Source organism: Agelaius phoeniceus, chromosome Z (assembly GCF_051311805.1).
Source record: "Agelaius phoeniceus isolate bAgePho1 chromosome Z, bAgePho1.hap1, whole genome shotgun sequence".
Taxonomy (NCBI): Eukaryota; Metazoa; Chordata; class Aves; order Passeriformes; family Icteridae; genus Agelaius; species Agelaius phoeniceus.
The window spans coordinates 82,424,617-82,554,506 of NC_135303.1; the positions used below are offsets into that span (position 1 = coordinate 82,424,617).

The 129,890-nt window shown below is 39.6% G+C and overlaps 4 protein-coding genes and 1 long non-coding RNA gene across 16 annotated transcripts; 3 read left to right on the forward strand and 2 right to left on the reverse strand.

Annotated features, from left to right (window-relative positions):
• The first annotated feature begins 4,338 nt into the window (after positions 1-4,338).
• Positions 4,339-36,822, forward strand: RANBP3L (RAN binding protein 3 like). 2 transcript variants are annotated; one of them, XM_077171451.1, is made up of 15 exons: positions 4,339-4,757; positions 14,185-14,243; positions 14,506-14,542; positions 15,131-15,208; positions 16,237-16,311; positions 18,131-18,205; positions 18,854-18,978; positions 19,541-19,644; positions 23,807-23,927; positions 25,322-25,421; positions 26,537-26,667; positions 27,673-27,793; positions 28,359-28,501; positions 29,869-30,061; positions 34,327-36,822. In XM_077171451.1, exons 1-15 carry the CDS (start codon positions 4,514-4,516, stop codon positions 34,368-34,370), a joined length of 1,650 nt encoding a protein of 549 aa, XP_077027566.1. In that variant the 5' UTR covers positions 4,339-4,513; the 3' UTR covers positions 34,371-36,822. The 2 variants fall into 2 exon arrangements, with proteins under 2 accessions (XP_077027566.1, XP_077027565.1); XM_077171450.1 differs by lacking the exon at positions 34,327-36,822 and having other exon boundaries at positions 29,869-33,899.
• A 4,824-nt stretch (positions 36,823-41,646) lies between these two features.
• NADK2 (NAD kinase 2, mitochondrial) lies at positions 41,647-74,443 on the forward strand. 5 transcript variants are annotated; one of them, XM_054651729.2, is made up of 12 exons: positions 41,647-42,103; positions 57,179-57,267; positions 57,619-57,707; positions 59,235-59,316; positions 60,632-60,715; positions 63,820-63,956; positions 64,755-64,833; positions 66,982-67,077; positions 69,168-69,223; positions 69,306-69,359; positions 69,820-69,943; positions 71,683-74,443. In XM_054651729.2, exons 1-12 carry the CDS (start codon positions 41,756-41,758, stop codon positions 71,819-71,821), a joined length of 1,377 nt encoding a protein of 458 aa, XP_054507704.1. In that variant the 5' UTR covers positions 41,647-41,755; the 3' UTR covers positions 71,822-74,443. The 5 variants fall into 5 exon arrangements, with proteins under 5 accessions (XP_054507704.1, XP_054507706.1, XP_054507703.1 ...); XM_054651728.2 differs by having other exon boundaries at positions 41,687-42,103; positions 66,934-67,077; XM_077171328.1 differs by lacking the exon at positions 41,647-42,103 and adding an exon at positions 56,499-56,738 and having other exon boundaries at positions 66,934-67,077.
• LOC129132523 (uncharacterized) lies at positions 53,331-56,339 on the reverse strand. The gene is made up of 2 exons (XR_008535829.2): positions 55,575-56,339; positions 53,331-54,441 (listed from the first exon to the last, which is right to left on the reverse strand). It is a non-coding gene; the product is annotated as an uncharacterized LOC129132523 (long non-coding RNA).
• A 795-nt stretch (positions 74,444-75,238) lies between the features above and the next one.
• SKP2 (S-phase kinase associated protein 2) lies at positions 75,239-87,159 on the reverse strand. 3 transcript variants are annotated; one of them, XM_054651735.2, is made up of 10 exons: positions 87,045-87,159; positions 85,992-86,200; positions 84,392-84,503; positions 83,965-84,108; positions 83,351-83,485; positions 82,024-82,122; positions 80,424-80,551; positions 78,781-78,832; positions 78,025-78,132; positions 75,239-76,926 (listed from the first exon to the last, which is right to left on the reverse strand). In XM_054651735.2, the coding sequence occupies exons 1-10, from the start codon at positions 87,050-87,052 to the stop codon at positions 76,713-76,715; spliced, it is 1,209 nt and encodes a 402-aa protein (XP_054507710.1). In that variant the 5' UTR covers positions 87,053-87,159; the 3' UTR covers positions 75,239-76,712. The 3 variants fall into 3 exon arrangements, with proteins under 3 accessions (XP_054507710.1, XP_054507709.1, XP_054507708.1); XM_054651734.2 differs by having other exon boundaries at positions 85,992-86,248; positions 87,045-87,132; XM_054651733.2 differs by lacking the exon at positions 87,045-87,159 and having other exon boundaries at positions 85,992-86,527.
• Positions 87,160-87,224: 65 nt separating this feature from the next.
• On the forward strand, positions 87,225-120,682 carry LMBRD2 (LMBR1 domain containing 2). 5 transcript variants are annotated; one of them, XM_077171327.1, is made up of 19 exons: positions 87,225-87,365; positions 88,546-88,712; positions 93,682-93,908; positions 94,345-94,424; positions 96,546-96,641; positions 97,502-97,669; positions 98,526-98,736; positions 101,516-101,590; positions 101,926-102,039; positions 102,613-102,796; positions 103,124-103,305; positions 104,089-104,222; positions 104,431-104,536; positions 105,248-105,345; positions 107,168-107,271; positions 109,332-109,378; positions 111,093-111,195; positions 112,376-112,505; positions 114,980-120,682. In XM_077171327.1, exons 3-19 carry the CDS (start codon positions 93,735-93,737, stop codon positions 115,038-115,040), a joined length of 2,067 nt encoding a protein of 688 aa, XP_077027442.1. In that variant the 5' UTR covers positions 87,225-87,365; positions 88,546-88,712; positions 93,682-93,734; the 3' UTR covers positions 115,041-120,682. The 5 variants fall into 5 exon arrangements, 4 of the variants coding, with proteins under 4 accessions (XP_077027442.1, XP_054507552.1, XP_054507554.1 ...); XM_054651579.2 differs by lacking the exon at positions 88,546-88,712 and adding an exon at positions 92,986-93,109 and having other exon boundaries at positions 87,227-87,365; XM_054651577.2 differs by lacking the exon at positions 88,546-88,712 and having other exon boundaries at positions 87,226-87,365.
• The last annotated feature ends 9,208 nt before the right edge of the window (positions 120,683-129,890 follow it).

Genomic DNA, 129,890 nt, shown 5'->3' on the forward strand with positions numbered 1-129,890 from the left:
AGAAAACAGGGATTTGGATACAGAAAACAGGAATGTGTTTTCCTGGAGGCCTTAACATCTCTTACAGTATTTGTTGACAATTATTTTCTTGATTCCTGTCTGAAATCCAGAAATGTCAGAAGTATTTTGCTTAGTTTTTACAGTGTTGGATGACTTGTTGAATACTCACTCATGATGTACTCCAAAATGTTGGATCAAGTTAAGTACTATTGTCTTGCTAAATACCATGAGTGATTTAAAATAATGGTCCAAATATTTCAAATTGAATCATAAAATTAGGCTCTGGAGTAAAAGTTGCTCTGTACATGTGTGTTCGGATTAATGATACTGCCCTTACATATTTTCAGATAAAGTTTTTCTAGTCTTTTGCTTTAGTACTGCATCAAGTCCTGACGAAAGCTTTGTATACTCCACAATATAAAGCTCATGTAGAATGAGTCAAAAATTGGCTGGTGTTGCTCAAAAAGTAGCTGTCTTTGGGTAAATCACCAGTGAATATGCGTGGGTTTTCTAGACATTGGAAGCCTGCAGCTGTTCTACACTTACATCAACAGTCTACAGATGGCATAATGATTTAGGAGGTGGTTGTCTAGCTGGCTTTGTGACTCAGGCTTATTTAAAGAATAAATGCTTTAATAAGAAAAAATACAATGTTAAAAGTCTAGCAGTGGGAGTGTGTGGTTCTGCTGAGAGTGGAGAAATGCACTGGGAGCAGCCCTGACTCTGGGAGGACTGTGTGTGCACTCGTGTGTGGTGTTACAGCAGCCCTGCTCTCCTGCCTTGCACATTCAGAGGATGTGCTGGGGACAAATACAGCTTGTGTGGGCTTAGATGTTCGTACCATCAAAAAAAGAACCTATGGGGGGTAGAGAGTGTGAAGAAAGGCATTTAAAGAACAATAAAACCATCAGGCATAGGCAACATGAGTTCACAGACGGAAATTTATGTTCATCTCATCTGGTATCTTTCTACAAGAAGGTCAGCTGTGTAGTGGGTGAAGGGAAGGGAGTGGATGTTTTCCGGGTTTTAGTAAGGCTTTTGATACTTTTGTCCTTCATAGTATCCTCCTAGGAAAGTTGTCCAGCAGTGGGATGAGCAGACTCACGGTGTGCTGGGTAAAGAACAGGTTGGATGGCAGGGTTCAAAAGGGACTACACTGACTGGTGACCATTTCTCAGTGGTGTTCCTCAGAGATCAAGTGTAGGGTCAGGTCTGTTCCATGTAATCAGCAGTGCTCTGCATGCAGGAGGGGAATGCACTTGTGCTGGTTTCAGCTGGGGTACAGCTAATTTTCTTCACAGTGGCTAGTACAAGGCTATGTTTTGGATTTGCTCTGAACACAGGGCTGATACTACAGAGATGTTTTTGTTATTGCTGAGCAGAGCTTACACAGGGCCAAGGCCTTTTCTGCTTTTGAACGGCAAAGCTGGCAGTGAAGCTGGGGGTGCCTGGGAGGTTGGGAGGAGACAAAGCCAGAACAGGTGACCCAAACTGACCAAAGGGATATTCCAGACCATATGACATCATGCTCAGGATATAAACTGGGGGCAAGAAGAGGAGGGGAACATTTGGATTGATGGCATTTGTCTTCCCAAGTCACTCTACATTTGATGGTACTCCACTCTTCCAGAGATGGATGAACACCTGCCTGCTCATGGGAAGTGGTGACTTAATTCCTTGTTTTCCTTTGCTTTTGCTTTCCCTATTACACTCTCTTTATCTCAACCCATGAGTTTTCCACCTTTTACCCTTCCAATTCTCTCCCTGACACTGGAAAAGGAGGGACAGAGTGAGTGGCTGCTTGGGGCTCAGCTGCTGGCTGGGGTTAAACCTCAACAGCCCTGTTACCACATTTGATATTAATTATATTCCCTCCTAACATTTTAATAAGTGGAGAATAAGGGCTTGGTTGAGTGATTAATGTATCTATAAATTAAAATGAATGTATTTTGCTTACTTTATTAATGTTAAATAAGAAATTCTCAAATGTTATCTTTGGATAAGTAGGAGTAATGTGAGTGTATTGTGCTGACATTCCCAGAACCTGTGCTGTCCTTGGAGGTTCTGTTGATAGAAACAAGTTGGCAGAGAAGAGAGCCAGAGAAGTCAATACAGCAGGACATATGCAGGCATTTTCAGGAGTTTGTCTGAACACTAGTTGCAAACGCTTGGTTTTGTTTGTTATAACTGAGTGTTCAGAAAAGTGTTAGACTAATAATTTGATCTAGGATTCATAGTTACTTTGCCTAGCAAAGAACATTGTACCATTCAGAGCTTGAACTAATAGGAATTCATATTGTGACCTAGCTAAGAGTAGACCCAGATAACTACTCTGATTTTACTTTTCTCTCACTTAATACAAAAGTAATTTCATCTTGATGTGATGAAAAACTACTTATGGAGAAGCTAATTGTTGATTAACTTCCATATTCATAGTTGAAATGTCAAAAAATAGATATGTGTGCTTTATGATTTCCAAATTATTTCATCTTTCTTTTTACTTTTAGTTGCCAATTTCAGATGATGTTTTGTACCAGCTTGGCTGTCACAATGTATTAAAGATTTTATTATTTAATGGAGTTTGGCAAAGAAAATGAATATAGTATTAAGAAAGGATATAAGAATAGTGATGCTGAGTGGTACCACAGAATCTTTTCTTGAGCAGTGGTTAGCAATGGATGCTGAGGCTGAAAACAGGAGAGGATAATGTGATGTTTCCACAGAACTACTTTCTCCTTCTCCAGCAGTTATCCTTATGGATATCTATTAATCCCACACAACTCTACAAAGATTGTTATGGGAGTTAAAGTCATTACTTTCAAATATCTATATCTGTTGTCAGACAGTGCAGTTGGTTTCACTGAACAAATTAGACATAGCTCTGTGCCATTACCTTTTCTGCAACTGCCTAATGGCCACCTCCATCTGGAGCAGGGTGTTTGTGAATTCAAAAGAAATAATGACTGAAAATTTTTGAATAGTGTATCTCAGATAAGAAGATAACCAGAATATATGACAAAGTATAAAACAATGAAATGTTATTGAGAAGGTGGAATAGGAGTGTTGCACATAATAGTAACTAGGCAGTATTCAACTTAAACTGAAAACTTGCAAAACAAAAATTACAAACTTCATGCAATACTGTGACTGCTGTGGAATGTGACAATGAAGTGCACACCACAAGTCAAGGACTTATTGAGGTTTATATAGAGGTGGCACATACAATTCACATAAATACCAAGTTCTAACAGTTAAGGCTCAGGTTTCTGCACCCCAAGTGTTATGTTCAGTTTTGGGACTCTCACCACAGGACAGTGAGGTGCTGGAGCATGTCCAGAGAAGGAGGGTGCAGCCAGGTGGAGCTCGGCCTCTTCTTCCAGACAACAAGCAACAGGACAAGAGGAAATGGGCCTCAAGTTGCTCCAGGAGAGATTTAGATTGTGTATTAGGAAAATTTCCTTCACCAAAAGGGTTGTCAGGTACTGGAACAGGCTGCCAAAGTAAGTGGTAGAGTCATCATCCCTGAAGGTATTTAAAAAAGGTGTAGATGTGGTACTTGGAGACATGGTTTAATGAGGAACTTGGTGATGCTGGGTTAAGGTAGGACTTTGATCTTAAAGGTATTTTCCAGTCTAAAAGTTTCTCTGATTCTTCTGCAGAAGGGTTAAATGGCACACTTTAGAAGTTACGCCAACACACACTGAGTCTCTAATGACAGAAAACCACGGAGCATCTGTGTGCTCTTGGACTTCTTGTATCTTTTTTCTTTGTTTCTTTGGAACATCTGATATTGGCTGTGCAAAGACACCAGATTAGACAAGGCGTATGATTCTGTTTCTGCCTTTTTGTCTTGAACTGTTATGATTATAGGCAGTTTGACACCAGGCCTGCAGTACATTATGGCCTGAAATCGCTCCCACTTGAAGAATCTGGGGCTGTTGCCATTTAAGAGAGCATCAGGACGCACAGGCGAGGCTTTAGACCTCGCAGCACAGCGCGTCTGGAAGGAGGGACCGCAACACCTATTTGTGCTGACGCTGCACTTGGTTCACGTCAGCCTGCGAACAACAACGGTGTTCGCCTACCCTGCTTGATATTTCATCTTCTTTTTGAAAGCAAAAAAAAGCCAAACCCCCCCCAGCAGGCACAGTATTCACGGGAGCTCACCCGTGACCGAGCCCCCGCACCGCCCGAGCAGCGCAGCTCCCGCGCCCGCCCTCTCTCCCTCCCCGCGTTCGTTCCCGTGCCCGGCTTTCTTCCCGAGTCCCCTCCCATGGCCCGCCCCGCGGGCGAGGAGCCGGCCCCGGGCTCCAGCCCCGGGCTGTCCCCGCCGGCCGCCGGCGCCGCTCCATCCCCGTCTCGCTGCAGGAAGCGCCGCCCGCCCGCACCGGCGTCCCCAGGCCCCGAGCGGCTCGGGGGGCAGGTTTACAGAGCCGGCTCCGGCGTATATAACATGTCCGATTACCTACAGAGAGAGAGGTGTATGTAAAAGGGTACTCATGCTGGCCTCATAATGAGAAACGAGCCAATTCCTGCTCGCAAAGGGAATGTTTTATGTGCAGGCACGCGGTGCTCCTGCGCTGGCTGTGACAGAGCCCGGCGGGGTGCGAAGGTGCCCGACGTCCCCAAGAGAAGAGACTGGCCCGGTGGTCCCCGGGCTGTGCCCCGAGCTGCTCACCTGCAAGAACAGACCATGCCCAGGCCCTGCCGAGGCTCCCGCGGCAGCACGCTAGATCCCAAGGAGGAATGCTTAACAGGTAGATTTTCTTAGCTATTGTCTTTTGCATGTCTCTTGCGTTCCCCCGGGTTTTTTTTTTTTGGGGAATGGGATAAACACAAAGAATGTGCTGGTTGGTAACAGTGCAGTGTATAATGCGAAACAAGAGCTTGGCTGGCTGTGCTGTTTTATTACATTGTTTTTACTGGTAATCTGTCGGAAACCTCCAATTCATATTTTACTCGAGGAAAGGACACTACCAGATGTGTGTATGTGGACTCTCTATGTTTCTGATTCCCCCGCCATTCCAGCTTTCTGCAGTTTTCCTAGATGCTGGGCCTGACAATGGGTGGGAATAGCATTTGCATTCCTGGCCATACCTGGAAGCAACATTCGTTTTCCTGGACATTCATGCCCTGACGTGCCCTGCACCTTGGGAGCAAAACTGTCCTGCCCTAGCTCCTCAGACTGATGCCTGTCTGCAGAGGTGGACACCAAAATCCCTTATTTAGGTAGTGAGGAGAGCCATGAATTAAGAGTCATTTATCATTAAAAACTGATGAGGATGCATAACGAAAACAAGTGCTAATATTAAGGACTTTTTGCAGATAATGCCACCAGCCATTGTTTACTAGAGGGGTTGATGAATGAACCGAAATTACCAAGAGGACTTTCAAGGGCTAAGCCTGATGTTATGAATGATACATTTTAGAGAAGTTGGGCTAATTTGTCAGTTGACCAGCCTTTCAGTTTTTGCTTAATATTCAGCACACAGTCCAGCCTACTCACTGAAATTTATGGATGTGTGAGTGTTGGTGGGTCATGACCTTATTACCCATACAGTTAAATTTCTGCACAAACCCCCTGAGGATTTGTGTGTTATCTAACTTCTGTGTTATCTCGTAGGGATTTATGAAATTTAAATTTGGTACAATGCCCTGAAAAAGGTAACACTTTTTATGCTGACGAATTTTATTGCCCTTGCATTGGGTATTTTACTGTCTTTTAATCTATTTTACAATAGATTTACAATAGATTAAAAATTCTGAGCAGTGGGGCGTTTCAGTGTTTCTAAAATAATTTTTGGTTGCGCTTTTTGGCACAGCCCTGCTGGTCTACTGACACAGTTACTTCTGGGCTTGCAGCACTGCTAAAATTACACTCCAGTGATGAGACTCTCAAAAATACTTTCTTCACTCTAATGTTTGAAATAAAGCCAACTGGGTTACATTTCTCTCAGAAATTATGTTACAATGTTGCTGAGATAGGAGAGTTTTTATTGCTATTTTGATGCCTGTTTATGTTATACCCCGATGAAAGATGAGAAGTGTGCTCTACAGAGGTGAGTGGGTGTGACATATGCTGTATCTATAAACGCTTCCACAGACTGTCCCCTGAATTTCCATGGCTGAAGAGAAGTATTTTAAATTTTAAATCTCATCTCTCACATGGCATGCAATGAACCACAGTGGGAGCTAGGGGCATTAGATGGAATTTTTTTGATAGAAGAACCCTTTCCACCCTAATCCCTATCTGTGCTTAGAATCTCTAGTATTGAGAAGAGTGACTTAGGAGAGGATGAACATGTCTTAAAATATTAAGAGTCTGATTATGCAGGACTGTGCCCTCATGAAGAATCCTTGCTCTCATAACTGCTGCCACTGATGACAGGGAAATTATTTATGTGGGTTATGAACTATTTGTATAACAAAGAGTGTGCAATATTGGAGTCCCAAAAATGTAGTAAAGCTGTTCTAGGAAAAATTCCTTCAGAAGTTTTATTTCTCAAATTGTCAATTAGATGAACTGTATTCTTTCTGTGTGCAATGAAACAGAAACTCCCTTCTTTGATGATGTACTCTCTGCTGATTCAAACAGGGAGGTGTGAAGTTATTTATTGGTTTCCCCAAACTGTATTTACAGGATGCTGTGTGAACTCAAGCAATGTGCCCTTCATATTTACTACAGGGTGTTTGAACAGAGCCCAGTGCTGTGTCCAGCAGTCTCTTCATGGGCCACTGAAGTACAGTTGCTCCTGCAGCAAGGACAGCCAGTGGCCAAATATCAGTGATATATGCTTAAATTCTCTAAAAATAAAATTCACAGCAATGGGTGGTCCTTTTTTTTTCAAATAACAAAAAGCTGTGTCAAAGATTTCATCTCAAGAGTTTTGAAGTACCTTATTTTAACCATACTCAAAATATTTTTTTAACTATTTAGAATGATTTCTGTTGAACTTATTTGGAAAATCAGGATTCATGAGGAATTGTTGGAAATTTATTGGTTCACTGACACTCAGAAGAGTATTATAAAAGAAAAAATTCCATTAGCATACAGGTCTGGAACTATGACTAAGATACTGAAGCTGTATGTTGCTGTATAGCAACATACATCTCTGATACCATTGTGTATGGGAAACTCTCCTGATTAGAATTTAGTTTGATTTATAAGCTTATTTCCCTTTGTCTATGGGAAACTCTTCTGATTAGAATTTAATTTGATTTATTACCTTATTTTTATTTCTTATTTAATGTTTACAGATTAAATAAAACCCCTTATGTACATATAATAGATGTAGATGGAAATTGAAGCAATCAATCTTGTATTACAACGTCTCTAGCAAAAAAAAATTACGTAAGCTTGCTTGGAAAATCCCCAGTCATGGTATTAAAACTGATCTTATTTTTAAAGACAGTTGTCTTAGAAAGGATTAAATATGCTTCATAAGAAGAATCAAAAGTATAAAGACTAATAGATGAGAATCTGAAAGTAGGTTTCCAAGGTTTCCAGGTCCACATTTAGAGCTTTACTTAGTGACCTGTTTTTTCAAAGGTGCTGCCAGCTCTGTGTGTGAATTCCATAGGAATGCTCACCTGCCCACCACTTCTGGGAACAACCTGTAACTCGGGGTCAGCAATGGGAAATTTCATAAGCCCTTTCTCATAGTCCTTTTAAGCTGATCCATTTTATTAAGTTGGTTGCATGAAGTTCAAGGATGCCCCCATTTTGCCTCATGTCATCTGTTTTAAATATTTAAGTTTTGGCAGAGGGAAGCCTGGCTTACATAGTGGGGCCATGGAGGGACCTGAGATGCTGGCTGGCAGCATTGTGGCACTTTCTCTTGGCTGTGAATTGACTCTGCTTGATGTGGTGAACTTCCATGAGTATTTCAAAACCAGAAACTATGGTTCTGTTGTGGGTTTGGCAAATCCTGTTCTTGACTTCTCCTTGAGAGAAGACAAAAGTTTTCGTTAACTTCCATCTAATTTTAGATGAAAATGGTCCATCACTGGAAATATTGACAGATGTCTTTTCTATCAAAAGCCAGAAACGATATTTAGACATGAGCCCAAGCTTAGAGAGCATAATATTTTGTAAATTGAACTTGTTTCTTTTTTTCACTATATGAATTTTTCTTCTGCCTGTTGCAGTTTTGCTGTCTAAAGTATTGATAGTTTTCTATGTTTTTGCAGCATTTTGAATAAAAATTGGTCATATTATTACATAGTTTAACTCTGGTGCTCCTTGAAGTCACTAATGTACAGACCATCATCTAGCATAGTGAAAATAATTAATTTTATTAAATTATTTTATTACTTTTATTTATCAATGTAAATTTCTCAATCCATGTCTCCCACTTAAATGCTAGTCCACTGTTGCTTCTTTTCTTTCATGTACATTGCCACAAAATTTTGACTTAGTGTTTTTTCAAGTAATAGCTGTACATAGCCTATATTCATTAGTGACAGAGTCAAAGTTTTTCAATGTGGTTTTTTTCCCCTTATTACTTTAGTGACATAAGACTACTTCTGGGGATGTAGTAACTGAAGTGACATTAAATCTACTTTTCTTCTCAACATCTTCCCAAATTACATGTTCTCATTGAGATAGTTTAGATGTGAAACAATCAAAATGGCAGTCTTATGTGCAAGAATTTGTTATAATAATAATCAATAGATTCACTAATCAATAGATTAATCTCGTTTGGTTAGAGTTCTGTGGGAACCAGCAATCTAAGCTGTAGCATCAAAATACAGCAGGGTCTCTGCTTCTGTTTTTGCAAATTATAGCAATAACATGCAAAGATTCCAAAGTATGCTGTACCATATCAGAGCACAGCAACTTGATAATTCAATGTATTTGATAGGATAAAGTCATAAGCTAATTATAAATTGTCATGAAGCCTTTGTATGTTGTGCAGTGCTTACTAGGATGCTGTAAAGCAAAAGTTGGATGCAGTTAAAGATTTTTTTTAAGTCAGTGAAATTATTTGGACATCATGCAATTTTCAAGTATATTCTATTTGAGAAAGTTTTTTTCTGATTAAGAAGGGGACTTCTGTTTGGTTTTGGTTTGTGCCATTATTTTCCTTTTTGTTTGTTTTATTTATTTAATGTTATGGTATGTTGACCCTGGCTTAATGCTAGGTGTTACCAAAACCACTCTTTCACTCCCTCAGATGAACTGGGGAGAGAAAATTATGGAAGGCTCATGAGTTGAGATAAGGACAGGGAGAGAACACTCAGCAATTATCATCACAGGAAAAAGAGGGGAAGTCAATTTAGTTTAATACCAGTCAAATTAGAATTAGAATATGTTAGTGAGAACTAAACCCAATTATTTAAAAAAAAAAAAAAGTCTTCCCACCCTTTACAGCCTTAACTCACTCCCTCTTTTCTCTGCCTCCTCTCACTGGGCAGGTGCGTGGGCAATGGGGGTTATGGTCAGCTCTGTCACACGTTGTCTCTGCCACTTCTTCCTTGTCACAGGAGGGACTCCTCACACTCTTCCCCTGCTCCAGGATCATTCCCACAGGAGACAGTCCTCAATGAACTTCTATGACTTGAGTCCCTTCCACACGCTGTCATTTTCCATGAATTCATCCCGTGTGGGTCCACAGTGGGGTCACAGCTCCTGCCAGCAGTGAGGGCTGCTCTTTGCATGGGCCACAGCTCCTGCCAGGAGCCTGCTCCAGTGAGGGGCTCTCTGCACAGGCCACAGCCCCTGCCAGGAGCCTGCTCCAGTGAGGGCTCCTCTCCACAGCTCCTGCCAGGAGCCTGCTCCAGTGAGGGGCTGCTCTGCACAGGCCACAGCTCCTGCCAGGAGCCTGCTCCAGTGAGGGCTGCTCTGCACAGGCCACAGCTCCTGCCAGGAGCCTGCTCCAGCACGGGTTTCCCATGGGGTCACAGCCTCCTTCAGGCACACCCACCTGCTCTGCTGTGGCTCCTCCAGGGGCTGCAGGTGGATCTCTGCTCCCCCCTGGGCCTGCAGGGGCACAGCTGCCTCACTATCCACGTTCTCTCTCTCTCCTCCTTCACTGACCTTGGTGTGTGCAGAGCTGTTCCTCTCTCACATTCTCACTCCTCTCACAGCTGCAATTATCCTTGTGCAGTACTTTTTTGCCCTTCTTAAATTCATTATCCCAGAAATGCTGCCACTGCTGGGCTCAGCCTTTCCAAGCAACTGGTCAATCTTTACTTTAAAAAATGTGTAAGTTTTTGCTATGGATATGAATTAAAGAATTTTCAGTCTTCTGGCCAGTTTTTTAATGATGGAGATGCAACAGATTTAATTTTTAAAAATTGAAAACATAAAAATTAACTGTTTCAACATCAGAAATTAAAAACTTGTATTGAGATCACAAGTCCTATCTTACCTTCTGAAAGTTTTGAGGGAATTTTTTTGCATTTCTTTGAGAGAAACAGAGAAACAGTACTGTCACCACTTTTTGCATTATTTCAGGTGTAGTACTGCCTGAAAATTAGAAACAGATAGGTGCTTTTATTCTCTCCACTGTGTCCTTAGCCCTCAAAGGTTATGGATCAATTATCTGTGTTTAGGGTAGTATGGAACAATAGTAATAACAACTCTAAAATTTTCAAAATCATCAGTGTCCCACTTACTTTTTAATGTATATATTTTGTGAAGTCTCAATAACTTTAGAAAAGGCAATAGCAATGGAAGTGAAGAGTGGAATATCACAGCAAAGACAGAGAGACTCTTACATCTCATGGACACTGCTGGCTTTTAGGATACAAGCAAATCTGGTAAAAGCAATTTTACATTATTTCTTGTATGTTATTCTGGCTAGTGCTCCTATGGCATCAGCCAGCACTTACTTTTTCCCAAAATGCTCTTTCAAATGGAATGCAGTCTCCATCCTGTAACCTGGGCACCTTCCATGTCAGGTAGCTCAGGTGTGAGCATTTGATAGTGCTTCTGTGCAGGACAGGAGGCTGGAGCTGGGACACCATCCACGTGAGATCTCAGACCAAGAAATGTTTCTAATGCATCTTCCAGGCAAGGCCTGTTTTGGTCTTTGAATACAGCAAACATTTGGTTTCTGATTCAGCAGCTTCAGGGGAACTGTAGCGAGGGAGAGAGAGCTCAGTCTGTGGTGATTATTCATGTGCAGACAGACAGGTTCTGTGTCTGGCCTCTTGGCTGAGGCTGGTGGATTATTCCAGTCCTTGCAGCCAGAGGCAGCTCATTTGGCATTATTTTCTGGTAACTTTTCCAACAGCCTCTTTTATCCACAAGTGCCAAGCTACCGAGAACTGGAGTGGCCCGGTCTGAACCAGGCACTAGCCAGCCTATGTCTGTGTCCTGGTGGTGCTGATGAGGGAGAATGGCTCCAGCCCACCCATTCCTGTTCCTCTGTCTGCATTTGCCTGTGCCTGGCCTTGGCTGCTGCTGCCTGTTCCTGTGGCTGAGTCTGGCCCTGCGTGGCTGGGTTCACTTCTCCTGCAGCCAGCACAGCCACCCTGCCAGAGGCAGACTTAGAGCAGGGAATGAAGGGCAGAAATGCAGAGGGACTGATCAGTGTTAAAATTACCACATCAGCACAACTGTGGTAACTCCTTGATGGCCTTTTGTTACATACACAAGAAGTTCTGAGTGTCTTTTTCTGTGGAGATCAGCTGCAGATGTGTTGTGCCTGAATATCTGAGAAGCTGAAAATGTAAATGGAAATTTATGCTTAGGATACATATATGGTTAACACAAATATATTTTTAAAACCCTGTTATGAGCAGCCTGATTGAGGAGTGAAGATCTTACTGATGAGCTTTGTGGAATATGCTTCAGGAATTACGAAAAGGTTTTCTTGACTGGAGTAGAAGCATTATAGAACTGTACAAACTATAAATAACTGTGGCAGCCTCAGCAATCTCTGACTTAATCTACAGGCAGCTCTTTGGCTCAAGAGCAGTAGGTCGGATATATTATTTATATTTACTGCAATATTAAAATATGGATATTTATCTTTGAAGGGTATCATTATGCTGTAGCTTCATGTGTTTCTGTTGGTTATTAAGCAGTTATGTTTTTTTTTCTTCAGGAACTTTTGGGTTTTAAAATATTATTTTAAAATCATCTCACTGTTTCAAATGTAGTGGGCTTTCTTAATTCCTTCAAATCCCCTACAGCCTTTTAGGTCTAGGAAAAGTTAACTCTGTCAGAGAAAGTCTATTCTTTCTTCACAGCAGTTTACTCTTTGCTAATTCCATTCTTTGGAGAAAATGTACCTTTAAAAAAAGTGCAAGCTTCTGAGCTTGAGGACTACTGAGAAGAATATGAAGGTTTCTACAGTTACTCTTTGTATTACTTTTTGTATTTTTTCCTTCATTCAGTAAGAATGCCAGTTTTGGTTTTTTTGTTTGTTTTTAAGGGGACAGAAAAAAGCCTATTCTCTTCAAAAAAGTCATATTTAAGTGAAATACTATTGTTCATGTGTGCCACTCCCCTCTAGTGAATAGAAGTGGAATTGCTTCGTGTTGTGCCATGCCATTGACCCTCTAGCTGCAACCAGATTATGAAATTTTTCTTCAACTTTCAATGACAGAGAGTTATCTTTATTTCAGTGGAACAATGTGAACTTTTTTCTGCTTTTTCTATTAAGGAAGAAATAGGCTTTCATTTTTCATTTAATTTTTCATTTCATTTAGCAAAGCATGCTAAATTTGTTAAATCCTGTTCTTTGCACACACACAATGCCCAAGTAAAAATAAAATTAACAACAGCAAAACTGTAATACTTCTTCCTCTGTCTGTATATCCCTGGGTTTGAGTGAAAGTTTCATGCTCCTTGCCCCTGTTTGCATACATGAAGCATTTATTTTAACAATGTTTACTTTTTCCTTGATAGTTGAATACATTTTTGGTATAGTAATCTTAACTCTTCCATGATAGGTTGATGTTTACATTATTAAACCTTTGAGTAATTGATACTAAAGCTCGAGCTGTTTGGCCACAGATAGGTGTGTAGTTCTAGATAAAAATACCTATCCACATATTTTCACTTGGATGTTTTTGTTAAAGAGGTAACAGAGGAAAAGAGTTTTACAAAAATCTTGTGTATGTGATAAATATTCTGTCAAATGTCAGCTAACAAGGCACCAAGTGTGAGATTTCTCTGGCCAGAGGCCAGTCAAATAGCTCAGCAGTCACCCTAGTCTGAACTCTGTACTTATCAGCCATGGAGAGAAATACATGCATTGAGCTTTCCATTTGTCATCTAAAGTACACAGCTAAAATATGCTCATAGCCAGAAGCTGATTGTTTCTATTTACTGCACATGACAGATGTATCAAGCTAGAATAAGATGAATCCTGTATGGGGTGGTCTTTAAAAAAAGATCTGTTTGTGTCTGCTTTTTTGCCCCTTAACTGTGCCCTTAATTCATATAATAAATGTGTCATTAATCAGTGGTGCTGGTGAAAACAGCTTTTTCTTTTACACTGACAACCAAATTTAGTCCATTAGAGTTGCACTGGCTGTGAAGGTCGCAAGCCTAACAAAGTAAACAGCCTGAAGAAGTTGTATGAGATGTAGAAGTAGTGAACCCTAAATCAACATAAACTCTGATGTGAGGCAAATGTAAGCAGAAAAATATTTCATAGAAAAAAAGAGCATAGATCCAAGATATTTTTAGTTATGTCTAAGAGATGCAGAGGTATGTTGAGACTAAAATTTGCTCTATATATTCCATATGTTTATTTAGCATACACACACATTAAAACTGACCCTAGAGATCCACCTTCCTGAAGCTTAAAGAGCAAAATGTATGAATGTAGCTGAAAGTGTAACACATTCTCTTGTTTTCCTTCCTTTAGGATATTGTACATTTCACATCCTTGCTCTTTTCTGCTACGCAAAGATGCAGTTCACCCTTGTTCTTAAAGGATGGCAGATGTTTCTTTAAAGGTTAAAGCACTTTTTTAAAAAAAAAAAAAGATAAATATTAAAAATATGAGGCCAAATCCCATGACATCTAGTTAGGCAAAACTCATACTCAGATTTGGGGATTTTAGCTTTTCTTTTCCTAATGTACTGTACTGTACATCACTTTAGTTTCTTCCTTTGTAACAAAAGGATAAACTCCTGTTTGTTATTGCACTGCATTTTCAAAGCTCTAATTTATAAATACTGATGGAATTGTTATTGAAAACTATCTCTTCTCTTTTCCAGAGAAATCAGTGCTTGCCCAGCCAACATTTGTTTTTGAGAAGAAGGATCGTTCTTTGAAGGTAAAAAGCCTTTTTTTTCCCCTTTTTCATTATTGATAAAAATTGGTAAGAAATAGGGATTCTGTAGACAATTATCCTGGCAGCAGTATAAGATTTTAGCCCTGGTTAACACTTATAATAAATGGTCTGAAAATAGAACAAGGAAGAATAGAAAACAAAAACAAGACTTAATGCATATATGCTGGACTGTTATATTTCGTGTCTCTGTCTAGAAAATGATTGTTCTATTTCATTGACCTTTCCATGCTTATTTTTTTTCCAGCGGCCTGCAGAAGACCCAGTTTGCAAAGCTGAAAATGGTAATCACCACCTCACTGAAACAGCATAATATAACCAAGTTATTTATAGGTCTGCCTATTTTCTGTGAAAACAGAGTTTGGACTCTTTCTATGAGCAGGGGCAAATACCAGGTACCAGACTAAGATTTTGTGGGTTGTAGAGCCACCTACTCTGTCCTAATATACATGTGCCTGTCTTCCCTCAAGTTCTTCCATCTTACATCTCATATTTATCAGAAAGACAAGCTCCAGAAGCCCTGAAAATTGACCAAGTGTATTCATCAGCTGTATGAATTCCTAACTGTCTTTTTCTGTTTGCTTGGGTAACGTTATAATGTAGCTCCTCATTCTTAATGTTTTCTGAGCCCATGGACTAAGAACTGATTTGGAGTGCTTGCTTTGGGTTCCCTGAACTTAATAGAAATAAAGATTCCCCAGGGCTTTGTGACAGGTGTTGACTTAGATTCCAAAGCCCTCCTGCTCTTAGATACTGCCTTAAAGCTGTTCTCTAAGTCTCTCCTAGAATTTATTTTTGTTCAGGTTTTAATTCAGTATTATAACATGGTGCTGATGCCTCCTGCCAATTACATTATATTTTCTTTTCTCTAGATTTCATTAGTTGTTCCAGAAAACGTGCAAGATCATCATCTTTGACTTTCCAGAAGTCTGACACTCAGTCTAACACTGGTATGACATTAATCTCCAGTCATGTTTTGATTGGAGTTCTGTATTCTCATCTGGCAATGAAAAGAATGAATTCTCCCACCTAAGACATGTTTCTGCATTGTAAGCCTGCTGCAAGTAATGAAAACTTAAACATTGATACTTGCTGGTAGTTTCCAATGAACATGTTTTTAATTAAAAATACATTATTTTTTCCATACTTAGATAATATTACATAAAGTAGTGAAAAATCCATAAATTTCATATAATTTTTCTGAATTGCTCACACAATTAAGGGAGGATGAGGTCAGAAAAGGAATTATATCCCTGGCTTCTGAAGAGATCACTGTTCCCTGGGCAATCTTTAAGATGTAACAGTTTGCAGAAGGGCCCACCTGCCATCCAGCCATGAGCTGACTGGGAAGGCTCATTAAGGACTGTGCATTGTTTCCATGAAAATGAACACAAATCCCTGAGGCTACTGTGCAGAGGGACTCATCTGTTTTCCACAATCTTTATTTAACATATGGATGGTACCAAAAAGGTACTTCTGAATTCAGGCACTAGTATATGTACAGTGTATTTTTTTAAATCACATCTAAATGTAGCCAAGAGGACTTAAGCTAAGTTTGGTTTACTCTGAAAGTTAAACTGGGATAGATATGTGAGAAATTTTAGGGCATGCCTATACCAAAAAATAAAGCAGAGTGCAGGAGGAAGCTGGAGTGTTTTCTCTCTTGACTGCCCACACTGTTTAAGGGATAAGTCACTGTCTGTTTCTGTTTTGAACCTTTCCACGTGGCAGTCTCCAGGACAGAGCTGATACAGAGAGGGCTAGCTGTGTGCCTGAGCCAGGCTGTGCTCCTTGGCCTCAGAGACATCCTGGGATCAGCAGCATAGACATAACCTAAAAATCTGCTTCAGAAAGATGGTGGGTAGCAGACAGTAATTTATTCTGCTGTCAATGAAAGCATGACATCAGCCTGGCTAACCTTAAAACTTGTCTTTTTTATGCTCCAAACAAGTGATAATTTAATCTCTTATTCTTTTAGATACAGCTCTCACACAGCAAAGAGGGAGATCATCTTCATTTAACATCCTTCCTACTTTCCCTCCCTCCCAGACAGGTAAATAAAAATAATTATTTATGTAGAAAAGCAAGTATTAGGCAAAATAAAGATGTGTGCAGAAATGCTTTTCCTGCAAGAAAAGCTGAAGTGTGTTGGACTAATCTGGTATTTAGATGGGAGAAAGGATTGTTTGATAAGGAGGACTGGTATTTCAATAGAAGATAAGTTTCTTTTTCATAGTTGGGGAATCCTCTGGGGCAGAAATCTTTGAATAATTTAAAAGCATGCATTTACTGAGTGTGATACAAATTATACTTAAAAAACCGAAATGAAATTATGGTAATTGAATGAATAGTTTGCTTGCAATATAATGGTGATGGTTTCTACAGGAATGTAACTTTCTGTCCTAGGAGCCTGTCTTCCACCTAACCAGGGATCCAGAGAATATCCTCCCTCTCTTAGCACTAACAGGAAAGATGGAGTGGTCTCAAATCCTAGCCTATGTCTGTTACCAGAGACAAGTTCTTGACAGACACTGGCGTAGAGGATTTCTAAACAATGCTGAGAGTGCCCAGCAATTTAATAGCAGCAAAATACACTACTGCAATGAGAAAGTGGTGATTGTATGTATTGTATCAGTTGTGCCATTCTACAGGACATGGTGTATGTGTGGCATCACACCCTTAAGGGGAAGGCAGCACCCAAGATTTACAAATCTTGGGTGTTCACGGTGGAAAGGAATGACAGAAGTCAGAGGTTCTGCAAAAGCTTAAAAAGTTTTAGTGGTAAATTACACACTAAGCATGAAAACTGGTGTAAGTCCTCATCTCTTATTATAACCACATGGTGTGTTTTGGATGAAGGGTTAAGCTGAAGGGGAAGAGAGAGAATTAAAGAGGATTAAAGAAGAGAAGAGAGAAAGCAAGAAAGAGAGAAAGACAGATTACCAGTCCTGGTTCCAGCATCAGCACTGGTCTGGCTGAAGGCATGTCCAGGATCCTGGGGCACACACCTGGGCTTCACAGGGTACCTTTATATAGAAGGGTTTCCCCACCCTGGAGATGAGTTTCTCTTTTTAATGCAAACCAGTTCTCATGTGCAGTTCATTCTTTCTGGAAATGGGTCAGAGGCCTTGGGGTGGTCTTGATGGCCCTACAGCCCATGCCCACATCTTGGCCTCATTCCTGCTGTGCTGTGCTGTGTTGTGCTTACGGTTGTCCTGGAAAAGTGCTGCCCTACCTGTGTAGATACCCTCTGCAGCCACATCCTGCACTTTCTCACAGTGCGTTACTACCAGAAGTCCTTGGTTGGCTCCACAGTTATTTGGATATCAGTGACATACAAATTATCCCCCTTACCTCCTAGACTTTTACAGCATCGTTGCCATCACCTTCTCACTGGTGTTTGATATCTTTATTAAAACAGTGAAAGCATCAATAGTGCACTGCCATTGTTCTAACTCTTTTCACAGAGCAGGGCAGGGTACATTTATTTGCTATTTATTTATTTCTATGTGTTTGGGTCTCACTTAATCATCTTAAAAATGCCTAAAACTTGACCAGGTAGCATTCAATGTTTCTACAAAGCAGGAACACCTAGTTTTAAAAGATGAAAAAAGATTTTGCATTAAAAACATTCATTAACATCCAAAAGACTGTGACATAGCCAAGAAACCTCTGGTGCTTTCTTCTGCCAAAGTCTGTCCAAAGTCTATCCACCTGTAAAAACTGAGACAGTAACGCTTATTTTGGAGATCTTTTTCAGATGGATATGTTGGAATATTGCTCGGGTACTACCAAAAGAGGGTACAGAAATATTAATTAATGGCTAAAATTTGGATGTACTCATTATTTAATTTTAAATTCCTTTTCTGTAGTGAAGAAGAATAACATATTCATGACCTCAGCTCTTCTTCAAAGAAATTCTGACATCATCAAAAGTCCAAGAGAAGGTAACTGTCATTGTAATATTTTTTCACTGTAGCTCCACAAAAACATCCTTTAGTGATATGGAAGACAAAAAAAGAACAGCTCTTTTCCATACTGAATGATAGGCTAGGTATCTTTATGCAGTTCATAACGTATGTGTTTGACAGTGTAAATGTCCTATGAACTCTGGTCTGACCATCTGCTCTGAGTACTTATTTCCTGAGTGGACTGAATGTAACCTTCCATAGTGAAATTTCACATTTCTAACTGAATACCTCTGCTCCTGGAGAAGGCAATGAAGAAACCTCTTGGCATCTGAGGATGCAGAATTAAATCTGAAATGCCAGAAGACATATATAAAACAAAGCAATAAATATAAGTATAAAGACATACTTAAATATATAAATACAAATATATTTTGTAAGTACAAATAAAATGTTTATGTATATAACTCATTACTTTTTTATCCTGATAGGATAACACATTGCTTTCACTTCAGAGTTGTGTATTTTAGAAACCATTATAATTTTGCACAATATAAAGCAAATAAAAACAGTAAATATTATTTTTAAATGTTTTGAAAGTTTCAGTCAAGAGGCAAGACATATAGGTATGAATTAGATGTGAAGAAAAAGTATATGTTTAAATATTTTGTCTTTGTATTTTGCAAGGATCCTTGTCACCAAGTCAATTGTGGAATGTCATTAGACCTGCCACTTTACAGCCCCCACAAGCCCTGACCTGTCCTGAAATTCCTGTAGTATCTCTAATGACTAAGAAAGAAGCATGTGTTCAGGTAAAAAGAAAAATAATTTTACTGGAACTCAAATTAAGGAAAAAAACCAATCAAACATAAACACTCAAAACAATCAAAACCAAACACCAAACAAACCAGTGCTGCTTTAAAGCAATTAATTAATTAATTACTTAATTATGCAGTTAATTATTCATGCATTAAAAAATGCATTATTTTCAAGAAAGTTCCCATGTAAGTTTCAGTGGAATTACTGTATCACTAACATGATATGAAATGTTAAACTCATGCTGACTGTGTTTGAAAAATTATCTCTTCTCTGCAGGCTGTCTTACCTTTCTGATATCAGGGTTCTGTGGGACAATCAGCTTTGGGTGTTTTGGATTTTGTTTATTTAGAAAGTGAGATCTTTTAGTATTTTAATCTTTTAGTATTTTAATTGAGGGCACTGGTTTAGTACCCAGCTGGAGGACAACAACAACATCTTTTATCCATATCTGTATCTGTGTATCTTTATACCTTAGTGACTCTGGATTCTAGCACATCTGTTAATAGCAGAAAGTATACTAGCTCTAATTAATCCATTTGATTTTATTATTCCTAGCTATCTGAAGACAGCTCTTATTCATCCACTGAGAATTCAGTAAATTCCAAAACAGCAGTGGCATCATCTATTACAATGAGTCTTTCCAGCTCTCAAAAAACACAGTAAGATTTTGTTTATTATATTTCTACCTCATCTTGTCACTTGGCTGGTGGCATGCCCTTTCATCACCTATGTCTAACATGGTACTAAGCCCATGCTATCTGCACCCACACAGGCTCTCTGCTGTTTGTGTGCAGTGCCAGGATTTGTGTCTATTCACATGAGCTTCATATGCCATAAAAAATGGACTCCTAACTGCAGTTAATCTCTGTGGGACAGGTGGTTTCTCACTGGCAACCAAGCCAGAAACTATTCTGGTTTGCCATCTCTCTTCTGACTGCATGTCTGCTGCATCTCATAAAAAAGGTTCATAGAAACTCAGGAAATTTCATTCTTTTGAGGAATAACCAATATATTTCAGCATATTGGACACAAGAAGCATAAAGAAAAAAATACAGGATTGATTTGGAATACCAGGTGAATGCTGCAATTGATGCTCTACTTTCATTCACAAAGCAGAACTTCTGGCACAAGAAGCTATCTGTGCTGACTGTGATAGGCTGGCATTTTTGTGCAGCACAGACTTCAGAATTTCTGTGAGGAAGCTGATGTCCTTGGAGTAGGATGTTTCCCCATCCTCTTGACACTGTATGTGATGGAAAGAGCCCCTTCTTGGAGATAAATCGGATTCTAACTAAAAGCTTGGAAAACCTGTGTCATATGTGACAGAAATACAGTGCTGGGAAAACACTGGCTTCTGGTCATGTGTTCAACTTTGCACAAGGTTTTGCTTGGGAAACAGAAAGGGTTCAAGGCCAGCATTGAGAAGAAGTCATACTGGTGCAAAAGTGGGCTATTACCTCTCTCTGGGGACTGACTCATGAGAACTCTAGGTCTGTGGTTGTCCTGTGGTATTAATACTGCTTGCTGATGTTGATGAGGGTTTTTTACCTGGAAGTTGTGAGCATCAGGAATACACCTGGTATCACTTTTGATGAGAGAATGACTTTTCAAAATTGCTAGGTATCTACAGATAATAGATTTCTAATGTTGCCTAATTCCCTCTCCTACCCAAGGAGGGCATAGAATATGTAAATTGCAAAGGAGTCTGTGCCAGTCTTCTACAGGGCTAGATGGACCACAGATAAAGATTGTGAAGCAAAGTGCCAGGGTTCTGAGGAGGCAAGTGAGTTTAGATGCACAGACAACTTAGATTCTTAATTCCTATCAGCAGAAAGAACCATTAGAATCATTACAGGGCAGATGCTTGCTGTGATTTTGGAAGAACTAACCTTTTCTATTACATTTAATGCTGTTGTTATGCCCTCTGAGGACAACATGTAGCCACAGAGCACACTGGGTTTTTAGGAGAATCTGAATGATGATAATGCATGTAAGAAAAACTAAATCAGCTGCTGTTGGTACTTTAAATTTAAATTTATTTACCTTCTGTCAGCTGCATAATATCTAGGAAAAGATTGGTGAGTGACTTTCTCCTGTGAAGTAGAGAAATGCAACACAGTGATTCAGTGCCAACAAGTTAAAGGTACTTGTGGTATTTCTTTCCCTTTTCTTTTTTTTTTTTTCACAAACACCATGCTTGGGGTGTTTGGGCCTCATGAATTCTAGAATATCACAATACTAGTTCTATCACAATCATGGTAAATGTTGGTTCCTTTGACAGCTGAGAACTAATTTAAATACTACCAGGTGCCTACTGCTATTCTGAGATTGCAGAAGGATGTAAGTGCCATTCTTCTGATCCATATTAAGTGACTGATGCTGTAAAACACTTAGGTAAAATCTTTCTGGCATTGCTGTTTTCTCATCAATAAGAAACAAATTAGTTTATTAAACTCTGTATACATGCTGAACAGTAAGTGAACATTGCAGCCAGATCTCATTGCTAAGAAAACAACTTTTTAGGTTTGCATTTAATTTCCAATCAAGGCTTAACTGTTGACATTCATTTATAAAATAAAATGCAGAGATTGCTTTGCTCTCTCTCACTTTTGCTCCTCTTCCACATCTTCATCTATCCGTTATATGATTCTGTGGAGAGGTGAGTGAAAATACCTTGTTATCCCTCCACAGTTGCTGCAGCTGTCCATGTTCCATGAAACCACTAATTTTCATTTCCTGGGTTGACTATAATAATAAACTGTAAAGGAAAAAAATCCAGTTTGTTGATTCTGATGAAAAGCTTGGAAAGCTTGTGTCATAAGTGACAGAAATACAACAATGGGAAAACACAGGCTTGCAGTCACATCAACTCAACTTTGCACAAGGATTTGCTTACAAAACTGAAAGGGTTTGAGGCCAGCACTGGAACTGGTGTCTACTCAGACCTTTTTGGACACTCTGAGAAGGCCAGTACCTGAATCATTCCCCTCATAATCCCATTTGAGTACTTGATCCATATTTCTCCTCCCATTGTTCCTTCTTAGTGATCATTCCGTGATATCAGCAACTGTGTTTTGTATCTCCATGACAAATGTCATCCCTGGGGCAGGAACACTTTGCATCCCTGACAATGCATCCTTGGCAAGAACACTTTGTTCTTGCCATACAGCAACATAAGGCTATTGAGGTTTTAATAACATTTTAAGGCTGGCACTTCCAGTTAACTTTCTCTTAGAAGAGAACTGATTGCATTGATTAATTTTTCTTACATTTCTGAATATAATCAAAACAATTTCCCACATTTTTTCTTAGAAATAAGCCTCTCATTCTTGTTTTTTTAGCTCTTTTGGGGTGCTGTCCTTAAGCTGCTATTGGAACAGCCTAGAAGTAGCAGTTGAAATGTCAGTATGGAAATTGGTCACATTCCAGTGAATTTTAGTGAGGGATGTGTTTAAGAATAAAAGCTCATTAACATACTTCAGATTTCCTGTTCATGGCCCAGAACATGCATAGAAGCTTTAAAGGCTGAAAAGACAAGTATTTTCTGATTTCTCTGTTTTGCTCCTAGCAAATGTGTTGTCTTAGCAACACATCAAGCATGAGAATGCTAAGGAGTATTTTTCTCATTAAAAAAGATTGAGAGAGGTAGTACTCAGTAAGCCCTTCATCCTTGAAGAGGTTTTAAGCACACTGTAGTTGTGAACAGAGAAACTATTTTAGAGGAAATCATCAAAGTTCTGCCAACAAACCCAGCTAATTAACAGGAATATCCTGTACATGACATATGTTATGTTAAGCCCTCCCGAGAGTGATAAATACTGTGAAACAGAAGTAAGTGGTGCTGAAGAATGCACCACTTGTGACACAGTATCAGGCTGCCTTTCTGCCAAGTCATCCTTCTGGAACAGAAGTGAAAAGAACTTGCATGATTTTGCCTATGCCAGCAAGACGTGCAGGATTAAGCACTACAGAAAGCACAAACAATGTACAACCCCTTCATAAAAAGAACAAAACCAAACAAATCAAAACCAAAACCAAGCCAGCAGCAGGAACAACTTCCACATAAAGGAGTTTACAAGGACTTTTCTAGTGACTTCTACAAAAAATGAACCCTGTTAATTTAAATTGGCTATGTAATTAGCAGGTCCAATCAATTCTACTTGTATAGAGTATTCTTGAATGTAATCTCTAAAATATAGTTGGCCAGTACCAAAGGATTGCAAGTATTGAGTTCTCTTCTCATTTTATGTATATCTCTGGAACAGGTAATTGAAAAATGGAAACACTTTTCTCTCCTGTTTTACTCACACCTCATCTTAAGCCATCTGCTATCAAATCTATACATTTCTTCAGTATTTGTGTGTGTATGTGAATACATTGCCTTCCTGCACTTCCGAAACATGAGGAGGATGATGAAGGAATATATGTAAGGCACCAGGGTGTACATTATTCTGCACAGTAGTGGAGAAGTTGAAAGGATTGCTGTTAATTGTTGGTAGTCCTTTGAAGGAGCAAAAGGAAACTAAAGTAACTCATTAAAATTTCTGGAGTAAGACACTTCCCTGAGGAGAAGTGGCATGCTGTTTTGCTGCTTGTTCTTTGGTCTTAAGGAATGGCCTCAATAATCTTAATGAAAATCACTGTGATACTCTGTTCCTTTTGTGAAATTTTCCATAGAGAATATTCTTAAATTCTCTTAAAGAATTTATCTGATTACTTAGGTCATTACTCTTTTGTTTTTCTTTAATGCTAGGTGTGGTGAATCTTTAAAGTGCTTTACATAGTTCTAAATCACATTATTATGTTATTTTGTCCCCACAGAAGTCAGTTGCTCAAAGAAAGAAGTGTACAAAACAGCAGCAATTCAGATTTTGTGTTTGGGGAAAACATGGTTGAAAGAGTTTTGGTTGGATCTGCACATGCTGGCAGACTTTTTATCAAGGTCAGTGTACTTAAGAGTGCAATTACTTTTTCAGATATTGGTTCTTTTTAGGTTGTCCTTCTTTTAAAGATGTGAGTAAATATGGTTCCAATGTCTATTGAGGAGAAAATATCTAAGGATGTGCTGCTGGATGGGTAGGCATTCCTATATTCACCACCCTAGACAGGTTCTTTAATTACTAATGCTTAACAATATGCACTCCTGGATTTTTACTTGAAAAAGAGTTTTTTATCTCTTCCATGTAAAGTGGAACACCCACAACATAAGATAAAACAATGTAGTGGTTCCTACTGCTCTAATAACTTCCATAGTAACTGTAAAGAGGTTGGATACCTGAAGGGAAGCCTACAAGAAAGCTGAAGAGAGACTGTTTACAGGAGTGACAGGACAAGGGGAAATGGCTTCTAACTGAAGGACAGTAGGTTTGGGTTTGCTATTAGGAAGAAATTCTTCTCTTTGAGGGGGTAAGACCACTGTAAAACATTTGGCTAGAAAATGCTGTGGAGGCCCCATCCCTGGAGGTCATCCAGGATGACCATCCAAGGCCGAGCTGGATGGGGCTCTGAGCAACCTGTTCTAAGTAAAGGTGTTCCTTCCCATGGCAGAGAAGCTGGAACCAGATGATCTTTAAGGTCCCTTTCAACCCAAACCATCCTGTAATTCTGTGATAAATAAGTATGAGGGAAAAAGTGGACGCCTTAGAGAGTGTCCATGTTAAAGCATATTGTGCATGCTTGTGAGGCAGCTTATGCCCTGAAGGACTCTAGGACAAAAAAGTGGTTCCTAAGCTGAGGACTGCACCATTGAAAACAGATTTGAAATTCAGTTTTCAATTGAAGTAGGATGAAAACTGTATGCTTATCTGCCAGGTAAAAAGCTTGGCAACCATAGGTTTGGGGTATGTCTTCTGGCCAAGATTTTTTTATAAGGTATGAGTTGAGACACTGAGCATTGTCAGGAGCCACAAGCATTTATTTAGACATGACTAAGAAAATTTATCTGCAAAACTGAAGGTGATAGAAATTTTTAAGTCTTCTGAAGTTAAGTTTGTGGTGTCTGGGTGTTTTCTACTACTCTTCTGGGAACTTATGGGCTTGAACTGGAAATAAACCAGTACCTTAACACCTAAATTCTTCAGTGGATTTAAATACTAGTCCAGGATCCACACAAAGAGGTCATTCTTCTCGGAGGAAGACAGATGTACGGATTCTATGATAGTAATATTACTTCCTCTAGAGACTGAAATTGTATCATGTGGGCTACTTTTACTCTGAAGCTATTAAAATTGGTTATCTTCAGCCTAGCATGCTATCATTATTCAATGTTCTATTTGATATAAATTAACATAGCCATTTTTTAAAATAGGAATTCTTATTTCCCCTGTGTTTTTCTAGAGTCCTGAGAAGCATCCCAAGCTGTGCAATGAAGCTGATTTACACGAAGGAGAAATAATGTCCATGTCCACAGGATCTTCTAATGTCAGGCCACAAACAAGTAAGCATACTCAGCAAATAAGCACAGTTAGCTTTATTATTATATCTTACTGTATTTTAGAGGATGTCAAATGAGTGGTGGTCAATAATTTTCATCTATTCTCAAGATATTCAGTCATGAGTATGCTTAGAGTATGTGCCAAAATCTATTTTCAGAAAGCAGGCAGAGTTTGTTTTATGACATGTGAACTGGACTAACTTCAGAAAGCATAATCTGAATTACTCAAAAAAATACTACAAAATATTATTATTTAGTACAGATTATTATTTATTGTTTGAAGAAAAATGCAGTGACCTTTATGAATGCCTTGTGGACATTGTTGAATTAAAATTTTAGGCTGTCTGCTGTTTGCATTTTTCAAATTCTCATATCAATTACTTTGTTATTTTGGATCATAATTGTGGGACTGAAAGTTCTACACAGACAGATTTCAGGGTTTGTTTGTGACTCTGGTGTTAGATTTTCTGCTAAGCAAGCCATGTAAACCTAGGCTGTGAGAGAGTCCCCAACAGGCCCCGATTGTGAGCCTTCTTGATAAATTCTGCGCTCCTCTTTACTAACAGATGTATTAGATCCTGTGATTTGTGTAAGCATTCTTATAAGTAAAAAATTCTAAATATAAAGCCCTTAGAACTTGTGTATAGATTATGCAAGGATAGAGAGCTTTGTAACAATGTTGTTTCTTTCAAATATTGTCCCTCTCTGTTCCTGTTAAATATTCATTATATATGTATTATTATTCTGAATACTGGGATATGTATACTTGGCATAACAATATATCAGATGAGTTTAATTTGGAAAATCAGCTTCTAAATATTTAGGCCTTGTTTCTGATTGTTCCTGTTTGTCCCTTGGGACAAACTTCTGCAACTATAAACAGCCCTGTTCAATTCTGTATGAGCCTTTTTAGTGAGGTATTTTGTATTCCTGCCTTTTCCTCTAATGTTTGTTCCTTTGGCCAAAAACTTATTAATAACACAAAACAACGTCAGATACCACAGGTATTACTGAGGTCACATCCTGTATGACCTGTACTAGTTTTGTTATCCTAAAAATATTCCCAAAATATTCCCTGTACAGAAATAATTTCTTTTTTTTTTTTTTTTTCCCTACAGAAAGACCTTTGTTGAAGAATGCAACACTAATTGAATCAGCAGCTGCTTGTGTTTCCAAGCCAGTGGAGAAAATCCTGTTAGATAAAGTTGAAGTTATAACTGGAGAAGAAGCAGAACAAAATGTATTGCAGGTGTGTATAAAACCTTGATGGTGAGTACTTTAGTTGTTGAAAAGAATATCTAGATCAGTTGCAGATGCAGCAATCAATAACTTCAATTTATATTTTAAATTTTTGCCTTTTTTAAGCTATGCCTCAGCTAACCCATTTTTCTGTAAGTTGGTATGTTCTTTTTCATATTATATTTGTTCATTTTGTAGTCTCTTTTAGTAAGTGCCTATTTCAGTGGTATTTTATAAGCATCTACATAGTATACTAGCTGTAACCACAACCTTAGAACTGGAAGTGATTTGAGTAAAGATGGGGTTTATGAAAAAAATTTTTGTGGAAAAAAAGCAATGTGTTGTAAAAATAATTTGTTTTATAGTTGAGCTAAAATAGCAATTATCTTTCCAACCTGGCTGAGCGTATCTTGTTATTCTTTGTCTTCAAAATATTATTTTCTCAGAAAACAGCAATTATGATTTAAAAAATCTTAACATTATTTTATTTTTGATTAATTTTTCTGTCTTAGCAGAACACAAAAGTTTTACTATCTTTAGAGCAGTACTCTTCTAGCAGTACTGGTATCCTGTTGCATAACATTTGTGAAGAGTGAGGAAGTAAGGTTGTTCAACTTTTGCAACAAATTTAGCTGTGCTGGTGGATATCACAGACTGCTGCTACCCTTAAAAACACAGCAGCAGCAAAACTGAAGGGCCTCAGCAACTTTCTCAACAGACAAAGAGTTAATAAAGATGAAATAATTGAAAAAGTAAACTGGGACTCATGCTGAATGTTTTCTATGGTGAGAAAAGAGTTCACAGATCCTTTCATTTTAAGTAATAAAGGTATATATCTATATATCTATGTATAGATATATTTATGTACCTTTCTGCACATGCCGTGTAATACACGGATGTATTAAAAGCCATATCAAAAGTTTTACAACCATAAAGTTGTAAATGTAAAGTTGTTATTTTAGAGCCAATGAAACTAGCATTAGCTGGCAGTTTTCATTATGTATTTCTCTTTCAGATTAACTGCAAGCTTTTTGTATTTAATAAGCTTTCTTTAAGCTGGATTGAAAGAGGCAGAGGATCCCTGAGGCTTAATGACACTTCTAGCAATAAGCATGGAATGTTACAGTCAAGGCTAAGTACGAGTTAAATAAAGAAATATCCCATACAGAAAACAGAAAATAACTTGTATTATTGTTGGCCAGAGTTTATTTCAGAACATTTAAATCTGGGAACATTGTTGTATTTAAGTCAAGTTGTTAAGAATCTTTTTACCGATAAAGTTCTACAGACTGTGTGCTACAGACTGAGGAACTGGGCTCATGTATATTGTTAGGTTCTCTGATGTACTTCTCTGTGTACATCTCTGATGTACTGTGTCTTCAGCCCAGTCACCAGGCTAACAGTTTGCTCTTTGTTGGTTCTGCTTTTTCAGCAGCACTGTTTCAAGACTCTTCTGGAATTTTGTTTTTACTGTGCTGTCACTTTTTTGTACTGTATTGCACAGTTTCAGCAGATTACTTCCTTTGTGTGCCAGACGTATTGAAACAAACTAATATATTTGGATACTAAAAAAATAAAAATCTCACTATATCAGGATTTTATACCAAATTAAAAAGAATAATTTATGAAAATATTAGTTGTATACAAGTGCTGGAGAAAACAGCTGCAGCATATCTTATCATATTAACCTTCTTATTTTAGTTATGCGAAATCAAGGTAGCTTGAGACTGATTCTCAACACCCAACTGTGGGAACAAATGGTTATAAAAAGAGCAAACAGAAAGAGCCTGTGCTTCACTGCCACAGATCAAGAGGACCATTCTGTTCAAGTATTTTTAACTCAGGTGAGTAGGAGACAACAGCTGCACCCAAAACCCCACTTCATGTAGAATTCTGAAGGGTTGCTGAAGGTTGGTTTTAGCAAATGGCCTTCATGCTCTATCAAACTGTGCTCAGCTTAGATGTTACATGACTTTTATTATGGAATGCATTAGAATAAAAAAAACAGGTGTGATGATATGATCAGGCCTTAAGACAGACGTTTCCAGACTCTGGTTCACATACCACCAATGGAATGGATATCATTCCAATAATATGCAGAAATGGCTCTTTTTAAATGAAAGCAATACACTTACAATTTCTTCACAGGTAGTTAACATTTTGTAAATTACTCTGGTAAAAGGCAGCAGCTTTCTGCCATGGTTCTCAACACAGCACTTGCAATAAATCCAACCAGGGCAGGACCTCCATTTCTCAGTTGAGAAGAATACAGAGTTCCAATATCACCTTGTGTAAGACCCAAGGGTGTCCTGGGAACCCTGATTTTCTCCAGCAAGGGCTAAATTGGAGAAGAAAATGTGCTGGACTTATTTGCAAATAGATAGCACATATGTCCCAAGTTGGAAAGTGAGAACATCCACATGAGTCTAAGGATGTTTATGGTTTCCCCAGCAGATCTTCTAGGAAGGATTCAGCTTGCTGGGAAAGACAAATAAGTCATCATTTCTAGGAAGTGTCACATATCATACACAAGCAAAGTACCATGCAGTGTGTATGCAAGTACTGTAAATCTGTCACTTCTTAACAGGGATTGACTTAACTGTGGCTGTGCTGGACTGCTGGTCTGCATGTGAGAAATATTAATGTCCTGATTTCCAGGTGTACTGGACTGTTTTCATAAAGAGTGTAATTTACATTCCGTAAATTTGTCTTGGCACTACTGGGCAGTAAAAATAGACATGTATGAGGAAGTCACAATATATGAGAGCTGTATGGGTGTGGCAAGGGTTGCAGGAAGCTGCTTCTACAGACACTGAAGAGGCTTGTTATCCACCCCTAGAGTATCCACCTGGAGACTGTATATATTAACATGTCAGGGCTTTCCTACTTCTAGAATCAAGCTCAGGAATCTTCCAAATATCAAATACTCCATAAAAACTGATCTGTTCTTCAGAGAAAGTAATTTTTAAGCTTATGTTTATTGTAACTATAGAGAAAATAATCAACCGCTGCATGTAAAGCTCAGGCAACATAAAAGAACTTCACATTATTTGTATTTAATATTTGGATGTTAATTATTAAGTGAGGATCTTAAGCTGATTGTTTTGATTAGAAAGGACAAAATACAACTCTTTCAATATTTTTAAATGAATTTTTTAAAATAGATATTTTTCTCAGTTGTTTTGCACTGTATACATTTTATGTTCTGCAGGCAAGCTCAAAAGACACTGAACACCTTTATGCAGCAATACATCATCGCCTTGTGGCCTTGCGAAGCTTTGCTGAGCAAAAGCCAGATGCTCATCAGGGAGACACAGAGTCAGAAACAGCTTTTCAGCCATTAAACTGTGATAGTGATGATGAAGATGACGAAGAACTAAGTCAAGTGAGCAGCACTGGATCTGGTAAGTGGAGGTTTTGCTGGAAATGTGTAATCCTTTCAGGGTATTTGCTTAAAGTAATGAAAATTGGACCTTTTTTTTTTATGTTGACTATAACTTTTATCTGATACAGATATCCCTTTTTCAAGTACAAGTCAGGTAATTCCTTTTAGTATTTTGATTTATTACTGTTAAAATGTAAGATTTTGCCAGCTAAAGTAGCAACACATTTATAGCCCTGGAATACTCTTGACAAAAGCTTCAGGTTTAAGAAATTTTATATTATCAATCATTATCTAAACGCTTACCAGTATATTTCAGTAGAAATTACTAGGGATGTTGAGATACTGATTTTACCTTGAGTGAGTGAAGAATGAGTCCATTCACATCAGTGATTAGCTTGTTACTAAAAGCCTGAAGCACAGTGTCTTTATGAAGATATTTATTATGTCATGGTTAACTTTATTTAAAACATGTTCTTTGATTGTAACAACTAGCTCAACTAGGAAATCTGCAGGACAACATTTACACACCATTTCTGCCAGCTTTCTTCACCGTAACAAAAATCTAGGTTTCTCAGTGAGAAAAATGACACTAAAATAGGATATTAATGCCTTAACACTTCTTTTAATGCAACTCACAATAGGGATACAGTCACATTTGCAGACAGTAAGGCAGAAAGAGCTGTTAAACCTAAAAGCTCTTCTATCTCAGCAAAAGACAAGTCATATTTCTGGAGCAAATTCATTGCTTGTGTCAAACTGCCACAGGGGATACAGGAGCTTCTAATTAGGCGTGATTTTTCAACAGATGGACTACATCAGGCAACTTTGAGTTGTTGCTCATAGGATTTGTTTCCCTCTGCAGCTAGGTAACATACTGTCCTTATATTATAAACATTCCTTTCAACAACTATTCATCAAGAATCAAGAAATGAACAGTAACAGCTATAAGTACTGTTCCCCTAAGGAAAAAAAAAATCTCCTTTATCATAGAATCATAGAATATTCTGAATTGGAATGGACCCTTAAGGATCATTGAGTCCAACTCCTGGCCCTGCACAGCACACCCCAAGAGTCACACCATGTGTCTGAGAGCATTACCCAAATGCTTCTTGAGCTGGATAATGCTGTGACCACTGCCCTGGGGAGATGTTCCAGCACCCAACCACCCTCTGGGGAAGAACCTTTTCCTAATATCCAGCCTAAACCTCCCCTGACACAACTTCAGGCCATTCCCTTGGGTGCTGTCACTGGTCACCACAGAGAAAAGATCAGTTTCTGCTCCTCCTCTTGCCCTCATGAGGAAGTTGAAGACCCCTGTGAGGTGTCCCCTCAGTCTCTTCTTCTCCAGGGACAACAAGCCAAGTGACCTCAGCTGCACCTCATACAGCTTCCCTTAATGCCCTTCACCATCTTGTTATCCTCCTGATAGACTGCAATACCAAAGACATATACAAGTTAAATATTTATTTTGATTTGCAGAAACTTCTGATACAAATATTCAGATCGCAGCCAGCAAACAGATTCTGAAATGTGTGAGGTGTTGGTTTTTTTTTTTTGTCCTTTCAGTCTAAGCATCTGTGCCTCATTTATTCCAGTTTGTAACAACAGTTTTAACAATCCCTTTTCAAGCACTTTTTAAATGGCTTCTAGCTCTTCTGCTTATTTTAATCTCTTCTCAGAGCCACAAGGTTTTAATTTGCACAGATTTCAGTTACTGGTACCCAAGTCACTCTCCACCTTCAGACATTCAATCTCACTCATGACTGTCCCTGGAGCTCCCTTTTACAAAAACGGAAGAATAATAAGCCTTATGGGTTTTGAACAGGAAGAGGTCAGTTTTAAATATCAGCATACAAATGTCCATTTAGATACAAGAGAACAGATCCTGTTTTTTTAAGAGCGTTAGTTTTAACATTTTAATTTTCATTCTTTCATTTCCATTTAAGGGTGTATGTGAATAAGTAATCTTCTTTATATTGATATAACTCAGTTTCAGAGATTACTTCTCCTTAAGAAAATATAAATGTTAAGAAGCCTAAGTCCTCAGGGACTGTTTCTTTACAAGAGATATGAGAATTTACAAAATATGCCTGCATTTTATGTGATTCCATTCTATTTGTTTTTCTCAACCCCCCCCTCCCGCTGTGGTTTTCTTTTCTTAATATAGCAGTTTCTTTCTTGTTAAAATGAACTCATGCAGTTGCCTAGATGATGTATTTCATGACACTGTAAAAGACATCAAAAATTAGATCTTTATTATCTTTATAGTATCTTTATAACAATTGTCTTTAGTGCTTGAGACTGAAGAAGAAAGCAAATATTATATACTTAGTAAGTGAATTATGGATGTTTAAGTGATTCTGTATATTTCCAAGACTGTTGTAGGCATTCCTTACAGAAAATTCTTAATCTACAGTATGTTAATGCTATATACAGACAATGTATAAGGTAGTAGAGATTTTTGTATGATTTCATGAGTTCAGTATAGACATTTATTCCAATATTTTTTAAAATTCCTAGTTGATTTGCTTTACTTTTCATAAAGTCCATAAAGAGAAATTTGCTGTGCCTGATATTTTTATCAGATCATATTTTACCAGTTACAGCCTAAATATTTTTACCAACAAAATGCTCTGTAAATCTAAGTGGAGAGAAAAAGAACAATTAACCTTTAAATAGATTTTGAGAGTGGATGGGGCCAATAAGTCTTTGGAAAGTATTTATCTTTTCCCTCTGCCTGTAAAGTGAGCTGAGGAAGTGAATTTAGACTGAACAGTAAACTTCTTGGCTGAACAAAGTCAAACAAGTAAAGTACATGGGAGGTACAAGGACAGCACTGTCACTAGGCAAAGAAAAGTTTTATGCATTAGTTCTTATACTCCACCTCACTGATCTGAATTCTTCTCCTAACATCATCCTGATTGAGGAATCATCTCTTTTGACTGAGGTGTCCTCTCTGTAATTTTATCTTAGAAGCTATTAGAATGAATTCAAAGATTCTGGAATCTAGGACTGGGTAAGTCCCAAGAAGTCTCTCCATACCCAGCCACAGACCTTACAAGAAAAATCACAGCATGCAAAGATATAAGAGTGTATCCCATATGGATCCACAAAGAATTGCATGGGTTTTCGAGACTACTGGTATTGAGAGCCCGTAGTCTCCAAACACCAGTAGTGTGTTGGTCTGAGAGCCAGACAGTATCCTAATATACAAATGCAAAAAAGCACATTCATTTGCAGAACTGAAGAATGTTTTAGGGACCCTTTCTGGTCCACTCTACATATATTCCCATCTCAGTTTCATGAGGACTCTCTGTTATGCTGCAGTTTATCAAGATTTAAAATGTTACAAGAGCTTTCTTTCTATTTTGCAGTAAAGTACTTTAAAACTTCTTAAAGGAACTGGCTCTTCAGCAACACCGCAGTAACTCATGAAAAACTGCTTTGTTTGGCACTTCTTGTCAATTTACTTTAAATTCTTCTCAGTTGTTAAGGATTCCAAACTATAAAGCTAACACACACATACCTGATGGTGATTAAAACTGAAAAAGAAGGAAAAGTTAAGAATTAACTTCTTTGGAAGTTGGAGTTTCTCTATTCTTTTCAGCAGGCACCAGTAATATCTAAAGCAGAGAAAAAAGACACTGTATGATTGGTTTTAAATGCTCCCATATCAGGAAAGAGAAGGGGGAAGATCAGTTTTAATATTCTGACAAACACAAGCTTTCATTTCACTTGTAAAAGATTTTAAACTCTTGGTAAGTATTTAGGGGTAGCCAGATGGTAGTAGCAATTTCTAAGCAGATACTGTGGTAGTGGTATTATGTGTCTGACATTATTAGTCAGTTCTACCTACTTTCTGCAGATGAGTCAAAGTCACAGAGATTACGCACCAAAACCACTTTCTCATAACCAATGAGCTGTTTGAAGGTATGTTGGATTTCTCTCAGTTTTCTGAGCATCTGTAATGAAGTCTTAAAGCAGTGTACCTCCATAGAATGAGATAATTTGCATCCCGGGTACATTGCCCTACCTAGACATCAGATTCCTTACTGTTTTTTGTGCTTGTCTTTATTGACTTGGAGGGTCATAGGCTTCATTCATGATTCACATGCTCAAATATTTGTGAATAATCCTCTGTTATCTAGTTACCTATTTACCTAAACCAGGAACTGATCATATCCAAACTTTAACCTACTGCTTTGGTATTATGAAATGCTGGATTGTTTCAAAACATGAATATGCTCAAATAAGCAAGATTTTTTTCAATAAATTCTTTTCCAGATCATTCTAGATGGAACCGCAGGCAGTCTGTTGTCTGCTCATGATATCTGCCAGAAGTTACAACAGCTCAGCTGGGAACTCATCTTCCCAAAATGTCTAAGCTGACTCATCAGCCCCTGGAGGGAGGAAATGAGATGCATATTACTTTATTACTTTTAAGTAGAGATTAATTTTAGAGACAGCTTAAGTTTAATTCATTGAGAAAGAAGTTCAGATGCACTATTGAGGATTTCAGGCAGCCTGCTTTGCACCAAGCTGTGAATAACACCATGGATTCCAATAGTCAAGAACTGTTACAAAGTCTTTCAATTTTAGAATTAAATATATTTAGATACATTATTAGATTGAGGAATTTTATAGGGGATAAGTACTTGTTCATCATATTGATGGATAATACCACATAAGCATGAACTAATAATAAATGTGAACAGATATTTGTTACTTTTAATCTATTATTTAAAAGATACATTTGGAAAGCTTTAAATTTTGCTTCACTGAAAACATTTATTTAAAATTGTGTGGTAACATTCAGCATCCTGTTTGCAAGAACATGCAAGCAAATCCTGGGGTGGCAGTTAGAATGACCAATGCCTATAGAAACTAGCCCCTCTAGAAACACCCCCTGTACAAGGGGTTATATTTAATGTTTATTTTGAAAATATCTGGAGTAGAATACTTGCTGCAGAATTTTGTTTAAGGGAAAAGAACCATGATCTGCATCTTTCAACTGTACGCACCAAAACATTTCACCATGAAGAAGTAAAAGCCCATTCTAAGGGCTATATCAGCTTTAAAATTTAAAGTGTATCTGCTTGCTCATGAACACCTTTCTAGCTGAACAAAACAAGCACCTGCACTTGTGTATATTAATTGTTCCTTTGATATACACAAATAAATGCATGCACAGTACAACAGGATATATCTACATTAAATGTGTGAGATTATCTGAGATTATTTCTGCCTTAGCTGTTGCTATTCCTAACAGCATCATTCATAAGTATGTTACACATTCTCATGTGCACAATAATTCCAACAGTGGCCAAGACAGTTGCTCTGTAGAAGTCATTCCACAAATTAATGCCTTCTACCTAAACATTTTTGTGAGAAAAAAACTCCAATTCACCTGTGAATCAAGACTTGCAGGGTCATTCATAAGCCCATGCAAAGTAAGACACACTACTTATGTTCCATGTTTTCATTCTGTCAAAATTAGAATTTGTCTGTAATCTCTCCGCTGCCACTTCCCTGATGTCCTGCACAGTTTGTCATCCTCAGAGCTGAAACAATGTTCTGAAATATCTCCAGTCCTTTTAATTAAGGTAATTGTAATGATTTCTCAATCTAAAAAGCTGCAACACACCTGATCAGTCAAGTTACAATTTCGTTTTCCCATTTGAAAATGGTATGAAGTTGGAACAGTACTAGTTTCTTCGTGAATTCTCAGTGCACTGCGAAGATTAGTATGCAGATGAAGCTGAAATAGTTGTCTGGATTACACTGGATGCAATGGCCCACCAAAATTAGCACTTGTCTGACATTGATTTAGCATTTGGATGACAGTAAATTTAAGTGGAACTTGATTTCTGCCTTCAGGAAAAAGGAACTGCTTCCCAACAGAGTACCTGTGTCAAACAGTGAAGCATGGGGATTCTCTTTGATTCCAGTCTGCCAGTAACAAAAATATTGTTTCCATAATGAGCTGTACATTGTGTCCTTTGTTATCAGCCTCACTCCTGACCACCACAATATTTACATCACTGACCTTCATATTTCATTGCTGCAACTCATCCTCAGGGACAAAGCTCCATGTTATAAAAACTCAGGCAGCTGTAAAACACAGCAGCCCTATGTATTTAGCAACAGGTCACGGTGATATGTTTGCCCTGGAGTTCAGCTGGCTATGAGCTGAATGCAGAGTTTGATTTCAAAGTCTGTCCTGATAATCAAAGCTTTCTGTGAAACAGGATTTAAGCACCTTAGTGACACGATACCCCTCTAAATTCTACTACAGCTGTAAAATCCTTGGTAAATGAGGGAGGTTTCCAGGGCAGGGACAACAGAACTTTTTCAGACACAGGACTTAAACTTTGTAATGTGCTCCCACAGCATACAGAAAAAGGTTTATAAATAAAAGCTATTTTGATCTGCCTCTTCCCAAGATCCTTACATGTATACACAAATATACATATAAACACAGACACTCATGTGCACACACACTCAAACATGAAGCTTCATCTCCCAAAAGCTGAGGAGGAGAAGAGATGTTTCTTTTAAAAACATTGGATACTTTGATAATAGAGGAAAAAATTTTTGCTCTTAAAAACCTAATTATGTGTTCTCTTTAGTCTCACGGCACTAAGGTTGACTGTTCCTCAAACCTGAAGGTACACCATTATGTTATGTATTAAATTGGTTTTAAAATGTAGTTTGTCATTTTATGACACCTTGAGAGCAATTTCCGCACCTCAACAATAAACAATTTCCTTACCACTTAAATTTCTGTGTAACTAGGAGTCTTATTTTGCGTCCCAGTTAGAGCTTCCATTACTTAAGAGTTCCATGCTGCAGAATCTCAAGACTGCTTTCCTAAGGAAACAATATGTAAGTGGTTGTGCATGCCATCCACCTATCTGTCAGACCCGCACTGAGTCCACTGTTCAGTTTCAAAGAATTGCACAGGAGTTAGAACGCTCTAAGACAATTTAAATTCTTCATGAAAATTGGCAGTTGCTGAATGACAGAAATCAGAGAAAAGCATCCTTTGAGGAAAAATTTTCAGGGTAAAATTGGTATTTTCTGAGGTGCTGGTGGGCCTAAATTGGTGTTTTTCTGCTTCTACAGCACTTTCTGGGAGGGAGGAGAAGCAGAGCATGGAAGGATAGGTCCCTGTGGCCTGAAGAGAGGTGTAGAGACATGACTCAATATGAAACCCGTATGAGCCCATGTGAAACTAGACATGATTTTTTTTTCCAGATAAAAAATCTATTTATGAGAAACCCCAGTGACTAATTTATATACATAAGGGATGTAGAGGAGGAAGATCTTATATATTCATACAGTAGTAATTTTCCCAAGGAGGGAAAACTAACAGTTCTTCATAATAATAATATATTCTACTAAGATTAGGAACTTCTAGCAGAATCCACTTGGATGGGACAAACTGAATGTCCTACTCAACATTCTGGAGGCATTTGTATCTCTTCATAAAGCTTGTCCCTCAGGTTTTTATGTCATGCTTTTTAGTGACCTCTGAAATAGTTTTGGCAGACTGTATGAAGTTAAGAGTTAGGTAATATCTCTATTGAATATATAAATACAGGAAAAACTTCTAGCACATCTGCTTTCACTGCTAGTGACAGCCAGTATGACATGGACAGAGAGGGAAAGAGCATCTTCATTTCCCTTAGATGGGTTTTAGAGGCCTTACCACGGGGCCATGCTGACAGTAAAACTTAGAAAAAGCATGCACAGCCCATTCTACAGCAGTTCTCTGTCAAAAAAGTGGACTTCAAATCAGAACAGTTTGTGTTTCTCAAACACTAAAATTATTCATACAAAATAATGTGTCTGCAGCTGTTTGAGCATATTCAAATTGCTTCTGAAATGTTGAAGTCAATTGTATTAGATCACTTGAGGGATTGTATAGTTTGCTTTGCATAAGCAAAGAGTGGGAAGAAAAGTAGAAAAGTAAATCTCTGATAATTAAAATATGTTCTAATAGAAGCACAGACAAGAAAGCTTGCTCTTCTCATCGGTTTTTGTAAAAAAAACCCCAGTAATTTGCATTTATAAGAATAGCTATACTTACTATGCTTTTCCTTAAGCTTCTTCCTTGATTTTGTAATTTGGAATTTCTGAAACAAATTACACGACTAAATTACATGACTCAACTGTGCAATCAGTGATGAGGGTACACATGTTGCAAGCAAAGTGCAAGCACACGGAGAGGATCTGGGATCAGAAATTCTATCAGACTTCACTTGCTAATACATTCATCTACGTGCCTTGTAGGACTCTGATTTGTTGCATGAGTGATGCTCTCTAAATGTTAGTCTGGAGTTTTCCTCTGGATTACCAGAATTAACAGCTGCAGTCAGCTGGTCTCAAAATCCAAGGACTTGGATTTATGAAATGTTACTGTGATGGTGTGTTTACCTCGTCCCCTGTGCATGCACCTAACACTGACAGCATCACCATTTTAAACACAATTTAAACCATTTTAAACCACAATCATTTTCTGCTACCAGTAGCACTGAGGGTCACATAGAGTAAGTCTAGACAATGCAAATAATTGGGTAAGTTAATGATGTTATTAATTAAACTGTCACAAGAAGGCATTATTCAAACACTTCAAGAAAGAGTAGAAATGAATAGTTGTCCCAGATTGTAAATGCACTACAACCAACATATACATTCTTTTGGGTGGAAATAAACTACATATGGAGATTATCTTATATAAAACAGCTGGCACAGTTGTGCATTGCCAGTTTTACAGCTAGTGAAATAGTTTAGGGAATAATTTCTTGTTTATGTAGAAATTTTTCCAGTTACTTTGTTACACAGAATATTTTGTGTATTACATAGGTATTTTTTAAAGTTCACAATATAACTTGAAGCATATAGAGCTAAGGATGTCTGTTTTTTTATGGATTTGTGTCTTGAAATTTACATCATGTATTGTACTCCTTGGTGTCTAAAATGGGCATTTCTCTGAAGCATTTTTTAACTTCAGGCAGTATTGAGGCATCTGTTTCCATGAAGAATTTTTAAGTACTCTATGCCCAAACCAAACTTGGTTTTGGTCAGCAAGGGGTTCAAAAAGTTGTTACAGTAGAAATTCACTCCTAGTCCATATTTATGTCCTACAAGGATACCAGGTTTAAATTCCTATATTTATTTGTTTAACTTTGCATGAATTAATCCATCCCCTGATCTTCTGGGTATATTGTTTTAAAGTCATTGAAAATGGAGCATGAAGAGACATGTCATATGTCACAAACTGAATATATCTCAAAATAGGTAAAGGGTCATTTGACAGTATTGCGTGTCTTCTTGCTCTGTATCAGGTGTATGTTCAAATCAAGAATTGTAGTGAGGGAGGGGTTAGTGTCTAATGAACATTTTGTAAGTAGGTCCATTTATAAAGTAAGATGCAAACTGTATTTCATATGATATAGAAAGTTTAAATCCTTTTCCACAAAGACAATGGGATATCAGACAATCTGTGTACTCTGACAAAGAGCTAGCCTGTCAGAGGCTTCCCTCTGGGAACTATGGATTAATCACTTCATAGCCCATGCTTCAGCATTTTTTCCAGAAGTTTAATCATCTACTGATTTGAATTTACATTTTAAAATAAATATTTAATATTTTATTATTATAAGCTTGCTGTGGGAATTAATTGAAAAGACCATAACATGATAATTGCATGATTTTAGAATAAAATACTGTTTCATATTCAAACTTAATGGTTGAAGCTGATTTGATTTTCAAAAATCAAAACAATTCAATGTAAATAGACAATACACAAAGCACAAAAATCTTAGAGGAGCAGCTAAATGGTCAATTAAGTTATAAAATAGATACCATTCAAAACAGAGTCATAAATTTTCGAAACCTCTTATATCTCTTAGGTCTCAAGGATGTTGTATTACCTACTGCTTTGTACAACCTTAAAGTTAATGGTTATACAGAATGAGGCATTTTCTGGTCAGCAAGGGAATTAGTTATGTTTAATTGGTTTCCTGGTAATCTGTTTCGTGATATTTTCCTTCAAGGCTAAGCTAATCAGTAGACAAAAAAAATCCTCCTACCCACCAGCAAAGACTGGAGAGAACCTTTGTTTTGTGGGAAGAGCAGAATGGCCGCAGCTATGCTTATTTCCTAAGACTCCTGGCAAAGCACTGTAGAGGAGTGCTGTATTGACAGGCAGGAGTTGCTGCTTCGATCCCTTCCCCCAGGGAAGATGAGAAACAAGGTGAGTAATGAGAAATGCGTGTCTAAGTGAAGCCTTCAGTGCAGAAGGACCGTCTGTGGCAGTCGATGCCTGCACATGCAGGCACTGATAATCATGCAAACCGCCACAGAATTTCTGGACAGCTTGCTTACAATATTAAAAAGTAACTCAGGATCGATAATTTAATTTTTTTTTTTAACCTGGACTTGCCAGACGCTGTCTCGCAACGCTGCGGGCCAGGTCCTTTCTGCCCTTCCTGACACTGGTAAATGTCACGAAGACCAGAACAGGCACGGATAACAAAAAGAACTTTTAAGCTACATGTACCTCACCAGCTCTCCGCACCAGATGCAGTATTTACTCCTTCCAAAACACAGCACGTGCTGTGTTTTCCCACCTTTCTGAATTATTTTCCGAAAGTTTTTTCGCCTCCCTCCCCAGCTTCCCAGGGAAGCAGGCCGCCGCCCTTCCACCGCCTGCATGGTGCCGGCCCGCGCCCCCCTGCTCCGACGGGGTGGCGTGTCACCAGTAACGAGAGCACGGTCGCGGGCCCCCGGGTGTGGGGGACGCTGTTTAGGAACACTGCTTAGTCTCGGAACATTGCTTAGTCTCAGAATTCCTGTCTATTCCCTCAAGCTATCTGAAGCTTTGCTAATGCACTATTATCAGTTCGTATTTGCCTTTCTGCGGTGCTGTAAAGCTATCACAAAGGCCGAGGACAGGAGCAGCAACACGTGAGATTTCTACACGCGCAATCTAAGACCAAGTAATTTCTCCCTCTTTATCTCTTTAACACTATCGCTGCCTGCCGGGACACTAAGAGTACTAGCGGGGCACTGATGGCATTGTCGCTGTCCCCTGGGACAGAGGGGAGCACTAGACGGGCGGGTCCTGGGAACACTCTGGGGCACGGGAAGTACCGGGGGTGCTGCTGCTGAGCCCTGGGACACGGGGGAGCACTGGGGAGCAGCGCGAACCGCTGGGGACGCTGTCACTCTCCCCTCACGACGGGGGTCGGTCTCGCACCCCTCACAGCGCCCGGGGGGCCGGGCGCGGGGACATCCCCCGCGCGCCGCCTACGTGCCTCGCGCCCCGTCCCGCGCGCCTCCAGGAGCCGGGGCGGGGCCAAGCAGGGGCGGGCGGGGAGTGGGGGGGGAGGGGGAGAGAGAGGTCTCCTCTACGCTTGCGCAGGCGGCTCTCCCCGGGGCGCGGGGCGGGGCACGCGGGCACCGCGCGCTGTGCTCCAATTGGCCGGGGAGGGCGCACGCGCCGAGGATAGCGCCCAGGCCCCGCCTCCAGGAGGGGCGGGTACCCGGCGGCGCAGCTCACTATTGGTGGGGCGGGCGGCTGCGCGCGGGGAGGGCGGGGCGGCGGGCGCGGCCGGGCCATGTGTGCCGGGCGCCGCCGCAGAGCGGCCGTAGCCGCCGCCGGCAGCGCCGCGCCCGCCCCAGGGAGCGGCGCAGAGCCCGGGAGATGTTCTCCTCTTGGGGCTTACCCTGCGACCGCCTCCGCCTCGCTGGCCGGGCGGCAGCTCGCCGCTCCCCGCTGCTCTGCCAGCGGACGGCGGCTTCCTCCGCTCCGCCGTGGCTGCCGCTGCTCGGCGGCGCCCACCGGCGCCTACTCGCGCTTGGCGGGCTGAGCCCCTCCGTAGCGGCGGTGGCCGGGCGGGGGGCGGCGGGGGCCGCGCCGTGCGGATCCGGGGCGGCGGGGGGCGGGTTCCGACCGTCGCGAGTGGCGGTGGTGGTGAAGACGACGCGGTACGAGTTCGAGCAGCAGCGGTACCGCTACGCCGGGCTCTCTGAGGAGGACCTGAAGCAGCTGGTGAGCGGCGGGAGGGGCCGGCGGTCCCGGACAGCGAGGGCGTTGACGCGGGGCTGCAGCAGGGTCGGGGAGGTACCCAGGGTGATGCCCGGCTCCGGCGAGGGATGACTGGGGTGATGCCCGACTTCGGAGAGGTTCCCGGTGTGATACCCGGTTCCAGTGGCGCCGCCGGGCCGCTGTGTCCGAGAGTCCCTGGTGCTTCCCCGGGCCTTGGTGGGGCGGAGCCGGCGGCTGTGGAGGTGAGCGGGGTCGCGGCCGCTGTCCCCGGGCTCTGCCCCTGCTGCCGGCGGCTCTGCCCTCCCGCCGCTTCCTTCCCCGGCCCCCGATCCCGAGAGAGCCGCCGAGCGGCACGGCCTGGAGGGGGGCACGAGTGGCGGCGCTGAACGTTCATCGCTTGCAGGCTGCCCAGAGACTTGTGCAGTAAGCGTGTTTGGGTTTTACCCTCGGAGGGATTCCAGTGTCTATCAGCAAACTGCAGTCTTTTTCTTACTGTATGAAGTATAAAGATCAGAGAAGTGCATGCATGGAAAGCACAATGTTGCAAAAAATTCCCTCTATGTCTTAGCATGGACTGATTCGCATTTCCTCCGTTTTTTTGCCTCACATCCTCACTCCATCCTTAGATATTTTCCTCCATTCAGACAGCCACATCTCTCTCAGATCCACCCTTCTTGTCATAGTTTTTAGAAAAGCATTTTTCTTTAGTCTTTAAGAAACCTTTAATGTAAAGGTCCATTACTGAAAGAAAGCAAGTGTCTCTGAGAGTTGACATGTGCACCCAGTGTCTTGTTGTCTTCATCTCCATCATGCTCAGTGACCTCGCCCATTTCTCCCTTTAGCCGGTGGCTATCTTCCAGTGTTCACTTCCCACCGGTGGGCTGAAGGACGGTACCTGCAGGAGTTACTTTGGCTGCCAGCAGTCTGTGAAGTCCATGTCATGAGATCATATTTTTATGCCTTTATTTTGGATAAATCCATTACATTAATTTGTCCACAGATTCGTTTGTGTCTGTCAAGTCTTTGGTCTCTTACAACTGGAAATATTTTAAATCTCTGTTACTTTGCAATGTTTGGACTAAACTGGTACATGTGCTTAACTTATATGGCAAGGACAAATGGCTGCGTAGCCTTGCTTTGTAAAGAATCAGGGATAAAATGTACAGTATCTACAGCAATGTCTGTGTGCTTCGCTTGGTCTTCTACCTCCTATGGAATTCCTGTCCAGACATTTTTTACATGTTTTGTATAGCTGTGTAGTTATAGTTCAACAAATTGAATGTCATTCTGTGTTAATTCTTATGTAGCTTCCTGTTGCTGAGGTGTCCCAGTACTTTATTTTATACACTGGTTAGGGGGAAAAAAGGTGTCTTACAGCTCAGCTGTAAGACTTTTTCTTCTCATTTAGCTATTTGTGAGAAATTATTTCTTGTTGTTGAGTACAGAGGTTGTCCTCAGTGTGCAGTTAAGCCCAGGAGAAGCAGACTGGGTTTGTTTGGTCACTTTTCCCTAACTGCTTCTGTACAGGTAGGACTGGGACACTGAATCAGTGAGCAGCATTGCACGTCCCTTAAGGTGCTCATGACTGGATGGTGTGGTAGCTGCAGTTTCTTTTTTTGTGAGAATGCGTATTTTGCATGATTGGTAACCTGTATTGCCCTCAGTATGCATTTTTAAAGAAGTAACTGTGAACTCGGTGATTATAATGGTTGCAGAAACACCTTAAAGTTTGTCCTTTTGGAGAAACTTAGAGGTACACAATAATTCTTGGTATTTGTGACAGTTCTAGAATTTCTTTTCTAGGACTGGTGCTTTTTTAATATCTACCTTTCCCCTTAAAATACTGCCTTGTGAGGAATTGCAGCAATAAAAGTTGGTGTCGCCAGGTAGACAAAGCCCAACTTGCCTAACTATGTGTGTAGCAATATTGAGTTAAGCTCCTGCTGTATGGGCGGGAATACAAAGATTTGTGCAAGAGCACATTGAAAAGGTCTTGCAGAATTTTTTGAATCAGAAAAAAGAGAGCAAAGGAATTATCCTTGCTGCCCATCTCTTAAATTTTTTAGCTAACCTGTAAAAATTTCAGTATTTGTGTTTTGCTGTGACTCTGGTCTCAGATCTTTTTTCCTCAGAATGAGTTAATGGCAGCCTCACTGAATATGTTACTTGAAAGTTCAGAAGATTCTTATCCTCACCGTTGGAGAGATCACTTTGTAGCTGAGTGATTGCTGTGAAGTGTCTTTCCCCCACAGTGCCATTGTGGGCAGCTTGGGAACACGATGCATTTTGCTCCCTGGTGTTAGCTGCAATCCATGTTCCCTGTGTCTCTGTTTCTCCTGGGGGGACTTCGGAAGCTGCTCCAAGGCAGCTGATCTCAGAAATGAGCCCAGGCACACTGTCTTTGGGTTTGCAGCTCAGTTGAAGTGCCACACAGAAGGCAGGGTGAGAGTGCATATGAAAGCCTCAGGTTGGGGATACAGGCAAAGAGTGAAAGCAAAAGAGCACAGGAGAGGTTGGGCTCCTTTGACGCTCAGAGCTGCTGGCTGACCCAGACCTGTTGGTGGTGGGTTGCACTGTAGGGGCTCAGGCTTGGGTGATCCTGGAGGAGGATTGTAGTGTAAGGGAGAAGCACGAAAGGAAGAGCATGGTGCTGTCATCCTCTGTCATGGACCTTCAGATGTCCAGACACCAGCTATCTGAAATACAGAAATTCAGTTTCAAGGCAATGTTTGAGGTTTAGATTTGAGCAGCCATACCTGGGCTTGTTGCCTTGCCTGTTGTGAGCAAAAGAGATGTTTGCAAGTTTCTAGAAGATAGCTGATGTCTGTACTTGGAAACTTCAGATATCAGTATAGCACAATTAATGAAAACTGGGGGCTTATTCTGCCTGGTCACCAAGACAGACAAGCAGTCCTGAAAGTAGCTGTTTCAATCAGTGTGTTTATGTATTAAGGCTGAATATACAGGAAGTAACTTAATGCAGAAATGATGGTGCCTTTGGGTACTCATCCTAATGAAATGAGATTTGTTTCATGTTTAAGGAGGCTGAAGATGAATCATTGGCATACACCAATATGTGCTAAAATATTATAGAGGTCATGGTATATGTCTTTATCTATGATATGCACAGTATAAATCACAGTATCCTCCAAGAAGCAGAATACCAGTAATGGAGGTGACTGGCTGACATTTCTAATAAGCCATAAAGGCCCTGGGCACCTGTAGCTTAAACCCTTCTGTGGCTTTACTTTTGGATGCTATGTGAGTTGTATTATACAAACACTATGAAATGTTGCAAAGTCAAAGCTGCAGGGTCACAATTCCAGAACTCAAATATTCTCTCTCTGTGCAGACAGAGATAGGAGAGGTAAAGAAGCAGTCCAGATAGCAGAAGAGCAAAACTAATGGTTGAAAGACGGAGAGCAAGGGCTACTTTTACAGATCTACTAAATGCTGCCTTTGCTTTATGAAATTTAAGGGGCTGTTGGATTTCTAAAACTTGCAGTTACCAACTCTAAGTTATACTAATCTTTCTCCCAAGTCCCTACAAACAGTTTGCTTACCAGAAGTGACAGCAATTTGCATTTCTTGTGACCTAGCTTACTGGGATTGGCATCTAAATATGACTAGTTACAAAAATGAATGATCCAGTCAATTAGTACTGAAGGCTGTTTCATGTTCTGTTTATTTCACTCTCAGTAAATCCATGCAGAGGAACCGCTGCTGTTGTCCTTATGTAAACTAAGAGAATATAATGCCCCAGTAATAGGGCTTGTTTCCTGACTTCTGGGTTTTGTTTGGTTTGATAGTGCAGATGTGGTAAGTTGCTGACTTCTCACAGCTGTAAGGTATTTAGGGAAGGTGAAAAATTTACCTGTCCAAATACATTTCATACACAATTCTAATTATCTTTGAAAATGTCTTGTCATATGAAAAGTTATGTTTGTCTTGGACTTAGTTGGAAGGAGGTCATTCAGTGTGGACTAGAGTTGATATTCTGTTGTGGCTGGTTTATGAGTCTTTATTTGGAGCAGGAAGGGAGAGCAAGTTGGAGGTTTGGAACAAGTTTTGCCTCTTTTGGACCACTGCAACTAATTGCTGGGGGTGGTAATCTCAGTGATGTGAAGTTCATACAGCTTTATAGAAAACGAGTGTCTGGGTAGGGAAGAGGTAACCTGTTGTCAGGATATTGTCTCCCCTGAATGCGGTCAATATGAACTTGCACGTGTGATGCGTAGGGCAGCAGCAGCATCCTGAGCAGGGCTGGCCAGGAAGGAAGGAAGGAGTGTTGCCCAGCAGGTAGGGGAGCTTCAGCTGGATCTCCTATGTTGTGTGCCACAACAACCCCGCAGAGCTGTGGGTGGGGTCTGGGGGGTGTGTGCAGCAGGACACTATCCTCCCACCCTCCTGCTCCTAATTTAGATGTGTACAGCACCAGTTGTTGCTAGTCCATGCAGTAAAAGTTTTTATGCCTCGTAGAAAATTCCTTCTTGTGGGAAATGTACTGTTTTACCTCTACCTTGATAGGTGATGGATTTTTGGTTTTGATTACAGAAAAAATTATCTGCTATTTTTTATATTAAGTTGTGAAAGATACCCTTTCAGTATCACTTCTGAATTACTTTTCCTGAGCACTAGTGTTACAGGCTTGTAACTCTCATACCACCACCTGAAGATACGGTTTTGGAAAATATCCAGGTATTTTGTTCTTAGATTTCTGGTTTAGAAGACTGTGCTCCAATGCTGATGCCTGTGATCCTCTCAAACACTTATTTAGAAAGTAGTCAAATATTTTCAGAATACTGAGTTTTGCAAATGCAAAGAAGGCAGCAGAATGAAAAAGCAATATGCAAACTTCAAAGTTCAACTGAATTCTAATTTTAAAATAAAATCTGGTAATTTAGTAGACAACTAAAAAAAAAGTTGCTTTTCTGAAAATCAGTAAGTATGAGGGCAGTTAACCCTGTGTCCTCTTGTGGATCCATATGTACAGAGTATATTTGAAAGTAGTATTTTTAAGTAGAAACTTCCTTAATGAATGAGGTGATACTGTGAAGTTTTTCATTATTCTGTTGAACTCAGACTGCCCATCTCTTCTTACCTTGTAATGTGAATTTTTTCAGTGGATGTTCTTTTACAGAGCACATAAAGTGTTTTAAAACTGTTAGGACTCTACTATTCTCTTCCTTATCCTGAAAAGAGGAAGAAGTACTAACTCCCTTTAGTGAATTGAAGCATACAGAATTCAAGACACAGGTTATATTCCACTAGGATTACATAAAGCTAAAGACTTTTCTTATTCAGAAATAAAATTTTTTAACTAATCCACTGGAAACTGAGATGTATGCAAATGCTTTTCAGGTTACACAAACATGGTGTTCATTTGTTTACCTTTAAAATTTGATATATTTGCATCAGTGTTAAGTCACTGTACTGGCATCTGCTTTATTAAATTATTCCTCCTATGTTGTTATTCTAAGAGGGGTCTGGAAAATGATGGAAACAATTAAATTGATGGAGTAATTTTTTTTTTTGTCAGATTTGTTTTTCCAGTACACTATTCAAGTATATGGTCGCATATTCAGTCACATATAGCAAATAGATATAAAAGTAGGGGATTTCAGTGTAATTCACCTAAATTAAACTTCTGGGACTGTATCACCAATCATACTATGCTGTATACAGCTGAAGAAGGCTACTTCTTGGAAGTGACTTTAATGCTGGCTTTAAGTACTTCGTTAGTTGTGATGTACAGCATCGTGTTGGTGTTGTGCTGTATTAATGAGAATGATTGAATTGCCTGGAATACACAGGTTTTTTTAGAGATCTTTTAGTGAAGAAAGCAGTTACCACTGTTTATAGTTAAAAAAACAATTTGCTCTGCCTTAGCCTTTGAATTACAAACCACTATGTGTATTCCTCACATGTGGTTAAAATGACAATAATGCTTTAATGTGGTGGATGAACAATTAGAAAACAGTTCATGGCATTAAAACTTTTTTTCATGTATGCATCAAACTCTTGTCCTAAAGCAGCATTTCTGTAAAGCTTCAGGAACATAATGTTGCAGTTAAATCACATATTACAGAAGCAATGGTTTATAAAATGCTACAATATCTGTACTTCATAGTCATTATTCTACAGAAGATACATTAGCGTACAGCAGCATTTGAAGGCTTGCCGTGATGGTGTAATGGAAGTGAGGGGTCTAAATTACTGAAGAAGAAAGTGAGGAAAATATAAGGAAAAAATTTCCTAGCTAAAGTAGTCCTCTGGACTTCTGCAGTGTGGGGGGTGGTGCAGCAAACTGGTGGAAACATAGCAAATAGCCAGAAACAATATTGGGAAAAATACTGAGCAACTGACAGCAAGTTAGTAAATCAGTCCTAGTCAGGTAACTTCAGCCTTCTGGCCTTTCTTGTGGGGTAAGCACTGACTTACTGCATTGGTTAACTTAGCACACTTTTTTAAAAGCAAGTGGCTAGAGCCTGTATAATGTGTAATAATCCTGGGAAGGGGGGAAGAATTGGATTTAATGCTATGGCTTGCAGCTCAACAGCAGTTTGTATTGGAAAACTTGATTTGTGTTTTAAGGCCTTATGGGAGACGTAAACCTGAGCCTTGGTACTTCAGATCCACAGTAGGAGTTTGTTTCAGGAACCTGATTGGTTTCTCTGATGCTTACTCATTATTAAAGCCTTCCTGTAAACAATGTATTTATGGATTAGATTTTTTTAGCTAATAAATGACCAGAAGCCAGTGCATTTGAACTTCATTCAGAACCTGCAGCTGCTCACTGAGACTGGTTTTAAGGTTCACTTTAGAGAGGGTTTCAGAGCACTTGTGCAAGTCTGAATGAACTAGACTGCAGGGCCTTAAAGGAGCTGGGTATCCCAAAATGGGTTAATCCACTGTATTACTGTACACTGTAATTGCAAACTGTACTGCCAACATAATTCTACTGAAACTGGCCCTGTTGATAGCAAAAGGTTGAGTGTATTGGGTTTGTGTGGCCAGGTTTTGGTAGTGGGGAGGACTGCAGCTGTGGCTCCTGTAAGAAGCTGCCAGAAGCTTCCTCCATGTCTGACAGCTAATGCCAGATGGATCCAAGATGGACCCTCACCAGCACAGATCAAGCCATTTAGAGGTGGTACTGTCAACTCAGTTGGTAACATATTTAAGAGGGGAAAAAAATTACTGTGCAAATGTAATTGTTCTCAGAGAGGAGAGGATTGAGAGTGTGTGAGAGGCACAGCTCTGCAGACACAGGGTCAGTGAAGAAGGAGGGGCAGGAGCTGCTCCAGGAGCCAGAGCAGAGATTCCCCTGCAGCCCCTGGTGCAGCCCTTGGTGAGGCAGCTGTGCCCCTGCAGGCCCTGCAGGCCCAGGGGGGAGCAGAGATCCACCTGCAGCCCCTGGAGGAGCCACAGCAGAGCAGGTGGATGTGCCTGAAGGAGGCTGTGACCCCATGGGAAACCCGTGCTGGAGCAGGCTCCTGGCAGGAGCTGTGGCCTGTGCAGAGCAGCCCTCACTGGAGCAGGCTCCTGGCAGGAGCTGTGGAGACCAGCCCCTCACTGGAGCAGGCTCCTGGCAGGAGCTGTGGCCTGTGCAGAGCAGCCCTCACTGGAGCAGGCTCCTGGCAGGAGCTGTGGAGAGCAGCCCCTCACTGGAGCAGGCTCCTGGCAGGAGCTGTGGCCTGTGCAGAGCAGCCCCTCACTGGAGCAGGCTCCTGGCAGGAGCTGTGCAGAGCAGCCCCTCACTGGAGCAGGCTCCTGGCAGGAGCTGTGGCCTGTGCAGAGCAGCCCCTCACTGGAGCAGGCTCCTGGCAGGAGCTGTGGCCTGTGCAGAGCAGCCCTCACTGGAGCAGGCTCCTGGCAGGAGCTGTGGCCTGTGCAGAGCAGCCCTCACTGGAGCAGGCTCCTGGCAGGAGCTGTGGCCTGTGCAGAGCTCCCCTCACTGGAGCAGGCTCCTGGCAGGAGCTGTGGCCTGTGCAGAGCAGCCCCTCACTGGAGCAGGCTCCTGGCAGGAGCTGTGGCCTGTGCAGAGCAGCCCCTCACTGGAGCAGGCTCCTGGCAGGAGCTGTGGAGAGCAGCCCCTCACTGGAGCAGGCTCCTGGCAGGAGCTGTGACCCCAATGTGGGCCCACAGTGGAGCAGCCTGTTCCTGAGGGACTGCACCCTGTGGAGGACCCAGACTGGAGTAGTTTGTGGAGAACTGCAGCCCATGGAAAAGAATTATGCTGGAGAAGTGTTTGAAAAATCCCCTATGGATATCTCTAGCCCCCAGGCTGGAGCAGGGGAAAAGAGCTCCTCTAGTTGAGCAGAGACCAAAACGACTTAAGACAAACTGACTGTGTACCCTATGCTCATGTCCCTGTTCTGCTGAGGGGCAGAGGAGGGAGAGCTGGGACAATTGGAGGGATGGAGGGAAGGTGTTTTTAAGATTTGTTTTACTTCTCATTATCCTCTCCTGATTTTGATTCATAATAAATTCAGTTCATTTCCAAAAGCTGAGTGTGTTTAGTCTGTGATGGTAACTGGTGAGTATTCTCTTCCTGTCATTATCTCAACTTTGAGCCTTTCCTTACATTTTCTCTTTCCTATCTCATTGTGAAAGGGTGTGATAAGAGCAGCTTTGGTGAGCACCTGGCATGCAGCCAGTCAGGGTCAATATGCTACATTAAGTCAGTGACTTAGCAAATGTTGTTATTCAATAAGTCTGGAATTTTTCAGTAAATACTTAAATTAGACCTTTTTTTTTTCCTAAATATGGTTGCCTTACTGTCTTGAGTCTTTATCTATAGCCAAACTATATGAGATCTGATAATGCATTTACTATTTCTAGTGCAAGAACAATTAGACCACATTTCCCCTTTTAAGAAGTCAGGCAACTTCTGTGAAAGGAGTAATATTAAGGATCTCTCTCAGACTGTCTTCACAGAAGAGGTTCTCCAGTCCTCTGATCCTCTTTGTGTCTCTTCTCTATACTCACTCTGACAGGTCCATGCCCTTCCTCTGCTGGGAGCCCAGGGCTGGATGCAGTGCTCCAGGTGGGTCTCAGCAGAGCAGAGGGGCAGAATCCCCTCCCTGCCCTGCCTGCTTTGGATGCAGCCTGGGGTGTCTTTCTGGGAGGTGAGCTCACACTGCTGAGCCATGTCCAGCTGTCCGTTCACCAACACCTTCTAGTCCTTCTCCATGGCTGGTCTCAATCCCTTCATCCCACAGCCAGTATTGGTATTGCCCCAGCCCAAATGCAGCCCCTTGCATTTGGCCTTGTTGAATTTTATGAGGTTTATACAGACCCAGCCCTCAAGCCTGTCAGGGTCCCATGGATGACGCCTCCACCCTCCAGTGTATCAACTGCACCAAGCCTTGGTGTTGTCAGCAAATGTGCTGTCACTGGTGTGAATACAGCCAAGTACAAATGGTACTTACTTTCTGCTACAAATCAAGGGTAGGTGTGCTGTCCTGTGCTTACTGTGAGTGTCATGTCCAAGCCTGGATATCTGTTGTGTGCAACCACCAAATTCAGCTCCCCCATCAGTTCAGCTAATGGCTGGTACAAATGCTAACCATTCAGCATTGTGGTTCAAGCTTGCTCTGCCTGCCCTAGGAGACCCTTTTCTGTGAGACACTTGAAATATGTCTCCAAGGTACAGATTCCTGTTGGGCAAGTTCTGCTAAGGCTAGCTGCTCAGTTTGTGTATCTGTTTTGTTGTTGGCATTTTATTATCTAAGATTCAGAAGCTGCACCATGCTTTAATCCTATGTACTTGTATGTGGATTACTTTTACATTTTCAAATAGAGAAGCTTAATATTTCATTAGAGCTCCTAAGAAATCCAGAAGTTTAGTGTGTGCCTGACCTTTTAGGAAAATTGCATTTGTTTTTAGCATGACAGATCAAGCTTTGTCTTAAGTAATTAGCACTAGAACAGGATAATCACTTGCCTGTAGATTGACAGTCTGACTTTGATAATTAAGGAAGTTTTGATTGAAAGTCAAGTTTAGTCAGGAATGCTAAGGGAAGTGTATGGCTTGAAACATGTCCTATATTCAAAGCTGTTCTAGTTCTAACCTTAATGTATTGAGAAAAATATTTTTTCTATAAGTCTGTCAAAATCTTGTTTCTTTTAAGCAGAGCAAATACTGAACACTTAACTTTGTCTATACTTGGGACACATGGTTAAATCTCAAGGGACAGTTTCTGAAAATACAGGACTTAAGGTGCCATCCTTTGCTTAGAAACAGATTGTTATGTTAGTGCTCATTGTATTTTTGTCTTGAGGTTAAAATTCAAATTTTTGCTATTCAGCTGTTGATCTCTAAATCCGTTTGTATTATTTTGTGGTTCTTTCTGTAGAAATCAGGTAGATTGTAAAGCAGTGATCTGTTCTTGTTTTCCAGCTGGGGTGCATGTGTGGGCAAGTTCATTGTGGAAATTTGAGAGAGTAATTGTTTCTAGATCTATGCTTTTTGTTGTTAGGGTTTAGGGTTTTTTTTGGATTTTTTTTTTTTTTCTTCTTCTTTCTAGTCAGACATTTAGTTTAACTCCTCAATGACCAACAGTTGTAAAACAAGTGATTGGTATTAACTTCACCCTGGTGCAGTTTAAGACTGCATGAAGGTTAGTGCTGTAAATTAAGCTTAAGCCTAGTAATGAGAGTATATATGCATACGCATAAGGCCAAAGTACATTGGAAAAGTTCCATTTAACCTTACTGGATAAGTCCAGGGGAGGACCACAAAGATGGTCACGAGGCTGGAGCACCTCTCCTGTGAGGACAAGACAGTTTGAGCTGTTCAGCCTCAAGAAGAGAAGGCTCTGAGGAGAGCTTAGAGCACCTCCTAGTACCTGAAGGGACTCCACAGGAAAGCTGAAGAGGGACCTTTTGTCAGTGAGTGTATTGATAGGATGAAGGGAATGGCTTTAAGCTGAAAGAGGGAAGATTAGCAGCTTAGTTGTTAGGAAGAAGTTTTTTACTGTGAAGGTAGTGAGGCTCAGGCACAGGTTACCCAGAGAACTTGTGAATGCAGTGTCTGTCAAAGTGTCCAAGTTCAGATTGGATGGAGCTCTAAGGAACCTGGTCTAGTGAAAGGTTTCCTTCCCTAGAACAGGGTGGCTGGATCTAGATCATCTTTAAGGTCCCTTCCAAACCAAATCACTCTGTGATTCTGCTAGGATGAGATGCAGAAGGTGCTGAGTTGACAAATTCACTCCAGACAATATGCATGTTACTGTATGGAGAGAACATACTCTTTTATCCTAATGCTTAATAAGCAATGCCAGTAGGTCTCAGCTATGTCTTTTCCCATTTTCTAAATCAAGAGTCATAATCCACATATGTAGACAACAGTGGGTATTACTTGGCTTGTGTTGACTTCTGTATTTGTGTCTAGAAGCCTTGTCCTTGCTGTACAACATTGTTCCTGCAGGGCAAACATTACTAAAGGACAGCAGACCCACAGTTTAAACCAAATGAGTTGGGACTTGCCAGAGGTGCAGGCTTAGACTACAGAAGGAAGGCTTATTCTTGCATTTTATTTTGTGTAGTATTAAGGTCAGATTAACAGGCCTAATTCTAAATCAGAGGTTACTCCAAAGGAAGAAGAGCTTGAAAGTTGTCTTCATGCGGAATCTAATACCTCTGTGCCTTTTTGAGGTGTCAGTTGACAAAAGCCAAGCCTGGCATAGGTTTATGATTGTGCTTAAGAGCCAGGCTGTCCTTGTGCTGTCTGTACATCCCAAGTGTCTTCAAGGCTCTTTAAGGAGGTGGTCATGCACACAGCAACTGGACTGCCTGATCTTTGTCTTCAGCTTTTTTGAAATAAAAAGCAGATGCTGCTCTCAGTTTGGTCTTACACTTTGCCCTAAGTGCAAACCTCTTTCCAGCAGCAGCATTTGTCATAGTTTTAGAGTGGCACTCAGGTGCTGGATATGAGGCAGGAGCAGAGGCAGTGAAATACAGGTACATCTGTCTGAACATTGTCTGAACACCCTTTTCACTGCGAGGGTGACTGGACACTGACATAGTTTGCCCAGAGATGTGGTAGAGGCTCCATCTGTGAACATCTTCTAAAGCCATCCACATCTGGACAGATGGCCCTGCTTGAGCTTGGGGTTCGACCAGAGGTCTGTTCTAGCTCAGCCGCTCCGTGATTCTGTGCTTCTGACCACAAGGACTGTAGGCACTCCTCTGGTTGTTTGGAGCAGTCAAGTGAGAGCAGCTGCTGATTAGCATTCCTGTTGGATATACTTGACTGTGGTCAGGCTCAGTTGGGCTTCCCTTTTGTCAGTTCTTAGATGAATGAACTTGCAAGTTATCTTTGAACACGGAGAATGAAGCTGGAGATGAACAGACTGTTGTAATCTCCGGAGCCTTTTGCAAATCAGGACAATTTAGTAACTCCTTAAATGTAGCACAGCCATTTAAACTAAAGGCCCTAACTTCCATTTTTCTTGCTTAGTAATGTGTGCTTAGTTGTTCTAGAGGTAAATTCAAAGAGGAGATATACACATTCAATGCCTGTTCTACAGTGCTGCTGAAATGGTTCATCCAGTTGTCAGAATACTGATAGTTTATTTGCTGATCAGTCTCTTCTGTTTTCTGAAGCTGTTGCTGAAATAATTTAACTCAGCTATGGCAAATGTAAGTTACAGAGCAGACCCTGTTCCATAGCAGTGGTGCTACTCATACCTCTCCTTCTGGTGATGCCAGGGAAATGCTAGCTGTTGGCTTGCCACTGATATAACAATAACAATATTACATTGTTATTGTTCAGAGATAAAAGCTCTCTTCCATCAAGTTGCAAAATAGCATGCTGACATATGAGCCGAATAAATGAGGTACATAAAATTACAAGATGGAGTTTGTGGTTTCTATTTTGTGTGGAACTAACAGCAGCCTGAAAAAAGCCTGCTGTCACAGCAGTCTGCTTGTCAGGTGCTTGTTTCATTCACTGCAGATACTTCTAGAGGAACCTGATTTTAGTTTTTTGGAAATTGTTTGATTGTGGTTTTCTTGTTCTTGTGGTATGGCAAGATGAATTTGTGCTTTGAACATGCAATTGAAAATTCTTCTAGCAAATTACACCTATGCTGCTCAGCAGCAGGTGTCTATGGAAGGCAAATACCTCCTTTTTTCCTTTCTGCCTTTTCCTTTCCCCTCCAAGTGGATGATGGGAGGCTGTCAGCAGGCTGGCAATGGGCTGTGCTGTAACTAGCATAGCCCTGTGTAATCTTTCACTCCCCAGAGTCCACAGGGGCAATATTCAAGTTCCCAGTGCTACACCATGGACTCTGCAAGACTAAGAGGTGTCTGGGGTGCACAGGCATTGTAGCTCAGGAGAAGAAACAAAGGATTTAAGTGTGAGAGGCAATTAATGGGACATAACACCCTGTATCCCAATAAAGCAATGTGAACAAGCTTTGGAAAAACCTGCAATATTTATCTGTCTGTTTTCTGATCATCCACATACCTGTGTCTGTGTGTGATCATGCATAGCTGGCAGGCAGCTGCTCCCACTGTCTTCCTTTAGTGCTGTTGATACATCCAGGCAGCCTGTGAGTCTCTGTTGGAAGTGGTTTCCTGATCCCAGCTCTAAGACCACCTAAAGATTTTGTTCCTGCAAGTTAATTGCCAATTGTTAATACACAGCAGTGCAGTTCCAGAGCCGCCAGTTACATCCTTGTCTGTAACTACTTCGGTGCTGAGTCTATCTTATGTGCTTAGCTCATGCTTGGATTTCTTGACATGAATGGATGTCAGATGAATAAAGATTTCATTTCCTGGGTATTGGGTTGTGGTTGACTTCAACTGTCATATCCTGACAGTCCTCTCCCCTTCTCTATGGAGTTGAGAAGTCTATGAAAATGGGATTAGACAAGGCTGTCTGGCACCACTTTCTTTTGGAATGGTATAAAACTTTGAATAAAGGCACTTGAATAAATTGCTGGAAGTAGCTGCTTAGAGCTTCTGGCACAGATGAATTCCTCTGGCCAAACTCTAGGAGAAGTTCTGTTTCTCTGCTGATAAATTGGTTTTAACTGTTCAGGGAAAAGGAAGCAGTGACAGTGTAATTGTAGAATAATTCAGGCTAGACGGAGTATCAGGAGCCTGCTGTAAATATATTTCACTGTGAATGTATTTATAGACTCCTTTTGCTTAACATCCTTTGCACCCTCTTTCTTTCACTTTCTTTATCTCTATGCGCACACATGTTTGGCAGCATCAGCCCCAGATGAGGCCCCCCCTGCTAAATAAGATAAGGAACATATGGTGACTGAATTACTCGCACAAAAACTTGTTGCCAAACTAATCTGCAACAAGTCAGTAATCTCACATGCCTGCTTATGACTGTATCTATATAAACTGCAAAATGTTTCTGTGGTCTGAAGAGTGTGTTGAGATTAATTAAGTATTCAAATTCTCCATTTTCCAGAAAGGATGAGACTAGAATGCACCTACAGAGTTTGTCTTGTTGTTATTGTTATCAACTTGTTTAACAAATGTGGTATAAAATCCAGGGAACAGTATCAAATGTATTAGGTAGATTGTCCTTAAGCTTTTTTTGATCCAGAGAAAATGTCACCTTTGTCAGCACTTGGCAGTCTTCCATTTTAGCTCAAATACAATTTGAAGGGTAATGCTGGATGTGTTTCAGGCTCTGTTTCCTTAATTGTCATTCCTGTTGCTTTTTTTGTCTGTCTTTTCTAAAGCACAGCTCTGAGCTAACTGGGTGTTTCAGCACATGGCAGAAATATACTTAGTGTAACTATATGGAATCATGTAGTCTTTATATCAGTTGGCAGATTCAGGAGGAGCAAAGTGTCTGAAGTTGCATGGAAGTCAATGTAGTGTGCTTATTTGCGTATCTGTGATTCTTGACTGCTGTGGCCATTTGATTCACTTAATGAACTAGTCAATATAACCTGACTGCTGTGTATATAGAAATGTAATTAATGGAAGGCTTATAAGAATGTATCTCTGCTGAGAGAAAATAGCGTGCTTTTTTTATAGGTTCTATTTGCTTTGCTCAAGAGCACTTACTGTACTTCTATAAATACCATTTGTGTCTTACAGCTTGCCTTGAAGGGATCTAACTATGCTGGTCTGCTGGAACGGCATCGCATTCATACAAAAAACGTGGAGCATGTTGTGGACAGCTTACGGTAAGAGTGCATGGGTGTGAACATTTCAGACACAGTGCAAATATCCATGGATCGTGTGAAAACAAAAGGAAGCCTCCTGTTACGAATGCCAATAAAATAGGAAAAAAAAGAGAGAGGTGCAGATGAGCAGTCATTCCTGAAAGAGCCGTCATGTGAACTGACTCAGTTCAGTTGGCCAGCATGTTTGATTATTGTCTTAAAAGTAAGCAAGAAGGTGGTACAGGATTTGTGTGTCAAGTGTTTTTAAGCCAAATATGATTGCAATTACTCCTTAGCTGCATGACAACTTTCTGGAAGGCTGTGACAAGAAACATTATATATTGTAATTCAGACTTTCTCTGAACTTTACAGGAACGAAAGGATAGAAGTTCGTCTCGTTAAGCGTCGAGAGTATAATGAAGAGACAGTTCGGTGGGCAGATGCTGTTATATCAGCAGGAGGTATGACTTTATGGAAGGGAAGTATTTGTTTCAGTATGTTTTCATAGATATGTTTCTCAAAAATACTTGGCAGTGTTTGAAGGAACTGGAAATAATGCACATTCTGAAAACAAAGTACTAATCTGATTGTCAGAAAATTTTATAAAAAGCAGTGGTTATGACCATCTTGTCTACCTCTAGTACCTAAAATTGTAGCCCATGGAAGTGAACCCCAGTGCATGGCCGCTCAAAAAGTTTTTCATGTGTGAAACAATATAAACTGTGGAATTTACTATAGTTTTCAACTAAAGAGGATAAAATTCTTGATGTCATGTAATTTTATGTAGCCCTAAAATCTACTCATTGTTTTTTTGGGATGTGAGGTGTAGACTAACATACTACCTCATGGTCCCCTTGCTCAAACTGTCTTTCTTGCTTTCACACTTAATCCAGTGACTGGCGTATCAAGTTGGATGGTACAGGTAAAAAGTCTGCAGCTTCTGAGCATCTTGTGCCACTGATCAGTGTTTTCCAGATGAACCAACAGAGCAATTAACCTGATTGTTTATCTTTAATATTGGATTGCAGCAGTTCATTCAGTGTTATTTTTTGGGATATGCTGCAAATACAGCCTTGTGTTGCTGGGCTCTGACGTAGTGTTCACTCATCTGTGGAAAATAGGCTTGACCACAGCTTTCTCTTTCCCACTAGTCCAGTTTGCCCTTAGGTACTGAGCACCATGAAGAATGGGTAGAAATGTTTATTCCTGGAGCATCCTATCACACTCTTGTGAATTTCAAAGAACTTCCCCAAAGTGCCAGTTTGTCTTTGGCAAAATTTTTCATGGTTGAGGCAAGCAGCTGGGAAGTAATAGTACACCATCTGAGGTTTTCAGAGCTTTATGTCTTCGTGCTGTTCAGAGCTTATATCTTCTTGCAAAGACTGAATGAGGTTATAGTTTTCTTTCTGTTTAACAGACAGGAAAGAATACCAATATCTGCAGAAACCAGTACATTTAAAGATTTCTAATTCCGAGATTTCTACTTACCCAAGACCTCTTTTCCAAGTGTGCCTGTTTGGGGCCAAATAAGACCTTTAAATTGCCTTTTAGAAGGACAACTGCGGTGAAGCTAAAGTCATTGTTTTTATGTGACTCACAGTAACATTTGGTTTTGTTTCCTGTCTCCTGTGGCTTTGTTTAGCAATACTTTCTAAATTTACTTTTGCTAAAGAATTTCTCTTACCTGCTGATAAATGTACAGAAATTCCCATAAATCTCTTTTAAAGCTTGCTTCTGCCACGTTCAGTTGCCTGGGCATGTATAGCTGTCAGATAAATCGTACTTTTTCCAGTCATGTTTGCTATCTCAAATTCAATTGTCACTACTCTTATTTGATAAGATGTCAGTAGTTTTGTCCTATTGTATTTTTGTCCAGCTTGCCTGATTTGTTGTTGATATAAACGCACATAATGCTAATGCTGGAGGACATTCTGTTTGGGGTACTAGAATGTGAAGTGAAACTAACTTTTGATCTGTTTTCTTTGTAGGTGATGGTACAATGTTGTTGGCAGCCAGTAAGGTCTTTGATAAATTTAAACCAGTCATCGGAATAAATACTGATCCTGAAAGGTAAAAGCAAATTTGGGAAAACAATGCTTTATTTAATACTAGGCACACTGTGCATCTGTTTCTGTGGTACATGAGGCAAACCTGTAGCATTTGACAGCATAAATGTCTGTTTTAGTGGGTTGTAGATACCAAGGGAATCTTTTGGGTTTTTTAGAGAAGTTTGCACAGGGAGTTATCCTGTCTCATCTGAGAGGACATTAAGTAGTATTGGACAAGCATGCCTGTGTTACAGTGCCACAGATGTTCTCACACACCAATGTAACAGCACTTGCAGCTAGTTAACTTGTATTACTAACCAGAAGTTTGAGGCTAGAATGGCAGTACAGAACTTAGGAAGAAGGACTTGGTAAAAGCAGTTAAGTGTGGTGTCTGAACACACAAAACCTTAATTTTTTTGTGAAGAAGGTGGATTCAGTAGAGGCTCAGATGAAGAAGTTTGCTGTTGTTTCTTAATGTAAACCATAAGATACCTCAGAAAACTCCTGAACCAATTGTTGGCACTTAGCTGTCCTATTATAAACTCTGCACAAGCTGCACCCACCTGCCCACATCAATCTTACAGCTCAGTAGGTACAGTGTGTTAGTATTGCTTGGCTGCTATAACCTTCAAATGGATGGCAAGTGAAACTCAGAATTCACCAAAGCTCTGCCTGCTGAGAAGTCCAGATTTAGATTCTGCTTGTGATTTCTGCTTTTTTTGATATTGACAGTTAATTTATTCCTAGTACATGAGGTGGTGGTCAAAATGTTTAATTCCTTTAATACCTTCTCTTCCAAAACTTTTCAAATGCTCAGAGTAGCTATTCTGCATTTTCAAGCCTGACTAGTAGGGTTCAAATAACAAGTGCCTTCAAATTGTCACATATTACTTGTGGAAGGGAGCACTGTTTAGTCTTCTAGTTTTGACATGAGATTCTTTTGTTCTTAGGTATGTTGCTTAGCTGTTCATGTTGCTAACTTGGGTGTAAATGGAGAAAGATTTTTTTCCCTCACCTGCCAGGTTTATTAAGCCTAAATTGCTTAGAATGGTGACAGGAACTGCATTAATACTTATATACTCCTGCAGGATTATTAGCTGAACAGTTTTTAGGGGAAATGTTGGAGAAATAGCTTGTCTCAGACACACAGACTCCAGGAGCTGAGAGAAGTGTATTGTTGCTGATGTGGGACTGTGCAAGAACAGTAGAGATTCCTAAAGGTCCAAGAAGTGTAGCTTTGCTAGATGTAACACATAGGGAGATTTTTGTTTTGTTTTCCAAAGGTACCAAATCTGAACAGTAATACTATAATTTTCATTGTCATTTTTTGCTACCAGATCAGAAGGCCACCTGTGCTTGCCTGTGAGATACACATACTCATTTCCTGAAGCATTACAGAAGCTTTATCGTGGTGAGTTCAGGTAGGATTCACTGATCTTTGGTTTTCAAAAACATAGAGGGATTGGGAAACACCTAATCATGCAATTCCTAAGAAGCAGCTGAAGCTTAGTAAATTCTTAATGGCTCAAATTGTGAATTCTGTGTAGATGTTTATAATGTTGAAAAATGAGGTTTTTGGTCAAGAGTGAGACTAAAACTACCAGTTCCAGAAAAAAGTCTTCTGGGATGACCTGCAATAATAGATTTTCACTTCTGACTTAGCAAATTCATAAATGAGGAACTGCATTCTTGTAAGGGGTATATTGGTTTATGTATTTTAGGACTGTCCTGGTTTAGAGCAAATTTTAGAGGAAACTTTTGAAGTGAAAGTAGTCTAGAAAGCAAACTCAAACTGCCGCTCCCCCAGCTGGTTTGGAAATAAAATATCTTTCAAGAAAAATGGAAAAAACTATTTATTTAACAAGCAAAGTACTCACAAACATGAAAAAAATGAAGAGCATTAAACAATAGAACCTCTGCCTGTCTGAAGAGATGGCAAACTCAGAGAGAGTGCTTGTCATGGGCTGTAGCTGGGCTTGCTCAGTCTCTCATCCATCCCTGAGGTGCTGGAATGCAGCGTCCTGGCCCCGGTGTGAGCTCTGGTGCCATTCTGGGTATTCAGGCCTGAGCAGGGCTGATCAGTTCCAAAAAAAGGAAGAGTCATAGTCCAGGCAACTTCTCTGCCTAAGCCAGCAGAAAACTGACTAAGGGCAAAGGAGAGCTCTGTCCCCCTGTCTGTCCGTGCTGCAGACAGTGCAGTCCGTGAGCAGGAATGCAGGAGAGTGAGTGCAGTGTCTGATAACAGACTCTGTGCTTCCTCTCTTCCCTCTCGCTCTTGGAACCTGTTTTAGAGGTGCAGAACTTAATATCCAGCATAAACTGAACAGACAATTGGGGATTCAAGCATCATAAAGTCACTCTAGGACAAGGACTCAAAAACATATAGTACAGTGATGGCCATAAGAATAGAAGCTAGTGTGAAACACATAGAGTTAGGAAATGGTCAGTGTGTTGCATCTAGGGATTTGGTGATTGAGATAAAATGGCTTAAATTCTGCTGACAAGTAAGGCAAACATTTCTTCATGCTGAATATAGCTTGATGTTTCCAGTACTAGATATTCTTAAAACAGAATAATCTCAATTGATTTAAAAAGAAACAAGCTGAATTTTAAAGGACAGACTAGAGAAGAGTTTTTAATAACTACTTAAGAAGAGACACTGTTCTGTAGTATAAATACTTTACAGAATATTTTTGTGATGACAGACTATCAAACAGAAATCAATCACTCATGTGAAAGTATATAGCAATTCATTTTTGTTTATACTTCAAGCATATTAAATTTGTAACTTGAAGTGTAACCATATTTGTGCCATAGAATAGTTCTGAAATTAAATTAATAGAATTGCCAGGATAAATAAGTGAAGAATTTCAATGTGTGTTGCTAAAGGAACAGACACTTTCTACTCACATATTCTAAGGTTTAGAAAACAGAAGCTTTTTAGTCTCCATCATTCCAATTTGCTTAAGTAAAACTCATAGTGCTTATTCAGATAACCTCTCTTGACATTTTGTGATTTTGATGTTTTGTTGGAAACAAAGCTATATTTTTGTTGCTGACGTTCCTGTTACTGCTCATGATGGAGCTAAAACCTCACCAGAGCAAAACAGAGAGGATTTCTCAAATTATTTTTCTGAAATAATAGGAGATAATAAATAAATAAATAAATAATGAATAAAATAATAAGCAAACAAATTTATTTATTTATTTATTTATTTATTTATTTATTTATTTATTTATTCTTAAGCAAGGACATAAGCAGGTGTTTCATTTGAGAGTTCTTGTTTGGCCCTAAGCAAACTTTGGAATACGTGGGTAACTGAATCATTGTCCGGAAGGGCTTCTGGTATTTTGGAGTTTTCGTGGATGGTGAGTTGCCAGAAACTGGAAAAGGGCAATAGGCTTTTTACCCTTATCTATGATGTATCAGTCAGTGCAATAATCTGTGTGAACATGGACCTTGTAATCCATGAGAAAACCAACATTATTGATTTGTAAAGGACAAACTATATCAGACTACCCACGTTTTTTATCTTGGAGGTCAGTGCTGTAGCAGCTTCTCAGAATAGGGGTATTAATAGGGGTACAGTCCCATTTTCTAATTTTGTGGGGGATGTGATATGTTCTAGCCAGGACCATTGTAAGGAGGCTGGTATAGTGATACTCACTGCATGCTAAAATACTTGGTTTAAGGGCAGATAGGATGTGTAAATGTAAATCTATAAAGATGAATAGAGGAAAAACTAGCAATGTAGTCATATAAAGCATAAGTCTCTTGTAATTTTGGGAAAAACTGGTTAATGTCCTGGATATCGACAGTATGATCAGGGAAAAGATTTGCTCACAAACTCTCTTGTGATTTGCTTTCCTAGTCAAAGATATTGCTATTTTGTTTTATGAAATATCTTAGGCTGTAAGAGGAAAAGGAATTTATTTCTCTAGGGAAGAATAAAAAAATCAGAATGTTGTAACATGGCTTTTATATCCTTCTCTTGCTTCAAATGAATTCCTCTTAAGCACCCTAAATTCCTAGGCCAGGAGGAATTGTTAAAATGAGAGGATACCTGAGCCCTTGTATATAAAGGGATGCATAGGGCTGCTTTTCTGGAAATGTCAAATACAAACAAAAGATTTTAAAAATACAGCATGTATTTCTGTGTAAATTCTTGACAGCTCTTTATTCTTAAAAGCATTGTATCAGCATTCATTCACGTATTAGAATCATATGCCTCAAGAGGAGAGTTTGTTACGTACAATTTTTGTAGCTACTTTTGGCCAGTGGCCTCTTATTTTACACATGCAAAAAATATTAGGTAGCAAATTGGTAAATGTAAAGAATTTACAATTGCGTATTATTAACTTTTTTTAAATTTAGAAGTTATAGTAGAACCTATAAAACTTGAAATATGACTTCGAATATATTTAGCTCCTTTTCTTAAGATGTTCTGCTTTGAGAGTGGAGACTCTCAGATCCTATCTAATTTTGTAATGAATATTTCTTACTGACTTCTTTCTCCTCTCTTAGGTGGCAGTGGCGGCAAAGAATCCGACTGTATCTTGAAGGAACTGGGATTAATACAACTCCAGTGGATTTACATGAACAGCAGCTAAGCCAAGAGCAACACAGCAGGGCTCACATAAATGAAAGATTCCAGGATCAAAGTAGGTTAAAATCTGACAAGAATATAATCATTTTGCTATGATAACTTGGAATAGAAAATAAAGATTTGTAAAAGTTTTAGTATTTGAAATAACCTGCTGTCAAAATACCTGATCTTTTTTAAAATGCTGTCTCTTAGAGTTACTGTAACTATTTGAGCATGTGTGCGTGTGTTTGTGTACACATGCTAACTTTTAAGTTAGGTTAATTGAGAGTTGTAAAAGCTGGTCTTGGAGCAGCAAATAAAATATTAGATGTGAGAGTCTGTCTGTAGATAATTCTTAAACATCTTCAGCTCTTTTCTTTATGGTGGGTTGAAAGATGCATGGTTCTGTGCCTAACCTGTGTCCAGTACTGCATTTGCTCATGAAGAAGTCCTTGTCAACATGAACAACTTGTTAATCCCCTTTAATTACCTTGTGGTATGAAGTGTAATTCTCTGAACTTCATCAGAAATGTCTGTTAAGTCACTGCCAGTAATTTAACTTGGCTGGAAGTGTGACTCACAGAAGACTTCATTCTGCCTAGTTGACTGTGACTTTTCAAGGAAAAGTGTCTGAACTTAAGCGTCATTGCTGACCTTGGTTTAAATATTTATTGTCTCCAGTGAAGGACAGTGACTGGCCACAGAGCAAATCAGTGAAAAAATGAGTCCTTGAAAAGTCCTTGAAAAAAATGGAACATTAGGTCTGGAAAACAAACCCAGGCAGCAGAATCTGTCTTCCAGTGAATTGTGAATGGCTTTTGAAAACTTGTGTTTTAAATCCATGATTCAAAACTCTTATATTTGATATCTGCAGGATCTGATATTTCTGGCCCACATCTTTTACCAGTGAGAGCACTCAATGAAGTCTTCATTGGAGAATCTCTTTCCTCCAGGTATGTATAATTGTTTGTTGTTACAGAAAGGCACAATTGACTTAATTTCTTTTTATGACATTGCAATGGACAATCAGTGATGAGATTTTATTGTGAAATTTCACTTCTATTCTGTAAATATTTAACACTGATTGTATTATTGCTGATTACAGAGTGTATTTTCAAAGATGTAAGTGCAGTAATGTTGATTTCTGGTTTTCTGCCTCCTCTCTGGTTATTCTTTCATTTTTCCTGACTTTTTTCTTTCCCTTTCATTGATGACTTAAATATCAATCCTTGAACTGCCTCATCTGTTCCACATCTTCTTAAATATCTTTTCATAAGCTTTTAGCATGACCAAGCAGAAATAGCTTTTATCATGACTCCTTTTTCTGCCTTTCTGTCATTAGATGCAAAGATATCAGCCTGCTTTTGGCAGAAACTTTGTTATTGATGGAATATATTTCCTTTGTTTAAGAACTGTGTTTGTATCAAATCATGGTACTGCCTTGTCCAGGATACATTTGACTGTCCTTTCTGTCCTTAAGACCAATGCATTTTTGGCAGCCAGGCAGTAAGAAGGACACTGGGAATATGATTGGGGCTGCAGTAAAAGGAGATTTACTGTTTATCTTTAAAAAAAAACCCAAACAAAACAACAACAGGAAAGAGTTTAGAGACACTTTAGAGTTTAACAGCTTGTGTTTGTACAGTGCCTGGGACACTGATTGCAGCTGCAAACAGTATAAATGTTCTGCGAGCTTTATTTTTTTGTCTGGAGTTCAGCCTCAGACTGGCAGAAGGAATTAAGCTCAAAGAGACACAAATCCTGCTTTCTACTAAATCAAATCTAATTTTATCAAGATTCTAAGTTTCTTTAATGTGCAGGGATACAGGAACACAAAGCTGTTTTCCAGTGCTATAAGTGTCACAAGTACATTGTTCTCTTGGTATTTGAGAACCACTGAGGAAAACAATACCTCTAGAAACAAACCTCTAGAAATAAGTGTTTTACTGGGACCTTACACTTGAAGACCTAAATGTCATAAAGACGAATCTTCTATTAGTTTCAAATACACAGGTCTGCTATTTATTTAGAAAGAATAACTTTAGGAGCTTCTTGTCAGGTCTTATTTTGCATGTCAGTGATGAAAACAAGTAAATTGAAGAAAAAACCCCCCAGAAAATCTGTCATACCCAGCTTGTAAAAATTACATTTAACTGAATCAAGCAGTGCACCTGTGTTCTTAATTTACTTTCAGTTCTCTAATCTCCCCATCTTTTCAAGAGTGATTACAAAACATGCCCTTAGTTACTGAGAGTATAAACTGTTTGGCACCAAGCAGTCAAGAGCTGTGTTTCTAGACTGAAATAATAGCTCAGTAAGTTCTGTTTACTAAGAAAGGTGAAACTCAGTCATGCATGAAACAGCAAATGTGGTATTTCTGAGAGGATATCTATTAATCTGAACCCTGTATCACATTTTGAAGAGAGCTGTGAATATCAACAAGTTAAGTTCATAAATACGCTCTTGGATATTCTGAATCTTGTAGAGAGAAACTTTAGTCTCTAGGCCTAACACTAGGAATCCCCTGACAGCTGAGCCATAACATGCAGAAGATGATTGTACATCAAGACATAGTACTTTTGAGTTTTAGGAATTATTTGCCCTGGAGAGAAGTGTAAGCCTGTTTGTGTAAACCTATTAATGAAGAATCACTGGATTTTCAATTACTGAAGTGATCAAGAATTCAGGTTCAATCATGCTATTACTTACTGATGTTGAAATGTTTAGTGATAATTTAATGAGACCCAATCACAGCATAAACACAGGTTTTGTGCAACAGGTATGCAAGGAAGGTAATTATTTACAGTTTTATTTGTAAGTCCAGCAAGCCCTGCAGATGAACCACAGAGGTTGTTTTGTGCATAAATTAACAGAGAAGTGACTGCAGAAAAAGTGCCTAAAAGTTTATGCTAAGAAATCATTTTAGTCCATTATAAAAACTGCTGTAAAATGGGAAACACTGTACAAAGTCTGTGAAATTGTGATCCAGATTTGAAAGTAGCCCCTCTAAATTGTGATGTGCCTGATAAGGCTGTGTGTTCTGTCTTATTCAGGGAGAACTTTAAGTCCTGCAAACCCAGTTTTAAATTCTCGCTTCATAGGGCCTCCTATTATGAAATATCAGTTGATGATGGTCCTTGGGAGAAACAGAAGAGTTCAGGGCTTAATGTGTGTACTGGAACAGGATCAAAAGCATGGTGAGTACATGTTGCTGCTTTGACAGAAAATACCATTTCAGATAAGCAAAATAAACCTCTTTTGCCTATGCATTTTCTCCTTACTGAGACTCTGTTGGGCTGTGGGTAAGTCAGTCTAATATTGTCACTGTCAGTATGGCTCAGAGCTGTTCCAGATGTATGAGATGACCAGGGCACTCATTACTTGCGGGCACGGAGGGAAGCCTTGAAAGGGTGAGGAGCTGTGGCACTGAGACAGAAGTTTGCCTTAGGTGTAATTTCAGTGAAAAATGTGGCATGCCACATGTGAGGATGAGTGGTTGGGAGTGGTGAGGGAAAGAGATTCTGCTGTGACTTGCAGAGAGCATACTGAGGTAATCTATGAACTATTCTTGTTGTCTAAAATAAAAATGCTTAGATGATGTAGCCCAGTAAACTTCTAAAAATCTAAGCTCTAAGAAGAATGGGAAAACATGTATTAAATGCAGTGTTAAATGAGCTCTGGCTCATCTACTGTCCATTCTCCTTTGAAAGAGAAAGAAACAAGCCTCCTGTTTCTTTCATATTTAATTGACAGGGGACAATCTCTTTGCCAAAATACTCCCCTTAAAAAAAGATGGCCATATCTACACAGAACTGTGCTAGCTTAATCAGGGGGATAAAATATTTAAACTTCAGTTTAAACGTGCTGCAGTACTGCATGTAAGTCTAATCAGTTTAGTTTTGAGATGTGAGAGATGTGTTTGTGCTCATAATTTAGAGTTGTACAATAGTCACTGGATTTGTGGGGTAGGCTAAGATGAACTAAAACAGAAGCTTTTAATGAAATTCAAAAATAAGTATTCATGCTGTAACCATGGTTACTAGGTTTTACTCTTCATTGTAATTCAGAATTTTGTATTCAGGCAGCATAGCTTAGTTCTGGAGCCTGCCAAGGATGAAATTGGCAGACTGCTAGGGAAACTTTCCTAGTGTTCAGTACGTTGGGAAAGTACAGTCTTAATTCAATGCTGTTCTTACGCATTTCTTTTGCTTATACACTCTGTGCTGAGCAAACCCAGAACCAGGCACCAAGCTCCAGGATTGCTCCTCTCCATTGCTGTAATCTGTATGTGCTTCTGGACTTCTCTAAAGTGAGGCCAAGCCTCAGTGGAGTGACCCCCCTTAGCCTGTTGTCTAGGGGCTTTCCTGGAATTTCAGACTTCCTGGGACTGAGAGACATTTAAATGTCTAGGTGTTTTCTGTAGCTGCCAAAACTTGTGCAAAAGGAGGCCTTGATAGCATCTCCTCAGGCTTGCAGGTAGGCAGTAAGTGTAAGAGAGGGAGCCTTGGGCACACCCTCAGCGGCTCTGGGGTCAGATAGGGGTGTAGTGGATCTGTGTTGCAGTCTGAGGTGTTTTACTGCCATGACAGAAGTGCTGGACTGAGGATTTTAAGCTGTATTGAGACCTGGACATGTGAGATCTTCATGGTACTGCTGCACAGTGGCTGTGGTTAGCACCTACTCCCTTTTGAGTCTGAGCAGAGGAGGGAGACTTTTTTAGGAGTTTTGCCTTAGTTCAAACTGATGCTATGTTAACTCTTTCATCCAAATGTGTCAAATGCAGAAATATCTGATCTGACTGTTTGTTTTCTATATACACCAGTTCTTGTGAGATTCAAGACCACACCTTAGGTTATAAATAAAGAGGTAAAATATTTGTAGAGAAGTGTTGGGTTCATAAATGAGAACTAAGAGAATAAATCAATTAGCAATGGTTGGATAGACACGGTAAGAACACAATCTCTAGAGCTTCAGTTTTTTAATGCAAACTTAATGCAGCAGTTATTGGGGGATTATTGACAAGCAGACTACATCCCATGCTCTTCTTTTCTGAAGACTTCACTTAATGAATTTTTAAGGTTTACAAGGCCACAGGTAGATGCCAAAGCAAGCGTTGATTTAAGACTTATTTTTTTTTAATTAACTGTTATTAGCTCACACTTAACAGCATTCTTTTTCCTCCCCAAATGTTGAATTTAGTTTTTCATCAGTGTGAAAGGTTTTTTGGTTTTGCTCAGTTTTTTCCTTAGTTGAACTGCTTAGCAAACAATACTTCTTCTCTGTCTAGGTCCTATAATATTAACAAGGTTGCACATCAAGCTATTGAAGAGATCCTTAAGATGGGTGAGTGAGCAATGTGGCATTACTGGCCAAGGTCTGTATAGATACATCTGTCTAACTGGGGGTCTTTCTCTCGGCTCAACAGCAAAAAAGCATGGAAGTCTGAATATGCCATTGAACTCAGAACTGGTACAGAAAGGTGAGTGAAAAAGGCAAGATTTTTTTTAAAAGTATCTTTGGCCAGTTCATTTTGTTTGTATTCTGTACTACTCACTTTTCAGTGTTTTAGCACTCTTGCAGTAGTAGTCATTCTTACAGACATTAATTAGGCACAGTTGGCAAACAATGTCTTACTTGAAATGAAAGCACTTATTTAGACTTCTGTTTAAATTATCCTCTTCAGGAGAATTTCAGTTCTCCTAAAATTTGAAATGTTTAATATTTAATCACCAGAACAGAGCTATTGAGTGTTTATCATGCAGTAGAACTGAAAGGAATTTTCCCTAAAAGTAATTTTTTGCATGTAAAGACTGTTAAACATCTGTCAAGACTTGATGGTCCCTCTTGACAGAGAAGCCACTCTTCCCTGGAGGAGTGTGTGTTTCTGAGAGTAAATAATTTTCTCTGGAAAAACTAATGGCTGACTCCTCTGCTTACAGTAACAAATGATTACAATGACTCTCTGCTCTACAGTCCAGAGGAACCAAAGATGTTTTTCAGTGTTCGAGAGCCTATTGTAAACAGAGTTTTCTCAAGTAGCCGTCAGCGTGGCTTCTCTTCAAAGTAAGTGTTGGCTGCAATAGCAAAGAGTTACTTAGTTCAGTGTATCTGTTAAAGTCTGAGCAATCCAGGACTTTCCCTTGAAGTGTTTCAACATCCCGTTTGTGCTTTGAATTACTTGAGTATTGTTCTTGTAACAGCAGGATGAAAATGTTTCCTAGTTGTGTTATGGCTTTTTAATGTTTGATCCCTGCACAATCTTACAGAATAAAAGAATCTCACTGTGCCCAGTTTTGGGTATGTGCCATTTCCCTCAGTATGAGACACAGTGACAGACAGAAGTGAATTCAGGAAAGGGCCACTGGGAGGATAATGGGGCTGGAACAAGTGGTTTATAAGGGAAAGACTCAAACAGTGCTTTCCTTTAGCCTGGAGGAGCCAAGACTAAGGGGGAATCCAGTTGCTGTCTTCAGCTACCAAAGTCTGGTTACAGAGGAGGCTTGAGTTAAACTCTTTTCAGAGCAGAGTATAATGCAACAGCCATGATTTTATAGGAAAAAATTTATAGGAAAGTTGTCTCATAGATTGTCTTGTCACTATTCTTGGAGATAGTCAAAATTTCCCTGGGCAAGGCATTAAGCAACCTAACCTGTCTTTAAAGTAAGGCCTGCTTTGAGCAGAAGGTGGGACTAAATGCATTTCCAAACTGAATTATTTGCTAATTCTTCATTTTAACTTAGGGCACTTTTGCCAGTGGAGGTTTAGATTGAATATTAGGAAAATTATCATAATGGAAAGGGTTGTAAAGCAGTGGAACAGGTTGCCTGTGGAAGTGTTGGAATTATCATCCCCAAAGGTATTTAAAAGACATGTAGGCATGGCACTTAGGGACATAGTGGTGGGCTTGGTAGTGCTTGTTTAATGGTTGAGCTCAATGATCTTACTTGTTCTTTCCCAATCGAAATGATTTTATGATATGTGGAGCTTGCCACAATTAAATATAAACGTGTACAGCATTAGTTATATCACCAGAATAACTGAACATACAAACAATAACATATAAACTATTGAAAGCAATACAGTATTTCAATTGTAATTAAGTGTCAGTTCAACCTTTTATATCAAAACAAATGTCTAAATGAGCTCTGAGCCAAATTCTTTTTTCTGTCTTGTCCAGCTCTAAAAGAGATGCCTTAAATTTTGTAAGATTAGATTTACACTTATTAACTTTAATATGTCAGACTCTAATAATAATGTCTTGACAATAATATGCTGCAGTTCTTGAAGTTGCCTGGCAAGCATCTGACCTTCAGCTTTGTGTTTGTAATTACTTTTCTTCTTTCTGAATGATTATTGTAACAAAAGATTACACTAATGTCCAAAATATTTGAACCTCAAGCATTGCTACTTGAAAACATATATTTCACATAACATGAAGACCACATATTAGAATCTTAAATTAATTGTGAAGTTTTCTGCGAAGTTTAAGTAAATGGGATCATCAATAGCTTTCTTTGAAAATTACAGCTAAGCTTCAGCTTCAACATTAAGTGTTATATTATAGGCTGTGCTCAGACTGTGGGAGCATTGACCAAGTCCTTCAGTCCTCTCTGGACTCATTGCCAAGCCCATACAAAGCACTGATAACTTGGGAGGTTCTAGTGCTTAGTGCCATGCTGAGTGGAGGTTAAGCAGTTACTGACTCAAGCAAAAGAATGTCCCAGTTTTATTGTTAACTGCTTGTGTGAAATACTTAATTTTTTTAGCTGTTTTGTGATAACTTACTTGTTGGGTTTTTGCAGAGTCTGTGTCCGTTCCCGTTGTTGGGATGCTTGTATGGTTGTAGATGGAGGAACATCTTTTGAGTTCAATGATGGGGCAATAGCTTCAATATTGATTGACACAGAGGATTCACTGTGCACTGTTCTGCTGGAAGAATGAAGGACCCTGATGTCTTCTGCTGAAACATTTATGGATCCATAGAGGGAAACCATGGGGATATCACAATGCTGCATTATATTGGAAGTTGGCCTTTTCGGGTGCAAGAGCATTTGGAGGAAGCTTGAAATGCTTTTCATTCCTTTGGGTTGGGGAATCATTAGCCTGATATTTAAGCTTTTTTTGCATCTAGTGTAAATGTCTGAAGTGTTACCTCTAACTTCAGTGAAAATTGACATTTTAACTTGTATGGCAAACATGAAAGCTTTGTAAACACAGGTAAATGGGTTCAAGTATTAAGTCAGTAGCATTAAATATTCAGATGTACAGTTTTATAGTAACAGTCTGGGACTGATAAAACTAAATACTTCATACATACACTTTTGTAGAAAAGTTGACTGTCAAACTAGCAATTTGATGCAAGGATATATAGATTTTGGTAAACCATGATGTTGATGTAAAAGAAGTGAAAATACAAATCTTTTGTATGCTTTTCAGAAAATTGTACAACTTTGTAGTTTCATACAACTTGTGGCAATTTTTTTTTTGTTCTTCCAGTATTTTTTCTACTTTGTAGACTTACGTCAAGGGTATAAGTCTGGTTTAGTACATCTTGACTGAGGTAGCTTTTAGTTTTTCTGTTTGGCTAGATAGGGACTTGAAACCCAAAGGTTTTCTTGAGCCCTTCATGAAGAATTTACAAATTATAGAAATCATGTTGTATTAGGATATATTTCTTCCCTGAATGGATTAACTGGCAAGCAGATTATCAGAACACTAGTGTATGTAAGTGGCTATCATAAGACTTATATTTGGCCTTATTAAGTTGAATGTTTGGAATTTTAGATTTTGAATTTCTTATATTTAAAGAAGAATGAGACATGCTGGGTATTAGGAGTTGGAGTGCAAGCTAATACCTATGTCTTCCAGTTTTCCCAGCATGTTTTTACCTTCTCCAGAAAATTTACATTTCCAATCCTATGCTGAATTCTAGTGATATGTAAATGACAACACATTAATTTCACATGTCTCTGCTCATGTTAGGTAATCAAGTAGATAATAGAAAAAAAAAGCTCTGATTAAAAAAGAGCAAAATCTTTTAAATCTTTTAGAGAAACTGTGAACTGTGACTGCCTTTTGAAATCTGTGCTTATAACTGCATAGGTGAGGCAGAATTTGGGAAAACAAATATTCCTACAGCAGGAACTCTTCTGCTACATGACTTGAAAATAGTATGTTTTGTCTACTACAGATTGGTTTCCAAGAGTGAGTTTTCTTAAAATGACTTTTGAATGACGAGACTTCTGTAACAGATGTTCTCAGGTTTAATGGAAATGTTCTCCAATGTGGCAAATCAATCAGTGTATTTATCGCCACTTGCAAAATATAAACTGCTCTTTATTGGTGGAGGAAATGGACAAAAAGTTTTTTCCTTCTAGACTTAGAGTGAATAGAACTTAAAACATAATTTAGAGGATATTGATTTGACCAGACCATTCAGTTCTAGGAAAATGTGAAATTGATGGAGATGTCTGAATAAGCTATCACTGTGTACATTTCACCTTCTAAGTGTGCTGCAGAGTTATTTACACTCTCTGGTTGCTGTGATTGTCGACCCAAAGGGGAAAAACTTTCAAAAGTTGGTAAGTTCAGGAACTATCAGAATAGAGCTCTGTCTAAAATAATGTGCAAAGCTTGTCTAAAAGTAAAGACACAAAAGAGTAATCTTTCTAAAAGTTGTGTGCACACAGACTAGGATGTTCCAGTTATTCTCAATCCATCTGTAACCAGTTAGGGATTGTTTATTATGTGCCTCTGTCATGTACACTGGTCAATATGCTGTTAGGATTAAAAGAATCCTCAGCCCACCAATGCCATTAACACTAATTTATTCCTTCCTAGGACTCTTAGCACTCTGAGATTAGATTTAGGTATTGAACATGTGCACAGCAAATCTATGGCAGAAATCCCAATAATTGCTTATTTAGACATTTGTGTGCTGTGAAGTTTTAATGGAGACTGGTTAGTCAGATTGGTAGGCATACCTCTTAAACATGCCTGTCATTCCTTATTATGAACATCAAAACTAAAAGGTAATCTTCTCAGGCCCTACAGCCCCAAAGTATGATCTAGATTAAGACTTAGTAAATTTTCAGTCAAATTCCTAACTTAGCAAAATGGAAGCCTGACCTACTCATGAGTGGCCTCTACTGGTTTTGTCTGTATTAAATTACAGTTCTGTTGAAGCATTTACTGTGAAGGCTTAAAATTGACTAGGATGATTCAGAAATCTATTTTTAATAGTAAGCACCTACTTTTTTTTTTTTATTAAACAACTGTAGAACCCTTTCTAAGGAGTCTTTGTGACAAAGGATTGCAGTACAGACAACTTAGTTGGTAGACACTATTCTAAGACAGGACTGAGTCTTGGTTTAACACTGATTTAATCTGTGTGGACTGGCAGTGATTTTTCACCTCCTCTACCCACTGAGTCAAGTCCATGGTATTTCCATTTAATGCTAGTCTACACTGTGTTCTGCTAAACTAGACCTGTTATTCTTTGCTTTTTTTTTCCAAGTGGTGTTTATACATTATGTAATAAAAATTAAAAGGTTAATTGATAAATTAAGCTATCCTGTGCCTGATTTCAACCTTCAAAAGTGTTTCATGTGCTCAGTTTCTTCTCACTTACTGTTTCAGGTTGTTTTAATGGTTTGTGAGCCTTCATGCATTTACATGTAGTACAGAGACAAATCAATGTAGCAGGTAGGTTTTGTTATGGAGTGTTTAGGGCTACTTATTTCCCTTAGGAAAGGTTCAGTTGAGCACCTTATCCAAAAGGCTTTAATGTCTACTAAAGCTGTCATCATAACTATTAAATAGACAGGCAACAGTGATGCTGATCCCCTTTCAACACTGAACCTGGTATGTAAGATTTTTCCTCCTAGTTAAAGGCCTACTACTGTTCTAATTCTGCACAGGGTTTTAAAGCATAGTCTAATAAATGCTGAAAGTATTTTTGATAACACCCTGTCCTTTAAACCACCACTGCTTGGAGAAGTTTCTTTTTGACCCATGACACAAAGTTGGTAGCAAACCAGGGAAAGCACTCTCCCATCCATCAGTCATTCTGTAAAATAAAGCAATTTCTTATATCTTTATTAAATGCAAGAGAAGTTTCATGGAGTTACATTATGCATAAGGAGAAGAATTTACAGTAATGATGTGCTGCAAAGATTTACTTTTTCTTCTTGAAGTAATTTAAGGTATAATTCTAAGGCAGCAAACTGAGGCAGTGGAATATTCTGTATCCTCCAACTTCCACAAGGTGTGTTGCCCATTTACTCCTTCACAGGGGATACAAGCCCATTATTAACACCTGTTATTTACACTGTTAAATTTAATAAAAACAAAACCACCTTAGGTTAAAAAGATAATGCTTTATTTACTATATTCTAGAAAGTCAAGTTAAATATCAAATTCTAGTACTCATACAATCTTTCCATAGTAAGCAATCTGTTCTGCACTAACAGGTATTCATTTCTGAATGCTTTTTCTCAAGACTGCAATGGGAAAAGCTGTATCTATGTAAACGCCTACAGTAATATGTTGGCTACTCCTAAAAACATCCATGAATAAATTCTTACTGCATTCATGGGAAAAACAGCAGCATGTTTATGTCCTACAGAGGGCCCAAGTTTTGCCCTAGGAATTATCAGCTAAAACACTTGCTCGAACATTCTAGGCTTATGCATGAGGAAGGACCCTGATAACAGATGCAAGTGAAAGGTCTATTTAAAATCATTACCTGTCCCTATCTTTTATTTGGTTTTTTTTTTTTCTTTTTGGACAGTTACTCAGCTTCTCCTATGACTTTAAAATAAAAATCAACACTAGATAATAGTGGTTAGTGATACAAATACAAGAAGCAAAGTGCTACTACAAACAAACTAATATAAAAAAGAAATGTATGTCTCTTGATAGCACCAAAGCATCTCTCCCTTTTAGCATTCTTACACTGTAGTCCCAGGTTCTGGTTTTTGGTCATATCTAGAACTCCTTGAGCCCTCCTCCTGCTAAACTTCTACCAATGTATCAGTTGCACTTAGAAAAGATCTTAGAGAAAGTTTTATCTATGATCAGGCTCACAAAGCTACATTAGATTTCTGTAATACATAATCAGAAAACCCAGGACCACAACATGAAATAATGGATAACCAGCATCTATTTTTACAGATGCTCTTTCTGAACAGGCTTCTCAGACTGTATTTGGCTAAAAATGAAGGCTACTAAAGACAAAAGTTTTATTTGTGGCCTCCTAAATAAAAACTTCACAATAGCTCCTTTATGCTGCTTAACTTGTAAGGTATTGAGCTCTTAGCTGCTTCTGTGTAGATATCCCCAATTTACTGTTTTCAAGCTTGATTCATTCATCCTGCGGTACCTTTTCTTCAGTCACATAGCTGAATAGATTTAATATATAGAAGTACTCATTTTGAATTCCGCAAACTCCTTAATAAACCTTACAAAGATATCTAGCACCTCTGCAAGCTGTTCCAGAAGCTGCAGACAGTTGCTAGAGGCTGACATTACTTATCAATGTAAGTAACTGATTTGTACTTATCAAATCACTTGACAGTGATTTGTTTCTTTTTTTCAAAGATCCCCTGTAACAAAGAAAGGCTGAAAGAAATATTCTGTAATTGCTCGCAGATCCTCAATTTCTAAAGGCTTTAAGTACAAAAAACTGATATAAAATAATATGAAACAACATTAGGGTGTAAAACCAAGTTAGACAGTAACAGTACTATGATAAAGGGTGCTCCAGCACTTTTTTTTTCCTAAGGAGCTTCAACACACAGTGTGTCCATGGCATCAAGTGCATTGTACATGATCACAAGAAACTAGGATTTCTCAGTGTCAATCTGCATTTGATGCCCCAAATCTCATGGCTCTTTTTATTGCCAACAGTTGGCCTTGCAATGCTGGTAAAGTGTGAACCATTGATCTTCATGTCGGGTAGTGCTTCCTCGAGGAGCTGCAGGGAGCTATCAGTCACTATTCCAAATACCTGAAGAGTCTTCAGTGTTCGAATTTCACCAAGCTCTCTAGAAAGAGAGTTAGGAAATTAACCATGAAACTGAAAACATTTTTTGGGGTTTTTCAGCCTGTACCCGAGCTACCTAACGCCATTTTTACTAATTTTTTAGAAGAGTGTAAACTACTTAAGCACAGATTTAATTGAACCTAGTACTCAACACTGATAGTTCAGCAAACTGGCTGAATAAATTACGTTTTTGCTAGTCTCTCTCACAGACTGAAAACAAACTGATTCTTCCCTTTTCATATCCTTGAACTTAAAAATCTGGAACAAGTGAAGTAAATTGCACAGATCAAGTTCCAGGATGTGGCTCAGGGGATACAAGCCCCTGAGTACCATCAGTCACCAGTTTAGAGCAATATTTTGGTGAGTAGCCAGACCCAGCTTCTTGATTGCTTTACATTTTCCCAGTCATTATCTGAACTGTGTATCTTACAAGCAAGTACTAGACGAAATCAAAAGGCTGAGGCATGTGCTGCCACAACGGAGGTTCTTCAGATCCTCATTTCCAATAGCCCTATTCCTCTCAACCTTTTTTCTTGTTGACACCTTTCCTGAAAGTATTGGGCTTGAAAGCTTCTATACTAATAAAAGGCAGGACCTCATGAGCAAGTCACTCTAAGCCATATTTGAATCACAATCAATAACTGATAAAAGTGCACACAAAAGCAAATACACGCTTACTTACAGCTTACTAGTCCAGCCAGTACTGTCAACTCTGCCAGCTATTCCAAACCTTCCTCCACACTCAGTCTGCTACTGACATCAGTACTGGTCACTGGCAGGACTGCAACCTCCCATGCCAGCTATGAGTACCACTGGGATAATGCCACTAACATAAGACACAAGGCATGCATGGAACAGCCAGGTCCATGAGTATAGACTGACACCACTGAAAGATTATCTCAGTTTCCTTCCAGTCTGGATTCTCAGGGGATAACCGGTTCTAACAGTTGGGTTATTTTATCTTAGTTTTACTCCCGATTCCTCATACCATTAACTTTTTTGAAACAGTATTTGCAATTCTAAACCTAAAATAAAGCAAATTTAAATTAATTCACCCTCTGCATGAACAGCAAACCAAAGCTAATTAGAGGTTACTTACACTAAGGCAGCAGGTGATATCTGGTAGCATCGGCTAAGGCACAGGTGTTGTAGGAACACAAGTTGTTTAAAATACTGGAAGCACTCAGGCTTTAACATCATGCTGTCACTGTACAGAGAACACATTAAATAAAGTCTTAAATACACAGCAGCAGTAAATTTGCTATTTTAAAAATTCAGCCAGAGGAATTCACTGAATATCTACTTTTTCTACCACCAAAGTATGTTTTTGCTGACCATGGAAGCAACCCATCTCTCATGTATGTGCTGTGCATGCAAAGGGGCAGTGAAGCAGAAGTTTCTCTTCATACAGATACTCTGCAGCAGAACCTGTGCCATGAATAGGCAAGTTTTCCAGAGATTTCAAAATACTGAAAAGTGACTAAGTCAAAACTAAAATGTACCTTTTTTACAGTTATATGGCCAAGTACCAAATTAGTATTAGAGATGACTTAAACCCTCTCAGGGATGCTAGGCTAATGAACTGTAGGCATGTAAATATTTCCTTCCATTCTACCTATCAACTACCATCTCCCGTTAGTTAACAAACCCTGTAGGTACCTGACATTTATGCTGGGGTAACAAGACATCTTCAATTACTTACCTGCTCCAGATTAGGTCATGCCAGATAGCAAGTCTTTTGTAGGTTTAGCTTGAATAGTATTTTCTGGAGTGCAGTGCTACCTACACAACCTTGCCTCAGTGCTAATCCCCCGAACCACAAGGATTTAAGGACTGGCTGCACAGGTCTTCTTACCTGAGATCTAAATGGACAAGCAAAGGACATCTCTCCACCAGCGTTTTCACATCTGAAAAGAGATCACACAGAGTCAGTCCCTCTTTCAGTAGCAAGATGGAAGTGCTTTACACAGCCTGCTGATGTCCACACATGTTCATTTATATGTTTTCTACTAGAACCCCACAACTGAAACACAATTTTTAAAATAAAAGATACATGCTTAAGAGTTAGAGCATACAGTCTACCAATGAAGATACTACATGGGCTTCTTTTAACTGTCAGCAAAACAGATATATTTAGTTCAGCAAATTATCTCTAGAAGTCAGTTGCATCAACCATCAACTTAGGAAGGCAATAATTCAAATGATATTTTTGTGAAACCTACTGGAGACATAGTAATGGTGAGCTGCCTGAAATACTTACATGTAGTGGAAAAGTAATGAAAATTTTCCACATATCAAATATCCTTCAAATATCCTTTCAGAGCACCAAATCCTTTAGGCATCACCATTTTTACCCACAAAAAGTTCTCATGACAAGAAGTTATGTTTTTTTCTGATTTAAACTAAATTTTTTACTTTCTTTGATTGTCTGTAAGTCACACAGATCAGCTGTAGTTCAGGTATTACCTAAAAGCCATTGCAAGGTGCTCAACAATGTGCAATAGAATTTTGATATTTCAGAATTCATGTGCAAAAACTAAACGAAACAATACCTTGATTATGTACTAAGTTTTATGCCTGATAAATTGCACTGAAACAGAGTAAAGACACTCAGAGAAAGTGTCTGACAAATGGAAGAGGTCAGCCCATGGTCTCTAATGGTTCAATTAGAGGGACCAAGGTTCAAATTCCTGATGTGGAGAAGATTATGTAACATATTTGTTTATGAGTTTGGGGCTGAGATAAGAAGATTTGCCTTTTTTCCCCACAAAGAGAATGCATGAGGGTGTCTGTGTGATATTTAAACAGAAATGAGAGGTCGCCTCCTGCATGTCATCCAATGCCCTACTGTCATATTCACTCATTGCAAAATTTAAATTCTCTTTACTACAAAAGGACTTTCACCCTTTAGCTATGCTCTTTTTCATTTTGATGTACCCTCCCCCAAATCTTGACTTGCCTGCATTTTCTATCAGCCTCCAACTTAATAAAACTTTTCTTTCTAAAGGTAGTAGCAAGTAAGTGGTTAAATGTTGATTGCTAAGATTGCCTTCCAAATTAACTCATATCTGGATGTCAGTCTGAAACTCAAGCACGTACTATAACTGTTCTCTTTTAGAATATGTTTTCAGCAGACACAACAGCAGAAGCCTTAAGAAAGCCTTCCAGATACTGTTCCTGGAGCTAATTCATAGCACACAAAATCCTGCTTCCAGGACTTACTGCACAAGTAAAGTGAAGAAGCTTTCAGCTGAAGAAAAAAATTAGTTTTCACTTGACTGTTCCTAAATTCGGAAGAAAAATCATCTCACCCTTCATGCTGGAGCTAGAACTATGAGTAAGAGTCTCTGACAGCAAGAACTTGAAACTATACAGAGCACAAAAGTTATTGTTAGTACATTACTCTTCTATACAAAGAGTGAATGCCAAGCAGAAGAAAATGTAAAGCCTACTGCTTCATCCCATAGTGGGATAAAGGTTTGTCACATTGCTGTTTACCTGCTATCTGTAGATTCTCTCTGTATCCACTTAAATTTAACTGGGTGATCTTTGAAGTAACATGACTGACTGCTGCTTTGACGTGAGTGGCTGTGAATTCACACCAGGACAAGTTCAGCTCCTCCAGCCTACACAGAGACATAGTTGTTAACAAGAACGGCTGAAATGCAGTTCAAGTTCTGCTGTTTTCTATTACAGTTGATACTTTTAAAGCAAATACTTGTAACATACCAACCGCCAACTTACTGTATTCATGCCTAGAAATTCTAGTATGACAATAATTAAGCACTAATGAATGGAGCAGGTTACCCAGCCAAATCTGTCTCTGGAGATTTTCAAGAGAACATCCTCATCCACGTGGACAGTGCTAATTTTAGACCCTGGTCTGGGAAAGGGGTTAAAGTGACTTCCCAAAGCCACTTTCAACTGGAATAATTCAGTAATGGCTTAGGAAGTAAAGGCTCTCTCCAGGAACTGCCACAAGGAGACACTGTCTTTTCATCGGGTTTGTGACCTGAATCTGTTACAAATGAACAGATGGTCACATTGAGAGGAAAAACTACCATTCATTATTAGCGTTGGTCAGATGACCAGTTAATCCTAATTAGCATAAAATAATTCATAGTTTTATATAAACACTTGTCATGCTGTGAGCTCAACTCTCTTTACGTGCTTGATTACCTATAGCCTGTCACCATGGGGCTGGGACAAAGTATTGTTCTGTGTGCAGGTGTTGTAGCTGTAACCAAGGGACAAAGACACAGTGAATACACAACTAGAGCATTTAGCTGGCACTCTCTACATAAAATGAAAAAACAGTTAAATTGCCACTAGCATTCCTAGGATCAGATTTGCCATCTGGTATTCACTGCGCACTGCACAGACTGCCATCCCCTAAAGAGTTCATGATCTGAGTAATCAGACCAAGCAACAGAAAGATTAAGGCTTTGGCTGCCCACTAACTCGCAATTTGATTAAAAAACATCCTTTCGCAGAAGGAATGATTATGTACATTGTCCTGCAGGTCACAGGAAGTCAGCAGAAAAATCGGGATATAAATCCTGAATTCACTGGGGCCCAGTTCAGTGATGTTCTGTCAGCAGATGGTTTAATCACTGGACCTGTCAATCTGAACACAGCCCTTCATAAACTAGAAGGTTACTGAAGAATTATTCTACCATGGAAAGGCATAGTGTTCTCTGCTACTCATCCTGTACTCTGATAGCAGAGGGAACTTTGCCGTTCCAAAACACACACTTGGTCTTTGTGAGAATCACATACTATTTTCATAAAAAAAAAAAAAATCAAATTTACATAATATCAAAGGAACATAAATAGGGTGTACCCAGCCAAGATGATTCAGAAAACCCATGAAAAACTACAAAAGTACATCTTTGTTATTAAAAGAAGAAAATTGCTTGATGGGAAGAAATTACCTGACTATTCAGCTAATAATCAACTGTTAGACTGTTAGGCATTTAGGACCAAAAACAGGCATATTTCCAAAAAAAAAAAAAAAAAAGATACAAGAATAACTGGGATGCCCAAGGAAAAAAAACATAATTTGTTTCAGGAATAGCAAAACCTGGTTTTGTCTTACATAGAACAACTGCTCAACATCAGCTCCAAGGCTTCTGCAGAAAACCCTGAGCAGCCACAGAGATTTAGTCGTATCAAATTGGGATTTCTAGCAATGCTCCTGTAGAGAGAAGAAAAAAGAAAAATATGATAAAATTTAAATGTTGTAACATTGCTTGCTTTGCTATGATGTGACTATTTTTAAGACCTAATTTCCTGGACAGGGAATTGTTCATTAAACATGAAGTACTGCATATTTATTTAATCAGCTGACAAACCTGCGTCACTGAGGGCCTAAACTCTCTACTTGCTGCATCAAAGCACAACATTAAAAGGGACACTTATCTATGTACTTGACACTGCTGACAAGTCTGCATATTTATAAACAACCAAGTTTACAAGGAAATGGTTTCTTTTCACCTTCTTCTGTTGTATGCCAATAAACATATATCACAGCTTATCAGAGATTACTACAGCTCTACAAAAGACAAAGTAACTGTCCCATTTCTGATGTCACCCCTCTGCAAGATGGAGGTTATTCCAGGACAAAACCCACGTCCAAATAGATGCCCTGAATGCATTTGTTTGCAAGACTAGAGCACATATGCAGTTAGCAAAACCTGGTACACTGAGTATGCATATTTGTTCAGAAGGTGATAAAATTTCATAATTACTGCCTGATTAGTACCCAATTTTCTGATAGTTTTAACTGTTACTACTAATAGTATAAAAAGCCAAACTATATTGCTTTATTTGTATTCTGGTTCCCCCTCTGTGCAGTGAGGAAAGTATCAGAAAGCCAGGGTCTCTGCCATCTGACCTATGGCCCATAGGTGGCACCTCCACAATCCTCTGGTGTGATGGAACAGGAGGTTGACTACACACCCATTAGTGTCTTTGCAGCTAACCAAACAACACTTCATCTGCTTGACAGAATCTGTAATCTTCAAGGACTTCATAAGTTCAATAAAAAAGTAAGCAACAGTGCAGAAGCACAACGGGTACCTGGTGGGAGAGCTATTGAGAGCCCTTGGAATAGAAAAGAACCTGCACACCAAACACAAAGTTCTCTTGGGAGCAAAAAAATGGAAAAATAAAAGTAGCTCTGCTGTACAGCTTAGCTGTGGGAATATGGATCCATAAACCACAGAGGTGAGCAGTTTCTCAAACCTCCTGCTACTCTGGGGAATTGGGAGGAAAAAAAAATCAAAACTAAATGGCCACCTTAAACTAGTCATTTCAAAATACACCCACAATGAACAACTTTCCACTGCATTCTTTCATTAGCCTGCACAAATAATGGCACCGAATAGAAGGTTTTACTGAATATTCCCAAACATGTCACTCACTTGATGATGTTGTCAGAAAGCACTAGACCCTCCAAGCTGAGGTTCTGCAGCTTTTCACACAGACAAAGAATACTGTGGAGATCTGCAGCAGACACTGTGCAGTTTGACAAATCCAGGTGCTGAATTTTAAGAAGACTAACAAAAAAAGAGAAGGAGAAAGGTTATTAAAATTGCATTAAAACGTGCTCCATAAATTCCCCACATCACAAATATATCCCATACACTAAAAGCATGCACAATTTGCAGAAAATATTTCTAGTAATTCCTCATAACATCTGAAAGTCTATCCTGCTGGAGTTTAATGATTTTTTCAGTGTACCACATAAAAATGCTGCAGATGATGATAATTCAGGCCTCTACAAGATAGAAACTGCAAGGGCGTTATGGTGCTTGATATTAAAAAAAAAAAAAAAAATCACATCAACTTGGTTTTAAATAACTGACAGGTGAGTGCAGATCCTCCTGTTTCAACACAAGCCTAACCACTGACCAGCTCTTCCACACTCCAGACACAGCACAAACTGCTGCTGGTTGCTATTACCTTAAAACCAAAACCACACAGACTGAATATTTGAGACAGTTTCAGGATTCAGAAGATGCAGAAAAAGCCTTACTTGCTTGTTTTAAACAACGGATCCCCAATGCAAGACCTCGGGCAGCGGAACACAGTAACCCCTGCGGGCAACAACTGTCCAAGCACTCCTGGCAGCAGATTCCCACCAGTCAAATCAAGAGTCTGCCAGAGAGATTCATCAAATCTGGGGCATAGAATTTTACTTGTTAGTGAGTTCAAATGGGTAACAGGTCAAAGCTGTGGGTAGAACCACAGTAAGTTTCTGGTGTCAAAAACAGGCAGAGAAGGGAAAACTATTTAATTGACTACAATAATGTTAAAACATGTGAGGCATCTTTTGGTTATACATACCCACATATGGTCCAAATTGAATTATATACGTATAAATAAGATGAGAACCAGACCATTTAATGGTCTATGGAAACAAATATTTTCCTTAGTACTAAATGAAGAGAAATAATACTTACGAAAGTCGATGCCATCTCTTGCAAATCATAGAAACTTTCAGTAAATCCTTTAGGGGCAAATAGGCAAAGATTGCCAGAAGCAATTCATCTGGAAGTGCATCCAAAGAAATACCTTTTGGGAAAGAGCAAAGCATATTCTAGTTAAAGCTGTTTCATTTTTGCCTGCCGGTCAGATGCCTTGTTGGGTCTGGTTGTTAAAAGCCCCTCTACAGTTTCTCTGTAGGCTATACATCAGCCTACATCAGGCATCAGCCCCACTATTCATCTCCCTTGCAGCTCATCATTGCAGGATGACATTTTTACCATCTTCACCTAGGCATGACTGGTAAATGCAAATGTTCCTGTAATAGTCACTCTGTATACACAGTAAGGCCATGGACACTACTCACATACTCACTTGGGGAACATGAGCATCTTAGTTACTGTCTTCATAATCTAATGCTTGTATGATTCTCTGGGTGTTTTTCCCCCTCTGCCAAAATGCCCATTCTTCCTATGCACACAAGGGTCCAAGAAGGGAGCTCGAGGTAAGCTATGCTTCTGTGTGATACACAGAAAAAAATCAGGTACTACAAACTGCTTCCTAAAACACACACGCTATCACCACTCCAAGAATTATGTGAAACAATGTGGTACAAATCACAGCTTCTCTCAGGGCCCCAGAGGGTGTCATGATTCACATGGGAGATTTCTGGATGGTGGAGCTCAGTAACAGCTGCCTTTGACCCAGCACTGCATCTTATATAAAAACAGGAATGTCTGAAGGCACCTCCACCTTCTGTATGACAGCATAACGTCTGGAGAGAGCTGCTTATTTATTTTGCATCCCATACTCATCCAGGCTAAAACCACATTTTGACACCAGGGAAAGGAACCCAGTATCCTATGACACCCCTTTCAAGAGTGCAAGAGCCCTGCTCTTTCCCTTTCCAGCCCTGCAGGCTTCCAGCCTTTGATGTGCTTTCCCTGTAGCTCTCTGGCACAGTCCCTCACGTTGCTTGTTTCCATCTGGAGCTGGAACACTGCTGGCACACCTCAGCCCGCACTCTTTACCTACCCTTCTCCTCCTGCCTCCAAACAGGTAATTTTTGGATTGACTTTGGTTTTAAACTGATCGATTTTAGCTTATTTTTTCTCTGTGTGCTTTAACCATCTGGTAACTAGAGTGAATGTTGCCAACAAACCTTTTCATTAAACCTACTTTTGCTGCCAATTCTTTGAGCGACCTTAAAACACTAATTCACAACACAGCTCTGCTGGTCCAAAGTGCCACCTATGTCCCACAGACAAGAGCAAACAGGCAGAGGGACACGCAGCACAACCCCCCAGCACACACACACACACACAGGTGCTCACGGGGTTAGGCAGCAGAGAACCATGCTTTTCACAGACCACAATTCTGGAGCCAGACTCACCACCCCGGCTTAAAGGCACACATAAAAGAGGATTTATCACCCCAAGCCTGAAAGCCACTAGATCTAAAAGTGCCATTCTGCTGGGTAAGAGCAAAAGAACTAAACAATAAAGCAGGGTGGACTTGTGATGCCCACTCTCCATCTCTACCAAAGGGCAAGCAGAACCTGGACCAGGGGGACAGTACCTGACTCTGCCTCTCGGAGCAGCCATGGCCGGCGCACGATAACAAAGTCCTTTTCGTTGTCCTTCACCTTCTGCCTTTTTGGAGGAAGACAGGACGACGACACCAGGAGGTCCTGTGGTGTGTTTTCATTGCCCAGCTTGTCTTTCTTAAGGGCCGACACTCCCATACCCGAGAGAAGCTCGGAGGTCTTGCCGGGGTCCCATTCCAAGCTGGAGGAAACATTAGTGCTAGAGGATGGGATCTCCTGGAGGTGCTTTCTGCAGACACAGCAAAACCCAGAGGCTCTGAGGGTACTGCCAGACTGGCACCAAACACAGGATGGGGATCCTTGAAGCATTTCAGTCACCCGCACTCCACATCCATGCACAGGGCGACTGAGTGTGGGATATGCGGGCGCTGGAAGCACAAGCAGCGGCCACAGCGCAGGCGTGCGCTCGCTCTGGCAGGCTTTGGGGGAAGAGCCCGCCAGGGATCGAGCGCGCCCCGCTCCCGGATGGGGCGGGCGAGGGGCCAGGGAGCGGGGCCAATGGAGGCGGCGGGACACGGCAGCCTCCCAACACCACCGAACCCGGACACAGCCGCGACAGCACGGGGCAGGACCCGCGCAGGGCGGGGCAGCAGCGCGGGAAGTGGGACGGAATGCCCGGGCAGGCGGGGGAAGCTCTCCCCGAGGCCGGGAGAGAGGCGGCCCACGGACCCCACACCCCCACCAGCCACAAGGGCAGAACCCCCCACTCCCCCTAGACCACCCGCGGGGCCGCACACACACCTCCGATCCCGGCACTGCTCCCACTCCCGGGAGCTCCCTCCCGCTCCCCCGGGTCCCACAGCCGCTCCCGAGGCTCCCCCGCGCAGCCCCTCAGCCATCCCCACGCAGCCGGGCCGCCCAAGGGGATCTGCGAGGGCTCACACGGAGCCCCGGCGCCACGCGGCTCCCGCGCAGCCCAGCAGCGGTACTCCTATGCCCGTGTCCCGGCGCATTCCTGGGTCTCGGTGTTCCCGTGCCCGGGTGTTCCCGTGCCCGGGTGTTCCCGTGCCCCGGCGCTCCCGTACCTGTACATGGCGCTTGGAGGCCCACGCGCGCCACCGCGCGCCCCGCGCCTTTCAGCACCGCGCCATCCCGGCGCCGGCCGGAAGCCGCAGCGAGAGAGAGCGCAGAGGCTGCCGGGAGCTGTAGTTCGCAGTCCTGTGCCCGCCCGGAGGCGGGGCTGTGCCGGGCCGGCGGCGGCGGGCGGCGAATGGCGGCGGCTCCGACGCGGAAGGAGCCGGGAGCGGCTGCCGCTCCTTGCGCCACGCTCTGAGCCCGGTGCCAGCCGGGATGGCGGGCGGCGGAGCCCCGCGGGGGACGCGACGCTGAGCGGCGGCTCGGCCGTGGTGAGACGGCGGCGGGCGAGACGCCGGGCCGGGTGGAGGGGGGCCGCAGTGCCGCGTCACGGCCGGGCTGTTCTCTTGAGCGGAGACGGGAGCCGGGTGGGAAGCGGCAGCCCCCGGGTGCGTCCCCGGTGACAAGGGCGCGGGGGGAAGGGTGGTCGCGGGGCAGTGCTGGGCGAGGGCGCGTTCGTTTCCAGGCTCTTAATCCCGGGCACTGCCCGCCCGTCAGGGACCCCGGGCACGTAGCGCGGGGCGGTGCTGGCTCCGTGTCCCTGGAGCTGCTCGGTGCTGTGCCGCACAGGCCTGGCGCCGGGGAGCGCTGGCACATTCCAGCGTGGAAGGTTTTCTCTGGGAACACCTGAAACTGCCCGTGTGTGGCTGGTCCTGACCCTCACCGTGCTTATTCCAACCCCACCGTCTTTTTCACAGTGTGTTTCACAGCCCGCGGGACTTTCAGCAATGCAGCTCTTCCTGCATTTTTTTTTTTTTCCCGAACTGCTTGTTTTGAAATTGGTGGGGATGGAGAACTAGGTCTGAACACACCTACAGCCCCGCTATTAGTCAACCACTTGCTTGCAAACGCTGTCCTTTGTTTACTGCATAACGATGGAGACGCGCGCCTGTAAAATTGAGGGTGGTAATGGAGCCCGTAGCAAAGAGTAGACAGCTTTCAGTCACATACAGAGAATGAGGTGACTCAAATCAACATCCATGTAACCTTTAAAAAAGTATCATTTAAACGTTTCCGGTTTTATCTTAAGTCACGGAACAGTTGTTCAAAGATTATTTAAGCAGATAATCAGATGAAAAAGAGGTGGAGTTTTGGTTTAAAAAAAAAATCTGAGTTTATTTCATCTTTTCTGCAGCCCCTTTTTTCTTTGCGAATCATGTCACTCTTCTTCATTAATGCATGGGAAATCAAAATATGGTTTTGCGGAAAATGTCAGTGTTTTTTACAGTCTGGAAATTAACAAATAGTGTGTTTGCCTGAATGCAGTGTTGGGGCAGTAGTCATGTGACCGCCTTACTGACACCTGCTTTGTGTGAGTGCATTAGTCTGGTAGCCCAGATAGTGATTTCTGTTCTTTTTTTAGATTCTGCATGCAACTGTACAGTGCTTGTATTTGATTCTATTTCAGTTCCTCTGATAAGTGAGTTATTTTTTTCTATGTGTTATTTTCAGCATACTTCCCTAAACCGTTTGAAAGCTTCAGCCTTTGTGGTACTTAATATATTAAAAATTTGACTGGTTGATCTTGGAGATCTTTTGCAACCTTAAAGATTCTGTGATCCTTTAGTAGAGGACAAGACAGCACCATGTAAAGCAAATAAGCTTCCTTGCATTTGAACGTAAGAACCTTAATGTTCCTTGGTCAAGCATTTGTCTTGCATTTAGTGCTACTGTGTAGAACCTAGTCTCCTGCAAAATCTATTTTTCTTCATTACAAAATAGTTGTACTTACAGATACTAATAATGTATCAGTCAGTATATAGACTGATGAGTGTGTCCTAGAAGAGCAAAGCCATGCAAATTACTTTCTTCACTAATTTCAGAGGTTGTTTCTCTCAAATAGTGCAATCAAATAATTTCTCTGCTTTTCTTAGTCAGTTTGTGGCTATTTTATTTCTTTAGATAGCTTTCTCACTGTACAGAGATAAAGCACCTCTTTGTTTATAAATACTTACTATTTCCCCCAAGCTGTAAGGGCCAGTGTGTAGTAATAAAGTAAACAGAAAAACCCAAACCAACTAAAGAAAAAAACCAAAAAAAAAACCACAATGCCACCCCTCCCCTAAACCTGAAACCAACCTAAAAGAAATCCCCACAACACACTATGCAGACTTGAATACTGAAATAGCTGAAGGGACTACTTGTGTTGTTTCTTTGCCTCTTATTCTTCTCTGTCTATCAGTTCTGAAATAATAAGTTAGCCCATTTTGTTGTTTTAAGAAGGAAGTGTCAAGGATTCTTAGTGTGGGGCAGTTGTGTCAGTACTAAAGGCTGTAGTCTACTACTGCATGGCTGTAGAGCGAAGTCTTCATGACTCTTAGCAGCATCATTCTGCTGAGCAGGGCAGGCTTCAGAAACCAGACACTGGGGTTTTTTGCCAAGTGAAGTGTGCTGGTAATAAGAATATATAATAAGAACTAGCAGATTATTCTCTGACAGAAAGGCAGAAGGTCATAATTGAGCTGGCCATTGATATATTGCTGGAGATGGCAGCTTTTGTATTTGCAGGTGAGCTGGGAATTCAGCTGGAGGTGGCAGATGCTGTTGCCCAGATATATAATTTTTCTATGTTAAGGCTCTCAGCTCTGTTACTGACTGTCTCTGATAATCCCTTCATAGTTTGGCAGCTTTTTCACTTTTTCGGGTGACAGGTTTTCTTCAGAGAGATGTAGTTATGATCTTTAAAAATACAAAGTAAGTGTTTGGTTTTTCAGGTGTTTCAGCTGAAATATCCAAAATGTCTAGAAATGCAGCTTTTTCAAATTAATTTGATCTCTACCTGAGAATGCTTGAAGAACAATAAAAAAAAGTCTTTAGTATTCTAGAAATGTCTGGGGTACCAGACAGGAAAACCAGAAGCATGGTGGCTGTCTTTATTAGTAATATTTGAAGGACAGGCAGAGCTACAGATTGGCAGATTCCTCTTCTTCTTGAATTCCTGAAAAAAATTCTGGTGCTAAAGCTATTTGTAAGTACATAGAATATAATAGGTGAGTAAAAGACAGCATCAGTTTGTCAAGGACAAATAGTTGAAGTAATCTAATCTATTTAAGTAATGACTGATAGACCTACTGTATACAAGAGGATCAGTTTATAATCTTATATATTGCTTAGTAGGACTTTGATTGTTCCTTAGGATGTTTTTTCTTGGGAAGGAAAGCTGGGAAGAGCCACTGTTGTGGCTGTGGAGGCCATTCCCTTGTCAAATACTTTAAATGGTTTTCAGAGTTCCGCTAATCAAATAGTAGGGTGATTAAAACTATAGAAGGCACAAAACTACCAGAGATTTCAGGTCTTTCTGAAAGTGGTAGTGTAAATCAAAATACCTTAAAGATTTGGAAACTTGTGAGGAGGGGAAACAGGTACAGCTGAGTAGAGTTTTGTGCCTGTGTTAAGCAGGAGCAATCAACCACAGAAATACAGGATAGAGAAGTAGTGTTGTGTTTCCTGGAGGGAAAGAATTTGGAGGCCTTAAGAAAGCTGACTTTGTGAAGGAAACGTCCTATTCCTGTTTATACTTTTTAGTAAGGCATGTGAAGCAGTGTTTAACGTCTGTTCAGGCCTCCTCAGGCATTTGCTGGGAGGCTGGTGGAATCCTTCACAGATATGCTTTACTCTTTCTAGCCCTTCTTTAGGAATATAGTACTGGGGCGTCTTTGGTAAATTTGGTGCTGCACTAAAGCTCTAAGAAAGTATGGGGTTTTTCATTCTCTGCTGTTTCATTTAGTAACTCGAGATTTCTGTACCAGGCAGAGAAGTTAATTTGTAATGTAGATGTCGTGAGCGCAGTTACTCTTAGGTTGGCAGGGTAATTTAATACTGTCGATAGTAGCGAGTCTGTCATATAAAGGGAATTAAGCCTGAACTGAGCCCTTTATGATGCATGTAGTGTTAGTAGCTGGGTAAAATTAAAAACTTAGCTGATTTTATCTGTGTCTGAAAAGAAGCAGAAAAATCCTAAGCCAACACAAGAGCATGTCCTTACGTTTTATTGGTTAAGTTGCAGTTCTCGTGCCAATGTTTCAGCTTTTAATCTTATTTGTATTAATCTGTAGTTGCCTGGTTGTTCAGAAACTGAGTATGCCCATGAATACTTCTCCACTCATGGTAAGGGCTCTTGTTACTTTGTCGTTGCTTTAATAGGAGCATCCTCTAAGCCACTGAAGGTTGTACAGTACTAGAGAACCCTCCTGAAGTGGTTACTTCAGGACAAGATTTTTTTTAGTGATTCTGGTATTTCAGTCAGCTGATACTAGGTAGCTGTATGCCAGTAGTGAGATGGCTGTCTAAATAAAGTGATGAAACAGGATGATAGGTAAGAAGCTTACCTTTCTTTGAGCTAACAACCAGGTTCAGTGGCAAGTGCTGCTTTCCACAAGAAGGCATGGCTTTGTAGCCTGCAGTAATGTGTTTTAAGGCCTGATTCTAGTAGCACAGGTCCTAGATATCTCTGCACTGTTGGGTTGGACTTAGTTCATCAGAAGAGCTCCTCTTGAGCATTGCATTTCTCACTTTGTGGATTTTCTTCCATTTAATCTTTCTACACGGAGAGCTGGTTTTAAATGGTATATATCTAAACATTTTAAACTGTTATTTTGAAAATGTGCATACATTAATTCAAAACAACTGTTACTAGTCTCAGTCTTTTGAAAAAACAGGCCTTTCTTTTTTTGTTTTGAGATTAAAATAGGAACCAGAGAAGAACATAAAAATGTAGTATACTGATAACTGCAAAGTCATTTCTATCTTTGAAAGTGATTTAAGTTGTGGTAGGAACCAATTCCTTCTTTATCTTAGCATATTCAGTACATTTTTATAATACTTCTGAAAGTGCCCTCATGATAGTAGCTGAGTGCAGCATCTTGCACAAAAACTTTTTACCTTGTGTTTTGGTAGAAGCCTTTTAGGTGTGACTGTAATAAAACTTTGTGACTAATGAAGTATATGCTGTATAATTTTTTTGTTTACGTAGCAAAAGGTGTGGCTGTAATGGGCCTGAAAAGCTGCATGCCAGATAGCAGTGCCTTAATGAAGCTGATTAGTAATTGTTTTGTTATTTTTGCTTCTCTGGAATTGGCTGCTATACTGTAAATTGAAAAGGCTTTTCTGAGGAAGCAATAATGGTACAAAAGAGCAGTCAAGGACTTGCTTTGGATAAGTGATTGAGAAATAGGTGGGATATCCTGAGTTTTTAATGTACAATTTAGCTAAAGTAGAGTACAGACAGATAGTAAGGGGGTGATTTGTCATAATGGAAGTGTTGATAGTTTGATAAACATGTTTGATGAAAGGCAGAAAAGAAAAAGTATGTGAATCTTTGACTAGAAACAGGAAGGTAACTCACTGGGGAGAAAAAAGAGTCATAGAATAATTGTTCCTTTTTGTCCTTAAGGTAGTAATGGCATCACAAACTTTGGAGTTTTTTAGTGTAAATAAGAGAATTTTCCCTACACAGTGCCCTGAAGCTTAATAGATCTGCTTAAAGAGTTTACTGAGAAATTAGTAAAAGAAATTATTCACTTTACCAAGTTCTAAAGAGATTTAAAAGTAAGTAGAGGGGAATTTCAGTAATAGCATTTCTTTTAAATCTCCAGGAAAGTGAACGTGGTGGAAGTCTTAACAGCAAAGCCATAGCAAAAGCTATTTCTCTTAAATCAAATCAGCGAAATGTTAATCTTGATGGAGAGACAAGTCAGACTGGCCAGAGTAATACACTTTTTTTTTTAATAATGCATAAAATGCCTGTGATAAAATGATGCTTATTAAAAAGGTCTGAAGCAGTTTAAATAAAGATGTAGCAAGTCAGTGAAATTTTCTGTAGTGGATTTGTGCAGCTCACTGTCCATTTGTATCATAGCTTGTCTGTATGAAACTATATGAACTTTCTTACAGTAGTCCTGACTGTAACGGAGTAATTAAACACAGAAGGACAAGCAAAGGAAAAATACATCATGGCAAACTATACCAAATGAATTGAGACCCTTGTTTCTCTGAATGGCACCAGAGGAGTAGGAAGGTGAATTGACATTCTTGAAATTTCAAACCTCAAAGAGGTGCATTACAAGTAGACTAACACATTCTTTGCTGCATTTTTATGCTCTATTAACTCTTATTTATAGATTTTAAATATGTATTTGAGGTATGCTCCATTAAAATGTTGTTCATTAGCTATCCAGAAATATTTGATTTAAATATTTAACCCTTTGTAGAAATTAGTTGATTGCTTCTAAAAGGAAAAAAAAAAAGAGCAGAATAGATTTTAATCTTGAAATTTGTCCTGAACCTAAAGTTGGGCAGTAGTCTATTTAAGGACAGAGATTTGCCTCCTGGATCTATTGTATATTAAGATGTTGAACAGGAGTTTTCCTAATATGTTGTTGGAAACTACAGCATTGGAATGACATGTTTTGATTTCTTCAGAGGACCTCAGGGCACCTTGCTGAAAATCTTTGGTTTTGTCTGATAAGAATCCTGGTCATGTGAAGTATGAAAAGTTTGTTAATATGTTTAAAGTGTCCATTGAACAACTCTTCTGTGTAAATATCTTCCAGAGATTTTAATGTAATTAAATGTCTTTTTGTCTTGCAGTTTTGATCTGCTTTCCCAAGTGCTTGTGGTGTGGCTGGGGCCAACATTTAACAATGAGTGGTGCAGCATTGGGCCTCGAGATAGTGTTTGTCTTTTTCCTGGCCTTATTCCTACTTCACCGGTATGGAGACTTCAAGAAACAGCACAGGCTGGTGATCATAGCAACATTATTGGCTTGGTATCTCTGCTTCCTGATTGTATTCATACTGCCTCTGGATGTCAGTACGGTAAGAAATGTGCAGGGCTTCCTGCTTAATCCCATCAAATGTTTGTGGTATTTCTCTAAACTAGTGATTGCAGGAGTCCATCTCTTAGAAACACCAAAGAAATCTTCTATATAGTATCTTAATAAATTAAACATGACAATACCTTGTGTTCATAATTAATTTTACTTTTTGTCGGTCTCATCAGATAACAAATCTACTTCAAACATTTTAAAATTTCATCATTTGTTTGTAACAATTTTTTTATCTGTTTAGGCAGCATAAGGACGCTGTCAGCATTTTACTTCCTTGACTGCTGATTGCATTTTGATTTGAATGTTTATTGGTATAATTAATTTCAAATGTAAACCTGGAGTACAGGAAATGTCTTTAAAATAAGACTTACTACTTTTAAATAAGTATTTTACGTCTTTGGTCACTGATATAATTTGTCTTTTAGACTATCTATAATCGATGCAAGCTTGCGGTTAACTCCAGTCCTGCAGAAAGTAATGGCTCTTACGTTACTCTTGCTCCAAGGTATGAACTACATGTTTTTTCCTTTAGACTGTATTTTATGATTTTCTTTTTTTAATTGATAGCATATTGAGTTTTTAACACTGATGAATAAGTATTATCTGTGTGATGCAAATTTTGAAGTTTGTAAATACACAGGACAGTGAGGGAAAAGGTGATGAAAGGTGGATCTTTATCTGCTGAGAGTAATTACATAGTAATTATTTAGTAGTTCTAGGTGGTTACCCAACTATTCTTTTTTAATGTCATTAGATTTCCTTTTTTTTGTTAAAGCAATAGGACTAAGCTTTTTGAGCAATCCTAGTTATGAGGAGAGGCTTTGATGAATGCTTATCCTTTACAATCTTAAAGACTTCAAACCTGAAAATCTAATTTTATACCTTTAATTTATACCATACGAATGAAATCAGCTGCTTGTCTTATATGTCAGGGACATATCTAATTGCTTCTTATAATTACATATACATGGTAATTGCAGTTATCTGAAATGTGCTGTATTCCACCAAAGTAATGGTAGTCTGCTAGGGGTGTCCTGGCAGGAAGAAAGCAATCTCTAACCATGGAGGAGTGGACTAATGTGGGCTCTTTCTGTGGCTGCTCATCCCTTAGCCTATGCTGGCTGTTTCCCTGTGTGACTGATGTGGGCAGTGTAGTTATCTGTAAAATGATCTGAGCCTTTGAGATATCAGCAGATATGTCTGTGCAAAGTCTTGCCGGTCTTGCTGCCCCAAAGAGGAGCCTGGAAAAATGGTGAAATGACAGTCACACAATATTGCACCCTATTCTTAAGACCACCCAGTGGATGTTAATTAAACCTATTTAATTTGAAAACTATTCAGTAATCTTTCAATTTATTTATAGCTTCAGACAGACTTTTTTTTTCTTAGAATCACAGAATGGTTTGGGTTGGAAGGAACCTTAAATATCATCCAGTTCCAATCATCTTCCAGCAGAGACACCTTCCGCTAGGCCAGGTTGCTCCATCCAACCTGGCCTTGAACGCTGTCAGGGGTGGGGCATCCACAGCTTCTCTGGCAACCTGTGCCAGTGCCTCACCACCATCACAGTAAAGAATTTCTTCCAGATCTCTGATTTAAACCTGCCCTCTGTCAGTTGAAAACCATTGCCCCTTGTCCTGTCACTTTGCCCCCGTTTCCTTCCTTTTTATAAACCCCCTTAAGGTACTGGAAGGTGCTGTAAGGTCTCCTGGCACCTTCTCTTCTCCAGGCTGAACAACCCCTGCTCTCTCAGCCTGTCATAGAGGTTTCAGCAGCTCTGATAGGAGAGGTGCTGAAACCTTTAGTCATACTACCTGTCATTCTATCTTAAGTTGATAATTTTGAAAATATTTAGGCCATGCACATAAAAACTTACGACTCAGGCTTAACTACTTTGACCCTGGAAAATACCAATTATTTCTCATTAGGTAATCACATCTAAGTTGACTTTATTGCCCCTTGACTCACCCTTGCTTCATTACCCAGCCAGGTGTGCGGAAAAAAAATAAACTGCCTTAGTTTAGATGGACACCTTTTCCTTTGTTCTTTTTCTTTTTCTTAAAAGGGCTCATAGGACTTTCCTGTCTTCTGTAGTGAACACTACCTGTCAGAAGAGTATTGGCTTATTGAATCAAAATTTATATAAGACTGACTTGATCCAGCTGGGTGGCAGAAGAAACAACTAATATGTTCTTTTTATGACTAAGAGCTCTAGATGATGATGATGTGCCTAGATATTTTTTAAAAACCTGCACTAACTAAAATTTAATGCTTCTCTGTTTAAACAAGTGTTCTTTCTGTGCATGAAATAATTACTACTGAAAACCAACAACTGTAACCTTAAAATGCTTTACTGAATAGTCCTCTTCAGTCTTGAGCTTCTGGGTTTTTTTCTCTAAGAAAGATGTCATGTCCAAATACATTATTTGTGGTTAGGAAAATGATAAGTATTTCTAGTGATTATTCAGTTTATTTATTTGGGAGACAGATGATTGTTGGCTGTGTACTTGAATAGTATTGTACTACTATGTTCTTTTCAAAGAACTTCCTAGATAGGAATTTATAGAAGATGCTTTTTATACTCAGGGCTCTATAACTAACAACAGTCTTCTTTACATTGTAACAGCAAGCAAAAATGTTTCAAACCCTGGAGTTATATTCCTGATGGAATTATGCCAATTTTCTGGCGTGTTGTGTATTGGACATCTCAGTTTTTAACATGGTAAGTAAGGCAAAAGAATATGGCAAGGAGTATGATACAGTTCTTAAATGGACCATCTTAACAGTCATAGCATTCTTTAAAAATGTATATCAGTATGGAAAAGAACTTTTAAATTGCATATTATTTGCTAGTAGTGAAATTTCGATTATAATTACTATACTAATTTAGTCATACTTTTTTTTTCTTGCTTCTGTGGAAGCAACTTTCAGGTGGCAGCCATTTATCCTTGGTTCCCTTTTGTAGTTGAAACTAAGCAATTTACATGTGTAGGTGTTTATGGATAAATTGTCTGAAATAAATGGGTTTTAGGCAGCCAGATACCAAAATAATTCTATTAATAATTTGGGAGATTTTTAAGTAATATTGTAAATTAGTTGGTTTTATCAGATATATTGCACAAAGCTTTAGATAGAACTATAGAAAAAAGATTTGTTTGTGGGGTTTTGGGTTGTCTGTGCTTTGTGCAGTTTCTGATCAACCTGTTATCAGATAATTACTTTTGTAATTTCAAGGATATCAGGGTTGGTAGTTCATTCTTACTTATCACAGATTTTTCATAGCAAAGCTAACTGTATTGTTTTTATCTGCAGCTTGTGTAAGGTTTGCCATCAGACAGGTACATCTAGAATAAAAACATCTAAGTGGCTAATTTCTTAGAAGCTTGGGAGTCTTAAAACTTTTAACACCCCTGCCTCGGTAACCTGACACTGCTAAAGTTCTTTTTTGGGGAGGTTGGTGGTTTGGGTGTTTGGGAGATTTTTTTGGTGGGAGTTGGTGGGTTTTTTATTTTGTTGTTTTTTGTTTTGGGTTTTTTTTTCTGATTGGCTGATGTGGTTTTGTTTTGTTTCATTTTCTCCTAGGATTCTGCTCCCTTTTATGCAGTCATATGCTAGATCAGGAGGGTTCTCCATCACTGGAAAGATTAAAACTGCTCTGATTGAGAATGCTATCTATTATGGCACTTACTTGCTGATTTTTGGAGCGTTTCTAATATATGTGGCTGTAAACCCAAACTTCAATTTACAATGGTAAGAATAAGGCTGTAAACACTTACATGAGTTCTAACACAATTGTCATGGATAATTTCTTCTGTTGATGAAATGGGTCTTTCTGAAAAAAACTAGTTTTAGTCATAATATTTTGCTAGTCAGTTAGAAAATTATGTTAACTTTTTATATGAAATGGGCTTTTTTGAATATTTATAGAAATTTGGGGTTTGATACTCTGATTTTGGTATGTACAGCAGAGGAATCCTCTTGTATTTACAGTGGTGCTTTTTTCTCCATACAAACACATTTGCAAAGTTAGTGCAGAAACTTCCAGTATTTTCAGAACAACATATTTCAAAAAATCAGTATTTCCTATGTAGTGCCTCTTAATACTGTAGACTTTAAAGGTGAAAAGGGAAGTTAAAATAATTGACATCGATAAATTGCTTATAGTCTTCCATACCAGATGGAATAGAAATTCCATCTGAATAAAATTCCTGAACACAATATTCTGAATACAAATCTTGGGTTCTGAATTTGTTTCTTACAGTGACTACCATTATGCTATTTTGACCTCACTGTCAGTAGGTTTGGTAAGTTCATGTTGTTTCCTAAGGCAACATATTCCTTTAGGAGAACAGTTTCTTTGGGAACAAACAAACCAATTCGTATCTGCCATCCATAGTGGGCAGAACAGGAGATACAGGAAAATTGTGGCAGCTTTAAATACGGCCAGGCAGCAGACTGGCTCCAGGCAAAAATCTAGGTGATACCAGAGTCTGTTCCTGTAAACTTGAAAGCCATATTGGTACATATTGATACCTCAGGCTGGTTTCTTGCAGCCAGGATAGGAGAATGTTGTTTGTTTGGGTTTTTTATTTTGTTGTTTCCTTAGGAACCAGCTTCAGACTATTGGAATAGCTGCTGCAAACACATGGGGTCTGTTCCTTCTTGTGTTGCTTTTGGGTTATGGTTTGGTGGAAATCCCTCGTTCTCACTGGAATGGGGCCAAGAGGGGTTATCTACTCATGAAGACTTATTTCAAAGCTGCCAAACTGATGACTGAAAAAGCAGATGCAGAGGAGAATTTAGAGGATATTATGGAGGTAAGTAACTAGCTTTCCCTGTGGAAAAGAGTGAAGGCTGCTGTTGTGTCTGAATTCATTGGTGTTGGAGACTTGTAAAGTGAGCTTAGTGTAAAATATCTGTAAACTAAGAAAATTATTATAGTGTGCCACTTGATAACACTCATTCCTATGCAAGAGTCAAAACAGAAATAGTCCTTGCTGTGATGAACTTAAAAGTCATAGCAACTTGATAACCATTATTTGATGAGTCTATTCTTTTATTGACACTTTTGGTGTAGTACTGGTCACTAACAAATAACAGAGTGAGCTTGAATAGGCAGTGTATAGATGTTTCACTAGTGTTAAAATTGTGTACTTCTTCTATGCTCTGCTTGCAGTGTATTTCTGAACTCTCGAGAAGAGTTTCCAAATTGTGGGGCCACAATTACATGCTCTTTAAGAAGAGAACAAATAGATAATTGTTTCTTTCAAAGTTTGTTTAGAGACTATTATTAATAGAGTATTAGTGAGCAATAGGCTCTAATGTAGTTCAAGAACAGAATGGAAATCTAGCCCTTTGAATAGCTATTTCTGGTTCTTCTGCTGGGGTACCATGGCTTGGAATAATATGTGTGAACTGTTGTAGAATAGGGTGGAAATTTGTGTTACGTATTATTTGTACTGACACATAACACTGTGGTGGTTTGACAGGAAATGTGTTTTTTGGGATGCTGTGTTTTGGGCCAATGGATATTCAGGCTTTAATATTGGCATTTAACCTGGCCATTGGGACATGGACACGCCTCTGAGAACACAGGGTTAAAAGCAGAGCTCTCCCCTGGGAGGGTCTCTTGGGTTTCCGGCGGGAAAGAGTTCGGGTCTCTGCCCCGGCCCAGCTGCTGGCTGGGCAGGGGGAGGGGAAAAGCCATGTGGCCGAGAGAGTTAGGCCTGAGCCCCGGGGTGGAAGGGTGGAAAAGAGAGAGACCAGGCGCCATCGGGCAGCCCCCCCTGAGAGACACAGAGAGAGAGAGAGAGAAAGAGCTGCTGCCTGGGTCTGTAACCTTGAAGCTTGATAAACATGGGCCTGTGCCGGCAGCACGGCTGGGACGGAGAAGAAGGGGGGGGGTTCAGCCGGCCGCTTGTAGGAGCTTTTAACCCCTTTTTGGAAAATGAGAACTTCACAGAACATTGACCTCTCCTGGAAGATAGAGTGGAAGATGAGGAAGGAAATGTGCAAGTGTGAGAGAGGTCTGGGCGAGTGAGAGATAGTAGAAGAGTAGAGAAGAATCCTAGTGGGAAGAGATGATGGAGTGGCTTTTGCTGGACTCTTTTTGTACAGCCATGGACAGAACCATGTTCCTTGTGACACAGAGACTGCATTCTAGGGGGAGGCAATGGCCACAGAACCAAGAGGGTTCAGTGTTGGTGCCCCTTTGCCCCAGGGGGTGAAAAAATATGGGGGGGGCAGGTGTCCCAAAGGAGAGATTGTCCCTTTTTTGGATCGGGACAGAGCATCCTTAAAAGACAACCCTAGAAGCAGCTCTGGTCTGTGTTCAGTGGTGAGAGCACTGGACATGAAAGGAAGAGGTCACGACGGCAGATGTACCCGGGCGGTGCCACGAGTGACACAGAAACACACGAGGCTTCAGCTGTGTTTCCAGGGGAAGCCCATGGTACAAGAAGGACTCCTCTCCTCTTGATGAACTGAGGATTGATTGTCTAAAAGGTGGTGCTGGACCGAGAGTTGGTGATATGAGGAATAAATGTATTGTGTTGGAAATTTGGTGGGGGGAGGAGGAAATGCATTTGTAAGGTTTTCATTTTCCCTGTGTGTGTGTTCCTTTTTATTTGTAGTTGTAGAGTAGTTAATAAAGTTCTGTTTTCTTTCCTTTCCTAAGTAGGAGCCTGCTTTGCTTATTCCTGGTCACATCTCACAGCAGCTATCAGGGAGAGGGTATCTTCATGGGGGCACTGGCATTGTGCCAGTGTCAAACCATGACAAACACAAATAGACTCTTAATCACATAATAGTAACAGAATCTTCATTCATCCATAACAGCATTTAGAAGAAACTGCTAAAACAGTTAAAACATCTTAAGTGGGACATAACTACAAAACTTACTAGAAAATGAGCAATGACAACCCTCTTTTACCAGGATAGAAAGATAGAATATTTCTGCTGGAGGGCACAACAACAGTCATCTGATGCAGCTGTGTGAACGCTTCAGAGCTGACCAAAAGTTGAAGCAAATTACTAAGAGCATTGTTCAGATGCCTGGAGAAGGAGATGCTGATCCCTTTTCCCTGGCAGCCAGTGATGGAATGCATAGGGAAAGCTGTGTCCAGAGAGGTCCAGACTGGGCATTAGGAAGCAGTTCCTCACCACAAGGGGAGTAGTTAGTATCACACTGGAACTGGCTTCCTAAAGTGGTGGTCAGTGCCCTGAGTCATTCAGTGGGACTTATTCTTTATGTCCTTTTTATCTGAAACTTAAACAAGAAAGTCTTTTCCATTTCAGCCTTCATGCATAGAAACCAATCCTCCATGCATTTATATAGTTGCATATTTGTAGAGTGCTGTTCTTTTAAAAAAAACCAACCATTAACTGTTCTTTACAATACTTCACTTACCTTTTATGACATATTTAGTAAAACTATGGCTTTTAGGAAGCTGTATTTTTTTAAGCTTTGGTGGCTGACTGTTGGGAGGGCTGCAACTCTTAATTGACCAGTAAAAATTTATGGTTAATGAAAATTTTTTTTATTGACATTTTAATGTAGCATAGGTAAACTACTCTGTTATTTTTTTCTCTCAACAGGAAGTCCGTAAAGTAAGTGAGAGTATCAAATATAACCACCCCTTGAGGAAATGTGTTGATACTATACTGAAAAAGGTAACCAATTGCTCATCTTCAACCATAATTACTCAACTGGGAGGAGGTGTTCCCTGCACATACAGAATACATGTACATTACTTTCTTTTGCTCTTAATATAAAATCTCTAGTTGACATCTTCTGAGTTTCTGTTGAGACTGAGTTGAAATTCTGTGTGAAGTATTTTCTTATGACATATGGAATTATCAGATATATTTTGACATAGCATTGTAGAAAGAGAGAAAAAATGTATGCTAAGAGTGAGCTTTTCAGTTGCATGAAACTTTTACAAATAATTAGCCAAAGCTGCTTGCTACTCTTTCGTCTCCCAGTTAATTTTCCCTTTTCCTTCCAGTGCCCTACTGAGTACCAGGAAAGAATGGGTAGAAACATGGATGATTATGAAGATTTTGATGAAAGACAGAACAGTTATCCCAGTGAAAAAAGTTTGGCCAAACTTCACAAGCAGGTATATTAATAGATGGGAGAATGCCTCATTTAGGCTACTGTAGTGAGAGTAAATGCTAGTCAAAGATTTTGAATGCACTTTGTCTGGACTGTTGAGTACAGTAGGTTTATGCTACTTAACAGAAACTTTTCTTGGTGAGAGAATGCACAGACAATTAATATGCCAAGTGATCAAAGTTCTGGATGTGTAAAAGATGTTCTTCTTGTGTTGTATCTTGATAGTGTTATAGCTGTCTGTGAATAAACCTTATAATGGTTGACTGACAGTGCATTCTGAAAAAGAAATTATAGTAAAAGCTTGATATTTACTGAGATGCAAAAATAAAGAGGTAGATTGGGAAAAGTAGGATTCACCTGCTACAGATGGTTTGTGATGAAAGAGCTGCAAAACTCAGTAATCGTGTATGTAGTACTTCCATGATTTATGTATTTTAGAGAATTACCTACCTGCTTTTTTGAAGGTACAGTCTTTGCAGTTCTGCAATGTATGTGTTTTCAAGGGATTTTGCAAGGATTTTCTGCCATTTTTTGAAACAAGTACCCTGAAACCCTAATTTCTTGCAATTTATTGTAGGTAATCTATTCAGTGCAGAGACATCGTCGTACACAGGTCCAGTGGCAAATTCTTTTAGAGCAAGCATTTTACCTGGAAGATGTGGCAAAAAATGAAAGCAGTGCAACTCGACAGTTTGTTCATACCTTTCATTCCCAGGAACCAGAAAATAAAATTATTCAGTACTTCTATACACCAACGGTTGGTAAGTGCTGTCATGCGGGTTTTAGGTATGTTAAAGCATAACTGATACCTTTCTTAACAAAAACCAATTGTTTTATGTAAGAAGTTCAGCTGCAGCAGAGGGAAGCGTGTCTGGAATATTAATGTATTTATGTAATGAAAGAGCTATCAGATACTAATTTATGCTCTTGGCCATAAGCCTCAATTTTATTTACAAATTCAGTAGCAGTTATATTATAAAGCAATAAAGCAACAGCAAACTTTGAAGCCTTTTGTGAGCGAGTTCTGTTTCTGGTTGTGTAATTTTCATTAACCTGTTTCGGATATGTCTGTGTGTTTGTTTTTCCAGAGTGGTACTGGGAGTGCCTTCTCCGACCATGGTTTTACAGAGTGCTTGCAGTTGTGCTGGCCACATTCTCTGTAATTGTTGTGTGGTCAGAGTGCACATTCTTCAGCACAAAACCAGTTCTGTCACTATTTGCGGTTTTCATACAGCTGGCAGAAAAGACATACAATTATATATACATAGAGGTAAGTTGGAGATAGTCACTTGGAAAAAAATACTTTCAGATCAATGGTTATGATAACAGCAGTAGATAAAATAGATTTTTAAATAAATCTCTAAATAATCTCTCAACTTTTAGGAGGTCTCTAAATATATGGTACTAAACTTTCTTTGTGTGGAGGAAGTCTGCCTTTTGCCACTCGTTAAAACTCAGAAATACCTGGTGAAGGCATGACCTAGCTGGCCTGAATATCATGTGTAGAGTAGTTTCTGCAACAGTAGGTTGGAACATAGGTGTGAATTAGATTTTCTGTCTAAACAGTCATGTGTGTGACCTCAGTTTCCTAAACAGGAATTTGCGAATGACCGGGACTCCAGTTAAAGGTGTGGCTAGCATATGTGTGCACAAATTTATCAGTAAAATACCGAGCTGAAAAATTCCAGTATACTTAGCAAAGGCTGATTTGAAAACACTTGGTTTATGCCTTTTTTTGTGGGAATAAGTGCCAGATCAGTCATGGTAATTATTGAGGCAATTATAGCAATTTTATTTACATTAACAAGAAGTAGTAGAGTGTTTCTAGGGTCAGCTGTGTTAGCTGTGTGTAAAATGTTATAATTTCCAATTTAACTTGCTCTGAAAAACTCCCAAAACTCTTCTCAGAGCTGGTGGTGTTCTCACATCTCAAAATGAAAAGTAAAGGCTGGAGATGGTCTCTGCATGTGACAGGCTATCTGCTAAACACATTAAAACCTTTAATAGAATTCTACATTTAAGCAACTTAACAACACCTTTTTTTTCCCCCTAGATGGCCTGTTTTCTTACCATATTTTTCTTAAGTATCTGTGTTTACTCTACTGTCTTCAGGATCCGTGTATTTAACTATTATTACTTAGCTTCACATCATCAGACAGATGCATACAGTCTCCTTTTCAGTGGCATGTAAGTATTTGGTATATGTTTTACAGGTGTTCTATCAAGTACTGAATTGAAAATGTCGATGAAACTTCCATTTACATTCTTTAATTTGTAATTTATGGGTATAATTCCTAATGAGCTCTACACCGTTGTTCTATGATAGATCCAGCTGTGACTTTGTATGTTATGTAAGAAATGCTTTTAAATGCTGTTGCCTCTTGCATTTGTGCAGGTTATTTTGCCGTCTTACTCCACCATTGTGCTTGAACTTTCTGGGCTTGACCCATATGGATGCAACAATCTCTCACAAAAACACTCAGCCAACTGCTTATACATCTGTAAGTAAGAAAATATGGGTTTGAGCTTTTGATATGGTTTGGAGAATAGACACAATATTTTTAAATATATCTTATTGTAAAATACAGATATTCAAAGCTTTTCAATCTTTCTTTGGTTATAGGCGAGGAGTTTGGTAATGATTTCCAGAAGTCATCAATAGCTTTTTTTCCCCCCCCTCTTTATCTTAAGAAAGTAAAGTATTGTACTTTAGAGTTAAGGGTGTTCTTGATCTCCTAATACCAATTTCATTTCCTAATACTAATTTCTGTTAGTTTTAGCTTTCAGTGGCTTTAGCATGTAGGCCATCCCTATATATCAGGAGCAATCCTAACTTCCTACTGAAAACTAGTGAGTTTGGTTTTATTGAAGACCTGGTTTCTGTGGCAAGTTATATCTCATGTCTTTGTTGTTAGTAACTAGATTCTTTGTGTTGTCTAGAGACTTTTTCACAGCAGATGAAAACAATCCACCAGATTTGCCCTTGTTCTAGAGTGGGTGGGACTCTAGCATTTTAGAAATCTAGCATTTTAGAAATCTCAAAGTGCTGGAGGTGACCTTTACATCTGCTTATTCTCAAGCAGACCTGTGATAATATTGCCTATATTTCAATTACTGTAAAGGATTGTGTATTTGTGAGAAGGCAAGATCTTCATGGGTTTGTGTAGAATATAGCTAATTAGAGCTTGTTCCTGGGAATGTTTTTTTCCTAGATAATGGGATCCATGAGAGTGCTGTCCTTCATTGCAGATGGATTCTATATCTACTACCCAATGCTTGTTGTCATTCTCTGTATTGCTACGTACTTCAGGTTAGTGATTTGCAAAATAAATCCTCTTTACATTAATAAAACTTCTTTATTAATGTGCTTCTTTACAGTAATAAAACTAGTTTCATCTAATTCAGGAAGAGATTCAGTACTCCTTTTCCAGGAGTTGAGTTGTGTCATTCTAATAAAAATGCAAAACCTAAGTCCGTAGATTGCTATTTATATAGGGGAAATGTATTTTAAAAATACAGATTGTATTAACTCATAACTGAGTTAATTTAAACTTCATTCCTAGATCTTAAGGGGTGATCTGTTCAAACTTTGGAGCCTGGGGACATTTAGATTGTGCTTTTGAGATTAAAATTATCATGAGAAAGCTGTTTTCAGCAGTTTTCTAGTAAATTAAGGAAGCCTAGCAGCATTTTTTGGTATTGAACTTTCTAAAGACTCATATCAAGTTCCTGATGTGTTATGGAACTTCTGGTAACACATGCTGGATTAAGTAATTTGATCTTGTTTCCCTAAAGTACAGTTTGTTGGACGCTGGAAGGGTAACTGTGGAAAGCATCATTACATTCTTGCTTTATATTTCAAAATGTCTGCTTTTGATCACTGTAAGGGATGAGATACTTTTAGTCTGATCTTGCTGAAATACAAATTTATGTTAGTATCTTCAATTCTGCATTACCATTCAGTCAGAAGCAATCTCTGTGTTTTTTAGTCAAGTACAATGTAGTGAAATGCCTTGGATATCCATTAATATTGTATGTGTATCTATAGATAGTAAGTAACAGGTATCTAGTTGTGAGTTTTCCCTTTTACCTTAAAAGTTAAGTGACAAAAGTGGTGGTAAAGCTAAAAAAAAAAAAACCAAAACGAACAACAAACAGGAAAACAAATTACAAGAAAAGAGAAATTTGATCTCTTGGATCTCTTGTCCATGATGATCATCCTGGGGCTTGAATGCTGAAGTGAAAAGGAAGAATAAAAATTAAAGGAGAGAGGGTTGTTTTAATGACCTCTGCTAATAAAGATACATGCAAAAACTAAGGTTGAATTAAAATCTGTTCAGGAAAGATGATTCTCCTTTGCTTAATCCAGCAGTCTTAAATTTAAGGTAGTATCAGGAAAAAATTTACCAATACTCCAGTTTGGAGGAAGGAAAACAGTACAAAGCCAGCAGTTTTGTTTTCTGGTGTGAAGTTGAAAAGATCAAAGTGATTTCATGCTATGTAGTTCCAGGACTGGCTTAAAAAAGGTGGAGCAAGCTTGCTACCTGACTGCTGCCAATGGCTATCCAAATGGGCAGCCAGCATCCCTACAGCTTAAAAGTAGGCAGTTCACATTCTCCTGAGTGAAACCCTGAGGTGAAAGTGGATTTCCTATGTTGTTACTGTTTCAAAAACAGAGAAATCAGAATAAGGAGAATTTTTATAGTAATTGTCTTCTGGCAAAGAAGAGTTAATGATATAGGTACAAATTCTGTTGTATCTGAGAACATTTAAAGCAAACGTCTCATGTCAGACACATTTAAAGCAAGTGTCATTTGCACTACTCTCAGATTATATGCATTTCAATCTCTGTTTGAGTAGGGTTATTCTATCACTTCCAGTTGTATTTAGGAATGTGTTACTGTTCTCGGTCACCTAGGTCACCCTACTGTTCTGGGTCACCACTTATTGTTCTGAGTTCGGAATTTTCTGTTTTCTCAGCTGGTGTAATAGTCCATCTTTTTTTTCTTTGTTTTTCCTTTTTACTTGGATTGTTCATACAGTTCTGAATAGTTTGTTTTACATTTTGTTCTGTAATGTGTCTAAATTACTAATTGTAAATTAACAAAGGAAATTGCTTCTTCTTTTACCAGTTTAGGAACTCGTTGTTTGAATCTTTTGGGGTTCCAGCAGTTCATGGGTGATAGCGAAATGACCTCTGATTTGATTGATGAAGGAAAAGAGCTAATCAGAAGAGGTAAATTAGGTCTTCTGTCACAGTCTCCCTGTGAAATCATACTATTATAGAATTATCAAGGCTGGAAAAGACCTCTAAGATAGAATCCAAGCCTTATTCCAGCACTGACAAGTTCACCAGTGAACCATGTCTGCAAATGCAACACCTGCACATCTTTTAAGTGCCGTCAGGGATGGTGACTCCAGACTTCCCTGAGCAGCCTATTCCAATGTCTGACAACCCTTTCAGTGAAGAATTTTTTCCTAATATCCAAACTTCCGTAGCACAACTTCAGGCCATTCCCTCTTGTCTTGTTGTTTATTACTTAGGAGACCAACCCCTACCTCACTACACCCTCTTGTCAGGGAGTTGTTAAGTGATAAGGACTTCCCTGAGCCTGCTCTTTTCCAGGCTAAACACCCCCACCTCCTTCAGCTGCTCCTCATCACACTCATGCTTCAGACCCTTCCCCAGCTCCATTGCCCTTCTCTGGACTCAGAACTGGACCCAGGCCCAGAACTGGACACAGGATTTGAAATGTGGCATCTCCAGTACCCAGCACAGAGGGACAATCACTGCCCTGGTCCTGCTGGCCACACCACTGAGCCAAGCCAGGTGCCTTTGTCTTTCTTGGCCACCTGGGCACACCCTGGCTCATGTTCAGCCACTCTCAGCCAGCACTCCCAAGTCCTTTTCCAAGCGGCTGCTTTCCAAGTGCTCTGCCCCAAGCCTTTAGCATTGTGTGGGTTGTTGTGACCCAATTGAAAATTGAAAGAAAGTGGTTTGGTGAGCATTTTCACCCGCTCCCTCTGTCCTTTTGGGTCGATCCCATCTGGCCCCACAGATCTGTGTCTGTCCATGCAGTGTAGCAGGTCACAGATCATATCCCCTTGGATTCTGGGGACTTTATTCTGTTCCCCATCTGTGCCTTCCAGCTCAGGGAACCTGGTACTCAGACAACAACTGGTCTCAGTCTTAAAGACTGAGGTAAAGAATGCAGTAAGTACCTCAGTCTTTTCATCATCATATAGTAGCTTTTGGTTTACATTTGTCTGAAATGTTGCAGAAAAAAAAAAGCATACTGTCAGTCAGTATATTGAAAGCTGTACTGAGGAAGGCCACAGCACAAACTGCAATAAGCTTAGAGCACTCTGGTCACTATGTAAAGTCCACTGATGGACTTCATTGACATCTTAAATGAAGTACCAGTTTTACTCATCCAGTATCTGAACTTTAGATATTTCTAAATATTTTACAGTGTGTCACTGAGCAAATAATACCTTAGCAGGTGCTTGTAATCTGTCATAAAGGATGGTTAACATTTACACTGTCTTTATCATCAACAAACTAATCTTTTTTTTGTGTATTGGTTGAGCTGCACAAATTCAGTCATTTCTTCAGTCTTTTTTCTTATGTCAACTAGCTGTGTTTAATTAGAGAAGGCATGTTTTTTGTGTAGAACTGGAATTACCTGCTGGTATGGAAAGCTTTTTATTTTGCATTAATTTTTATTGAAAGTATTTCTTAAAAGTTGCAAAAAGCCATTGTAATTTTTGAGTAAATGTTTAGAAATTAAAATTTTTGGAGATAGTGTTATATTATGGAATACCTTTATTCCAACAGTTGATGAAAAACCTGTGTTTACTTAGAGAAGTAGTATGGGTTTTTTTGGTAAAAGACCAAAGTTTCATTCCCTTAAATAAAAGGTAATGATGACATTGATACTGTAATGTTATATATCTTGATTCAAAAACGCTGAAGTTTTTTCTTCATTTCTTTTTCTTAATATCTTACTTTCCCAGTTATTTCTAAGGGTTTGTTTCACTTCTTTTTTTTCTTTGCTAGCTGATATCCAAATGTTATGCTGTGATCCAAGATATCATCATGACAAAATAATTCTGATGGGAAGTCCCATAATGATAGACAAGCTGCTTTTTGTTTTGTTTTTGTTTAATTGTAAAAGGCATGTATTTCAGTAAGAATCTTCATTAGTTAACTTCAGATTTTCATTGTTTATTTTTAAAAAATGCTAATAATTTTCCATATATGGAGCTCAGACAAAGTTTTTTTTTTATTTTTAGAGAAAAGAAAACGACAGAGACAGGAAGAAGGTGAAAACAGAAGAAGGGTATGAGATTTGTTTGGCTAATGATAACATTACACTGCAATATCTGATGGGATTTATCATGGATATTTAATTCAGAATTACCTATTTCACAATAAAAGAGTCCCAAATAATTGATGGAATCAGTTTAATCTTGCTGAATAGTCTTGACTGGGTTATTTATAGAAGGTTAGAGGACAATTTTAATAGCACTACTTGGACACCATTGTTACTCAATGTGCTATGGTGTATGCCAATAGGTACAACAAGCATTGAAAAGGGTCCTGATTACTAGGGATACAGAATAACCTAAAATGGCATATTACCAGTCTCTTACACTGATATTGCTCTGCTTGAAATAACTGCAGTTGCAGAGTTCTCATACTGAAATGTGGACTCCTCCCAAATTTATTGTTTTGTGTGCTCATTGGAAAGTCATAGGCATAGGTTCTATTTTGTTTTTTTCCCAGAGGAGGGAATTACATTTAAGACAGAATTAATAGTTTCCGCTGTATAACAAACAGAATGTTTGATTCAAATCATGTTTTCTGCGCATATTGTATTGAAAGATTTGTGAAGCTTTCATTTTTCACTAGTTTGTAACAAAATCTAGTATAGAAAGTCACAATAAAAGGTAGATTAGAAAAAAAAGAGAGAAAGGGTGCATGCAAGACAATACTGGGACTAAAATCTCTTGGTTTTCCAATATCAGGTATAGTTTAATCCCCAATGACAGCCAGTGCTGCATAGACCTTTCTTTTGATCCTGTACTGGTTTAGGGCAAATTTGGGAGAAAACCTCCAACAGGGCCCCCCCTGCAAGCAAACTCACACGGCCCCTCCCCCAGCTGGATCAGGAAAAATTTCCTCGGAGAGAAGTGGAAAGAACCTGTTTATTTAACAGGCAAAGCACTCCCCAGCACACAAAATAAACAATACCAGATGACAAAACTCTTTGAAGAGATGACAAATTCAGAACGTCTCTCCTGTGGGTGGTCACTCTGCTATCAGTCCCTCTGGCCCTGGGAAAGGCTGCTGCCCAGAGCAGGTTCCAAGAACAGTTCCAAGAAGAAGAAAAGAAAACCAGTCCAGGGAAATCTTCTCTGCCTCAGCTAGCTAAACTAACTAAAAAGCAAAGGAGGGCTCTGTTCTTATCCGTCCAATGTGGAGGAGTGAGTGCAGTCCCTGATAACAAATTCCGTGCTTCTTTTTCATTTCCCACCTTCACTCTCAGAACCAGTCTTGAAGGCACAGAATATAATATCCAGCATAAACAGAACAGATGACTGGGGATACAAGCATCATAATGTCACCCTAGGACAGATCCTTTCCCTCCATCTTGTAGTTTTAAAACTTGAACTTGTTGGGAAGCAAAACAGCAAATCTATGATACATTTAATATACAGTGAAATGACCTGACACTAAGCCATGAATTTTTCTGTGCTATGTACATCTCATTATTTTTCATTTTGCCACTAGATGGAAGTAGTGATCAATAAAAGCAGCAGTTCCCACCATAACTTAGAGCAGTTAGCTGAACTTTGAGAGCAGATTTGAAATGCAATTTCTTTTATAAAAGTCTTTTTCTTAAGAACAATTATGATAACTGGTTTAGTGAAGGAACACATTTTGTGTTTAAAATGAAACAAAAATTTTTCCTGTATTTAGATACTGAACTTTTAGTTGCTGTGTTGCTTTTTCCTCCCAACTTACATTTTTCTTGGTGGTCTTTTTTCCAGGAATGGAAGGAGCGGTATGGAAATAGAGAGGATTCTACCAGAAGCAGAGCTGTCCACACAGACCAGAAAGAATCCAGCTTCTCAGAGACTAATGCCAATAGACGTAAGCTTTGTGGGTTGGAGGGGAAGTTTGTTTTGTTTTGTTTCAGTACATTTTCTTCACAACACTGGCTATGAAAGTAGTTTCAAATATTCTTCTTTTTGTCTTAGATGCTGTGCTGATAATGTTCACCTCTGTGGCTCAGTGTCACCTTGCCATTTAAGGCACTCAAAAGAGTACTGTATTTTTTTCCATCTCCAGCTGGTTGGGATTGGAGATTCTTACTATTCTTCAGACCAATTACTTGGTCTTATGGGCTATATGATTGCCATTAGGCTAGCAGTTGTCAACAAAGAAACTTCATGATGCATCTTGAAGTTGGGTGTTGTAAATCTTAAAATTCACGTCTTCTGCTTGCAAGTGAGCTGTGTCAGACTGGAATAATGGAGCAATCAGATGACCAACAAATGTAGCATCACATAAGTGTATATACCTTCATTTAATAATGTGTATTAGCAAAATACTTTTTTTGTGGATGCTTTAAACTTCCAAAAAAGTTTGTCAGAATGTGAATGTTTTTTTCTGTATTTTTTGTGCTTTTGTAAGCTAACAAGTCAAATGAAACTGAAGAAAAAGGAGGAAAAAAGGGAGGAGGAGGGAAGCTTTGAATATGCTTTTAAGAAAACACTCGTAGATTTCCCTCTCCTCTGTACAAAGTTGCAAACCCAGATTTTTAGTGGCAGACTAACTGAAATTGCATTCTAATGTTCATCATGTGACTGTGTAGCATTCGAGCTCTAAAACAAGACATAGGTACTGACCTAGTGAAGGTCACAGAATGAACTGCAAAACAACACATGAGATTGATTTTTTTAAAAATAAACAAAAGCAAACAAAAAACTGGTCTGAACAGCTTAGTTAAAGCATGAAGCTGGGAGGATGAATGGATCATTTAAAAGTAATGCTTGCCACTAGTTTCTTATTTTCCATGATTCTTTGCAAGGTAGATCTCAACCTATTAGAGGGGCAAAAGTTGTAGTTGCATTTCTGTGGAGATACAAAATCGAAATACTACAAGTTTGAGCAAGTTTGGTTTAATACTAAATCTACTCTAAATCATCACACTTTTGCTTTGGATGAGATTACTTTGTTATTCTTTGTGGTTTTTTAAATTTAATGTCTCCATACCCTCCAGGCTCTTTACAAGGCAAATAAGTGTCTTTCACTCCTTTTACTTATTCAGCACTATCAAAGTATACCCGTTCAAATGGTAGGACTGAAAGAGATAGAATAGAACTCCTCCAGGATGCAGAACCTTTGGATTTTAATGCAGACTCTGTTAATGATGACCCGCTTGAACTGGACTCAGGAAGGTGAGGAATATTCTCTGTAATTTCCAGTTAAAAGTTTCTACTGTTTTCTGACCTATGACAGCTGTATTAAATGTTTCATAATAACAGTTTTGTAAACGAAGTTTATAATTTCATCTAACTTTTTTCCTTTCTTCCTTTTCCCCTATAATTAGGAAATAATTTTAAAACCTGTTAAAACCTGAAGTTGTTCCAGGTTTTTACAAATGTCAGAATAAGATTTGAGCTGGATATAACATTATGTATGGAATAACTTGAAAACCACTGCATGTAAAACTAGTGAATGACGTGCATGTTAAGGAAACATTCCTGGTGTGACCATCTGTGGCCATTCATGGTGCAGTGTGGGGATCACAATTGTGCCACCCCAGACTTTCACTGCTGGGACTGAAGCCCCTTCACCACAGGCAGCTCCAGTGACCCAAGGACCAGGCAGACCAAGTCCCCCTTTCCCTCCCTACTCACCCCACTCTCACAGTCAGAAAATTTTCCCTTTCCAGCTCAACCACAGGCTTCCCATAGCAGAGTCCCAGATACTTAGTTCCTTTAATCATGGTGCAGTGACAGTATAACAGCTTGAATTGGTGCCTCTAGGGAGGAACCCCAAACAAAAGAATCCCTGAGCTTTTACACCCTCGCAGCCCATGTGCACCGTATTCCAGGCTCTTCCAGCTGAACCCTTGGCTACTGCACAGTCTCAGAGTGTCCAGTCCACTGGCTGGGCCAAAGGTCCCTGTGCCCTTCGTTAGTTGTTCTTGGCACCTTGCCCAGGGCTCCCATTTCCTGACATCCAGGGCACAAGCTGCAGCTGCACACTGAGCTACCAGGTCTAGGTGTATGCCTCAACAGACAGAGGTACAGTGTAACGTTTTCCCTGATTTCCTACAAAGCTCAGCTGGAGAAAGCTCACTTGATTTCCCAGTAAAAAATCCATTATGAAAAGGCTGCAGGAAATAAAACAATGTTACAGGATCCGCTGCAGGAATGCAGCTGGGTATCAGATCTTGGAGCTACTAAAGTAAATTAAAATCTGATCTTCCTGAACAGAGAATACCAGACTGCACTGTCTGTAGTAGAGAATTTTGTGGTTCTGTGGTTGTGACTGCAACACCAAATTTCCTCAGAGTACCTTATGTAACTGCTAAGCTCTGCTTTATTTAAGAAACAAGCAATACATTATATGGGTGCTTTTTTTTTTGGGGGGGGGGGGGGTGGATATAGTGTAGAAATTACAAATAATACAAAATTCACATATAAAAACTTATAATTTGTTGTTTCTCAGCTAAAACTATTTTACCCCATCACAAAGAGTCACAGATAGTCATTGTTTTAGTGGACTTCTATCTATAATGTCAATAACAAATTCCAGCTCAGAAACATGTAAAGAATGCTGTGAAATGGCACTGCCAGGTTTCACAGGTTGATTCAGACAACTGGTTTAGTCTCATGTCACCACATTTGAGCACTTGGGGGTTTCTAAACACAAGAGTTTAAAGAGGAGCTACCCTAGAATTTCTGTCAGCAGATGGCTTCCATGCAGTGTCAAAGGGATTGTCTACTATAAACAGGAGTATGTATATGTAATTATTCTGGAGCAAATACTTTTCAAGCACAGTGTCAGAAGTCTCTAGGAATCTATATATGCTTTTCAAAGCGGACCATTCTAAACTTCTTCTTTAAAAAGAAAATCAGGAGCTTCGAAGCTTAGTTAGGCTTTGCCTAGTAACCTTCATTTCATTTCATGGATGTAACAAGTCAAGAGTAATTGCATATGGAATTTCAGTTAATTTAGAAGTAGCTTATGTAACATTAGTTTTCAAAACTAGAGCTCCTGCAGTAAATAGAACACTTTTGGACTGTAAGGGCAGTTAGGATACCAGGTTCTGGCTTTGTGTTCATTCAGATTTTACTAAATACTACAGCAAGTAGCTTCTTTGTCCCTGTTTTGGACTTTGTGCTTTTAAAGTGTTTCTAAAATATATTTGATCAACAATTTATGAAGGTTCTTTTTTACCATTAAGCATGCAGGCATTTGTTTGATGCAGGCATTATCTTTGATATTGTATTTCTTCTAAGAATACCCCATGAGATGTACTGTTAAGCACCCGCAGCTACTTTATGTGCCCTTGTTTGTTTGGGTTTATTGTGTTTTGGGTTTCTGTTGGTTTGTTAAGTTGTTGGTGTGGTTGGGATTTTTAAAAAAGGCCCTGTTCAGCCAAAACATCCAACTTCTTTCCTTTGTTTTAGGAAACAGTTCTTTAAGACTCCCAGTATTCATATAACTGTTTCTCTTGGTCACATGAGGTTTAATTTAATGACTGTCTTTAAAATTCTCATGAAAACTAATTCAGTAGAACATCAAATTGATCATCCACTGGAGTCAAGGAGAAAGATTGCAGTGAGAGTTAGATGATTTAATAGGTCTTTATTTTTCTATTTCCTGTGACACTTTTTCACTTCTAAAATTGATTCTGCAGGTACCAGCCTGGTGGAAGATACCTGTCAATGTCTCGAAGCAAAATATTTGATGATGTCTAAGATCATCAAAGCTAAAGAAAATTCAGTGGAAATCTAGCTCCTACTCATTGCTTGGAAAATACTGTATTTGCAATATGTCACTGAACCATCAAAGACACTTTAAAAAAAAACATGAAGGAACAACTCTTTTGGGAATGCACGTGTATGATAACTTCACCACTAGTGATAGGAATATGCTTCTGCTGTTGTAGATACTGTTGTGCATCAGTGTGGGCTTTTGTGTCATGACCAAAAGGAGAAAACTATTTAAAGTTAATAGATTATAAACTCACGAATATACCTAGGGCTCAACTTGAACTGTAACAGTCTAAGTTTGGGGAAGAGATTTTCTGGAATTTTTTATTTTGTATTTTAACAATGCTGTGAGAGCATATTGATGTATCCAAAGTGCAGTTATATCAACTATGCTTTTGCTGAGAAAGGTTGGACTGTAAAATCAGAGTCACAGAATGGTTTGGGTTGGAAGGAACCTTAAAGATTGTCTAATTTCAAGCCCCTCTGCCATGGGCAGGGACACCTTCTAGTGTTGCTCAGCCCTCCATCCAGCCTGGCCTTGAACACACCCAGGGATGGGACATCCACAAGTTCTGTGTGGCAGCCTGTGCCAGTGCCTCACCACCCATACAGTAAAGAATTTCTTTTCATATCTAATCTAAATCTGTCTTCTTCAAATTTTCAGCCATTTCCCCTTGTTCTTTCACTACACTTCCTGATATAGAGTCCCTCTCCACTGCTTCCACTTTAGGCACCTTCAGACACTGGGGGGTTTTTCCTGTGAGGTCTCCACACAACCTTCTCTTCACCAGGCCAAAAAGCCCCAACTTTTTCAGCTGATCTTCACTGAAGGAGGTGCTCCAGTCCTCTCACCAACCTGGTGGCCCCCTCTGGGCTCACCCCAGCAGGTCCCTGCCCCACCTGTAAGCTGTGCCTGGGATTGCAATGACCCAGGTGTAGGACCTTGCTCTTGCTTTGCACAGACGCATCTCTCAAGCCTGTCCAGGTCCTTCTGGATGGCTTCCCTTCCCTCCACTATCAACTGCACCGCACAGCTTGGTGTCCACAGATAGCTCTTGAGGTTCCTTCCATCCTGGTACTCTGTGATTCCATGAATTTTTTTGGTATAAATTTTGGAGTGATGTGTGTTGGTCAAAAAAGGCTATATTTTTTCTTTTCCAACATTATAAGCAGATACATGATTTTAGCATGTGTAAATAGTTGAAATTGAATATGGACCTGAGTGTCACTGTCATATGAGCATATGTGCAATAGCAAGAATACATTATTGAAGATAAAATGTCTGCTTAAGATCTTTACAGATGTAATGATTCAAAATCATGGCACTAGTGTTTTTGTAACTGTAAAAGAAACATACTATGAAGATGGAGTTAAATACTGAAATATGATAATTTGCACGCACCTCAGGCACGGCTTCAAACCCTAGACTATTTCTTTAAAAGAAGGGAAATACATAGCATGACTAGGTAATGGTAAACACTTTTTATATCCTAACTTCCCTGGTTGCATTATATATCAGTTTTTAAGGTGCCTGTATTTTGCAGTAGGTTGTTGCAAAAAGAATAATACTTTGCCATTCAAAAATGCCAATTATTAACACTGTAAAAAAGCTTCACATTAATTTCATTAGTATAGGCATATTTTTAAACCATAGTTAGTTGTATGAATTTTCAAATATAATCATAAGGTAAAAGGTGTGGTCAAATTTGTGATAACTTCGATAATTTGAATAATTTAAACCATTTTGGTTTTTGTCTGAAATCTTTACCACTTGGGAGCTTTCTTATGTGCTTTTTGCAAAATTATGTTGAAAACTAAAAGAGAACATGTTTTTATCATACGTTCTTTATCATGCTTAAAAAACACATCCCTTAAAGCAGCTAGGAATGAATTATTCTGAAAAGTAAGTTTTCATGAATGACATATTCTAGTAATTTTTAACAATAGTCTGTGTTTTCTCAAGTAATTGTTAATGGGGATCTAACTCTACCTCCTGTGATTTTAGTACATGTGTTGTAACAGTAGTGGTATTTGTAATACATTGATCTGCCTGTTTTGAAACACTGAATTGTTACTATGAAGGAGAAAAAAAATCTTTATTTGTATAGAAATAATTATATTAATAAATTAGCAGACATAAAATAATTGTCAGTTTTGTTCTTAGGTGAATACAGTGAATGTCAGCCATGCCCACAGGCATTCAAGCTCATGCAATTTCCAGACTACTCATATGAGGTCCCTTTTTAGTTTGAGTACTTTGTGTTTGTAAAAGCTTGAATCTTATCAGGGACTGGAAGTTGAGAAGATGAGTCTCTATTCAGATATTTCTTTAGGAATTCTATGGTAGCACCTATTTAATTTATTTTTGAACTACTTAGTAGTACTATCTTGAATTCATCCTTATATGAAAGGCATTGTATATGTTCTTGGGCACCCATCCATATGACTGTTCTTAGACTCTATATTTCTGTTTTAAAAATTTGTATCAGCAGTTTATTTAGAAAAACCTTTGGCAGAAATAAAATTCAAACTCTTTATATAACTCTTGAGATGTCACTTCAAAGGGATCTAATTCAGAGCCAGTAGAAAAGCTATTAGAAGGAGCTTCTGTTTTCTGAAAATCTGTGAAATAAGTTTACCTACTCCCTGGTGACCAGACAATGGGATTGAGCCTTCTTGAGGCCTGTTTTTTCCCCTCTCAGTGAAATGGCTGCAAACAGAATTTTCAGAGGAAACGTGGTCAGGGTTTTATATAAAACAGGTAACTAGTCCCTAGTGCAGATTTCATTGGAATACAGTAATTTGAAGAGTTGACTGGATAAATTAATGGCGTGGGATTTCAGATTCTAACATAGACATTCTGAGCTGAACATTATTGATGTTGCAGTGCAGTAAGGGAGAACCAGTGGCTGCTTTTTGAGCTCTGAAAAGCTCTAAAGAATTCTCTGTATCATGCTTGGCAATGCCTGGTGTCACATCCTCCCTGGATGCTGTTTGGTTAAACAGGGAGTTGATAAGTGAAGTCAGGTTTCCTCCATAGTGTGTATTGCTGACCAGGAGTTATCCAGGCTCTAATTACATGCAATTTATTGACTAATTAAAGTATGTTTTGAAAACTCACTATGGGTTCATACGACTGAATCTGGAATACTTTCAATAAAGAAATATGGTGTACAACTATAGAAGAATGATATTTGCTGTTCACTTGAGCTAGTTTCAAGCAAGTTTGGTTACTGCTAGTACAAATAGTGCAGAACTTGGCTGGGGGCTGTGTCCCTAAGGATTTACCCCACTCCAGAGAGCTGTGGATGCCCTGTCCCTGGGAACGTTCAAGCCCAGGCTGGACATGGCTCTGAGCACCCAGTTCTAGTTGAAGATGTGCTGGCTAACCAGGAGGGCTGGACTAGGTGGCCTTTACAGATCCCTTCCAACCCAAACTGTTCTGGGATTCCGTGGTGCTTCTCAGATAGATTGTGGCAACTCTTGATGGGTTCTTTCCTGCTTCTTTCAGCTCCAGTCCTAGTAGCCCTACAGCTAAATGAAGTTAAAACTAGCTTTGATGTGTTTAAGCAGTGACTGTATTCTAGACTAACAGTGTTCTTGCATCACTTCTGATGCTCCAGATTAGGTGATTTTAAATACAATTCCCTTGCAAACTGTGCTGTTGGAAACTGAGTGTTAAAGTATTTTTCTGTCAGTGTATTTATAGAGTCATATTTATTTGCTGCTAAAGAATGTAAATTATATATATCTTTATTGTTTCACTTCCTGAATTACTGAGCAGTTAGTGTATATTTCTTGCCATCATTTCCGCAGTTTTCTCCCTATCAGTGAACACCAAAAAAAAGCCCCAAAACACCAAAAATCCCACCCAAATTAAGTACAAATGTTTGAATGTCTTCCTGTCAAAGATTTAAATGAGTGAAAATAATGTGTGCAAGTCACAATGAGCTTCAAAAAGCAGTGTGAAAACAGTACCTAATCAGTGTTGGAGTTCTTAAAATGTATGGATAGGCAAAAAGCTGTAGTCAAACTTATTACTCCTACTAGATTTGTAGTTCTCTTTTTCTTAATACATATTTTGATATGTATATTGGGAAATATGTGCCCTACTGAGCTAAGGAGGGGTGCATCTCTCAGTTGTGAAGTGAGGCAGTGTTTTTATGAGGGAAGGTAAAAGATAATGTAACTTCTAATCTGTGCTCATAGTGATAGTTTCCTTTGGGCAAAGGGCGACATAGCTTCTTATTTAACTACAGTAAAGTGTTAAGAAAAAAAGAAACTTTATGCTTCTATAAATTACACTACTGGAAAACTCATGGTATGTAATCTGTATTTTGCAATCAACCACTTGTAGTCATTAACAGTGTTAACAGGAATGGTAGAAAGCTGCTGTCTTTTCAATATTTTTTTGTGCTATTGTAAAATATAACATGAACAATGATTTTTACATAGGAAGTATTAAAAATTATTACTATGATTTTCTATAATTATGGTAATTTATATTTTATTAAATTTGTCTTGGAATACTGTAAATATTATGTGAAAAATACTACATTTAGTTTCAGTTTTCATTATTGCTTTAATTACTTGAAATCTGAGGGGCATTCATAATACCAAATAGAGAACACTTTATGAAGGAAAACTTTTTATGAAGCTTGTTAAAAAAGTCTGACTGGTTCATTGCAGACATATAGGTGCATCTTAATTATTAACAATAACACTACTAAGGGGATATATCGTGTCCTAGCTTTTTAATTTTTCTTTGAAATTCAAAAAATTGTTACTTTTTTCAGAGCAGCTTAGTTGTGAATCTTGTAAACTTTCTGAAACTTTTACATTCCTTTTCCCTAATGGGCTCTGCAGGAATATGTACTGCTTCATGGCAGTCACCTAATACTAGCTGTGCCTCTAATTAAATAGTCTAATCTGAAGCTGAGACACTCCTACACCATTTGATTATGTTAACAGAAATTCAGCATTCCTAGCCAAAATCAAAAAGGCACGTTGAACTAGATCCCTATTAAATACATTAATTGCTGTTGTTCATTTTATTGCATTATATTTGATACCCTCTGTTTGGGTCATATCATAAGTCCAATCAGGTTTATTCTTTGTTTCTCTTAGAATGCATTGGAATGAAGTCCTCAGCATGCTTTTGTGTGCATGTGTGTGTTTTAGTATGCAGCTTCAGTTATTTCCTCAGGATAATGTTGTTATATTTGACATATTCCTGTGAACTAGTAGTTTCAGAGTGATACTTTAGCTGTCACTGTAGAAATTAATTCTTTTCAATAGAAATGCATTGTGTTTCTGTAGAGGCATCTGGAAGATAAGGGAATTCATTTGTAAGTATAGGTTTCATTTGTAAGTATAGGTTTAGTAACAGACCTCCATTCTCCAGTGTATATCAAGACAGGCTGTAGGAGTGCTGCTTATGGATAGACTATCTTCTTTTGCCTTATATGTATGCATAAATACCTTGTTTTGAAATTCACGGAGTTAAACATTTTTCTCTGTAGTGTTCTGAATTACTGTTGTTACTGGATTATATTTTTGAAATGTGTGTTACAATATATCTAATCAAATACTTAAATTGGCATGAAATAAATAATTTCTGCAATACATTTTCCCTGGTGTATTTTAGATATTCATACTTCTCTGAGGTGTTTTTGAAAGTAGTCTTTTAGAAAAACTTGACCTACTTCTTTTTTCCAGGTGGAAGTTATACTTTTATTAAAAGTATATTCATGCTTTAGAAGATAATCCAACCTTGTTTTGGTTATCATTTTGAATCTTCTTGAAGGCAGATTAAGAAGGGAAATTGAGAAGAATATTGCATACGTGGTGTTGTCGGGGAAACCTCTGAGAACCCTGTGTGCTTCTGGGACCAACTTGGCACTGAGTATTTCTGTGGGGCATAAGGAGGGATGAAAGGTAGGGTCCATACTCTCCTCTTCTTTTGTGAGAACTCATACTAGGACAATTCTAGTTCATCCAGGCCCCTAGTGACAATGAAGGCAAGAGATTGATCCACTGCAGCTGTGAGGAGATGGACACAGCAAAGGAATTGACTCCATCTCATCTTTCTCATGCTTACATGTTTATTGCTTTTATCTTCCCTACAGAAAAAAAAAAGGTAAAGGAAGAAGAGAATTTTTTTTTAATTTAAGTATTTTACTACCTCTCTAAGTTGGGGGAGGTGATTCTGCCCTTCTGCTCTGCTCTGGTGAGACCCACCACTGCTGCATCCAGCTCTGTGGTCCCCAGCATAAGACAGCCATGAATCTGTTGGAACAAGTCCAAAGGAGAGACACAAAGACAGTCAGGGAGCTGGAGCACCTCCTCTGTGACAAAAGGCTGTGTTGAGCTTGTTCAGCTTGGAGAGGAGGAGACTTCAGGGAAATCTCACTGCAGCCTTTCAATACTTCTGGGGGGGTTTACAACTAAGATAGAGCCCATAAGGGATAATGGTTTTAAACTGAAAGAGGGTGGATTAAAGTAAAATATAACGAAGTATTTAACAATGTGAGTGGTGAGACAGTGGCACAAGTTGCCCTGAGAGGTGGTGGATGTCCCATCCCTTGTAACTTTCAAGATCAGGCTGGAGGGTGCTCTGAGCACCCTGATCTAGCTAAAGGTGTTCACATTCAGTGCAGCGAGGTTGGAACTAGATGATCTTTACATTCTTCCAACGCAAACTATTCTGTGATTCAGTGAGTGATCTGTGTATATATTTTTTTTTTTAGAGGTGGTTTGAATAGGGAAGTGAATCATATTCCAGATAGTTAACCAGCCACACTCTTCCTCCAGAACTTAGAGTGATAAGTTACTACTCTTAAATCTACCAATCTACCATCCGTGCATTTCAGTTAATGGGAATTGTCCTTATTCAATACTAACGTACATTTATTTGTTGTCAGATGTTTGTTTTCTCAGAGAACAATATAAATTCTGTTGTTTAGTTGTTAGCAGTTGGTAATGAAACTACATTGAGTGTTCAGTGGATTTTACATCTTCTGAAATACCATCTGCCTGACTGTGAAATTACCAGACTTTTGATTTAACTCTACCCTTCCCTCTGCAGCTCCACCTGCAGAGTGCCATGGTGCTTGTTTATCCTGGTGTCTGCTCTGCATGCTGTGATAAAGATCTTTACCCTTTCTCTCCATAAACATCCTGTCTTCCGCATCTTATTCTGCACTGGTTCATTATGTGCCGTTGCAATCCCATCTGGGATTTTTTGAGAGCTTTGTCAAAAAGCCAAAGTTGGTCAGGGCCCAGCTGAGAGAGAAGATAATTTCCCTTCACAGGCAGCATGACCTGGACTGCAAAGAGAGAGTCAGCTCATGAACAGAGATCAGATATTGGAGTGATTTATGAATATGGGCTGCGCACAAACACAAGAAAAGCTCTCAGGTTCCTCCCACAGAAATGTCTGGTTAAAAGTGTGTGTTTTGAGTTGCTCAGCAAGATGTTGTGCTGTAACTTAGCCAGTGCCTAGGCATGTCTGTAGAAACCTGCTAAGCCGTTGCAATCTAAGTGAATGCTTATAGTTAAATCATCCACAGTCAAAAAAATAACTTCCAGAGTTTAGGAAAAGTTATCTATTCTAAGTAAACTTCATAAAGACCGGATACTGGTGAGAATTTTCCATGTGTATTCTCTGTTCATCTTTTCCCCCAGAGACTGCTCCTTTCATAAGCATTTGTACTCATGCTTTTTATTTTGGAAGATTTTGCTGGTTTCAAATCAGTCCTGAATAAATGTGCTTGAGATCGCCCAAAAAATCACCAGCAAGGGTATGAGCAAAAGCCAGAATTAATATTAAACTACAAAGCACAATGAATGCATTGGTAAGATTCACTCTACTTACAAAGGACAACTGAGGCACAACAAGGGAAAGCAAGCAACAGCAAAACCAAAAAAAAATCCAGGCAATCAAAACTGAAATGATTTGAAAATTGCCTAGGGGTGTGTGTGTGTGTGTGTGTGTGTGTGTGTATGTATGTGTAAAGACACTGTGTAAACAAGTGTCAAACAGTCTAGACAAAGTGTAAACAAGGATGAAAATGAATGCAGCCTAAAGTTTAAAAACTTATACCTTAATTTATAGCTTCACTTTAACAATCTAACAGAGAAATCACTTACCAGCATTTAGACTAAATTATAATTGTAACTTAACCTAACTTCCAGATTTGCCATAGCATATGTGCAGAGGGTATGCAGGCAGACATAGTCAGTGCAAGATAAGGTAGCTGTGGAAAAATCTCCCTCAGAGCTCGATGAAGAAACTCACTTTGGCTGCTTTGCAATCTCCTGATGGGCAAAGGGTTGGGCCTTGAGGAGTGAGGGTGTCAGCCCAGGACACATGGTGGATCAGTGATCATCCAGGTATAGTAACCCTGGAGTTTTGCTGGCTCTGAGAGGCGTCCCCCTCAGAGGGACATTGCTGGTCACAGGCCTGCTGCAGTCCAGGAGAGCTCAATAGGCCCCATCTTGGACTGCTGTTTACAGGGTTGCAAAAGAGAAGGCTTTAATCATAACAATGTTTCATCCTGGCCACAGTTTGGGTCGGCACTCTCTTTGAAAGTGTGAGAATTGGAATGTTATGCCATTCAGGCCAGAGAGATGCTTTCCAAGGCTGCTCATGAGAAAAACAAGCTTGTTAGGAGTTCCTGGGAACAGGCAGTGTTTCTGATAAGCTCAGAAAGAGCTGAGCCCAGGTGGTGTTTCCAAGGAAAGGCCTAACAAGCATTTCTCAGATCACACTGCAGCCTCGGAAGGAATGGCAGGGGGTGCACCACCACAAAAATCTGTGGGAATCATGTAGGTAAGTGAAAGTGGTGTATGACTTCCAACACATTTCAGTGAGCAAGCAACAGCTTTCAAGCCCAGGTTTCACAAAATAACTACCAGGTCTATTGCATGAGGCCCGTGGCAGCCAGTGTGGTGTAGCACCACTCCCTTCAGAGACAGCTTGTGTGTGGAAAGGAATGAGGCTAAGCCAGCCTGGGGTAGAGAGAGACAGGACAAAGGAAGCGTGTTGAGAGGCAAAGTGAAGCATGAGGGAGTGTTTGAGCTGTGGTGGGAAGGGAGGTGTGAGTTCTGCTGACTCCTGGGGTGAGTTTATCACCTTTTGCTGCTCCCAGCCTCACCATGTATTTTCTGTAGGAAATCTGATAGCAACATGCTGGTGGCTGGCCCCTAAGGCCTAAGAATATGTAGCTTTGACTGCAGAGGCGTGACAAAAGCCTGTGTTGAGTAGTTAGTACTGTGCCACCACCTTGTAGCTTTTGCCTTTCATTTCTGGTATTAAACCCAAGCAAAGTTCATGGCTTGAAGTTAGGGATTTCCTGACACAGGGAAATCAAGGAAGTGATTTGGGAGGGAGTGTGAGCATTCATGCAATTCAGAGCACCAAAATAAAATACTTGTTGTTTTGCCTCTTGGACAATTCAGTGGTGGGCTGGGAAGACAGAGACACTGGGAGTCACGCCTTCTGAACTAATGCTTAGAAGGGCTTCACAGATCACCAGAAACTTGTTTTCTCTGAGCAATAAACATTGCAGAGACTGTAGTTAAAGAACACTGATGAAGTGTAAAGCAGTAGCCAAGCAAGTATAGAACAGCAGGACCGGAATCTGCAGGCTCAGGGCAGCAAGTGGCTGGGCAGAGTCTGTCCCAGGTACCCACAGAGGTGGAAGCCCTCTGCTAGAGGGGATGACAGCATGAGTTATGGTGAGTGTACCCCTTTTGTTGGTTCTGAATTATTTGGAATTAATTTAGAACTATAAATAAATAAAAACCTTAAAAACACTTCCAGAAAATGGGATGAACTTGTTTCCTGTTGAAAGGCTGTTGAAACATAATCAGATATTCAATCACAATTTACTGGGAACAATAACACTAATGAGCTCTAGGAATTGCCAGGAGCCATAATTACTAATGAGCTATAAGAATTAACAAGCTTGATTCTACTCTCATTGAAATGAAGGCCTTTGTCAGCAGCAGTAGCAAACTATGTCTGAGGTGGTTATTTCTCTGGGAACTGTTAATGGGCTTGACTGAGCTCATTAGTACATTTGAACAAAGAACAGATATTAAACCAGTCATTAGATTAGCTATAGATTCTATCCACTGGAGCCCATAGCTTGTTGATCTTTCAAAGGGATCCGAGCTGTAATGTTCAGTGTTGCAATTTGAGCTTATCTACCACAGGGCAAGATGACACTTCATTTACTTTAGAGTAGATATGCTGATAAATACTAAAGCAGTATCCCTACAGAAAAGTATGCTCAGGAACAGGACTCAGAATAGCTGGCCCAATGTCACAATGAAGAGATCTGAGCTTTTCGTTTTAGCTTGGAAATCTTTTAGCATTTGCAGAGAACAATAAAATATCACAGTCTGCAAAATTATTCTTGGGTTCCAACAGTACAGTATTAGATTCAAAAGTTGTTTCTTTGGATGCTTACACTCAAGATACTTTTAATTTCTCTGTTACTTTAACGTCAAGAACTCCAACTCTCTCTGCTATCTTCCACCTTGGCTTCTATCACAAAATCAGGAAGAGCACCATAGCAACTCTTAACCTGTGCAGAGTCAAGTTTCTGGTGGATACAAATTTTCTTTCTTTGGCAACATTTTCAAATTTGCTGTGTTCCTGACTTTCTCGTGATCCTAGAAAGGTGCAAAAAACTTTTCTTCACATGGCTTGAGAAGTCCCCAGCTAAGTAGGGATGAACTACAGAGACACAAGACACAGGAGTGTCCATCCCAGCTTGTGGCTTGCTTGCAGTAGGGCACTCTGCTACAGCACACACCTTAATTTTCTACAGCAGAGCAGGAAGGAGTTAAAAACATCAACCATGTTATGCCAAAATTTCCTTCAAGGAACTGAGGTGTATGTGCATAATAGTGGTATGCGAGTTGATTCATAAAACTCATGTAAGTGCTGAAATTCAATCTGTAATGGAAAAAAAGCAAAACTCTTTACTTGGGTTCTATTGCTTTTGTACATTTTAATTGCTACTTCCTTGTCAAATCTATAAATTGTGAATTCTTTAAATTTTAATAGTTTAAAAGTTAATGAGGTTAGCTAACTCCTCAATTAATCCTTTTGAAAAGAATAAAAAATATCCTTGAAGAATAGAAAATATCCTTTATTCCTTTTACCACTTCAATGCATACTTGAAGATTAAATTTCTTTCAGAGCATGTCTGCTTAGGAGCACATACCTTGTATATCAGCAGCCTCTTTGTCAGCTGCATGTGTGATTGTGCCACCCAAACACTGCCACTTCCATCCCGCACCACCACACACCCCTCTGGACTGCTTGCTGCTTTCCTTGCAACAGGAAACTGTGGGCTGCTTTCCAACAGACCCTAGTTAAGGTAAGTATCCCTGTGTTTGAAATAACCTTGGTATTCACGTGAGGCAAAGTCCTGCCTTCCAGAAAACCATGGACAGCCTTCAAAAACTCTACACAACAGATTGTGCCAATGATGAATATCTATGTAAATACCTGTGTATTTAAATTATGTGTACAGCTAGCTAGCTGTCCACAGCAGGTGCTCAGTGAGAAACTTGTTGAATATTCTATAAGACTCACTAAACCCCTGAGCTCAGTGTAGTGATCCTTTCATCTTCCTCCAATTGAAAAACCCCTTTCAGAGCAGTCTCCACAAGAATGGGGCAAGTCTAGAGCAGAATTGTTCAAGAGGACCTCCTTCCCCTCCCTTGCAACAGTGGAGGGCTGAATTCTTTGGCATGGACAGAAGGAGTTCAGTGGGTTTGGATTTGAGCTGTGACATTTCACAATTCCCATGTCAAGAGCCCTTAACACATTATCCCTTTCCAGGAAATTTTTCTAGGAAAGTCCTTAGGCTAGACATTCATTGAATTAAGAGCTTTGTAAACTTTGCAAAAGAAGCCTTGTACCCTCCAAGGGCTGCTCCAGTGTGTTCCTTGGCTCCTGAACTAAACATTAAGGGGACCGATGCCTTATCCATTCAACCTACTGAAGATTTCTCACGCTGATGACCAGGGACATGCCAAGCAAAAATCCAAAACTTTGAGAAAAAAAGGAAGAGATGTATTGCTTTTTGTGCTTCCTTTTCTTTCCACATGCCTCAGTTTGGGTAGCAAACTGTTGAAATGTTGATGATAGATAAAAAACTACACTGACCTAGATTTCATACCTAGGAATGTTTTGTATTTTATTCAAAGTACAAGATCCACCAGGGATATACCTGGACTTGAAACTGCTTAACTTAACTCCCTGAATGTGTTTGTCTAAAATCTGTTTTATCTGGCTGCATTAGCTTTGACTAGGAATAACATGGTAAAGAATTGGACGTGCATGGGGAAGGAAGAGTTAACTTCCACTTAATGACTTTTGCAGCCTTACTTCATTATTTAGAAAGCCTGTTATTTAGAAAGCCATGTCAGGGACTGTGTGGAAGGGAGATGGGCTTTGCAGATAACCCAAGCTGCTTAAGGAACCCTACACAGTAATGACAGTGTACCTGTCCTCCACAAACCTGTCAGTGCTGCTGGCAAACCCTTTTTTATACCTTATATAGTTTGCCAGTGCTGCTGGCAAACCCTTATATACAGCATTGCAGTCCTGTCAGTCAGAGTAGTTACCTTGCCAGGGACTTGGCTACTCACATTTTAACTCCCATGATAGTTCCAATATTTTAAAGTGCAAAACATTTTCATATACTGCCTTTTTTCCTGTGGATTCTTCAGAGGCTAAAATTAATCTTTTCTTCACAAACAAGGAATAGGTAACAAATGCTTTCCCACCACTTTGGGGTAAAAGGAGGCAGAGAGTTCAGTTTGTTGTGATTTGAATCACATTTGTGACAATGTCTGTAGGAGAAGAGGTCAGGCAGCAAACCTCTCAGAAAGACCCACTGCCTGGGGGCAAGCCACTTGGTCCTCATCCTCCCACTTTACCCTTAGTCCCTAACTAAGAAACATGCACAGTTTTGTGTCATGTAATGACAAATGCTGCAATATATGGCCGGAGCTCCAAATTTTCCGAAGGCCCAGAGCCCTCTGTTTTTCTTAAGATGAGGTCTGGTTCCTTATAGGCAACAAGGGACCAGTGTGACAGTGCAGTTAGGAGTGTTTACTTGACATTTGTGCCAAAGCACTGCTGAAAGCAGCCAAAGCCACCTTCTTTCTTGATGCTGAATGCTTTTTTGGTGATGGCAGGACAGGGCTGTGCCAGGTCAGTGCAGGCAGGGAGCCATGTCAGCAGAAAAGTTGGACTCCCACACTGGAGTTTCTGCTCGGAGGAGCCTCTTACACTCCAGGAAGCTGCATGTCATGGACTGCAGCACAGCACTGCAGCTTCTGTCCTTGGCAGACACAACCGGTGGTAGACTGAATGTGCCACTCTTAGAGCTTACATAATATTTATAGTATAATTAGAATGAACATTTGTCTTGTAATAGTCTATTCTAAGAAATGTTTTGTTACTTTTTGTAAGCTGTTTTTTTGGTTTTGAGTGGGTGTTTCAGTTTGTTTTTTTTTTCTTCTTGGCATCATCGAAACAGCCATCTTTGGTGGCATCCGGGTGGTATGACTGTTTGTACAGAAACTTGTGAGGTTTCATCCATCAGAAGATAGTGACTTGCCCCTGCAGATAACAAACATGCCAGATTATGCAATTTCTGGGTAGATAATGTTAGCAAATTCTTGATAGCATTATCTGGCCTCAAATGCAGAAATGGTGTATCAGAAACATGACAGTAGTTGTAGTCTGGTTTCTTGTTCACATGTCTGAACTAAATTTTTCACTAGCATGAATCCATTTGAGGCAATATGACTTTTTTTTTTTAAAGGATAAGCCTTTAGACAGAGAAAGTAGTCTGCAAACACTTAAATGCTGACTTGTGGCAGTATCCTACAATAATTGAGTCCTGGTAGCTGCTACTGGTTTGTGCTGTGGCAGGATGCCCATCAGTATCAGTGTCTGTAATGGAGATGCACAACAAGACACAGAGCAAGAACATTCACATGTGTGAAGGGCTAGGGACTGGGTGACTAACTTTAAGGAGCAATATAGATACCAGGCACTTCATTTCTGTTGTTTCAGTCCTAAACATACAGGTTAGATGCTACATTTCTAAAATCATCAGGAACTTTGCTAGGGAGTAAAGTTGTGACTTGAGTAGTGGAAAAGATCTTGAACCACACCAGGGTCTGTAACATGTTGTAATTAGGCAAATGGAGTTTGAAACATTTGGGGAGTCCTGCTACCATTTCTGCAGCATGGAGAGTGCCTACTTCTCTGCATTTCCCTGTTTTATGCTCTCTGCAGGATGTCCCTGTAGAATGTGTCACTGGGCCACTGTTGAATTCTCCTTGGTCCCTTCCCACACAAACCACACAGATTTCTACTGCTCTGTACAAGATGGGGCCATAAACGATGGCCTGGGAACAATGCTCTCCTGCTCCTGGTGGCTCCCACCCAACCTGCTGCTAGACAAGACCAAGTGATTTATAAAACAAAGCCTTGGGTGCATTTGGGGAATTCAACATATATTTTGTTGTTCCTGGAGTTGCTAGACTAGAGGTCAGATAGAAGCTTTCTGGCTGCTGTGCAAGAAAGATTAAGTCACAGATAGGGCATGTTCCCCCACAGGTTGGACAGGAGGGTCTGTGATGGATGATCCAAATAACCGATGTCAAAACCTTCTGGGCATCACCAGGACATATTACCATCTCTATTTAAAATCATTCTTGATTATCTGCTAAACAGGCTCAAGTAAGAGGTCTAGAGATGTGTCACCTATTCCTTGTTTGTGAAGAAAAGAT

Bases quoted from the DNA above. Each gene is read 5' to 3' on its own strand.
- RANBP3L (XM_077171450.1), top strand. From the start codon at position 4,514: ATGAGAAACGAGCCAATTCCTGCTCGCAAAGGGAATGTTTTATGTGCA. The intron at 14,543-15,130 runs GTAATCACCACC...TCTTTTCTCTAG, and splicing joins AGTTTGCAAAGCTGAAAATG to ATTTCATTAGTTGTTCCAGA. The intron at 25,422-26,536 runs GTAAGCATACTC...TTTTCCCTACAG, and splicing joins TAATGTCAGGCCACAAACAA to AAAGACCTTTGTTGAAGAAT.
- NADK2 (XM_054651728.2), top strand. From the start codon at position 41,756: ATGTTCTCCTCTTGGGGCTTACCCTGCGACCGCCTCCGCCTCGCTGGC. The intron at 42,104-57,178 runs GTGAGCGGCGGG...TGTGTCTTACAG, and splicing joins AGGAGGACCTGAAGCAGCTG to CTTGCCTTGAAGGGATCTAA. The intron at 57,708-59,234 runs GTATGACTTTAT...TTTTCTTTGTAG, and splicing joins TGCTGTTATATCAGCAGGAG to GTGATGGTACAATGTTGTTG.
- SKP2 (XM_054651733.2), bottom strand. From the start codon at position 86,328: ATGCTTCAAGGATCCCCATCCTGTGTTTGGTGCCAGTCTGGCAGTACC. The intron at 82,123-83,350 runs GTGAGTGACATG...TTCTCTCTACAG, and splicing joins CTTTCTGACAACATCATCAA to GAGCATTGCTAGAAATCCCA. The intron at 78,133-78,780 runs GTAAGAAGACCT...TTCTCTGTACAG, and splicing joins CTTGTCCATTTAGATCTCAG to TGACAGCATGATGTTAAAGC.
- LMBRD2 (XM_077171327.1), top strand. From the start codon at position 93,735: ATGAGTGGTGCAGCATTGGGCCTCGAGATAGTGTTTGTCTTTTTCCTG. The intron at 93,909-94,344 runs GTAAGAAATGTG...TTTGTCTTTTAG, and splicing joins TGCCTCTGGATGTCAGTACG to ACTATCTATAATCGATGCAA. The intron at 94,425-96,545 runs GTATGAACTACA...ACATTGTAACAG, and splicing joins TACGTTACTCTTGCTCCAAG to CAAGCAAAAATGTTTCAAAC.